Consider the following 144,179-nt stretch of genomic DNA (forward strand, 5'->3'; position numbering starts at 1 on the left):
ATTATGCATTTTAGGGAAGTTGTAATAACACAACTTTCATTGTGGTGGGTTTGAGAGAGAAATTTGAGACATTGAATGTAAATAATGTTTAAAGTTCTTTGTGAAAATGGTAGCAGAGAAATGAGATGGTAGTTATAAGGGGTTTGAGATAGTTTTTTTGTTTGTTGATGGAAAAATCACATAGAGAAAAACAATTTTTAAAATAAGGGAGAGAAAGAATTGCTGTAATGACTGATGTCCTTCAGTAGGTAAAAGAGGATATAATCTACTACACAAGTGGAGAGGTTGGTTGTGGTAGGGGAAAGGATAGTTCTTTCACAGTAATAAGAGAAAAGGTAGAGAACATATTCTAACTCTAATCCTTACCATAAACCTAATTTATATGGCTACATTCATAGGCGGGTGGGTAGGTGTAGTGAGGAAAAATTGTTTAGGTGTTCTTTTCTGGATTTCTCTTTTATCAGAAAATAGAAATCAATACATTGAATAAAAGTGAAGATAGGGCAAGAGATGCTGATCATTTGAAGAAAATGAAAGAATTGTGAAATTGTCCTTAAAGAGAATGGAAAAGTAAAGCGACTTGTGAAATGAGGTAGTGTTGCTGAGGAGCCCTATGGGTTCACTTGAGGTTTTTGGTTATGGAGTTGAAGACAATAACAGAATAAGTTTGCATGTTTTCCCCCCAGTCATATTCAATGACATGGGTCCCAATAGAGAGCAGAGAATTAAATTTAATCAGGACTGTCTTTTTTGTCAGACAATACTATGAATAGAAGGAGAGTGAAGGCATCAGTGAATACAAAGATGGTATTTGTAATAAAAGCACATGGTTTTTAATACAGGTAAGGAGGGAAGGAAGAATAGGAAGTTGTGTTAGGGTCAGTGAAAAGAAGTTAGCATCAATACATCTTTATCCTGGTCTAATTAAACATTGATTGGAGTTGGAGAACAAAGTGGAGTAAGTTGGAAGAGAGGGAGGTGGTAGGTGGAAAAATGAAGATGCAAGAAATTAAAATTTTGAGAACTTACAATAACCAATAAAGCCAAGGTTTCTAAGGATATGAGTGTGTCAAGGTGAACAGCAAGATATTTGCAAGAAAGGGGTTCATGGAACTGGATAACTAAGAATTTGAAGAATCAAATACATGAACACTGGAATCACTGAGAATAAAACAGGAAGGTTGTTGGAAAGAGTGAAGAAGTGTGCAAGGGATTAACATTGCGAAGGGGTAGCAGGAAGTGACCATGAACAGAACAGTCAATGCTAGGGCCATGTGGGGAAGAGGGGAAGCCATACTCTGACAGCTGCAATGAAGTGCACCCTGCTTCATCTCCAGCACCCATGGTAGAAGGGCTCTGTGAGAGGAGGTGCTCATCATTTGGGAGGACAAGTGTTTAAATTGATTTTCATTAAACCAAGAAATGGAAGGGAATTTCAGAGAGGAGTCTGAGGGCATGGGAGGTTTTGCTGATGAGTGGTCACCAGTTCAGAAAGTACAGACATGAAAATATTTCAGGAGCTAGACAAGTTTAGAAGATGAAGTCCAGAGAGCTGATGTATAGGGAAAACTGAGGATTAGAGTCTTGGGGACAAGGGATGGTGTGGGAGTTCTTGGCTTCCTGTAATTGATAATATATTCAAGGTTAATGGGATAGTGATGAAGAGGTTATGAGACCTGTGAGAAGAGTAGGGTGAGGCACTTGCCAAATCACACTGCGTTCAGTAACACAGATCTCTGTGTTCTGGAGAACAGAGATCTCTGTGGTCCCTTCTTACCTCTAGCCTTTAAATATGAGGAATCTTGGGGAAAGACAGTCCTCCTCAAAGCTCAAAGAGCATCAGTATTCCCTCCTGACTCCTTCCAGTAGAGACTAGCTGGCCAAGGAAGGACTACTTCATTCTGGAGCTAATGAATGTTCAGAAATAAGGGATGGTCTGATAAACATCCGAGAAAGAGTGGTGTTCCATACTGCTGTTGAGAAAGATTTCACAATGGGATTGCTGAAACCGAAGTAAAATATTGATTTTATATTTATAGTAAAAAGGCAGAGTGTTTCAATGAGGAGACCAGAATTAAAAGCATTGTGGGGGATATGAGGAGATTGTCAGAGGGGAAGGACATATATTGGGAAGGATCAAAACTTGTATCAAAATGGGCAGGCCACGGTGGCTCAGCAGGCAGGAATGCTTGCCTGTGATGCCAGAGGACCCGGGTTTGATTCCCAGTTCCTGCTCATGTTAAAAAAAAAAAAAAGAAAAAAAAAAAAGCTTGTATCAAAACTTATGTCCAAGTAACCATTCCTTACCAATTTACTCAATGATAATAGGCATGTCAAATGTTACCCCCTTTAAATCTCACCTTTATTCTCTGAGTTATATATTGTTATATACTTAGAACAGATAAACAAATTAAGAATCTGCTAAAATGTAAGTATCATGAGAACAAGGACTCTCTCATTCATCATGTTACACCTTGTGTCTGGCAGTGTCTCATAATTGGTAGGTTTTTAAAGATATTTGTTAAATGAAGAAATAAAGTTAAGTGAGTTATCCAAGCTGACATGCAGATAGAAAATGGCTGAGAAGAAATAAAAGAACTTTCCATTTTCCATGGATGATAATTATTTCGGATGTTATATGAAAATTCTTTGGGTGATGAGATGCAAACAGAGGCTATATGGGGTGATTGTTCAAGGGAAACTTTGGAATAAGCTAGGCAGGATGACAAGGCACCAAAAATAATTTCTTTTATGACACTACAATAACTGATATTTTCACTGCTTTATTAAAAATATTACTACCATGTTGATTAACTTTGGCATTATTATGTGTAGGGGTGTTGCTTCCTTGTTTTCACCCTGTTTCAGTTTGTTAAAGTTGCCGGAAATGCAATATATCAGAAATGGGTTGGCTTTTATAAAGGGAATTTATTAAATTATGAGTTTACAGTTTTAAGGCCATAAAAATGTCCCAACTAAGGCATCCAGAGAAAGATATCTTGATTCAAGGAAGGCCAATATTACATGGGAAGGCACATGGCTGACGTCTGCTGGTCCTTGTTCCTGGCTGTATTGCTTCCAGCTTCTGATGCCAGTGGTTTCCTCTCTAAGTGTCTGTGGGCCTTAACTTAGCTCCTTTGGAACACAACTCTGGATTCTGGCTTGCTTAGCATCTCATGAGAAGCCACATGGTGATGTCTGCTGGGATCTGCATCTCCAAATGTGCGTGAGGCACCTGCTCTCTGTTGTTACTCCAAGCATCTCCAGGTGTCTGCAGCTCTGTTAGCTCTGAAGCACAGGTTCTTCAATATCTGTATCTGAGGTTTCTCCAAGATGTTTCCCCTTTTAAAGGACTCTTGAAAACTAATCAAGACCCACCTTGAATGGGCAGAGTCACATCATCTAATCAAAAGGTCACTCACAAATGGGTTGTGCCATGTGTCCGTGAAAATAATCTCATCAAAACATCACATCCACAATTGTGATAGTGATGGTCACAGTGTAAACAATAGTGATAGTGATGGTCTCCATGTAAACAATCTAAACAAAGGTTTCATCCTACAATATTGAATCAGAATTAAAGGACATGGCTTTTCTTGGGTACACAACACTTTCAAACCAGTACACACCCATTCTCAACATCCCACTTGGGAATCAGCTAAACCAAGGAGGAAGACTTATAATTTTGGTTAAATTCCATGTTAATGGTTGTTTCATGTTTATGCGTAAGCAGGGACCACTGTGGGTTAGAAAATAAATTATTAGGGTTGCTCTGAGAAAAACAAGTTACTTGGGTTTCCTTTATGTCTGCTTCTGTTGTCAAGTTTAGATAATACTCTCTTTTATTCTTCAATATCATTTTTAAAAGATACTAACAACTCTGAAAATTTGGGAATATAATGGCAAGAGAAAAATACTGATTGAATTCTACTTGTCTCCCAATTTGTTAACCAATTATTCCTGTTATAACTATATTCCAATTATTGTATTCATATTATAATATTCCAATCATAAAATTTTAAAGGTCAATGAAAGGACATCATAAATAGCTATATGACAATGAATGTTAGAATGAATAGAAAATTTTCTGAAAAAAGCAGTAAAACATCTCCAGGTGAAAAAGAAAGCACAATAACTTTTATAAATATTAAGTAAATTCAATCAATATTGAAAACCTTAGCCCAAAGTAACCACAAGATCCATATGCCTCCAAATTTTCAAAGAAGAAACATTTCTGATTTCATGCAAAATTTCCATACCATAGAAAAATTACCTAGCAAGGGTTAGGAAAAAAAATGTGGTGGCCCTTTTAATCTAATCTAACTGTAGAATATGGATGAAAAATTTGAAAAATATTAGTACACTATGTCCAAAGTATGTCAAAAGGTAAATATGTTGAAAACAATTTGGGTTTATTCTAACAGTAGAATGGTGGTTTGATATTAAAAAAAACAAAATTTAATTTATTAGCATATCATCTCAGTAGATAGTTTTTTTAAAAATAATTCAACAGTCATTCACAATAAAGGACTGCAACAAATTGACAGTAGAAAAAATGTTCTTAATTTCATAGGGAAAGTATAACAAAGACCAAGAACAATCATCATTCTTAACAATTTTCTTTCAACCTTCTCCTAAGTACTAGAAGAAGACACAAATGTCTGTTCTCACTATTTTTTTTTTTCCTTTTGGCATGGGCAGTCTCTGGGAATTGAATCCAGGTCTCTGGCATGGCAGGCAAGAATTCTGCCACTGAGCCACCGTTGTACCATGGGAATCATTATTTGTTTTTGTCACTGCTCAGAAGGAACTAGCCAGTGTGGTAAGACCAAGGAAATTTTAAAAAGGAAGGAAAGACACTGTTATTATTTGTTAATGACATTATTGATAGAGAAAAGCAAAGTATCTACAAATAAATTATTAAAATAAATGGGAGGGTGGGCCAAGGTGGGTCAGCAGGCAGAGTTCTCGCCTGCCATGCCAGAGACCTGGATTCGATTCCCAGTGCCTGCCCATGGGAAAAAAAAAAGTAAAATAAATGAGAAACCTTAGCAAGGTGCTTGATCTAAGAGCAATATATAAAATAAATTGCATTTTTATTCATAAGTAACATTGATGTTTTGTTAATTATATCTGAATGAATCCTATTTAAAATAGGTAAAATACAGGAAGTAAAACTTGCACTCAAAGAAGGTTCATTAACTTTATTTACTGCTGAATAAGGAAGCTACACTTCTTTGGTCCCTTCACCATTCACTTTGATTTTGTTAAAATCCTCCCGTCACCTATCAAGCTTCCAGGCTGGATAAAAGTTTGTAACACCAATTCAGTTATCTATCAGATTGGAGGGAAACCAGAGCTATGAGCAGGACTAGTAGGGCGATCTCTGTTTGTTTTCATTACATTTCTTTGGTTGCTGGCATCAATATTCTAAGGACTGGATTTTTCTGTTTAATGTTCTATTTGGGCTAGCCTTCACTCCCCCTTTAAAGTATAAAACTGTCTGGCCACCTCAAACATGATTCTATTTTGTTGGTCCTGTAGTTTTCTTTGATATTGAATTTCAACATGGTATATGAATACATTTTCAAGATCAGGCAAAGTACAGAACAGTTCTAATTTCCGATAGGTATGAGCCAGAGGGTACCAATTTGGTACCGTTAAAATCAATCACTTTGTCTACTGAAATTGTTCTTTCTGTCCATTTTCTGTCATGAACAAACGTGTCCACAGAGCAAGCTCTGTAGGCATGCTATACTACATATTCCTTACCTGTGCTTAAATCCCAATTTTCACTGTCTCAACATTACTATGAACATTTATCTGTGTGTTTCTTCTTTTAAAATTCATATAACAGAAAACTCTGTCTGCATATGGCAAGTTTCCAGATCCTTACTATTGTGAAACATTTTCTGTAATTAAAAACATTCATAAAAATTAACTGTAAAGACTTAAAGACAAGGTTACTTCAGATTACATCCTCAAAGAATATGAAGAAAAATGTGTGCTTTATGGTATAATGCGCTCAGTTGAGCAAGAGGCTGGATGTGCCTTTGCTGAAAGCTTGAATTATATACTTAATTTTATACATTAAAATTTAATGACCTTTTAAAAGGAATATTCTAGTGGGAAGAGGGCTCTAGGAATCAGTCCTTCCACCAGAACAATTATTAAATGGGCAGAAACTGTCTGAATCAACTGTTTTGAAAGTCAGTGGTCCAGTAGAATATTGTACGGGATCTAGGGAAGAGCGAGAGGAAGAGGCTGGTAAAATTATGGCAGTTTGGAGCTGGCTGACCTCCCTTGGTGGGTACTTGGCCTTATTTGGGAAGAAAGACAGACTTTGGAAACTTCTCTCCATCATGACCTTCTGCCAGAATTTGCCCTCCAGGAAAAAGCAGCTTGGGATAAGGAAAACTGTAAGAAACAATTCTGGCAGATAGCCTGGGGAGAAGGTCTGTCTCCTGGGAAGTAGGGAGCATTCAAACTCCTGTAAACAGGTTAACTCCTAAAACCAGTGACAAGCACAAGCCAGTATAAGGCACAGGCCCTGAAAACACAAGGGAGGATCCTGTACTTTGCATTCAACTTGAGTGGAGCTTCCCTACTGAAGGTCTGACAATCGAGAAAATCCCTGTCATGTCACCAATGGGTTACAAATTTAAGAAACTGTCATCTCAAGGACTAAATCCCAGAATTAACATTTTGAAGTGTTAAAATGTACTATTTAAGACAAAGGAACAAGAAATAATGACCCATTGGAAAGAAGAAGATAAAAATATGGAAACATCAATTAAGATGATCAGACTGTGGCCATGCCAGACAAAGACAAAAAATTATCTTCAATATGCTCAAGGAGATGAAGGGAAACAGAGAGAAAGAATTCAAGGAAATCAGGAAAGCAATGAATGAGCAATATGAGAATCTCAGTAATGAGATAATTTTTAAAAGGAACCAAAAAGAATTATTATAATTGAAGACCATAATAACTGAAATGAAGAATTTCCAGGAGGGTTTCAACAGCAGATTGGTGCTGTCAGGAGAAATAATCAGCAAACTCAAAGACAAGTCAGTTAAAATGAGTAAGGCTGAGGAGCAGACAGAAAAAAAATTATGAAAATTTAAAATAGCCTAAGACATCTCTGGGACACCATCAAGCGTATGTATTATGGTGTCCTAGGAGAAGAGTGAAAGGGGTGGAAGGAATATTCAAAGAAATGACAGAGAACTTCCCAAACTTAGTAATAGATTTGCATAGACGTAGCCAAGAAGCCCAGAGAACACCAAACAGGATAAGCTTCAAGGAAAAAAATATTCCCCACCACATATTTATTGAACTGTTGAAGGCAAAGACCAAGAAGAGAGTTCTGAAAGCTGCAAGAGGAAAGCAATGTGTTATGTACAAGGGATTCTGTTGATTTCTCATCAGAAACCATGGTATGCCAGAAGACAGTGGGTTGAAGTAAAGTGCTGAAAGAAAACCACAGCCAGTCAAGAATTTTATATTCAGTGGGACGTCCTTTCAAAATGAGGGAGATACTAAGACATTCCCAGATAAAAGCTGAAGGGGTTCATCACTACCAGACCTGCCCTACAAACAATGCTAAAGGGAGTTTTTTAGACTGGAAGAAAGGATACTAGATGGTGGGTTCAGCACAGCATAAAGAAATAAAGACCTCAGGTAAAGGGTACTTCTGACAGCTTCTGGTTTTCACAGAAGAGGTCAGCAAATATCTGTAATGTTTTATTTAAAGAGAAAAACTACTTAATTAGACACAAGTAAACTGCAATGCATCTTAAAGTACAACATTCCTTTAGCAAACTGCATTTTTTCTTTTTCAAAATCATAATTTTAGGAAGTAATAATTTGAGGTGGAACTGACAGGAATTTCATCAGATCTACATTTGTTTATTTTTCATTAATTTTTAAAAGCTTTTTCTTTAACAGCATTGTCATTTTTTTCAGTTTTGATAAATTCTGAGATAAAAGGGTTTGAAAAAGAGAACATTATGCTTCTCCTGGCTTAGAGATAAATGAAAATTATGGAAGCATAGTACTTTTTATTAACTAATTAAATCTATCATCATATACATACACAGAGCTCCCTTCACTCATCAAGATTTAAGGGTTTCATAAATTAAGATGGTCTTGGGTTAGAGAAAGCATATTCTGATAAAGGAATCCAGAGATTTTTTGGACAAATGCAATAGAGAAACCATTTTGATATGCAGGAGAAATGCTTGTTTCATGATGCACTTATTTCCAAATGTTCCAGGCAAGACTTTTATAAGGTCTTAATTTTATATCCCTCTCTCCTGTGTATATTTTTATTTTCAATTCAACAAATGAGGTAATGAAAAGAGGTTATAGAGCAGCAGGGAGACCTGTTGTTATACTAGGTATCTAAGCAACCAGCACCCAATCCAGCATGTTACACACAATGCTACTAATATCTTGAATATGTGAAGAGTGTTTATGCTTTACTAAAGGGTTCCCATTTACATGATCTCACTTGATCCATGGCATGTAAGTTATGTAGGAGAAATATAATCATCATATATTTATTTATCAGGGCTGCCATAATAAATTATCAAAACCGGAATGGCTTAAAACAACAGAATTTATTCTCTCACAGTCCTGGAGATTAGAAGTGTGAAATCAAGGTTGGAAGGGAAGAATCTTTGCTTGTCTCTTTCAGTTCCGAGTGGCTTATGGTATTCCTTGACTTGTGACTGTACAATGCCAATCTCTGTCTTGGTCTTTGCATAGTCTTCTTCCCTCTGTATATGTCTCTGTCTCTCTAAATCTCCTTCTTCTTATAAGAACACCAATCATTTACTGGTATCCACCCTAATCCAGTGAGCCCTCATCTTATCTTGATTATATCTGCAAAGACACTATTTCCGAATCAGGTCACAGTGAAAGTTTCTGAGAAGGCATGACTTTGTGGGTGGAGGAAGGCATAATTCACCCTGTTATATTTTGTTTCTGTTTTGTAGTTAAGAATGTCAAAGTTGACTCATTGAAAATATTTACTAGATAGTAATAATAAATAGTGTAGATGCAATTTAACTCAAAATTTTGTTTTCCTATCTATTTTTCTTCCTCTGTATCTCACTACATATAATGAAATTTCAAGTAGTTGCTGACTGACTGAATGAATCAAAATAATATTCTCTCAGTTCAAAAACGTCTATAAGTAATTACTGGCAAATACTAATAACCTCCAAAATATTCTTTTGGTGATAGTTTTAGAACTATGGAGGCATCTCTACTTTTAATAAAACTGTTGTTTATTTCAATAGTGAAGGGAAAAGTACAGCTACTAAATGAAAAAATCTATAAAATGAAATAATTTAGAACTCTGAGCAAGTATTAAGTTTAAAAGTTTCTTAACTGATAGCTGTGTTTAAACTACTGTAAACAAAATGCATCTCTGCACAGATTTAAGAATTATAATATCAAACGTGTGGTGTGCATTTACATTTGTAACAATCATACCTTATTTTCAAGTCATTAGCATGTTAGTACAAATTAGAACTATATCGTTGGAACTGGCTTGATCAATATTTAAAATGGGAACATTTATGTGAGTGATGTGAGATGACAAAAGCAAGGGTTCAAGTGAAGAAAAAAAAAAAAGAAAAGGGAGCAGTAGTGCTGAACAATTGCAAGACATAAGAAAAATCTGGAGAATTGATTGTGACTAAAGGTGAGAATCAAAATTATAGATGAAGTCAGTTTCCAAGGTGGAAAAAAGAACTGATGTATATGAGTAAGGACAAATTGACTGAAAGAAGATATAGGTCCTACCTCATTACAGGGAGAAATGTTGGTAATGCTGAATGAATGAGCTTATTTTGAGTCAGAATAGATAGTAGCTTCTTTGCCAATCCCCCAATATCCTCAGTTATCATCCTGCTTCCTTTGTGGAGGATTTCCTGAGTCCACAGCCCTTAAATAATCTTTATAATTCTTAAGCAGACAATACTTTTGAAATGAAAAGCATTTTATAAATGGAAAGGACAAATCTTGACCATAGTAGCAGCCTTTGGAGCTGACCAAGGTGCTGGCATAATGTACAATTTCTAATGTATTATTTTTCCTTGTAATAGAACTGGGCAGATGATGAGAAGTATGATGGTGAGAAAGGTGGGGTCTTGAAAAGTTTAGCAGAATAGCAAAAGATTATTGGTTTTATAGCCTCCAGTTACTTAAATTTTCCTTATAATTTTTATCAAGGAAGAAGAAGTGATATCGGTGTATCTGTTATTTTTGTATTTGTTTCTGGTTACCAGCATAAAAATAACTTTTATCTAATACTTTCAACACCAACATGTATCTTCCTGAATGAATGATCAGTAAGTTCCCCAAATACTACTTAGTTGATGGGCTTCCAAGTAGCAAATAAGTGATGGTCTGAACCAAGGACAGAAGCAAAATGAGTCATTGTCACTTCAAAATCCTTTTCTACTTCTTTCTAGTCTAGTCTACCCTAGTGTATATACATAAAAAAAGTTTGTTGTATGTGTCCCAAAGTTTATATAGAGTTTGAACTTATTTTTTTACTTCGATATCTTTTTTAAGACAAACATGTTTCATAATATATTGGTACATTCAAATAATATTTGAGTGCATTGTCAAAGATTATAAAATTATTTTAGTTAACTGATAACATTACAAAAACAATGAACTCATAAAAGTAGAGGCATAAAGATTAATCATGAAAGTTAATGTGTTCCACCATATTCTTGCCATTAGTTTGAAAAACTGCAAAATTGCCATCGATACTTTCAAATGTAATTAGCCTCACATGCATTTAGTAATTCCTTCTAGTTTGTTTGGTATCTGAAGCAAAATATCTGATGTGATTCTTTTTTATATATTTTTACTTTTTTTATCATGAAATACAGATAAAAAAAAGCAATAAGTGTCCAGGTACATTTTAACAAGTAGTTATAGAGAGGATTTAAAAGTTTGGTGTAGATTACAGTTTCACAATTTTTTTTCTATATACTCCAAGACAGTGGAGCCTATAAGAAATGTCAATATGACAATTCAGCAGTCATACTCATTTGTTAAACCCTATCTGCTCTGCTATTCTCCTCCTTCTCTTTTTCTGATGTGACTTTAATATCAGCAATAGCTGTGCTCAGATTGTCATTATATTTTCAAAGAAATTATGGCAAGTCAATAGGAAGTTCGTGGAAATAATAAAAATGTTCATCTTGCTTTCCCTTTTTCTTTGGCCTTGGATAATTTCATCATTACTGAAAGCATTCAATTGATTTTTAAGTAAAGTTGTGATTCCACAGGTATATTTTTCCCATATAAATTATTATGTTATTAAATTTTGATATTCCCCAATAGTCACTTTTGTTCTTTTGATTTTAGACATATTATTTTTACTGATAAACTTCTGTGCTCTGAAATGAGAGATAAATTTTTATAATCACCAATAAATAGATTTAAATTAGATCTGTGGATAGTTGTTTAGACTGCTACCCTAAAAAATATCAAGAAGAAAGGCCCAAGAAAAGGAAGACCCTGATTATTGGTGCCTTAAAGATCTGGGATTAGGGGATTTGTATCTTTATGTCCCAGAGGAAACTGAAGTCTGATATTTTTACTTTTTATTAACCTAGGTGAGGTTCTATTTTTATTTCATATAAGCCTCACTGTTAGCATCTACGATATTTGATAAATACTCATTTACTTGTAGGATTATATGTCTATGAGATTGTTTGTGGGGACATGCATACCAGGAGTGAGACTGAGGTAGAAATGAGAAGATTAACAGCCATGGAGTATAAAATGCAAGACATATCTAAAAGTCCTTTAGTAAATGCAATATTTCAGATATGGAAATTTTCTGTCACTGTTTCATTTAATCTTTATCATTTGATGGTCTTGCTATTTGTATAAAAATGTGAATTGTTATATCTCAGTAATTAAATGTTTTAATTGGTTTGTACATTAATTTTAAAATATCTTAGTAATAAAGCACGAATTTTTAAATCCTCTGAACAAGTTTACTAATTCAGAATGTATTTATTTAGTACCTACTCTATAGAAGGTGCTCTGCTAGATGCCAAGAAAATAAGGTGAATACAGTAAATAAGACATGTAGACGATGTGCACACATCTGCTATAACAGTTATCACAGGGCATTGTGATTGTTTTCTTGCATGTCTGACCAGAATTATTGTATTCAGAACTTTTGCTTCAATTATATTTATATATATATGTACACATATGCAAGTGTGTATGTGCACTTGGTCATGATTTTTTTGTCTCCCTAAATATATATATTTCTATGTCTATACATACATACACAGAGGCAGATATATATATATATATATAATATGGAATTTTGTTCACAAAGAGTTTTTTTTTGGGGGGGAGCAGGGGCAGGGGGGTGCAGGAGTAGTGGTGTATGGGCTGGGAATCGAACCCGGGTCTCCCGCATGGCAGGTGAGCATTCTACCACTGAACTACCTAGGCACCCCAGTCATGGTTTTCAAAATATTCTAATTGGATAATTATAAACAATGTTTAGAAAGCACTACACTTAACTATGAGTTACCTGAGAACAGGTAACTGTGGGCTCCCTGAGAACAGAGACAATTTCATCTGTTTCTCTTACTACCCACATTATAGCTGGAATTCCACACGTGCTCAAAGTTAGTTAAATCCCCATGCAAAAGGAAAAAAAGTATCGGAATAGTGCTAACGTTTCTGTGACCATTATATATATATCAAGTCAAATGATGTTGTAAATAGTAAGCTTGGATTATTTTTGCTCTAAAGACCATCTAGATAATTTTATGTCTACTCTTTAGGGAAAAGAAATATCAAGGGAAAAGTCCATCGTGATGGAGAGTGTTATTTGAATGCATTACTGCACTTTGCTAGGTGAACATGTCAGATGGAGCTGTGCAGAAGAACAAGGGTTTCAAATTTTAGGTGGAAACTTCTTGAAGTTAGGTTGAAGAGATTAAAGCCCTAGGGTGCAGGGAGAGTAGGAAGTGATACCACAACTTTAAACAGGAAAATTAAAGTGGCAATGGCAGGAGCCCAGATCCTCAGCTGGCTAAGTGACCAGATGATGATGAAGAAAAAGATGGAAAGGGGATGAATGAATGAATGAATCTGATGGTGGTCTGGGGTTGTGATGAACATACAGTTCGATCTCCATAATGTTATTGGCTCTGCCATAGCAAACAGTGCATGGTGAGAAAACATAAACTATGCTCAATTTGTCTCAGGCAAAAAGGCTGTTTTAGGAAAATACACAGCAAAGATGATTGTCAGATTGGAAGTTCAGGGTAGGGAATGGAGGAACTTATTTTTAGGTGCCAGGGGTATTATTACCTTTGCCTGGATGAGTGATTGAGAGTATCAGAAGTGTGTATTGTGGCAATGTTCAGGATGAGCAGACAAAGGGAAAGAATCAAGATAGGAACAAGAGGGAGCTGTTGTAACTATAGAGGAAAGAGTAGCTTTTGGTATGTGTGAGGTATGGTATTAAGCATTTTATGTGCATTGTGCCATTTAATCCCATATTCAGCTTATGAAATAGATACAAATTGTTATCCCTAATATGGCGGTATGAAGATGTATGTACCCCTGAAAATATCATGTTCTTATAATCCATTCCTTTGAGTATAGAGCTATTGTAGGTAGGACCTTTCAATTAGGTTATTTCAGTTGAGATGTGATCCACCGCATTTAAGGTGAATCTTAATCCTCTTATTGGAGTCCTTTATAAAAAGATAAAAGAGAGGACAAAAGCCCCAGAGAAGCTTAGAGAGGAAGCCACTGAAGCCAGAAGCTGGAAGCAATTAAATCCGGAAGAGAAGGGCTAGCAGACATCGCTATGTACCTTGCTATCTGACAGGAGAGCCCAAGCTCATTGGTAGCCAGATCTTGGGGAGAAGGTAGTGTCCTGTTGATGCCTTAATTTTGACATTTCCACAGCCTTTAGACTGTAAACTTGTAAGCTAATAAATACCCATTGTTAAAAGCTTGCTCATTTCTGGTATATTGCATTTTTCAGCTTTAGCAAATGAATACACCCCATTTTACTGGTGGAAATCTGAAGCACAGTGAGATTATATGACTCACTATGGTCAAAATGCTAGAAGGTGAATGGGTAAAGTCAGAAGCAATGTATGTCTGAGAATGAAAACTGAGCTCTTAATCACTGGGCTACATTAACTCTATAGATAGCATTCTACATCAAGAATTATATTCAATGCGAATTTTAGAAGAAAACAGCTCTTTGAATCAAGCTTTTCACATTTAAGAAAACTTCTTTTTTTAAACTACAATTACTCTCTTACATCTTAAACCAATCAGGCATATGCCTGAGACCAACTTTATAGTTTTCACTAATAAAATAAGCCTGGCCTCTTATTATCCCCTCTATTTGTGTTCTTTAAAAAAGTTTTAGATAGAGCTTCTGGCTGACTTTTAGGTACTGATTCCATTTTTTTTATTTTATTATTTTTTATTTTTTTATTAACGGAAAGAAAAAAAAAAAGAAATTAACGCAACATTTAGAAATCATACCGTTCTACATATGCACTCAGTAATTCTTAACATCATCACATAGATGCATGATCATTGTTTCTTAGTACATTTGCATCGGTTTAGAGGAACTAGCAACACAACAGAAAAAGATATAAAATGTTAATATAAAGAAAAGAAATAAAAATAGTAATAATAGTAAAAAACAACAACAACAAACAAACCAACAAGCAAACAAAAACAAAAAAAAACCCTATAGTTCAGATGCAGCTTCATTCAGTGTTTTAACATGATTACTTTACAATTAGGTATTATTGTGCTGTCCATTTTTGAGTTTTTGTATCTAGTCCTGTTGCACAGTCTGTATCCCTTCAGCTTCAATTACCCATTGTCTTACCCTGTTTCTAACTCCTGCTGAACTCTGTTACCAATGACATATTTCAAGTTTATTCTCGAATGTCCGTTCACATCAGTGGGACCATACAATATTTGTCCTTTAGTTTTTGGCTGGATTCACTCGGCATAATATTCTCTAGGTCCATCCATGTTATTACATGGTTCATAAGTTTATCTTGTCTTAAAGCTGCATAATATTCCATCGTATGTATATACCACAGTTTGTTTAGCCACTCTTCTGTTGATGGAGATTTTGGCTGTTTCCATCTCTTTGCAATTGTAAATAATGCTGCTATAAACATTGGTGTGCAAATGTCCATTTGTGTCTTTGCCCTTAAGTCCTTTGAGTAGATACCTAGCAATGGTATTGCTGGGTCGTATGGCAATTCTATATTCAGCTTTTTGAGGAACCGCCAAACTGCCTTCCACAGTGGTTGCACCATTTGACATTCCCACCAACAGTGGATAAGTGTGCCTCTTTCTCCGCATCCTCTCCAGCACTTGTCATTTTCTGTTTTGTTGATAATGGCCATTCTGGTGGGTGTGAGATGATATCTCATTGTGGTTTTGATTTGCATTTCTCTAATGGCCAGGGACATTGAGCATCTCTTCATGTGCCTTTTGGCCATTTGTATTTCCTCTTCTGATAGGTGTCTGTTCAAGTCTTTTTCCCATTTTGTAATTGGATTGGCTGTCTTTTTGTTGTTGAGTTGGACACTCTCTTTATAAATTCTGAATACTAGACCTTTATCTGATATGTCATTTCCAAATATTGTCTCCCATTGTGTAGGCTGTCTTTCTACTTTCTTGATGAAGTTCTTTGATGCACAAAAGTGTTTAATTTTGAGGAGCTCCCATTTATTTATTTCTTTCTTCAGTGCTCTTGCTTTAGGTTTAAGGTCCATAAAACCGCCTCCAGTTGTAAGATTCGTAAGATATCTCCCTACATTTTCCTCTAACTGTTTTATGGTCTTAGACCTAATGTTTAGATCTTTGATCCATTTTGAGTTAATTTTTGTATAAGGTGTGAGATACGGTTCTTCTTTCATTCTTTTACTTATGGATATCCAGTTCTCTAGGCACCATTTATTGAAGAGACTGCTCTGTCCCAGGTGAGTTGGCTTGACTGCCTTATCAAAGATCAAATGTCCATAGATGAGAGGGTCTATATCTGAGCACTCTATTCGATTCCATTGGTCGATAGATCTATCTTTATGCCAATACCATGCTGTTTTGACCACTGTGGCTTCATAATATGCCTTAAAGTCCGGCATCGCTAGACCTCCAGCTTCGTTTTTTTTCCTCAAGATGTTTTTAGCAGTTCGGGGCAACCTGCCCTTCCAGATAAATTTGCTTATTGGTTTTTCTAATTCTGAAAAATAAGTTGTTGGGATTTTGATTGGTATTGCATTGAATCTGTAGATGAGTTTAGGTAGGATTGACATCTTAATTATACTTAGTCTTCCAATCCATGAACACGGTATGCCCTTCCATCTATTTAGGTCTTCTGTGATTTCTTTTAACAGTTTTTTGTAGTTTTCTTTATATAGGATTTTTGTCTCTTTGGTTAAATTTATTCCTAGGTATTTTATTCTTTTAGTTGCGATTGTAAATGGGATTCGTTTCTTGATTTCCGCCTCAGCTTGTTCTTTACTAGTGTATAGAAACGCTACAGATTTTTGAATGTTGATCTTGTAGCCTGCTACTTTGCTGTACTCATTTATTAGCTCTAGTAATTTTGTTGTGGGTTTTTCTGGGCTTTCTACATATAGTATCATATCGTCTGCAAACAGTGATAGTTTTACTTCTTCCTTTCCAATTTTGATGCCTTGTATTTCTTTTTCTTGCCTAATTGCTCTGGCTAGAACTTCCAACACAGTGTTGAATAATAGTGGTGATAGTGGACATCCTTGTCTTGTTCCTGATCTTAGGGGGAATGTTTTCAATTTTTCCCCATTGAGGATGATATTAGCTGTGGGTTTTTCATATATTCCCTCTATCATTTTAAGGAAGTTCCCTTGTATTCCTATCTTTTGAAGTGTTTTCAGCAGGAAAGGATGTTGAATCTTGTCAAATGCCTTCTCTGCATCAATTGAGATGATCATGTGATTTTTCTGCTTTGATTTGTTGATATGGTGTATTACATTAATTGATTTTCTTATGTTGAACCATCCTTGCATACCTGGGATGAATCCTACTTGGTCATGATGTATAATTCTTTTAATGTGTTGTTGGATACGATTTGCTAGAATTTTATTGAGGATTTTTGCATCTGTATTCATTAGAGAGATTGGTCTGTAGTTTTCTTTTTTTGTAATATCTTTGCCTGGTTTTGGTATGAGGGTGATGTTGGCTTCATAGAATGAATTAGGTAGTTTTCCCTCCACTTCGATTATGTTGAAGAGTTTGAGGAGAGTAGGTACTAAATCTTTCTGGAATGTTTGATAGAATTCACATGTGAAGCCGTCTGGTCCTGGACTTTTCTTTTTAGGGAGCTTTTGAATAACTAATTCAATCTCTTTACTTGTGATTGGTTTGTTGAGGTCGTCTATTTCTTCTTGAGTCAAAGTTGGTTGTTCATGTCTTTCCAGGAACCTGTCCATTTCATCTAAATTGTTGTATTTATTAGCGTAAAGTTGTTCATAGTATCCTGTTATTACCTCCTTTATTTCTGTGAGGTCAGTAGTTATGTCTCCTCTTCCATTTCTAATCTTATTTATTTGCATCCTCTCTCTTCTTCTTTTTGTCAATCTTGCTAAGGGCCCATCAATCTTGTTGATTTTCTCATAGAACCAACTTCTTGTCTTATTGATTTTCTCTATTGTTTTCATGTTTTCAATTTCATTTATTTCTGCTCTAATCTTTGTTATTTCTTTCCTTTTGCTTGCTTTGGGATTAGTTTGCTGTTCTTTCTCCAGTTCTTCCAAGTGGACAGTTAATTCCTGCATTTTTGCCTTTTCTTCTTTTCTGATAAAGGCATTTAGGGCAATAAATTTCCCTCTTAGCACTGCCTTTGCTGCGTCCCATAAGTTTTGATATGTTGTGTCTTCATTTTCATTTGCCTCTAGGTATTTACTAATTTCTCTTGCAATTTCTTCTTTGACCCACTTGTTGTTTAAGAGTGTGTTGTTGAGCCTCCATGTATTTATGAATTTTCTGGCACTCCGCCTATTATTGATTTCCAACTTCATTCCTTTATGATCCGAGAAAGTGTTGTGTATGACTTCAATCTTTTTAAATTTGTTAAGACTTGCTTTGTGACCCAGCATATGGTCTATCTTTGAGAATGATCCATGAGCACTTGAAAAAAAGGTGTATCCTGCTGTTGTGGGATGTAATGTCCTATAAATGTCTGTTAAGTCAAGCTCATTTATAGTAATATTCAGATTCTCTATTTCTTTATTGATCCTCTGTCTAGATGTTCTGTCCATTGATGAGAGTAGGGAATTGAAGTCTCCAACTATTATGGTATATGTGTCTATTTCCCTTTTCAGTGTTTGCAGTGTATTCCTCACGTATTTTGGGGCATTCTGGTTCGGTGCGTAAATATTTACGGTTGTTATGTCTTCTTGCTTAATTGTTCCTTTTAATAGTATATAGTGTCCTTCTTTGTCTCTTTTAACTGTTTTACATTTGAAGTCTAATTTGTTGGATATTAGTATAGCCACTCCTGCTCTTTTCTGGTTGTTATTTGCATGAAATATCTTTTCCCAACCTTTCACTTTCAACCTATATTTATCTTTGGGTCTAAGATGTGTTTCCTGTAGACAGCATATAGAAGGATCCTGTTTTTTAATCCATTCTGCCAGTCTATGTCTTTTAATTGGGGAATTCAGTCCATTAACATTTAGAGTTATTACTGTTTGGATAATATTTTCCTCTACCATTTTGCCTTTTGTATTTTATATATCATATCTGACATTCCTTCTTTATACACTTTTCTCCATGCCTCTCTCTTCTGTCTTTTTCTATCTGACTCTAGTGCTTCCTTTAGTATTTCTTGCAGAGCTGGTCTCTTGGTCACAAATTCTCTCAGTGACTTTTTGCCTGAGAATGTTTTAATTTCTCCCTCATTTTTGAAGGACAATTTTGCTGGATATAGGAGTCTTGGTTGGCAGTTTTTCTCTTTTAGTAACTTAAATATATCATCCCACTGTCTTCTAGCTTCCATGGTTTCTGCTGAGAAATCTACACATAGTCTTATTGGGTTTCCCTTGTATGTGACAGATTATTTTTCTCTCGCTGCTTTCAAGGTCCTCTCTTTCTCTTTGACCTCTGACATTCTAACTAGTAAGTGTCTTGGGGAACGCCTATTTGTGTCTAATCTCTTTGGGGTGCGCTGCACTTCTTGGATCTGTAATTTTAGGTCTTTCATAAGAGTTGGGAAATTTTCAGTGATAATTTCTTCCATTAGTTTTTCTCCTCCTTTTCCCTTCTCTTCTCCTTCTGGGATACCCACTACATGTATATTTGTACAGTTCACATTGTCCTTGAGTTCCCTGATACCTTGTTCAAATTTTTCCATTCTTTTCTGGATAGTTTCTGTTTCTTTTTGGAATTCAGATGTTTCATCCTCCAAATCACTAATTCTATCTTCTGTCTCTTTAAATCTGTCATTGTAGATATCCATTGTTTTTTCCATCTTTTCTACTTTATCTTTCACTTCCATAAGTTCTGTGATTTGTTTTTTCAGTTTTTCTATTTCTTCTTTATGTTCAGCCCATGTCTTCTTCCTGTCCTCCCTCAATTTATCGATTTCGTTTTTGAAGAGGTTTTCCATTTCTGTTCGTATATTCAGCATTAGTTGTTTCAGCTCCTGTATCTCATTTGAACTATTGGTTTCTTCGTTTGACTGGGCCATATGTTCAATTTTCTGAGCGTGATCCGTTATCTTCTGCTGGCATCTGGGCATTTAGTCAGATTTCCCTAGGTGTTCGACACCACAGGTTGAAAGATTTTTCTGTGCAATCTCTGGATTCTGTTTTTCTTATCCTGCCCAGTAGGTGGCGCTCGTGGCACACGTTTGTCTACGGGTTCCACCAGTGAAAGTTGCTGTGGGTCCTTTAACTCTGGAAAATTCTCGCCGTAGGGGAGGTTCGGCAGCCGAAGCATCTTGGAAGAATGCCAGCCGGCCTAGGGTTCCGAATGCGGGGAGGGTCGCTGGCCGCCGCAGCACAGGAGAGCGTCCGGCCGAATTAGCTAGTCGGCCCGGGGCACCAAGCGTGGCGGGAGGGCGCCAGCTGTCGCAGCCCGGGAGAGTGCACTGTTCCCAGCCGGACGGGGGAGTCACGTGTTTGGAAGGGATCCCCCGGTCACTGTTCTCCGCAGTTTGGGGATTTCTGACCCAACTATCTCAGTTGTTCCGGGGGACCTCGCATGGTGGGGGCACCAGCCGCCGCGGCCTAAGGGGACCACGTGTCCAATTCTACCAGCTGGCCTGGGAAGGTGGAAGGGAGGGACTCTGGTCACTTGCCGTCCCACCCAGGAAAGCCCGTGCCCCTTGGTGATCTCACCGGAGCTGGTTCTCCCAGATAGTCAGCCGTTCCAGGATGGGGTACGCCGTCCCTTTGATCTCCCTCGTGGCTCCGGGAGCTGCTCTGTATTTTCTCCACTCCCCCAGTAGCTGTTCTCTGGCTTCTTGTTATTTCCCCTCTTGAGTGGGCTCCTGGAAATTTCTAGACTCTTATATTCCAAAGGCCCTGCTTGTTCTTTCTCAGCCTGCTGAATAAGGTTCTGCGCTCACAAGCCGCCTCCTCCCCAGCGCGCGCCGCTCGACACTTCTCCAGGCCAGCACGTTTCAGCAGGTCCCCAATTGTGAATTACGTCAGCTTCCGGTACTGATTCCATTTTGTTGCCAAAACCCTTCAATTAATGTAGGGAATCCAGGCTGATCTATTAGTATACCTGTTCTAGTTTGCTAGCTGCCATAATGCAATATATACCAGAAACAGAATGACTTTTAAAAGAGGGGGAATTTAATAAATTGCAAGTTCACAGTTTATAGGCCAAGAAAATGTCCCAATTTAAGCAAGTCTGTAGAAATGTCCAATCTAAGCCATCCAGAGAAAGAGACCTTGGTTCAAGGAGGCGGATGAAGTTCAGGGTTTTCTCTCAAGTGGAAGGGCACATGCAAACACAGTCAGAGTTTCTCTCTCATCTAGAAAGTCACATGGTGAGCATGGTCAGGGTTTCTCTCTCATCTGGAAGGGCACCTGGTGAACACGGCATCATCTGCTAGCTTCTTCCCCCGGCTTCCTGTTTCATGATGCTCTCTGAGAGGCATTTTCCTTCTTCATCTCCAAAGGTTGCTGGTGAGAGGACTCTGCCTTGTGGTGGTGCTGCAGGATTCTCCTCTCTCTCTCTCAATCTCTCATTCTCCAAAATGTTTCCTCTTTTATAGGACTCCAGTAAACCAATCAAGACCCAACCAAATGGGTGGAGACATATCTCCACTAATCCAGCTTAACATCCACTCTTGATTGGGTTACATGTCCAGGGAGATGATCTAATTACATACACTATTGAATAGGGATTATTCTGCCTCTACAAAATGGGGTTTTGATTAAAACATGGCTTTTCTAGGGTACATATATCCTTTCAAACCAGTACAATACCCAAATCTGTCTTCTTCAGCATAGGAATGAATTCTGAAAGAACATGTTTGCAGGCAACATTATTTCTAGACTTTTTCACATAGGATAACCAAAATCCCCAATAAAGACAACTATCTTATGAAAGAACCCTCCTGAATTTTGCCTTTCAAACCTCTGCAGCTACATCTCCCCTAATATTTTATATAAACCTTTCAATCCACCCTATCTACCCTAATACCGTCTGTCCTTTAAAATTCTTTACCTCTATGCCATTTTGCATAAATTCACTGTTTATCTAAATTTCACCCATTCCTTCAAATCTAGGAACCCATCCCATATCTAGTGATGTCCAACTACCCAGGTCACAATCATCATTATTTCCTCTGCCCTTCCATAGACTGATTAGAAGCAGTACTCATTAGTGATTTCATCTTTGCCTCCCTTATGTAGTTAATTCTATTTTTATGTGACCCCATCAGATTTAGTTTAGTAAATTATAGACCTTCCTTCTACTAGAGCAAAGTCTTGGCTAAGTATTTATTTATATTTCCAATTAGACACGCCATAGTAATATGCATGTAGTAAGCATTCAATGAATATCTTTATTTGCTTGGAATCTTTAAGATTATCAAACCATTCTAATTTTATTATTATCAAATATAATTATGTATAACATATATATACATATATTATACATAGGAGTCCCAAACTCAAGGACAAGATAAATAAAAGTTTTCCAAATCATCTGACAGTACATACTCTGTCTAAAATGGAAAATACTCCTTTATAGTAGCCAATTATTGCAAGGTAGGAATATAAGTCCAGAGTTGCCAGACTGCATTTTTTTTCCAAGACAAACCAGAATACATATCTTGTCGTAAAATTTCCTCTGTGTTGAATATTTGTTGAAACAAGTTTTAAACACCATGCAGGGGAAAATAAATACATTTGTTGCCCCGTCTATCATCTGTACTTTTGTGTCTACACTTGTGTCTTATATATGTGTCTGTCATTTCAGTATAATATTTAGAACACTAGACTCATAAGCATAAACGTCATAATCTAATGCATTGACGTAGACTATTTGTTTCTACAGACCAGAGTGTAATATAAAAACAAAAAAAGTCCTATAACTATGATGAAATACTATTTCATATAGCTATATTTAAACAAGATTTTAGGAACAATTTCCTGTTGCACAGAAATTCAGTAGTGGTGGGGAATGCAGCCATCAATTCTAGCATGAATTACTATATAATTTATGGAAGTATTAATTTAGACATTTTACAGGTCTTAATAGCAGTTGCCAGATTCTATATCAGCAAAAATCAAGCATTTTTTTCCTGAAAACCCAGGGAAGTATAATTATTCTCTCTCTCTGCTCTTTTCCAGGGTCTAGACTTCAGTTCAATTCAACAAACATATATTGAATTTTTGCTCTGAGTTAGACATTGTGGTAGATACTGGAGAGAGCACAGAAATGAGTAAAATGTTTTAACCCCTCTACATCTCTTTGTTCATGCCTTTTAAATTCTACTTCTGTTCACTTTTGAAATTCTACTTATTCCCTCAAAGCTCAAATCTCACCCAGCCTCCCCTGAGTGGTAAAATAAAGTGATATAGTACAAAAGTCACTATGAGAAGATTTTTAGAGGAACTTATTTTATCTGGGTATGCAAATATTGCAATATGTCTTTACTAGTTTCACCACAGTTTAAAGCTTATTAATTCAACCTATGAGTTGCAATCTTATACCTAAAAAACAAAGCAAAACAAAACAAAAATGACCTCACAAGGACGATAAATGTAGCTTTCTACTATATGAGAAGCCTTATATACTATAAATATGAACACTTAAACCAAGAACTAGCCAAGGAGATATTGTATTTGTATGATATTGGTATTGTAATTAATATTTCAATATACTAGAAATGAAATAAATTATGTTTATTTATTCATCCATTCAGCAATACTTATTGATCGTCTACCACTTTTCCTATTCTAGATATTGAGGATATAGCTGTAAATAAACTGACAAGGCTCCTTCTCACATAGTACAATATATTATAGTAGCAGAGACAGGTAATGAACAAGAAGGATAATTACTGTTGGCAAGAAATGCTTTGATGAAAATAAAGCAGCATAATATAGTAGAAAGGAACTAGTAGGAACTTAAGGCAGTGTTAGATTAGTCATTAAAACTCTTTGTGGAGGTAATATTTGAGCAGAGATTTAGTAATGAGGAGTAACCCCAGCTGTGACTATCAGTGAGCCCGGAACACAGGACAAATTTGGCATACTATTTCAAATGTTCCATACCATTGCAAAAGCCAGTGACAAACTGGTTTCTGCAATGACTGTTCAGATGTCTCTGACAAACAGGAAGTCAAGTCTAATATTCTCTGTAGACTCATCAACAAAGTTCAGTTTCCATGGGATGAAGCACCCTATCACCCATTTCCTAAGTTGTAATTTGCTTATCTGATTAAAATGTTAACTATAATGAAAATTCAGTACAATGAATGATTTGTTCACTTTGTTCAGATAATAATCTTCTTTAATCAACATAACTTATTATAGGATACTAATAGAAATTATTTATTTGATATGATTCTTTTCTTCAGAAAGCTGAGTGTTTACTCCTTTCAATAAATGAAGCAAATCCTAGCAATATTTTAAAAGGCAGAATTTCTGTTTACTAGGTATACGAAACCTAAGGATAAAGTTTTTATGATTATTCCCTTTTTCTAGGTGCAGTTAGAACTCTGCCATTTTCTTTGAAACCTCAAGAATTTCCCAGAGTCAGGCTAAGTAAGACCTTTCTAAGTCCATTCTTGTAGCAGCCTTTTCAAAGTGTTCCCAGCTCTAAACACACAGCCCAGTACAGGTGGACTTGTGAAAGGAAGAAAGGTGGAAAGAAAAGAACACAGAAAAAGGTACTCTTTGGAAAGCAAAAATAAAGGTTCTGGGATTGTTTTCTTCTGTGAGTAAATAAATAGCACTGATTTTGACAAAATATCTGATGTATTCAGTGGACAGACCTTATTTGAGAAGTTTGTATAATCATCCAATTTTACCATTAAAAGTATGCCAATAATACAAAGAAAATGTATCAAAAAATCAGATAAAATGTGCTCATTAAAATTAGCAAAAGAGAATGGAATGATAATCAACATGTTATAAAACTGGATTTTTCATGATTTCCTTTAACGAATATGGAAAGCCAATATGGAAAGATTATACTTTAGGTTGATAAGCTTTCTTGTAATGTGCTGACAATAAATCACTATTTAATTTTGGTCATGTCAGAAAAAAAGTGGAAAAAAATGTTTATGGAACTTTAAGCTATTCCATCTGCTACACAGAAATACAATAGATCGATTTCATTACCTGCAAGTAACTGATTGACATTTTTTTTTTTTTTTTTTTTTTTTTTAGAGGGAGGAAGGGAAGGAAAGACAGAGAGAAGGAAGGAAGGAAGGAAGAAAGGGAAACATCTTTAAACATTTTCTTGTTTTTATTATATTTTGTTTGTTTGTTTGTTTTTTACATGGGCTGGGGCCGGGAATCGAACCGAGGTCCTCCGGCATGGCAGGCAAGCACTTTGCCCGCTGAGCCACCGCGGCCCCCCCAACTGATTGACATTTTGAGTGTCAGTTTGAAATATATCTGTGACAAATCTCATCCAGTTAAAGAATCTCTCCCCCCTCCCCCCTCCCCCCTCCCCCCACTGCAGCCAAAGAACAGTTTTCTGCAACTCTATGTTGAGGGACATCATCGTGCTTGTGATAATAAAGAACATGGCAGCTGCTGACAGTAGAGTTCTCCTCCTTTATTGTCTACATCTGCCCTGCTAATTAGCTCAGCTTCACCCTGGAGAGAGCTGACTATTCGTGGGTAAGGGAAGTTATTCTTTTTCATTGCCAGCTTGCTTCTAATTCCTTCCTGAAAAGAAAGTGTCAGTCATGCTTAATTGCATTAAATTAGGTGTGATGATTTAAACATCACCAGGTCTTCCTAAAACTCAACTGAATCACTCAAATTCCCACTTCTTTCTTGATCCCCAAGTAGGGGTTTTAAATTATGTCTGAGAAGTGTCACCTGAGTGAATTAAATGGTAACATGTGGCCAAGGTCACCCAATTTCATTTTCTGACCACATGTCATAACCATTGTCAAGACAAATTAAATGCCACCATGTATACGAAACTCTCCTAGGAGCAAGCCAGAATAACAGAGGTCTGACATGGATTTTTAGTAGAAATCTGAGTTAAACAATATGGTTAATCATGCACACAAGTCTTTATTAATTTAAATTTGACTTATTTGGAATCATTAATCATTCACACCACAGATTTATTTCATCTTTGAAGAAAAAATTGCTAAGGAAAGTAACAATACAAACAAGATTTTACAAGTAATTTAGGGTAAATCAATACATTTTTCAATCATGCATTCATTTATGCATAAATTTATTCATTCAGCCTTCATTGGAAGTGTTCATTGAAGGCCTTCATAACTCGTATAAGGGGATTGTAGGGAGGGAAAAACTATAAACCAAAGTAAGGTGACACAGCTACTACCTTCGAGAAGCTGGCCATTTGATTAGTGCTTATAGGTATTTGCTGTTAGTAAAACTGATTTGAACTAGTAGGACATATCCTTTCAAAGGTTTTTTTTTTATATTGTTACCTTTTGGATTTAAAGTTTGTTTTGGCAGAACAATATTTTGATTTTCATTTTAACCTGAACGGACTCATGCCCTCTTCTATTAAAAATTAATTCAGAGAATGCACCTTTTTTTTTTTACTTTATCTCCATTTTACCAAATATAGTTAATAGAATCTGGGACAAAAAGTTCTCAGGAAAAAAGTATATACATCCTGATATAGGTATGCATTAAGTTTGAGAGTACCACCATAGTGTCAGGTGCAAAATGTGCACTCAATGAGTGTATGTTGACTTAGCCAATAAAACAAACTTGGAAAAATGAAAGTGTCTCATGTAGATATTGCAGTCACTATCTCAGCTTAATTTACAGTTCTTTTTTCTCAATTTATTCTACATGATAGGCTTTGCACTTTCTCAGAAGTCTCATTACATCTTATAGCCAAGTTTCTCTATTTTGGATATGCATCTGAAAGAGATGTGAATGTTAGGAAGAGGGCATTACAGCATGTAACCTCTATATTGCTGGTAAATATGTTCTATCTTTCTAAGTATGGCTCCTTTATATTATAACAGAAAAGCCAAGCTACCTTTGAACTTTATCTGTTTATGCACAGTCAAAACAGTGAAAGGAAGTTCTTAATTTCCACTAAGATAATTTAAAAGGAGGTCATTTGTATTCTAATAGTGTGCCCATCTATTGGTATGCCTGTCCATTCATCTATTTGTCCATTAGTCCACCCAGATAGACGGCCATCTATCCATTCAACAAAATCTGTTCACTAAAGATGCCATAAATTTAGGAGTAAAAATATAAGGTATGTCCACTATATTTAACAAATGACACCGTTGGAGTGGAGGGGAAATAAAATAAACTAGAAACATTATAATTGAAGACAGTGGATAGATATAAAGGACCATTGAGGTTTAGAGATAACTCAGGAAAGGGAAAAAGTCAACTCTAGAGAAAGGACTCTAGAAAAGTCAACTCTAGAAAGGTAACTCAGGAAAGGGAAACAAGTCAACTTGTTAAATCAAAATCACCTCAGTAAAGAGTTGTTGAATAAATGGATGAAGAAATAAATGAGTAAATTATAACTTAAGCTGGATCTTTAAGAACAGCACAATTTTGACAGACACTAATGGAGGTTTAAGACATTCTGAGGGGAAAGAGGAATGTGAGGGGTACTGTTTGTACTTTAGAAAACACAAGGCATTTGGGAAATTGTGTGTGATCTACAGAAACAGGAGGATAGGGAATATAAGGGTAGTAATAGACTATTAAGATAGTTTTTAAAAAGTAGCTGCAGGTTCTTGAACATTCTTTCATCAAAAGTCAGAATCTGTCACTCCTTTCTCTGAATCTGAGCAGGCTTGTGGCTGCTTTGACCATCTGAGTATAGTTGACGTTACTTGGTGACTTCCAAAGTCATGTTACCAAAAGCCAGATAGTTTCTGTTTGTTTCTCTTAGGGTGGTCACTCTGCAGTGATGGATGCAGGCCACCATATAAGGAATATGACTACCCTGAGACTGACATGCCAGAAAAGCCATGCCATGTGCTTGAATTGAGAGTTCTACGTGAATTCCTGCAAATGATGTTGATTTATACCACTAGGTCGCAGTGTAATTTTATAAGCAAAAGCAACTTCTAAAACAGAAATTTTGTACCAAAAATGGAATTAAAACTCACACAAATATTGAATACATAGGGAGGTTGGGCATCTCATGCTGATTAATCAACCGACAAGGATGAGAGTTACCAACCATACTGGCCAGAGTTAATCCTGACTTTTATACAGTGGAAATGAGGAGGAGCTCTGGAATGGAGAACATCCTCTGAATTTCATCTTTTTATATCCTGTGATAAAAAAACAACAAAATAGGGTGGTACGACAGTAGCTCAGTGGCAGAATTCCCGCCTGCCATGCCAGAGACCTGGGTTCAATTCCAATTTTGCCCATGAAAAAAAAAAAAAGACAACAAAATACTATAACAATCCAATATAAGAAGCACTCCTAAAGGTCTAAATCCTTTGGAAATGAAGTTTTAGATTACCCTAACAGACAAGGACCCATAGCTAGCCAAGGTGCTTGCTGAGGGCAAAGAGAATATGGAATTGGAAGTGAAAAAAGAAAGTTGTAAATACCAGCTCAGCCACATGGTCAGTTGCAGAAACCAGGACCTGTGGTAAGCGAAAGTATTTCTTATTTTATATACATATATACATGTAGACATGAATCAATTCACTCCCCACCCAACCTCGTTATGATCTACCATAGGGTGTGCTAATAGCAGCTAATCTTAAATATCAGTATTTAAGTTATGAGTTATTTAAGGTAAGAGTGACTCGGCTAAAGAGGAATAAACATCATACAAAGATGAATAGAGGGAATTGATGTCCTTTTCAGGATAGAGGATTAACATGCTTTTGGTTGTATGTGGCATAGTTGCGTTATGTTAGGTGGAAGCATGATTCTGATATTGTATTTATTTGGAAGTGTTTGGTATGGTTAAACGAGTTTGTTTTAAGTGTGGTTTGAGTATGGTGCTGGGTTGTCAAGAGTTAGAATTAACTGGCTTTTGTTGGAGTTTAAATCATGTCCCCCACAAAAGGCATGTTGAGGTCTTAATCTCCATTTCTGTGTGAACTTATTTGTAAATAGGACCTTTGAAGTTATTGTTAAAGTGTGGACTCATTTGTAAATAAGGCCTTCAAACAACCTATTTAAATGAGGCCAAACTGAATCAGGATCGGATTTAGTCCATATAACTGGAGTCTTTACAAGCAAAGGAAATTCGGACATAATCAGCAGAGAACAGAAATCAGTGGAAACCAGAGGAGCAAAACCCAGAGAGATTGCCTTGTGATAGAGGATTGTGGAAATGCTGCTGCTCTGTGAGAAAGGAGGCCCTGCCAGTACCTTGAGGTTGGATATCTAGTCTTCCAAACCATAAGACAGTAAATTCTGTTCTTGAAGCTAACCCATTTTGTGGAATTCATCATAGCAACCCTAGCAAACTAAGGCAGCTTTGTACTATGCCAACTTAACTAAATTGAAACTATTTCCCAGAATGCCCTCCCATATATGCTTCCCAGTTGAATAACTAATAAAGAAATTAATGCAGGATTTGGAAGATGAAAGTGAAGCAGCAGCCATTTCTTTATGCTCTGAGGTTGGATTAGGGCCAGGTACTTTTGAAGCTCATGCACAATGTTGATGATCTGTTAGTTCACCTTTTTTCTGAGGACAGCAATTGTTTCAGCAGCTTCCTAGCTGCATTGGATATCCTCATTCAGCTTTTTGAATTCTGGGTCAGATCTATGAGCCAGAGGGAAGAGACTTGTGGAAGGAATAGAGGCAGTTTATCCTGTTTACCTTCTACATCACGATGATTGAAATTTGTGATGGATAGTTATAGATTCCAATTTATTTTAGTAGGTTCCTAGTTGTCCTGATGATTTTCAGTTTGTCCTTATAAATTCCAGATTTTCCTTCTTTCCCCCTACATTACGTCTACTTTCCTTCACAACTCCAGCCCTGCTGACTCTAAGAAAACACCAGCTATAGGGGCAACATCATTATACTAGACTGCCTAAGCTGTTCCTGTGATTGCATAAAATCAAATTCCTATAATAAATCCTTTATTCAATAACACTCATAATGATTCTTCTCTGGCCAAACCAACTGATACGACTACAGAAACTTAACTTACAAAGTATACATTATGCATAGTAGAAATTATATAATTTTTTTATCTTCAGTTTTGACAAATCTGTCCAATTCCAGTCTTCTGCTGTAAGATATCTTTTCTACATTTTCCTTCCAGCCCCTTAAATATAACATGTCCAAATCCAAATTCAAGGTCTCCTTTTCCATAAATCTTCTACCTTTTTCAATCTGCTAATAGCATCACCCTTTTACCAGTAAACCAGACTTTGGCAGATGAGCTTAATATTGCAAATTATGATGTATCTACTCTAAATTTGGGCAAAGTACCTCACATACATTATTTCTCCCCTTTTTAAATATTTCTCCAATCCTCATCATTCAAGTACAGTGCAAATTCTGTTTCTTTCTTGAGTCTTGTTTAAATTCTTCTTGATATACACCCATACCAGCAACATAAATATACTCCAATACAAGTATCAATATTCCAAAACCCACAATGTAGTTATTGCCTCCCTTGTAAAATTTATAATAATGTGCCCTAAATTTTCTTTTTTTAGAAATGTTTTTATTAAGAAATGTCCACATATGTACAGTTCAACCATACTATACAATCATTAGCTCACAATATCATCATATAGTTGTATATTGTTCACCATAATCATTTTTAGAACATTTGCATCACTCCGGAAAAAGAAATAAAAAGAAAGAACTCATACATCCCATACCTCTTACCCCTCCCTCTCATTGACCAAATCTACCCAATTTTTACCCTTTATCTACCCCTATTACTTATTTATTTTTATCCTTATTTTTTTCACTCATCTGTCCATACCTGGATAAAAGAAACATCAGACATAAGGTTTTCACAATCACACAGCCACATTATAAAACATATATAATTATACAATCTTCTTCAAGAATCAAGGTTACTAGAATACAGTTCAACAGTTTCATGTACTTGCCTCTAGCCACTCCAATACACCATAAACTAAAAAGGGACATCTATATAATGTGTAAGAATAACCTTCAGGATATTCTCCCAACTGTGTTTGAAATGTCTCAGCCACCGAGACTTTATTTTGTCTCATTTCTCTCTTCCCTCTTTTGGTCAAGAAGGCATTCTTATTCCATTGATGCCTGGTCTGGCTCATGCCTGGGAATTAGGTCCCACGTTGCCAGGGAGGTTTACACCCCTGGGAGTCATGTGTCACGTATTGGAGAGGGCAGTGAGGTCATCTGCCAAGTTGGCTTAGAGAGAGACCACATCAACAAAAGAGGCTCTCCCAGGGTGACTCTTAGGTATAACTTTAAGTAGACTTAGCCTCTCCTTTTCAGGAATAAACTTCATAGAGGTGATTTTCAGGATCAAGGGCTTGGCCTATTTTTTTGGTTGTCCCCACTGCTTGAGAGAATATCAGAAATCATCCAAATGGGTGAGTTGAATATTTCCTCTTTTCTCCCCAGTCCCCCAAGGGGACTTTGCAAATACTTTTTTATTCTCTGTCCGAATTACTCCCAGACATATCAGAATCTGCCCTACATTTCCTTAATTTGTGTATTTATCACCTATCTTTCTATCACTATCCCACAAGTTTATGAACTTTTGACGGTGAAGAGCATGTTTAATCCTTAGTAGGCGCTAAACAAATATTTTTCAGATGAAAACATGAATGAATAAATGAATGAAGACAGGAAAAGGTGTGGGAAAGGAAGAGAAGTTTAAAAATAGTGTGAGTGGAGATCCTTGTGATTAAATGTTGTGTTGTACTACGTGATAAATGAAAAATAAATGCAGAGGAAGATACCAGCTGTTTTATCTCTTGTCCTACAGAGAGAGAGAATGAATGTGACTTTTCTTGTTACTCCAAAGGAAATAAAATGTTTATTCTCCCGTACCTGAAGAAAAAATGATTGGAATTCTTTAAAATGAAAGACGAAAAACCACAAGTATTAATGTGCCAAAAAGATATAGAAACTAGGATCAGATTAGAATTTGTGCAAAAGAAAGTAAAAAATATGTCCAATTTGTAAGTGGTAAGAAAACAGAAATTATGGATTCCTTAGCTAATAAAATCTGTAAAAAAAAATATACCTTTTTTTTACAAGTATGTCTGTAAGAGTGTTTTAAAATCACCACTCTGATTTAAATAGTATTTCCAGCCTGCTACTTATAAAGCCAATGAAAGTGGCTGGGAAAATTCTCAATATGGGAAGTCTTTTTCCTACCTTTCTGTCTACATAGGCTCGGCCAGTGTGTTCCTGGACCAGACCTTTTCTCACATTCAAGATCACAATATCTGCCCATCCCATGAATGTGACTCAGTGAGTAATTCATTTTGTTTTCATCATTGTCCATATCATTAATTAAAAAGAATAGAGGCACTCTCTACATAAAACTCAGGTGCTATTAATGCTAGTTTTCTAGGCACAAGCTTCGTGAAAGTGGATAATTTATTTTTGTCCTCAAGGCCTCATGCCAAGCCCCTGCCTCCACCCCTGAAAAGATGAGGTTATAGAGACAAGCTTCCAACAAAATGTCACAAGTCAGCTGAATTTCCGAAGGACATGGACAGTATAATAAATCCTTGGTTAAGCTAAAGTACATGCTACAGCCTGTCTGACATGGACTCAGAAACTATAAAGTGGGGAAATGAGGACAAAACTTCAAACCTGCAGGGCTTATGCCTGCTATAAATTGATAAAATTTCTTCAACAAATAATACCTTCAGGGGTTAGAACAAAGCAATTAAATATTAGATTCTGTGCCTAAGGTACTTCATTGTGACCTTGGTTCTTGTCATGGTAATATTGGCTCTAGAGTTACCTGGGACACTGGACTGCTTGTACTACTCTTTCTCCGCTGTTTTCTGGTTATCATTCCTCTAGTCTTTTCTGAAATATTGTTTTACCTATTATTTCCTCTCTTTGATATCCTCCTTTTCAATACTAACTACACCCCTTGAATCGACAGATATGTTCATCTCCTCCCTATCATGAAAAATGACAAAAACTAAATTATAAAAAGACAACCAAACATTTTTCTTCATGTTACCATACCGTTATCAATTTCCCCCCAGTGTCTCTCCTGAGAAGATCCTTCATTCACTATCTCTGTTTCCTCATTCTCCTCCATCATCCTCTCCTTGACACTTTGCAACTGTCTTCTGTTCTCGGCAAACTACTAAAAATGATTTTTTTTATCAGTTAGCATGATCTTCCCTACTGTGAAATCCAGTGACTGTGTGCTGGGATCTTAGATTCATTCCAAATTTCAGATTTAGGAGATAGATACCAAAGACATGGTGTTGGATTTTTTCCCTTCACAAGACAAATCCCCTGGGCTTATGCACAAGTAATTTGGTATTGCTCCAATTCTCAGGTTCAGGAGCTAATCCTCGGTGCACTCTCCAACGCTGTGTTTTGCCTACATCAGGCTTGGGGGGTGTGGGTTCCTTTCTACTGAGTAAGGTTATGTTTTTGCCCAAACAAACAATTCATCACTCTGAATGCTCAGTGTCATGACATACATGCTGGTATGCATGCTATGCTATTTCTCTTTGGAGGATTATGTAGAAATCACCAAAGTACACCTTTGGTGACTTGCCCATACGTGTACCACAAATTCTTCTTTATCCTTTATCTATTTGCTTTCTTGCCATATTTTTAGCATTTCTTAACAGTTGAAGGGGTTAGTTACTCTCTTCTTTGATTCTCCAAATTTCTCTCTTTTTTTAAAAAAAAACTCCCTCATTAATTCTAATTGTACAATTCTGTAATGTTTTAACAATATTTCTTTCTTATTTTACACTCAACTCTGTCTTGTAACCTTAGCCATCACTTTTCTAGAGATTCCTAAATCAGTATCATACAAAGGACTTCCCTCTTGAACTCTAATTCAATATTTCCAACTGTTTACTTGATTTATTCATATGCATAAACCATCATCTCTGCGAACTATGTACTCTCTTCTATCTTTAAAAGACATTCAAAACCCTGCTTTCACATAAATAAATATAAAAGAAAGTGATTATGTAGTCCTTTGAAAATTTATAATCAACATTTCATCAATGATTTAATGAGACTGCAAGTGATATTCTCATGAAATTTGTAGATGACTAGGTAATATAACATACATAATTAACAGCCAGGTTATTATCTAGAAATACTTCATAGGTTGAAATTATTGAGGCACATAATAATATGAAATATAATGGGCTAAACATTTAAATCCTCCTCTTGGTTCTAAAAAGAAGAACAGCTACAGAAAATATTATCATGGATAAATAATATGGCTCAAATTTTCCAAGATAATAAGAATCCTGACTAACTTAATTAGAAATATACTGACTAGAAGGAAGGAAATGGTCTTCGTGTGGAACTGATCAGAAATCATATGGATTATTAAATTCACTTATGGTTTCTATACCTAAAGGAGAAAGGAAGTATATTATGAAAGGCAAGTGTTTGTTAGGAAAAAACAAAACAAAACTGAGTATACTTAACTGGAGCAGGAAATGATAGCTCCATTGATTGATTTCGGATACTTAGGAGGTCTTCATGCAGAGTCGGAAGATATGCAACATAGTAATTAATGCCTAACATCTGATGTTAGACAAATCTGGGCTCAAATCTGGGCCATGACAGTCCTTAGTTGGGCAAAATTTGAGCAAGTTATCTGATAAGGATTTAATATCCAGAATATATAAAGAAGTCCTGTAACTCAACAGCAAAAAAGAAAAACAACCCAATTAAAATGTGGGCCAAAGACGAGAACAGACATTTCTGCAAAGAAAATTATAAATGGTGATAAAGCGCAAGAAAAGATGCTCAATATCATTAGCAATTAGGGGACTGCAAATCAAAACCACAATGAGATACCATTTAATACTCACTAGAATGGGTTTTTAATAAGTGGATAATTACATGTGTTGTAGAGGATGTGGAGAGATAAGAACGTTCATTTATTTTTGATGGGAATATAAAATGTTGCAGTCATTGTAGAAGATGGTTTGATGGTTCCTCAAACTTAAGTATAGAATTGCCATATGACCCAGAAGTCCCACTTCTAGGTAGTTTTGCAAAAGAATTGAAAGCAGGAATTCAAATAGATATTTGCACACCAATGTTCTAGAGGCATTATTCAAATTGTCAAAAAATGGAAGCAACCTGAGTGCCCACCAACTGAAGAATGGATAAACAAAAGGTGGTATATACATATAATGGAATATTATTCAGCCATAAATAAGGAATGATGTTCTGATAACTACTGCAATCTGGCTGAACACTGAAGACATCATGAGACATGAAATAAGTTAGACACAAAAGGACAAATATTACATGATCTTACTGATAAAATAATTAAAATAATCTCAGAAACTAAAGCACTGGTTATCAGGGACCAAGGTGGGGATAGGGAATGGAGTGTATACTTAAATTATATAGAATTTCTATTTGGCCTGATAGAAAAATTTTGGGAATGGATGGTGGTGAAGGTTGAAAAACGTTGTGCATGTCATTAAAGATCATTGATTTATATATTTGAATATGGTTAAAGAAGAAATTTTAGGCTGAATATATTTTGTTAGAATGAAAATTAAAAAACAGGACTGTACAACACAGTGAATTCTAATGTAAACTGTCTACTATTAATGTAAACTATTAATAGCACACATAAAAATTTTTTTTAATTGTGGCGAATGAACCACATCAATTCAAGGGATTAATATTGCAGTATATAGGAACTCTTTATTTTATGCATGATTTTTCTATAAACCTATAACTTCTCTAATAAAAGAAAATTTTAAATATTTGAGCAAGTCATTTAACTCTACAGGCCTCAGTTTCCACAACTTCATAGTAATACTAGCACAGTGCTTGACTTGAGAGTTAAGTGGTCAATAATTCTAAGTTATTATCAATGAGTAGAAATTTGAAAAGCAGATTTTAATTTAGTAAAAATCTGCTTAGTAAATCTGAGTAAAAATCTTAGTAAATCTTAGTAAAAATCATTATGTGAACTAAATGCTAAAAAAAGGGTAATTGTTTTTCTGACACCTTTTTTCTGCTTGAGAATCACATTGTATTGCATATAAAAATATTTAATTTGGGTATTAGGAACACCATTAAGCATTCAGTCATACGAAGGAGGACAACTGATGTGAAACATCATTAGAACACACATTTGTTTTGGCTTCAATGCTTTTTTCAAATTTGTTATTCTTGTTTGACTTCCTTGTAGATGGTGTCAAAGGAAGAAATATTTGCCTCTTATTCAGAATTCATTTAATTTCTTCTTCATTTTTAGAACAATTGTTTGCTTTAGTCAGACATGCTTATCAATGCACTATTTTCACTGGCTTGACAATATTAGTAACTTACTAAGTCCTGATCCAGATGGGGCTTCAATAACTTTCCAGTACAGTTACCTGAATCCAAAAGGGAAAAAACCAACCACATCTGTTCTAGTTTGCTAGCTGCCAGAATGCAATATACCAGAAACAGAATGGCTTTTAAAAAGGAGAATTTAATAAGTTGCTAGTTTGCAGTTCTAAGGCCAAGAAAATTTCCCAATTAAAGCAAATCTGTGCAAATGTCAAATCTAAGGCATCCAAGGAAAGATACCTTGGTTCAAGAAGGCCGATGAAGTTCAGGGTTTCTCTCTCAAGTGGAAGGGCAAACACAGTCAGAGTTTCTGTCTTGGCTGGAAGGGCACATGGTGAACACGGCATCATCTGCTAGTTTCCTCTCCTGGCTTCCTATTTCATGAAGCTCCCCAGGAGGCATTTTCCTTCTTCTTCTCCTAATGTGGCTGGCTGGTGGACTGTGCTTCTCATGGCTATGTCATTCCGCTCTGCCCTCTCTAAATCTCCCATTCTCCGAAATGTTTCCTCTTTTATAGGACTTCAGAAACTAATCAAGACCTATCCAAATGCGTGGAGACATGTCGTCACCTAATCTAGTTTAATGACCACTCTTGATTGGGTTACATCTCCAGGGAGATGATCTAATTACAGATTCAAACATACAGTATTGAATAGGGATTAGAAGAAACAACTGCCTTTACAAAATGGAATTAAGATTAAAACATGGCTTTTCTAGGGGACATACATCATTTCAAACCAGCACAACATTCAAAGCAGATGATTTAGCATCTATTGAATCTCTGCTAGCTCTCAAATATAACACCTTGTACATATTGCCGGTGTGATGGTATGAAAGAAATTATATTTGGTGCCCCTCATTCTGCCTGCTCATAAGTTCCTCTTGTATGTGACTACCCCAGTTATCCTGTCCTGGGCATAACCACAAGTAGCAAGCTGTAATGCCTCTATATTATTTGGGATAATAAGCACCCCATACCCCAACTTCTCCAAAAGTTCCTTGCCACTTGTACCCCTTTTGCCTGCATAAATTATTAACAAGGCAGATATTTCCATATTGTTTAAATGATAAGCTGTCTTGGCCTCATGAAAAGGCCCTTGCTAATTCTGCCCTTATAACGCTGTATACTTTGAAACTTCCAATCCCCCATATGTGTGGGAAAATCCTACCCCTTCCTTCTGATCACAATAAAGGCGAGCGCTTCGGACCCACATGTGCTTCCCTCCAGACCCCGGAAACCCTGGCAGGAGCCTAGGTTAGGCCACCCCCTCACTGACCTCATTTCCCCTCCTTTCTCCAGGCTCTTTGATCTTATTAATAAAGCTGTCCTTGCCTGTATTCTCTGCCAGCTAGCTGTGCTTGCATCTCATCACCCAAAGAACCTTCATATACCATCCTGAACAGCTTGAAACACAGATTGTCTCCAAAAGTTATAGAAAATAGGAAGTAGGAGGAAAAGTCAGTCTTTGGTGTTTTCTTTAGGGGTATCCTTTACCTTCCGCTTGATGAAAATTACCCGTTGCTTTTCAAGCTTTCATATTTACAAAAATAGAAGACATTCAAGTATATAATTGGTATTACTCCCAAATGTTACAAATATGCCAGAATCACTACACAGTTTCTTTGTTTGTTTGTTTCATTTCAGTCAGTAAAATCTTTGAATTCTCTTCAAGATGTTACTTGACCTGAGAGCAGGAACCAGCGAAAGCATGACCCATCACCTGTTTTTATAAGCATAGTTTATAGGAATATAGCCACTTCTATTAATTTTCGTATTATCAGTGGCTGCTATTCTTGCAAAAGCAGACCTGAGCCATGGTGAAAAAGACTTTAAGACCTGTAATGCCTAAAGTATTTACTTGTACATTAACAGAAAGTTTGCTGATCAGGCCTTTAGACTCTTCTGTTCAGGGGAAAACAAATTTGTGTTGCTTGAGGAGTGACTATATTCTATTAATTTGTTAGATTCCTAACATCACTGAATATTTGTACTCTTTTCTTAATATTTTAAAATAAGGGTTGTTTTTAGCTGAACTTTTCATTGAAGTATATACTTACAGAAAATGCATTTAGTTTTTAGCTCAATGAAATTTTACTAAGTGAACACACCTCTGTGACTATCACTCAAATCAAGTTATATATATTATTACCACATATGATGGTTAGGTCCTGGTGCCTGTTGTCACCTTGGCCAAATGATTATGCCCAGTTGTCTGGTCAGACGAGCACTGGCCTGACCGTCACTGCAAACATATTTCATGGCTGGTTGACGAACTGGAAGGTTTGCGTATTAAGTCATCAGTCAGTTGATTGCATCTGTGGCTGATCACATCTGTGATCAACTAAGGCATGCTGATGGGTATACATCAGAGTGCAACAATGGGGTCATATGTGTACACACATATCTCCACAATGAGATAACCCAATCAGTTGAAGTCTTTTAAGGAAGAACACTGTTTCTTCAGCCAGCGAGCCTCTCCTGTGGAGTTCATCCATACCTTTCATTAAAGCCGCCAGCTTCACAGCCTGCCCTACGTATTTTGAACTCTTCCATTCCCACAGTTATGTGAGCATCTTTATAAATCTTGTATTTACAGATCTCTCCTCTTGATTCTGTTTCTCTAAAGAATCTTAAATAAACATCACACATGTTTTTCTTTTGTCCTGGCCAAGTTATTACCACTCCATTCTGACATTATAACTTCTTTCTTCACAGATTGGATTTGCTAGTTTCAAACTTTACATAAAAAGAATCAGTATGTAGTTTTTTATGTCTGACATCTTCTACTAAACATGATGCTTGTATTATTCATCCATGTTGTTGCTTATAGCAGTGATTCATTCACTTTTTATTGCTTTATAGTATTCCATTTTGTAACTATAATAGAATCTATTACTCTATCATAATGGGTTTTTGATGGGTAGCCAGTTTTCGGCTAATGGTGATATTGTTTATGTATTTTGGGGCACTTCTCATGCAATTCTGGTGGATATATATCTGAAGTGCAACTATGTGGTCATATGTGTACATACATATACAAGCAACTTTAGTAGATATTACCAAACTGACTTCTAAGGTGAACGAACCAACTGACATTCTTAGCAGTGGTATATGAAATATCAAGTTGATCTGCATCCATGCCAGCACTTTGTATTTCCATTTCCATACTGATTTATATGTGTTAGTATCACACTGTAGATTTAATTTGCATTTTCAACATGACATTTTCATATGCTAGGCCAGTTGGGTATCATCTTTTAATTAATTATTTTGCCAATTTATAATTGGATTATCTGTGTTTTCCCATTGAATTTGTAGGTGCTCTTTATATAATATAGAAAATAGTTCTTTGTTGATTATAACTATTATGATTAGCTTTTTCCATTCTGTGGCTTGCTCTTGATAAATTCTATCTAAGTAATATTTGCCTAACTCAAGACCATGACAACAGCTTCTCTTTATCTTCTAGCAGTATTATATATTTTTCTCAATATGGATGAAACTTTTGCTTATAGTGTGGGGTAGATTTATATCTTTTGGCTTTTTAAATACGCTATTATAGTTTTTCTGGCTTATATAATTTCTGATAGAGTCAGTATCAGTCATACATTGTTTCCTTTGAAGATAACTTGTTCATTTTTCTTGTTTGACTCTTCAAGACTATTTTTTCTTTGATATCCATCAGATTTTCTGTAGTTTGTCAATATCTGTGCGTGTCTATGTGTGTTTCTTAGGTTTTATAGAGCATCTTGAAAATGTGGCTTGAGTTTTCTCAAAGGCAAGACTTATTCAGTATCTCTTCAAATATGTGTTCTGTTCTATTTTGCCCTTTCTCTTTTGTTGATACCACAGTTATATATACGAGAGCCTGTCAACATTTGTGGTTCTCTTTACTCCTTATGCTTTAATTTGGATTTTTAAAAATTAACTTCTCTTTCAGTTTTCCAATTCTGTTTTCTGCTTTATCTAAATTATCATTAAGGGCATCTTAGGTTTTTTTTTTTTTTTTTTTTTTTGCATGGGCGGGCACCGGGAAATGAACCCTGGTCTCTGGCATGGTAGGCGAGAACTCTGTCTGCTGAGCAACGGTGGCCTGCCTGCATTTGACTTTTTCAAGCCTATAATGACCTTTTTTAAAAATGCTTTTATTGCATACTATAATGTAATACAAAGCTAAAAAAGAAAAAAGGAATAGTTTTCAAAGCACTCTTCAACAAGTAGTTATAGGACAGATCCCAGAATTTGTCATGGACTACCATACCGTCATCTCAGATTTTTCCTTTTAGCTGCTCCAGAATATTGGAGGCTAGAAGGATTAATTTTTTTTTAATCATCATAATCACTTTTTTCTTTCTTTTTTAGTGAAAAAAATATATACAAAAAGCAATACATTTCAAAGCACAGTGCAACTCTTAGTTGTAGAACAGATTTCAGAGTTTGATATGGGTTACAATTCCACAATTTTAGGTTTTTACTTCTACCTGCTCTAAGATACTGGAGACTAAAAGAAATATCAATTTAATGATTCAGTAATCATATTAATTTGTTACACCCTATCTTCTCTGTATAACTCCACCATTACCTTTGATCTTTCTATCCCACTCTTTAGGGGTATTTGGGCTATGGCCATTCTAACTTTTTCATGTTGGAAGAGACTATCGATAAATGGGGTAATGAGATGGAATTAACTGATGTTTTGGAGAGGCTGGCCCCTCTAAGTTTCAGGCTTATCTGGTTGAGGGACCCATCTGGAGGTTGCAGATTTCTGGAAAGTTACCCTACCTCATGGAACCTTTGTAGAATCTTATATATTTCCCTAGGTATTCTTTACAATTGACTGGAATGGTTTTGGTTGGGGGTTGGCAAGTTACAATAGGTAGCAATGTCTAACAAATGAAGCTTGAGTAAGAGTGACCTCCAGAGTAGCCTCTCGGCTCTATTTGAACCCTCTCAGCCACAGATACCTTATTAGTTACACTCTTTCTCCCCCTTTTGGTCAGGATGGTATTGTTGATTCCACAGTACCAGGGCTGGACTCATCCCTGGGAGTTACCTCCCACATCACCAGGGAAACCTTTACCCCTGGATGTCATATGTCCCATGTAGGGGGGTGGGCAATGATTTCACTTACAGAGTAGGGCTTAGAGAGAGTGAGGCTACATTTGAGCAACAAAAGACGTCCTCCAGAAGTAACTCTTAGGCATACCTATAAGTAGGCTAAGCTTCTTCACTACCTACATAAATGTCACAAGAGTAAGCCTCAAGATCAAGGGCTTGGCCTATTGATTTGGGTGTCCCCATCAATTAGTTATTAATATTAATTAATATTAATTACTTATTCTGCAACACTTTATTATTTATTTATACTGTATTGCAATTTGTAGCATTCCTTGGCAAGTTTGATAAGTTTATACTGAAGTCTGGATATTGTGTTGTGAAACTAGAGAAATTTATGATGCTATATGCTTCCAGAGAAGATTTAACTATCTTCATATGGTAATATAGTTTGAAGCTGGGTTCAAGATTTGTGAGAGCTGGTCTAATTCTGGATTTAAAAATCTCATTGAAAACCTGGGGCAAATATCTGGACACTAGCTTAGAGCTTATGAAATAATTAATTATCCAGTGTGCATTGTTGTCCACCAGTCAAGGTAGTAGGGACTTATGGAGGTCAGATGATCGAGTTCTAGATGTACTGACTTACAGTAGACCTAGTGCCTCCATAAAACTACAGGTGACTGTTTTCTCAGTTCTTAGATTTTCAAAGGATAATTTTGGTGCAAATTCCATGGAATTAAAGCTTCTACAATGCGGAGACAAGTCTCTAGTTGTCTTGTGGTGGTTAAGAAACAAGTATATGCCAAGGTGAAGAAGCCAGCCTCAAAAAAAGCCCCTCTCCCTTTCAAAATTTTGCCAATATTTAAAGATGCGCACTTCAGGATGTTAAAGAGCTAATATGGAAACATCTGAAGAGTAGAATGGAATCTCCTGTCTTTCAGGGTTGAGAAGAATAAAAGATCCATTGTACAAACCAATGACATGCTCAGGAGGGTCATGCCTGTGATAGAGGTAGAGCCAGAAATAGACTGTCTTATTGCGCTGTAATCCATCCCTGATCCAGTCTGTCCATGATTGCATTGAATTGACCAACTGTGCATCTCTGTAGTATATTTCCACAAAAGAATATTACTCAGCAGTAGAACTGAATGATTTGCTTATATCTAACAATATGAATAAGTCTCCATAAATATAATGTTGGAATAAAAAGTCAGAAATAAAAAGTTATATATATTGCGTGTCTTCATTATATAAAACACAAAAAAATGGGAAAAAAACTTGTTAGAAGTTACGATAAATTTACATTTGGAGAAGATAGAGAGTGAAAGGCAATGTGAGGGATATATAGGATGCTGCTGCTTGATCTAAGTGCTTTTTACATGGTTGACTCAGTGTGTGAAATTCAGTAGGCTATTCACTTAGGATATATGCATTTTTCTTTATGTATCTTATACTTTAGTAAAACACTTTTGAAGTCTGCTGACAATGTGGGAGGATATATTCTTGATACATTTTTTTCCTGATAAATTGTATTCAGAATACATAAAATTTCTATAAATTAAATTGAAGAAGAAAAAAATGGGCAAAAAAACTTAAACAGATACTTCACTAAGAAGGATATACAAACAGCTAATAACCCATGAAAAAAATTTTAATTTAATTAAATATACCAAAACCAAAATGTGATACCATTATACATGCACACACACACACACACACACACACACACACACAGCAGAATGGCTTAAAATGAAAAAAACAAACAAACAAAATAAATTTTGGCAAGGATGTGGAACAACTGTAACTCCCACACATTCCTGGAGGGAGTGAAAAGTTGGTACAACCATTTTTGGGGTAAAAGTTTAGAAGTCTACAATGCTGAATGTATGCATGCCTTATGAGCCAGAAACTGCATTCCTATATTTCAACAGAAATATATAATGGTAGTCTTCAAAAGATAAGTACTATAGCAATTATATAAGCACGATTTGAACTAACCAAAAACTAGAAACAATTCAAACACCCATTAAGAGCCAATAGAATACACAAATTGTAATATGCTTACACAGTGGAATATGGATGATTCTCATAAATACAATATTGAGCAAAGGAACCATATACAAAAAAGCATATACTATGCTATTCCTTTTATATAAAATATATAAACAGGGAAAACCCATTCATTTTGTTAGGTGAGGACAGTGGTTAGCCTTAGGGTAGGTAGTGACTAGAAGGGAGCATGAAGGGTGCTTCTGTAGTACTAATTTTGTTTATTTGTCACTTGGCTACATGGTGTATTTGTTCTTGAAAATGTATCAGGATATATATTTCCTAGATGAGCACCTTAGTTATATATATCATAATTAAAAATATATTAAACATAGCGCATTTATGGAAATATAAATTGATACCACTGTCAAAGACTTGAAAGGTACATGTATGATGATTCTGTTTTGTCCAGTATGGAAAAGAAATAGGTCTTGGATAACGACTGTGTATTACAATGAACTTAATCAGGTCTTGACTTCAGTTGTCATTGCTATTCCCAATAGCATTTCTTTAGTGGAATAAATCAACGCAGGCTGCAGTGCCTAGTATGCAGCTATTGATCTAGCAAAAGCTATTTTCCCTATATTGAATAGCGAAGACCACCAGAAGCAGTTAACTTTCATGTAGCAGAGCACAGCATGCCTTCACTGGCTTTGTCATAATTTAGATCACAGCAAACTTGCTCAACTGCCTTCCCATGTATATTGGTGACATATATGTGGTCCACTATGTTGATGCCATTTTGCTGTTTGAACTTGATGAACAGGGTACCAGAATGTCTTGATAAGACACATGTATGCCAGAGGGTAGAAAAAAATAAGCATCATGAAAATTAATGGTATCTCAGGGGAAGTTTCTAGAGGCTGGGCTTATATTGAGGTATTCTCTCTGAGTGAAAGTCTGTTACACATTAAACTCTCAACATTAAGCAAAACTTGATGAAACATTTTAATATTAGAGGCAACATGGAGCAGATTTCAGTGTGCTCTACAATCCGTTAAATATTTCCTCATATAACTGCCAGCTTTAACATGAGCCCAGAACAAGAAAAGACAATTAAGCTGGTTCTAGATATATTGTAGCCTGCTCTGCCCTAGAGTTTTCTGTCTCAGCAGATCCAATAGTACCTGAAATGTTTGTCATCGTTTGTAATACTGTCTATAATATCTTGCAAGCTCAGTAATAGAATCACAACAAAGACCATTTGTATTTGGGAAAATATCATGTTTTCTACAAATAAATATCCTATTTTTGTGAGACATACTTGGGTCTCTGGGAGGCCTGAGAAGTCTATCATACATGAACCTTACCCTTCCCACCAGGCCACAAAGTTGGGCACATATAACAGCATTCTGTCATTAAGTGCCTCTTAAATTGGGCTAAGCAAGTCCTAAAAGCTCATGGAAGAAGCATATGCAGGTGACAGAATCCCATGGCATCTATAGGTGTTGCTTCCCAACTCTCTTTCAACTAGCATGCATGCTTTTATGAAGTATTCCCTGTGATCTCATAAGAGGAGTGGAAAGATTCAGAACGGGCCTTCTATATATTATGAAATCTTACACAGCCATTGATTTTTTTAAAAAGCTGCTACATGCAACAATATGCATGTGTTGTATTGATCAGAGATCTAATGAATGAATGAAGCCAGATGCAGAAAAGTCTGTACTATATTCAACTCAATTTACATGAAGTTTAAGAACAGACATACGAATGTATGGTGCTGGAAGTCAGAATAGTTTACCTTTGGGAGAGTACTAGTAGGATAGGGCACATAGAAACTACATAAATTGTTTGAAATAGTTCGTATCTTGATCTGGGTAAGTTACACACACCCACAAAGTCATTGAATTATAAACTTAAATTTTAATTTGCTCAATTGCAATTTTTCAAAAACACATGAAAGATGAGAATTTCATAAGCATACTCCTCATTTTTAGGTGATGTGAATGCCCAAGATGCTATGATTAGACAATAAACTTTAAAACATGTGTTTAACAACTAATCAAAAATTATAGCAGCTGCCATTGGACTCCCCAGCACCAACGCAGGTTTGATGATTTGCTAGGAGGACTGCCAAGATTCAGCATATAGTCGAATTCACAGCTATGATTTATTACAGTGCAAGAATATAAAGCACATTCCATAAAGGCAAAAGGTATATGGGGTGAAATCCTGAGGACAGTTGGTACAGGGTCCCAACAGGATGCTCAGTTCCTCCAATAGTTGTGAGAGCATGTTTGGAATGTTTCCTGTCAGGGGCGCTCATGGGAGACTTAATGCCCAGGGTTTTTTTAACTGGACTTTGGTCATATAGGCATAATGTACGCATTAAGTCTGCACCACATCTCCATATTTCCAGAAGAAAATCAGGTGTTCAAGTTAAACCATATTGCTTGCACAAACAGTTTAGGCACTAGTGAACCCTTTTTATCAGGGAATGGTGGGAACCTTCCCAAAATTCAAGTTCCCAGATCCAAGCCAAGTGCCAATCTTAAAAGCAGTCCTTTGTAAGATTTGCAGTCTCGGGCCTGCATAGCAGGTCTTTTTTCTGCATAGCAATTAAATACGGGCAAGTCCTACAAAAGGCACCAATACTTCAAGATGTTGTTCTAGATATTTTTATTTGCAAAGATATGTGGTTAGAATATGGATGTGAACAACAAAGAAATAAACTGTGTTACTTTTTAATCTTGGCGACCCCACCGCTTCTAGGCCTTCCCCTTTTCTGATGGACTGAAAATGTGGGACTTAAATCTCTCAAATTCTCTTATCTCTAGGGATTTGGATTTTATTGTATTCTGCCAAGAGGATGCACTTTCATAAGAACTAACAGGGAGATGGGGAGCCATTTTATAAATTTATTTTTCTAGTGGTACATAAACATATGGGGTCCTGCAACTTTGAGAATTCGCAGAAGCTTTTATTTGTTCTCCTGCAGGTAACTTGCCCCATTGCTGCAGGGCAGCTGTGATTTCAGAAGCTGTTCCGCACAATTCTGATTTGTACAGTAGCAGTGGTTTCCTTCTTTTAGTGCCTCAGTGGTGGTGGTGAACCTCAAAGTTAGAAGTGGTCTGTTCTGTCCATTGCTGCTTTAGCCCATACGTTGGCTTTGTAAATATCTAATTCCCTATATTAGACTACTCTGCTTATAAAGCCTAGTGTGATTTCTATTTTACCCAACTTTCTTTATATTTTCCTTCAGTTATACCCTCTATAATTTTGTGATTTCCCCAAATAAACACAATATTTCCATACTTCCCACATCGAAGGAAAAGAGAGACCAAAGCCTCCTGCAGTACTCAGTAACATCACTTCCACTCACATTTCATCATCTAGAACTAGCCAAGTTGCCTCAGCAAACTGCAGGGAACCTGGGAGTTGTACACTTCCATATGTGCAGGAAGGAATAGAAAACTAGATGTTTGTGGGAATGATATGCGAATATGTGGGTGAAGAGTATTTTGTCATAAAAAAGAGCCATTGCTGGATAATTAGGCAGGAGAATGTCTGTGCTTTACTTTCCTAGGGCTGTGGGAACAGTGTCCCAGAATTGATTTAAAATCTGTGCTCTCCCATTTCTGGAGGCTAGAAGACTGAAATCCAGGTGTTGTCAGGGTCATGCTCTCTTTAAAGTCTGTAAGGAAGACCCTGCTCCATTCCTCTCTCTTGCCTTCCGACAACGGTTGGCAGTCCTTGGGCTTCAATCTCTGCCTCAGTTATCACATGGCCAACTTCTCTGTCTGTGTCTATGCCCAATTTGTACATTTCTCTCTCTTTCTTAAAGACACCCTTCATATTAAAGTAGGGAGCTAAAACAACATCCTGAAGGATTTAACCCCACTGTGGATATGCTAGCATTTGGTTGTGAAGTCTGCATGCTCCACGTCTGGTCAAAGAGAAGAGACACATCTGTGCTGGGCAAGGTGGGGAGTGGGGTGGGGGTGGGGATAGGTGGGGGAGTCGGGGTTGGGAGTTGTGGGGGTGGGGGGTGAGGATGGGAGAGTCGGGTCGTGGTGGTTTGGAGCCCTGCCACTGAGAATTCCCATCTGGATAAATAGTTGGGGTAGATTATACCCCATTTCAGGTTAAAGTAAGGCCAGGTGGCTCATTTAGACCTAACATCTCCCCCAGGCTTCTGGATGGAAACTATTGAAACATCTGCATACAGTGGAGAAGGAGGGCAGGTATAGGTGGGAGCTGGCTGCTGGATGTGTCCCTGACTTCCCCAGCACTTGGTTTAGACACCTTAAATTTGAGATAGAAATCCCGAGAAGGAAAATTCATGTTCAAGGATAAGCTTTTTGGAGTCATTAAAAGTTGGGTAGTAATTATAGGCTTGAAACCTGGTGGGATTACCTTGAGAGTGGGTGCATATAGAAGGAAGTGTATATAAGAGAAGGATCAACGACTGACCCCCAAGTTACTTCATCATTAAGACGTGAAGGAGACAAGGAGGAAACAGCAGAGACTGAGAAGAAGCAACCAATGAGAAAAGAGAAAAGCAAGGCAGGTGGTATCCTGGAAGGTGAGTAAAGGAGCTCTTTCAAGGGCATGAGAGTGATCAACCAAGTCAAAGGTTACTGAAAGTCAAGTCACCTGAGTGTTAGGCACAGAGTGTTAAGGATTCCACAGAGATGGCAAGTTAAAGCTTAACAGGTTTATTGAGAGAGGAAGCTACAGAGTGAGAGCAAGGGGAGAGCAGGCAGGCAGGAGCCAGCAAAACCTGCTAATGAAAGGAAAAATGGTTCCAACTCTCTTTCTGACAGCTTGTGGTTTTAAAGGAAAAAAATGCACCAAGAGGGGTGACGTGTGGCTGCAGGCATTGCCAGGAGATATCAGGCTGGTGCAGATCATGACTTCATGTTCATGGTTATCTGGACTGGCCTCTGGCAGGTGGGACATTGGCTCACTCGTGCTCATCTATCTTGCCAGCACAACAGATCCTGTCAGCAGCTGCGGAGGGAGAAACACTGAAGGGGTCCCCATGCCACAGTTTCATCCATGTCATGACTTACATCAATACTTTACTCATTTTATGGCTGAAATCATCTGTTGTATGGATATGCTACCAAGCAGTGCACACAGAAGTCAATACCATGACATCAGGATTTTGAGAAAAGAAAGAGTTTCATTGCAATGTTGACCTACATGGAGACAGGAGGCAAGCTCTTATCTGCCCCCTGATCCAAGAACTAAGGGAGATTTATAGGATGGAAGCAAAGGGAGGTGGGGATGGTGACAGGAATTCAGTTGACATTTTCTGATTGGTTGTTTGTAGAACTGTTTATATATGATAGAAATATGACCCTGGGCTTGATCGTATCTACTGTGTTCAGTGCCCCCCTCATATCTCATTTGTTTCCAGCAATGGCTCAGCCCCATAATTCTGGTTCCCAAGAGGGTGAGTTTTGTTCCTAGAGTCTCAGGGTTTATCTGTGTTTCGTCCACCCTCCAGTTTGCAACCTGTGGCTAAGTCTGACTATCTGTAAAACAAGTGCTAGAAAGATTTAGTTATGGGAGGAGAAGAGATCTTGATAATCAGATTTTGGCCTGGACCTGAATCCTGATTTATGTTTATTACAGTAATCCAGGACTCCCGGCCATCTTGCCCATGGTTTCAATACACAAAAATTGGTTTACCCTTTTTGTCGTGTGTGTCTACACATGGACATTTAGGTTGTTCCCACCTTTTGACTATTATGAATAGTGCAGCCATTAACATCTGTGCACAAGTTTCTCTGTGAACATATGTTTTCATGTACATTGGGCATATACCTAGGAGTAGAATTGTTGGCTTATATGGTAATTCTATATTTAAGCATTTGAGAGACTGCTGGACTGTTTTCCAAACTTGCTGTACCAGTTTACATTCTTACCAGCAGTGAACAAGCAATCCGATTTCTCTGCATCCTTGCCAACACTTGTTGTTACCTGATTTTTTTTTCGTTCTAGCCATCCTACTGGGTATGAAGTGGTACCTCATTTTGGTTTTGATGTTTTTGGTTTTTAATGGTTTTGATTAGTCTCATGACTAATGATGTCATGTACTTTTCATGTACTTTTTGGCCATTTGTATATCTTCTTCGAACAAATGTCTCTTTAGTTCCTTTGTCCATTTTTAAGTGGGCTATTGTCTTTTTAGTATTGACTTGTAAGAATACTTTATATATTCTAAATTTGATTTGTAAATTTTGTGCATTATCTTTTCACTTTCTTGATGGTGTCTTTTGAAGCATAATATTTTAAGTTTTGATTAAGTCTAATTTATTTTTTCTTATTTTGCTTGTGCTTTTAGTGACAGATAAGGATCCACTTCCAAATGCAAGATCATAAAGCTTTCTTCTAAGAGTTTTATAGTTTTTACTCTGACAAATGGTCTTTGATCCATTTAGAGTTTATATATATATGTATATATATAAATATAGAGTTTATATATATATATATATATGGTAAGGATAAAAACTCATTCTTTTGTCTGTGCCTGTCTAGTTGTCCTAACACCTTAAGTAAGAAAAACTATTGTTTTATCACTGAATGGTCTTGGCATTATTTATTTATTAATGGTGTAAATTATATTCTTAATGTACTTCCTACAATATATCTTTTCATGTCCTTCTGTTATTCTATGTAATCTCTAATCTTGTTTCCTATTCTTCACATTATTTTTCATTCCTAAATGATAGAGACTTCATTTGCACAATTTTTTTATCTGTGTTTTTAGGATGTATCATTTTCTAGAACAAGTTTTTCATCTCCCTTTTTCTTTTCTTCCTTCTTTCTTTCTTTCCTTGCTATTATTAAGAATTTGTTCCTTTGTTGGTATTTTTTTAAGTTTTGCTTTTTGTTTTATTTAGCTTGTAGCATTGCTACATACAGTGTAGTTAGATTATGCTTGCATGCCATTCTCTGCCTATCTTATCTAACTCCTATTTATATTTATTTTTCTCAATAAAAGCAGAAAGTAGAATCTAATTAATTTCACCCTGTACTTGGACAAACTACCAGAAAAATATCACATGAACACCAATGTGTAGTTTGCTACCAGACAAATAGCTCATCGACACCAATAAATAGTTTGTTTAGTTAGAGACTGTGTCAAATAATTGAGAGAGCACAGGATTTGGAATGAGATAGTCACTTTTGCTACTGTGCAATGGCAGTCAAGTAATCTTAATGAACTGGCACAGTAAAATAAGGATATTGAAGTAGATTATTTATAAAGACTCTTCCAGATGACAATTACTAATTTTCTAGTTATTTTAATATACTATTCATTCCTATGGGATATGACACTTTCTAATTCCACAAATATTTTATCACCTTTGTCAACAGATCTTAAGAACCCCAGCGCATTGTGTTCTGGTCAAAAACCTACCTTACGGAGTGCATGGGTAGTTCGATGGTAGAAAGCTCACCTTCCATGTGGGAGACCCAGGTTCGATTCCCAGACCATGCACCACCACTATCCCCCTCCCCGCCTCAAAAAAAAAATCTACCCTATAGAGATGTTAATATAGTAAGAGAGACAATTGCTGACTTTTAAATATCTTTTATCTCATCACCAAAACATTGAAAACCAAATATCATTCAACAGTTTAATTCACAGGAGAACAATTTTTTAGCCCAATTTCTAAAAATTTATTTAGAAATAAATAAATTTAATAAATAAATAGTTTAAATGCTAAACTATTTGTAGACATATTAAGCAGATTTTTTTTAACCTAGAAAGAATTACAGTTAGGGAAAATAAGCCATTCATTTGATTGACACAAAACACAACTCTATTTTTTGAGCCTCATATTAACGTTTTTTGAAACACCTTCACAAACTACCTCTAATTTTATTCTGATTTTCAGTGCACAGTGTGTGGCATGAGTGTAATTTTCTCATTGAAAATATAATGCACTTCCGTCTTAATGTACAAATGTACCTAGATTTCAATGCAAAAGCAGAAACCTTTTCACTTAAAGCTTTAGAGCTTATTGCAATTATAATGAAATAGGCAAAGTGGTTTTGCTTGAGTATACATGTGACTTTGGCAAACTGTTTTAAAATGAATGATATTTTCACTTTTCTACTCCTTAAATGCAGCTGCCTCCTTTCTGAGATATAAATGCCCCTGAACCGATGACTTATTTCCAATCAGAAAGCAAATGTATGCTGAAGTCTTGTAGTTAACAGAAATGCAAATATTTTCACACAGATTAACAACATAAAGGATTTCTTGTAGCATGAGCACAGAATGCTATCTTTCCAATGTAATTTTAATGTAATAAACAGATCCCAGGGGATGGCTTCCCAATAAGTTCTTGGATGCCCTCACAAGTCTTATGATAAACACTAACTATAAAGCTGGAATTGTGGGGAGAAGTCAATAATCTCATTTATATTGATCTGATTAATTTTGAAATGGTCATGTCAACCACTGAACATTGCATAACTCAGCATTCTTTAGAGTGTCCAGGTATATTAGACTGGACTCACAAGTTTGCTGTATGTGTAGATTTAATAGCAACTGTTGACGTGGTGCCTAACCCTTTTCTTCCACAATACTCCTAACACAAAAATTGACAAATGGCATAATTCCAAAGAGAAAGAAGTGAGTTGCGAGTCAAAAGTTGATTTTGAGTTATGGCTCCTTCGTTGAATAGTCTTTTCAAGCCACTTGGCTTTTCTCTTGTAGACTAAGGATTAGAATACTATCTACCCTGTTTAGGTCATGAAGTTTGTTTGTGAGAGCCATGGCCAAAGTCCCAGATGAGTTTTGTAGAAATTTTCAGTTCTCTGATGGAGATACCACTATTGAACAAGGTGAGAAAGCTATTGCCATTAATAACAAACTACCACAAAACCCAGTAACATAAAATAATATGTTTGTTTTCCTCTCACACAACTACAATTGTCTGAGTTCATCTATTCTAGGCAGGGTTTGTTGGGCTTGGCTCCAAACTGCAGGTTAGGTCCGGGTCTGTTTACATGTCTTTCACGCCCCTTGGGCCAACAGCCATCTTGAGCATATTCTTCCCAAGAGTAAAGGCTGAGGCTCAAGACAGCAAGCACAATTGCAGAAATATATTTCAGGCCTTTTATGCCAGCATAACTGCCAACATTTCATTGTAAAAGCAGATTGCATGGTCGATTCCAAAACTTTGGAGGCAGGGAAATGTACCCTGCTTCCCATGGGAGAAACTTCAGTTGCAGGACAAAGGGCATGGATACGGGTGGGGAGAGGAAGATTTTCACTTAGCATTATTTCTCTTTGACTTTTTAATCTTAAAAACCTATTTAAAATAGCACTATTCTGGTGCTTTTCAATTAGCTTTTGCAAAATCTCTGTGCTTCTTATTATTTTACTGCAATCAAGTATTTATTTTAGCTTAAAAGGATACTGTCCCCATCCTAGGACCACTATAAGAATAAATTTGAAAACAGAAGCCCACTGCAAATTTTGTTTGAAGTAAAAACTTTGGGAATAATATTTCAACTAGAAATAAATGCATTAGATGATTTAAAGGTTATCAGATTACTTCGTTTTGACATTTCACAACTCAGTGAGATGGATCGAGCAGGGCCCCATTCCTCAATCATTTCCATTAAACCATACATGTGTGGGAATAGACTCAGTTGGGTACTTCATGGACTAGAGCTTCACATTCCTGCACATATATTTCATACCTCTCCAGCTGAACCCATTCCTTTGCACTATTCCATCATTTTTACTGCTTTTATTTTCTCTTTCATGTCAGAATATGATTTCCACTTTAAGTTTTGTTCCTTCTCAATATAGCATAGTTAAAAAGAGGATGGATGGTAGAGTCATGTCCTTTGGCACTTACTATTTATTTGATGCTGAATAAACCACCTAGATTTTCTGAATCTTCATTTCCTTATCCTTAAAGTAACATGGAGAATCTAGAACTTAGATGACAAAGTTGTAAGAATAAATGTCCTGATTTCTATAACATTCCCACTGATCAAATGTACAGAGCCCAATATTTTGTTTTTATCATCATAGATATCATTCATTATAATATTGAAAAAAAATTGAACCAATCTGTAGAAAATTTTCGTTTGGTTGCCACCCCGCATCCATATGTGGAGAAATACATTTTGATTCATAACTTCTCAGACAGAAACCAGGATTCAATTTCTTAGCTCCCTTTGAACACGGATGCAAGCATACAACCTAAATTCTACCACTTAGGTGTTCTAGCACTAGAGCTCAGTGTACGTGCCAGCACATCTGAGACTCCCACTCCCCCGCTACACTGTCTTGCTTGAGGACATTGTAAAGGCTCCACTTGAAAGAGTTGCTTTCAGAGGGCAGCCAGTCCTCTCCATGATCCTCCTCCATCACCTCTCATTATCCCCAAGCCTCTTCCCAGAATCATAGCCCAACATGTTCTGTGGGGCAGATTACAAACTCGAGCTTAAGAGGTTAAGATGTATGTGAACATAAACCTGGATTATATCCATGAGTATAGAATCTTAGGGTGCTACGTCAGAAAGGGAGGAACATAATTTTAGATCAAGCCGAGGTCATTGTTTGAATGTTTTACCATAGCCTCTCGATTGAATGTGTAAGCTCAAGCAGTTGGGGGTTCTGATGCTGATATTTTAGATGATCAGCCTCAAATCTGAATTGACCATGATTTACATTAAATGATATTAAGAGGTAAGAAATTCTTTGTAAAATAGAGATAAAGAAATCCACAGACACAGGGAGATGACAACATTGCAGTTAATTCAGCATGGGGAAAGTATTTTCTTTAACCCCCCTTGTCTTCCCTCATGGAGGGAGCTCTGGTTCACTGTCGTCTACAATTTCTACTTTTCCTAAGACCCTCCTTGAAAATCTTCATTCCAAAATGAAAAGAAAGTAATTTTCATTAGAGAAAGAGTGTAAACCAGAGGACAGAGGGCCTCCTGCAATGACTTCTGTGCGTTTGTTCCCTGTAAAGAAAAGAGAAAGATTGGGTAAGTATCGGGGAATGGATCACATAGTCTTCACAGGAAACTCAAGGCAGATTCCTTTTCCCAGAGAATGTGGTGTGTGTGTGTGAGTGAGTGTGCATGAGTGCATGTGCGTACACAGATCTGTATTTGTATGACTGAGTGAAAAATAAAACTACCAACTATTCATGTTCTATAGCTCATTAAAATTGTGCATTTGATTATACATGTATCAGGTTAGCTTTACTTTACATATTTGCAATTCAAAATCTATCATGTCATTCAGTCTTTGAACTTCATTTGTAAGTAGAAATAATTATCTGATAATAACCTTAAAAGCAGGAACTGTAGCTTTATTGCAAATCAGTGGGCTTTCAGGACTCCTTTGATCTCAGGAGCCCTCTCCACTATTAATTTTACTGAGAACACAAGGAAATTCTGTTTCCATAGGTTGTATCTATTCTTATTTACCATTTCAGAAATTAAAACAGAATTTTTAAAAAACACAAGAATACACAAGTGCACATTCCATTAGCTGTCATGAGAAGGTGTCACACATCATGTAGCCTCTGGAAAATTCCATAAACGCTTCTAAGAGAATGAAAGTGTAATAGGAAAATAATATCTTGATATTAGTTTTAAAATGTTTTTTAACATAAGGGAACCACTGAAATGGTCTTAGTAACCTCTAGAAGCCTCCAAACCACACATCGAGTACAACTGGTCTGAATTACTTTATATTCTTTAAAAAAGAAAGGTATATTTTGATTTCCTAATTAGATTACAACTCCTAGAGGAATTACTTTTGTTTCATGCTTTTATTCAACTGGACAGTAGTGGCATTTAACACTTGTTGGTTCACTTAATATATAGTTTTTAACAATAATATGATTCAATGAAACAATTTTCAGAGATATTTAATTGACCTCCTCATGGTAAATAAGTATATCGGTTACATTAACAAATTCATACTTCATCTGTTACTTTCATACTTCATCTCTTACTTCCCTTGTTAAATTGTGAATTTGATTATTTACAAGAATCAAGTGGTCTCTGAGAGTACCGGTTTCCAAAATTAATGCTACAGTATACTACCAAAAAAAAAAAAAAAAAACCCAACCAAACAAAAACACTGTTCTCCAGTCTATTTTTATTCTGACTCTATTTCCTTAATAATAAAAATCTTGGAAATTACATCTGACATTTTTTGAAAAAAATTAAACTAAAAGCACTTGTACTATAAGTGAAAATAGTGTCTTTAAAACATATTTTAAGCCTCTTTTCTCTTGAGCTTTGCCATAGGAACTTTGTTGTACAATTACTCAGCTCTAAGCTCAGCTTTCTAAACCATTTTCAGCCACTACTAAAGCCAAGTTTTTGAAGGAGTCATTTATCAAAATTACTAACCTCAGGATGTTGAAATGGATTCATAAAAATTGCTATTATAATTTGGCCTAAATCTGGAGCTTTATAACATTCATTGTGGGCAAGGGGTTACATTAGTGGAAGCATTAACTAAAAATCTGGCCTCAAGTTGTAACTCAATGACATCATAAGTAACCTGAAATAGCTTAAACTCCAGCCTCTTTGAGATTATTATAATAAAAGCCACTATATACTTAATAGCTCACTATGCTATTCCATGGGCATCATGTCTTATAATCCATGCAGCTACCTTGTGAATTACCTATCACAATTCCCATTTCATAGATGAGAAAAGGGAAGTTTAGTGAGTATTGCCAATGTCACATAGCTAGAAAATGACAGAGATGGGATTTGAAGCCAAGTACGTCTGACTTTAAAGTTGTGTTTTCTAATAAATGTCCTATATGAAGAAGTTAAGTGGTTATGCTGGTTGTGAGAAATTCAGTTAGTAGTAGCAAATAAACCCAAATTCTCAGCAGTTTTAATGCAACAAAGGTTTGTTGTTCACTCATGCTATGTGTCGATCCTGGGTCAACTGTAAGGATCTGCTCCATGTTTTATTCACTCAGAAATGCAAGTTAACAGGGGCCTATCATCTTTCATCACTGGTACTGGTTGCTGTGACAGGGAAGGAGGATATGAAGAATTGTGGACTGTCTGTTAGAGGCATCACTTTTATTCATACTTAATTTGCCAAGTCAAATGGTGGCCTTCCCTAACATCAAGGGCATGTGGAGCTACCGTCCAACAGTGTGCTAGGAGACAGCAAATCATAATCACACTGGTCCTTTTGAAGTTTTGAATACAAAATCACTAACTCACAAAATGTTACTCTTTGATACCACTATTCATAAAGAATAAACTTGTTGGGGAGTTTGTAACTGTTGGGGGTTGAATTGTGTCACCCAGAAGACATGTTCCTGAGTATGACCTCATTTTGAGATAGGGTCTTTAAAGATGTGATTAGTTAATGCCAGACTGGATTAGGGTGGATCCTAATCCAATGTGACTAGTGTTCTTTAAGTGGAAATTTGGACACAAACACAAACATCAGGGATAGGGCTGTGTTTAAGATGGAAGAGGCAGAGCTTACAGAAATGTATCTATAAGCCAAGGAACACCAAGGATTGCTGGCAAATATTAGAAGCTAGAAAAGGCAAGGAAGGACTTCCCTACGGGTTTCAGATGGAGCGTGGTCCTGCTGACACCTTGATTTTGAACTTTGAGTCTCCAGAACTGTGAGACAATAAACAACTATACCTGAAATTGTAATAACAATCCTTCTTTAGAAACTTCAAGGGTAACTAGCCATAAAATACCCAGAAAAATAATTTACAATTGTTCTCACACCTCCAATTCTTATTGGCAAAGTTAAAAATGTACTTCAATTAGATGTATGACACTTGCATTATTTCAAAATGACAGCTATACTATTGCATATGACATTATTAGAAATTATGGCTTGCCTTTTGAAAGAAGCTCCCAATTTATTATTCCTTCAAAGAAGAATAAGCTCACTAAGATTTAATAAATTTATTTTTTCTCATGTCTCCATCCTCAACCCTACATCAGCATCGCTAGTCTATCTCCAACCCTGCCCCATAAGTTCTTATCAAAGCTTAAGGGTCATTGTAGCAGGCTAAGCTTTACATTCAAAAGACAAACAATGTCATTATATCCTTGAACATGTAGCTGCATTTATCTGTATATTGTTACTACTGAATCAGTTTTGAGAGTAGAAAAGCATAGATAGGATGTTTTGCTAGTGCAGAAAAGACTTGAGCCTTTTGCCTGGTCATTTGTGTTAAAACCTGCTCCTCTTGCACTTGCAGAGATTCAAGAGCTTTTTGGTACAACTGTGTAGAAGCCACTACCAAGGCCAATGCACAGATGAACCTCTCCAGGCCTTCTTCAAATGGAATGAACCAGAGGCCTAAAGCAGATTAGAATTTAAATTGTGGAGATTATAAAAATTGAAGGTTAACTGGTAAAATAAGAATATTCCTGAAATTGGAAGAACTACCACATCAAATACTTTTATCTTTTAGACAAAAGATAAAATAGATGATAACATACCACTTGTATGAAATGGATGCTACCTTTATTCATTTCCCTGGAACAACAGAGAGTCAACAAACCTTGAGCAGGCGTCACTGTGCTATTGCTCCCAACATCCTCACTCCTGGGTTCCCTTCCTCCTTGTGAAATCCCAATGCCTTTCATACTGCTATTTGGCTGAAGTCAGTTCCCTGTTCTGGTGACTGTCTGTCTCTTACTGCTCTATGTTCTTCCACCCAGAGTCTGTGTCCTTCATTGACCATAGCCGACAGGAGTAAAATAATAAATCAAACAAAAACTCCCTGTTCCTACTTCCTGTATTCCCAAATCCTTTTCCTCCAAAATATCCTTTACAGCTACTTCTATTCTCTGGCTACCAATATTTCTTAAGTAGACTAAGAGTGCCCCTCCCCTTTCACTGTCAAGGAATATTGTTCTTAAATAACTTGATCTCTCTACCCCCAAGCAACCTCTTCCAATTTTTATGGTCCCGTCCCTAGGAGCCTTGGGGCAAGTTCCTAGGGACCCAGTAGATGACAATGAATGACAGCAGTATTCTATTGGAATATTTTGTCTCCCTACCATAGCTACTCACAGAACAAATTCCTTAAATCTATCCTATATTGTGGTGATTTTGTTAACTTGGGACACTTCCTCCAGAAGTTTAGATACATTTGCTATATATTTAGGATTTATAGTTCCCTTAGGGTTGAATTTATGTATCATTACAAAAACCCAGGGGGGCCTCCACATGCAAAGGGAAAATCTGGTGGCCTATTCTATAGGGTCTTCAAAGAAGGTTTTCAGATAACATAAAATACATCATTGGTACATATATGAATATGATATTTTTGAATACTGGAGTTCTGTCCTCACTTACCCCACTATTATATCAAACATTTTTCAAAATCTTTCTCAAATTTTGTCATCTTCAAGAAACCCACATTAAAATATGTTAGAAACTACCTTCTATGATGTACCTTTAGGCTCTGCCAGCCATATTTTTCATTATCCCAAAGAAAATTAGTATGTCATGGCTATAGGTATTTTCTGAAATGCCAAACACTGCACGTTAAACAATGTGCAGTTTTATTACTCTGGAAGGGAGTATGGGCAGTGAAAAGTGCTAAATAAAAAGTACTTAAGGATTGACTCCCCATATCGATACTAACAAAAGTAGCACACTAACACAAAGTTTGGAAAACTTGAAAACTGTATGTGTAAATGGGGTATATGGGAGCTCAGTACTCCCTGCATGATTTTTCTGTAAACCTACAATGTCTCTAATTTTTAAAAGAAGTCCTGGGTATTTACTCAGTCTTTCCAAGAACCTTCATTGACCCAAGAGAAGCAAGGCAAAGTGAAAATTGCAAAAGCTGAAAATATGGGTTCTCATGTTTTGGATTCTGAGACTATTCTGTTATTTCATCCAGCTCTTTATTTCAACTCTGGATCTTAGAGATACAAGCAGGGTATACCTACTTTGTACTCAGCCCTGACCTCTTCCTCTTCATTCATTTCACATCTCCCTCCACATTGCTTTCAAAATGGCAATGTTAGGGAATATTGCTAGGGCTATAAATTGAGAGCTGATTAAAATTTGAAATGCTCTTGGAAATTTCACATTTCTTATTTCCTTAGTTTATCCATCAATATAAAATATATGTCTGGAGTAATTAATTTTCTTTGTCAGTGTTCACTCTACCCTGGTTAGGCCCAGAGACCATGGCTATTAGTGAACTAATATCTTGCAAAGACAGGAGGTCTCAGACTTTCACACTGATTTCATCTCAAAATCCAATTCCTGGGTTCATACGGCTCACTTGTTAACTTCACTGGGATGTATGCAATTTATTATGTTAACTGATCCATAAGGGCTAATTGTAATCAGGAATATTTTGTATGCCTACTAAGTGATAATTGCTACCAATGGCTTTGGAGATAATTGGATCTGGGAGTAAAGTCTAGGATAAACTGTCTTTAGAAATACATGGAGCTTCAGTGGTCATGGCTGATTGCTCTGCAGTCCTCCAGTCTCCTCATTTCCCAGGGGTTTTGGCTGGCATTGGCCCTTCCACTGTGTGTCAGCAATCCTCTCAACTGTGACTGGTGCACTGCCTTTTAACAGCTTTAAATGGTAGATGCTAATGGCTTTGCAGCCTTGCTGTTTTCCCAGCAGATTTCATTGTCTTGTATTAACTTAAACACAATGTACTTTGAAAACATACATGAATTAGGGCTATAATTCTATCTCCAGTCTTTGGCACATGTACTTCTCAACTTTTCAAAAATCAAATGATCAATGTAAGCCTATTGATCCATCTAGCTTGGGTTAGATTATTTCTTCTCTCAGCTTCCCATCTATGCACTGATTCTTCTTTCTTTAATCTATCTACTGCTCTTTTATTACCCTAAATTAACACCTTCAACCCTAAACTCTCTTTTTTTTTTTCAGTTTACCTGTTGGTTCCCTCTTTTCTCTCTCTGTTTTTTCTCACTCATGGCTTGGGTGTCAGGTCTGAAAGTGGTCACAACTTCAAGTTGGAATCTTTTCATTTTATAAAATACAGGCAAGAGGAGTGTTAAGGGATGGTTTTTGGAGTAAAGGACTTTGGGATATGGAGTACCAATCTTTCATATCATTGAAAAGGCAGAGAAAGGTGTTTCATTGGTAATAAAGGCTTGAGAATTTAGAAGAGATAAGGGAGATACAAATAATATCCTCGCCCCGTTGATAATCAGTTGAACTGGTTACTTTCTCACCTGAAGTGGGACCTACCACCATTATGTGAAAGACAGATTGAGAGCCAGAAAGAAATTTATATGAAACTTCCTGTGAAGGAAGTATCAACTCAGATCCTCTAATACTCATTCAATGGTAATGAGAGTTCTCAAGCAGCCAAGGCAGCCAGTGTAATGACATTTAATTCTGAAGTTGAAAAATAATGTCCTTTGTTAAATTTCTATGAGTAGGAAATACTCTGCTCAGTAAGAAGTACACAGCTCAGATTACAGTTTTTAAGTGCTGTGTTGCATTATTGGATATTGCCTTTTCACTGAAGATTTGGATTGTATAGTGGTTCTGAATTTAGGGGTCATTAAAATGACCACCAGAGAATGTTTATGGGCCCTCTAATGATTTCCTGAGTTTTGAATACATCACTTAACACTGGAAAAGAACTGCTTACATGTAATAAGTCGGTGAGTAGTAGCATTTATCCTAACCCCAGAGAAATTGAGCCAAAAAATAAACAGCTCCAAGCTTCGCTGTTCAAAAACCTCCTACTCAAAATATATAATAGAAGGAAATATTTTCATGTTATTTGTAAAGAGTCCCTGCTCCTTTCAAGATGAATCCTGAATCCTTTTAAAACCACTGACTCTAAATGGCATAGGTTTGCTCACATCTCATCTGGTATATTCTGAATCATGCCCTTACTATGTCATCCATAGCAATGAAGATTAAGGAATAAGAAGTACTTTAATGACTTTATTCAATATCATAGGAGCACTTTGGAAGCAATGTAATTTCCCTGACTGGGTGGCAGTGTTTATTCCCCTGACATAAACGCATTCCCTGATGAACCTCTCAAAATAATAAACATTCTGCTTTGTCTTTTTTTTTTTTTTTTTTTAATTCTGTTGGCTGTTCCTTGTTCCTAATTGCTTGCAATGTTGGCACTTATGGGAAATAAAAGTGCATATTAGTGAGGTACACTTCCATTCTGTAGGGATTCCATTCCACTTTAATATTTTTTTAAGACAATAAGTGAAGGAGACTTCCTGCTCGTATTGTGGCATTTTAAGTAGAGATTTAAGCAACCATAGAGAAATAACTTCTAAATTCTGCCAGATTACCAAATTATGCATTTTTAGGTAGCATATTTTCTCAGGTATTGCTCTTACTTTACTTCGAATTTATTTTTTTCTGGAAAAACCTCGAGTAGGGTATTATGAGAGAGAACAACAATGAAAAGGATTATTTCAGTATTATTACCTACATAAGATGACACAAATTAAGTTCCTGTATTTGAGTTCCTGTATTTAATATTTACTAGCTAATTAAAAAACTTCTACATATAGATTTTAAACCTTTCTGCACTGGTGGAACTTTTCATGGGGAAAAAATAGAAGGGAAAATAACTCAAGAAACAAAAATGTTCTGTTTCAACAACTTCCTGAATTTTTAAAGAGTAAGCTTTTGCAATGACTGTTAATTTAAGAGCAGTCTGGTGACTGGTTTACTATGAGCAAGGATCAAACAGATGTCTAGAAACTAGCCAGAATCTTTTTTTTTTTTTTTCCATAATATGTATTTATGGAAATAAATAGGTCATAAGTTATTTACAGTTGAGTTTTCTTATAAAGTTCTCAAGACTAGAAGATAAAAGAAATAAAAATACCCCCAAATTAATACTTTTTTACTCAAAGCCACCAGATAGCTCTAAACCTCCTTTGGTATTGAGAGCATTTTGAAATTCTGAGGCTACCACTTATGGTAGATTGCATTATATACCCCAGAAAAAAGCATATTCTTAATATTAATCCCTGTGGGGATGAACACATTGTACACAGGATCTTTTGAAGATGTTAATTTTAGTAGTTTGTGGCCAACTGACTCAGGATGGGGGTTTTATTCCATTTCTGTAGGCCTTATAAAGAGAAACTGTGGGGACGAGCTAGAAGCCGGAAGTCCATGGGAACCCCAAAGAATAAGGAGAGGGTTTCACCCTGTGAGGAGCGGCAGGGATACAAGCCAAGGAGCCTCAAAGATTGCCAACCAAGGAGAACAGTACTGACCCCAGGAGGACGTGTCTCATAGCCTCTGAAACAGTAAGGCAATCCATTCCTGTTGTTAAGTCAACCCATTGTATGGTATTTGTCTTAGCAGCCTTGAAAACCTCAGACCACTCATCTCTCCTTTTCCTTTAATCTGTCAGTAAGATTCACTGGTTTTCTTAGTTGCTGAAGAAATTCATGAGCTTTGGGAAATGATTTTGAAGACAGACCAAAAATAAATACTTTTTTATTGCAGTATTTATAAATAAATAATATTAAATAATTTATTATTTTTCAGAATTCAAACCAAAATGTTATGCCTAAAAGAGAAAAAAGGAGATGGTTTGAGGGGTGAAACTTGTTGTTAACTATCAAAATGGGCAAAAAATGTAGATTCTAGTTCATTTGTTTTGGTTATCTTTCCATGTCGCCTCTCAGTCACCTTCCTGAAAGTTCTCTGTGACCCTCTTTCTGCTAAAGGGTATCCTGGTACAAAATCAAATAATAATTATTATTTTTTTATTTGAAATTTTATAAGTTATCCTTAAAAAGTTGAGAAATCTTCAAACTTCATAAAAATAAAATCTATTATGGAGTTTGATGATCCTAAAAGTAATGGAGGTGAAATTTGTAACTGATGGGTTTTCTAGGTTTCCTTCCAAGCAGGTTCCATAGTCACCTGCATAGTCTTATAACCCCCTAACATGAAAAGGCAGTAACGTGTGGTCAGAATTAAGCATGAGAAGTCCTGGGTCTAGGACTTATTTCCATGCCCCTTACCAGCTATGCAAATTTGTAGCTACTTTACCTCTATGAGCCTTAGCATTCTCATCTATATATTGTTAATAATAGCCACAATTTTGGTAATCTCACCCTTTTATCTATAGGATAAAGGTCAGAATTAGAATGTACTCATGTCTCATTAAACACTGGAATTCCATGTTTATGCAGGAAGGAATGCCATGGAAAATACTCTCTAATTTTCAGGGAAGAGTGGTCCTTGGGTTTTCATTTACTAAATCAGGTTAACTGTCACTGAGACAGCCTTTCTTTATTTTTTCTTCTGTATTAGAGAAGGTGTGGGTTTACAGTACAACAACACACAGGATTCCCATATACCACCCAATTATTTACACATTGCATTGGCATGAAACATTTGTTGCAACTGATGATAACACACTTTTATAATTGTACTATTAATTGTAGTCTGCGGTTTCACTTGGGTTCACAGTTTGGGTGGTGTAGATCCATGGATTTTTTAAAAATCTGAATTCTTGTGATATATATGTAATCTGATATTTCCCCTTCTAATCATATTCAGATATATATTTCAGTGCTGTTAAGTACATGCATCATGTTGTGCTACCATCACCATCATCCATTTCCAAAACATTTCCATCATTCTAAATAGGAACCCTGTTCATGTTAAGCCTCACCTTCTCATCTGCTACCCAGCCCTGTCCCCTAGTAACCTATATTCTAGGTTTGGACCCTATGAGTTTGCTTATTCTAATTAATTCAAATTGGTGAGATCGTACAATATGTGTCCTTTGGAGTCTGGCTGTTTTCATTCAACATGAGGTCTTCACAGTTGATGAAGACCCCATTGTCAGCCCTACTCTATTTTTACTCCACTGAGATTCTCATGATGATGGCAGGGAGCCTAAATCCTTGATTTTCTGTCTTCACATTTGGTGCAGAGACTGGGAGGTTACTGCTGATTGCAAAAAACCATCTGATCTGTAGTGGCTTGAAGAAGCTGAGAGAATATTTAACCAGGAGAAGGAGAAATTTGAATTAAAACTTGAAATAGAAGTGATGACTTGAGTGTTATCAAATATTTGAATTCCTGTCACATGAAAAGGGGCTGATTTATCTATGTTCCCTTCAAATCTAACTTACTAGATTCTATGTTCAAGTGGCTACCTGAAGAGAACCCTTATCTGAGGGCTTAATTGATATTGACTGAAAGGTAGCTCTTTAATATGTAATTATGAGGAGGAGGTATTTGATTCCATATTTGTCCCAAGTCCAATTGGAAAAGCTAATGTGAGTTAGAGGCAGTTGCACTGCCTTTAAATCCTAAACTATGAAACTATGAGAAGTTTTCAAAAGAAAAATACATGGTTGCGGGTAAGTTAACAAAAGTTTAAGGAGATTTATTTGAAAAATAAAGTAACACAAATTTATGATATTCTACCTCATAGTGTCCCAAAAAATCTGGCCCCAGGTTGCCAATTCACAGATGCTGCTTTTGAGGAAGATAGATACCATTGGCTGTTGGTTCCAAAAAAGGTAATTTGCCATTTTAATTGGCATTCCTAAAATGCTGCATGCTTAATTATATAGAAATAGGTAGGTTGCTTTGTGAATTTTTACTTTATAGAGAAGTCCCAGTATGTTGAATATTTTAAATTTTCTTTTTTCTTTCTCTTTCTGATTTGGAGTAAATTGAAAACATTCTTTGTACTGTCTTTTGTTTGTGTATGTGCTTATCTCAATTAGTAATTTTTTTCAGTATCAAAGTGTTAATAGGAAATGCATAGTGTATCTATTTGTTCTTTAACAATGACAGTTTGTTTCAATATGGAGTTATTTTGTTAAGGAGGATTTTAACTCTGACATAATAAATCTTAAAATTTTTCATGTATGCTTGGAATGGATTTTGTAGTACTTTAACTGGAAAAATATATAAACACAGTACATACATATATGGAAAAATTATAAGAATGTGGTGTAAGTCTTTATGTACTTGGATTCTATAATTAGGTATATTTTGAATTATAACTCCATTGGGAAAGTTCAATTAAAGCAGTCAACTGAAATGGCAAATCAATGATATATCAAGTAATTCTTATATATATAACAAGTAATTATAAAAATTGAATTTTTTCCACAGAGAATCAATGGTTCTGGTTAATTTTTCTTTAACTATTTCCTAATACAGCCATGATTTGAGTGTATTGAGATATGGCCTAGCCAGGCATACTTTAATACAATTCTTGCAAAATAATTTCAGTAGAAGATACTCTAATTCAGGTGGTCTAGGGTAAATGAAACTCATTAAAAAAATGAAAGTTTCAACTTTTACCTAGGCTACTTTCCAAGTAAGAAATGTCTTTATTTTAAAGATACATACAAATAAAACATACATTCTAGCTCACATTATTTATCCCACATGCATTTTTTCCTTCTGATTAAGCACACATTAAAAGCATCAAGTTGCTAGCTTGTTACCTGTTCAAAACAAACTTCAACAAATCACGCGTCCCAGATACTGATCTGAGCTTTTAAATAACATTGAGACCTATCTGACAGTAAATTATCATATGAATTTGTTGTCTAAAATTGTTTTAAAGTGTACATTTCTCAGAAAATTGTAATAGAAAAGTCCATAATCAGAGTTATACCAAACCTATTCATTTCTCTTGAACTTTCCTAAATCTTGTTCCTTTGCCACAATAAACCTACCCAAGGCTTATCGTTATTCTGATTTCAACTGCATGCATTGTTTTTGCCTTTTAGGGGCTTTGTATAGATAAAATTATAAGTTGTGCATGCTGGTTTGAAGCTGTTATGTACCCCTAAAAAAGCCCATGTTCCTGCAATCCATTCTTACGGGTGCAGACCTATTATAGGTGGGACCTTTTGATTAGGTTGTTTCGATTGAGATGTGACCAACCCAATTCAAGGTGGGCTTTAATTCTTTACTGAAGTCCTTTATGAGAATGAAAGACAGATAGCTGAGAGAGAGAAACACCCAGAAAAGTTTGAAGAGAGCTGAGAGAAAAGCCTGGAGAAGCTCACAAGGACACATGGAAGCTGAATACAGCGGAACCCAGAGGGAGCATCAGACGCTGACATGTCTCTTCCCAGCTGACAGGGGAACCTCTGATGCCAGCTGCTTATCTTTAGAGAATGTAGCATCCTGTTGATGCTATAATTTGGAAATTTCCATGGCTTTAGAACTTTAAATTAGTAAGCTAATAAATCCCAATTGTAAAAGCCAACCCATTTCTGGTAATTGCATTCTGGTAGCTTTAGTAAACTGGAATAGTATGCAAGATCTGGCTTCTTTTGCTCAACTATAGGTTTGTGAGATTTATCCATAGTTTTGCATAGTTGTACATCATCACATCATCCATCTCATGTTGTATATTATTCCATTGAGTAAATAGTTCACAGTTAATTCATCTAATCTGTTGACGTGCATATGATAGTTTCTTTTCTTTTCTTTTTTTTTTTATCTATTGCAAGTAGTACTGCTATGAACATTCAAGTGTATACATTTCTTTTAGGATTGGAGTGGCTTGGTGTTACTGGTCATAGGGTGTGGACATGTTCATCTTTGGTAGATACTGCCAGAATCTTCTAAAGTGGCTTTAACAATGTCCATTTTCTGCCAGTAATCTATGAGATTTCTAGTTGCCCCACAGCCTTGCACTGAGTATTTTTCCTTTATACCAATCATTTGAGTTTGTAGTAGGGTTACCTTGTATTTCCAAATAACTATAAGGTTTTAAAAAATGAACAGTTTTTCTATGCCTTTTGGCCATTTGGATACTCTGTGTATACAGTATTTCTAAAATCCTTTTCCCCATTTTTCTATTGGATTGTCTGTCCTTTTCTTATTGACTTGTGAGAATTACTTAGATATTTTGGATGTGAATATTTTGTCGGATGTATGTATTGTACATGTTTTCTTCCTTCTCTGGGTTGATGTTTCACTCTCTTAATGGTTTCTATTAATAAACAGAAGTTCTTAATTTATAGACTATCATTTTTCAATTTTATGGTTACTGCTCACTGTGTCCTGTTTAAGGAATATTTGACTAATCCAAGATAACCAAGATATTGTTCCTTGGTTTCTACTAAAAGTTTTATAGTGTTGCCTTGTATATTTAGATTTGCAATCCATCTGGAGTCCGTTTTAATGTGTGATTTGAGACGGGGAGTCAAGATTTATTTTTTCCATATGAATATCCACTTGACCCAGTTCCATTTATTGAGAAGACTCTTCTTTCCCTAGTGTGTTGTTGTGTGCCTTTGCCATAAGTTCAGTGCATATTCACATGCACTCACAAATATTCATATATAAATTATATGTATAGTATGTAATTACACACACTATATGAATAAATTCTGGTTTCTCTTCTGTTCTGTCAGTTTTCTATGCCAATAACTCACTGTTTTAATTATAATTCTATAAAAGATTTTGGTATCTGGTAGTATAAATTACCCACCTTTGTTCTTTTTTCAAGTTCGCCTTGACTATTCTTGGCCTCTTCTTTTCCAAACAAATTTTAGAATCAGCTTTTTCACTTTTACAAAAAAAATTATTTATAAGATTTTGATGCATTGAATCCAAAGATCAATTAATTAATTTAATATTGAGACTTCCAACCCATGAACATGCTATTCTTACATTTTTTAAGTTTTTAGTTTAATTTCTCTCAACATAGTGTTTTTTTTATTTTCAGTATGAGTTAACTTTTAAAATGTTTCCAATTCATATGAAACCCCCCCATTAATTGCCCCTGTATCAATTAAATTTTGTGTTGTTAAAAGGGCTACATTCTGAGAACAATAAGAATTAAATATCAGTTTCAGCTTTACTCCCAAGCTGGGAGCAATTCGTAAACAGCCATCCTCAGTATCCTCAGTTATAAAACTATATCATATCTGAACTCTTGACCACTTTGGTCTGTGACTTTAAATCTATAAGCTTGGAAGGTTTATATGAAGCTGGAAATGTGTATAACTGTGGTTTTATGAAGCATTGAATAGCTTTAAATATCTATTACTAATTAAGCAAAAGGATATCTGATTCACATCATTCCAGGTCATCCAGGTTGCCTTATTCATACCTGAACATGGCATGAGGAGAGAGAGGCCTGAGTCTAATATTAAAATAATGTGTCATTCCAGAGGCCCCATTGACTTATCCATTTACTAGGTCCACACGTAACTGACAGTGGAGCATGGTGTTACTGAAGTATACTATATAGCAGAGTGATATTAATCAGAGTTTCAAATTTGACCATGGAAGAGGCATAGATTGGTTAATCTATTTTTAGATAATGATTAATTATTACTATGAAATTAAGGTTTTTAGCTACAGTTTAAATTTAGGAAATATTTTATATTTGTCATTATTATATTTTAAATTATGTTGGTCTGCAATGTGGAGCTACTGTAAACTACTGTTAAAATGATGCCTTTTCAACAAAAAACTGTAAAACAGGTTCTTGACCAGTCATAAGACTAAATGCACATCAAGTTTTTGTGTTGTATTGTTTTAGGTTACATATTTTACTGTGCATGTCTGAGCAGCCGTTATCACTCCCAGTGCTAAGAAATAGTGCTATAATCATGTGCTGTTGCTAAATTTTTGAAATGAATAGAATGCTCTTTTTTCTCATTTTAGAAAAAGAGAATATACTGCTTGAGTCTTTGAATTATCTGATACTCTACAGAAGGCACATAATAAGCAGGAAATTCATCATTCAGAAAGATTTTCTTGGACTGAAAATATCACTGGGTTGTAGGTGAATTTAGATAAATTAATAAATGCTAAATCCATAATAGATCATTAAGTTGGGTTCGGGGATAAACACCTAATTTTTTGAGACAGACCTCACAGGGAGTTGATTACACTCTCCTGTTTCAGCATCTTCTGACTTAATATTTAGATGTTTTTAATCATTTGCCTAATTCATGTGTTTGCATATGCATAACTAATTTGAGCATGTACATTAATTATATTGAAAGAAAATTAATAGAACATTATAAACTACATCCTTATCTGGGAGCTATTATCATAGTTGATTATTATAAAGGCTTAATGTGGCACAAGGCATAGATTTAATTTTTGGATATACTGGATAATTTTTATATTGTAATATAACCATGGATTCTGCCCTAGAACCTCCCAGAATTGAAAATAAGTGCAATTTCTGAATCTAGTTACATGTAAGAGCACACAAATCAATCTTCTACAATTGAAAAAAGAATTCAAAATATGAATTTTTCTAATAGAAAATTAATGGAGGCATATCCATATAAGGAAAACCCAAACATTTGAAGAATGCAAATGGGTGTTAGAACATGCCGAGACTATGATTGCTTACCCAATCAGTGCTTCCTTCTTTACTAATAAAACCCTGATTTTTTTGTTCAGATATAGGGTTGGAGGACACTAAATCTTAAGAAAGGTGGTATGTCCCTTATACTAGGGAGGGGCATGCAATTCAGTACTAGCCAGTGAAATACAGAGATTAGTTTTCCATGGGAACTTGTGGATATTTTTGCTCTCTAATGAGAGCAGAAAGTCAAAGAAGTTCTTTTTCTGCTATGGTCACTTTCCTAGCCTTCCTTCTTACCTTTCTTTGATGGTAGTTGAGTGTCTTAGAGCTATAACAGATATATTGCAACCATGTGTGGCAAATCTAAGGATAAAATTCAACTGGTGGAAAGGATAAAGTAGAAGAGTACAAAGATGCTGGGAGTTTGATATATCATTAGAAGATTAACCAGTGTCAACAAGGACTTAGCTCTGTTTTTATTGTAAGACAAGGAAAAAGAAATCTTTATTTGATTAAGCACCTATTAAGTTTTCTGTTACTGTGGGTGAAAGCATTCTTGCCAAACAAAACATAAACATTATTACTTGGTAGATATTCTAGCTTCTTTACCCATCATGAGTCCATTTGTTACCGGTCAAAGGCAGTGGATTGTTTTGCCCAATGTATTCAAATGACCAATTCCTGAGACACCAGGGTTTCAAAGAGAGAAAAAGTATATTACTAGGCACATAGTAGAAGATCAGATGGCCTATTGGCCCAAAATCTGTCTCCCCAAACTACAGTGATTCTGATAGTTTTGTTAGAGAAAAAAGATGGGCAGTGTTTAGGATAATGACCACAGTGGCCCTAGCTGATGTATTAGAGGTGATCTAATTATAGGGCATGCACAGATTTATTACATGCTTAGTCACAGAACCTATGTAAGAAACTGGCAGCCTTAATATTATGAGCATGATTTTTAGCATTATAATGAGATATAGGTAACTTGTAGTTTAGAGTCTAAGCTACTGCACATGTCAGGCAGGCCCACTTTGGTTAGATCCAGTCTCGGTTCTCAAAATAAGTTTGGACTTAGGGTGAGTAGTTCTGAGCTGACCCAAGACCTTTCATTAATTAACATTTGGGGCTGTCTTTAGTGAACCCAAGACTCTACAGTTGAAAACTGGATAACTGGGTACAAATGAAGGTTAGTCAGAAGTTTTTACAATCACAGAGACAGAATATAAAGGCTATTCAGTCATTAACAGAAATCAAGGCTGCTGGAATATAGTTCACAGATTTCAGGTATTTACCTCTGTTTACTCCAGTATACCAGAAAGCAAAAAGGAATATCTGTATAATGATTCAGTAATCAAAATAATCCCTGAAATCCTAATTTCTCCATTACACATTGACCTAGATAAGAATATGCAAGAAATTGAGTTACTGAAGTTAGCCTGCATTTTGAGTCACCTATAGGCTTCTAGATGGCAGGGTCTGTGTATTTATTCATATACAGTTCCTTACACAGCTCCTTAAAGGTAAAAGGATTTCAATAAATATTTGTAGAGTGAATTACTTTAAGCCACAGTGATAAGAGCAGTTGGATGCTGTTGTAGTTTGCTAAAGCTGCCAGAATGCAATATACCAGAAATGGAATGGCTTTTAAAAAGGAAATTTATTAAGTTGCAAGTTTATAGTACTAAGGCCACAGAAATGTCTAAACTAAGGCACCCAGAGTAAGATACCTTAACTCCAAAGAAAGGGCCAATGAAGTTTGGGGTTTCTCTCTCAGCTGAGCAGGCACATGTTGACTCCTGCTGGCTTTCTGTATTGGCTTCTCCCTGGCTTCTTCTTCAACGAACTTCTCTGGGGGTGTTTTCCTTTTGCATCTCCAAAGGTCTCTAGCTGTGTGGGCTCTGTTGGCACTAAAGCTTTTTCTAAGATAGTTCCCTCTTAAAGGGTTCCAGTAAGCAATCCACCTTGAATGGGTGGAGACATCTCCACAGAAACAACCTAATCAAAAGTTATCACCCACAATTGGGTGGGTCACATCTCCATAGAAACAATAAAAAAGATCCCACCAAGCAATACTGAAAGAATTAAAGAACAGTTTCAAACTGGCACAGCTGTAGCTCTTCATTTCCCTAATTATACTTCTGCACATACCAATACCCAGTGCACACATATTTGCACATTTATGTTATCATGTTTTGTAATTTCCTTAACATAATTTTAGGGAAATTTTTTCTTCTTAACATAAAATGGCTATTTCCAGCAAATCTGTAATTCAGCCCTTGAAAATGAAGACTTTTAGAATGAAAGTTATTAAGTCTCAAAAATAGCTTCCTCCCTGTGTAAGGCATTTAAAGTTGCTATTGCATGAACAGTTATTGTGGAAGCTACTGTGGGCATGTAGTGGTAAAGTGGTCATTTCATAGCAGGTGAACTTGTGGAATGAGCCTTAATGTAAGTCAAATCATTTTGAGTAATGCAAGAGTATGAACTCAGGGCCTTCAGTGGATTTTTCAGCAGACTGCCCATTTAAATATCTAAATTCCTTCCACTACTCAGTTCTTTTCTAGATTGTCAAATTTATCTTAGAGCTATCCCTTTCTATTTCCTCAATCTCTATACTTTCTTCCTTCTTGGGAAAACAGTCACATTGCTTTTTGTCTTAGATAGCCTGACTCCCCACCACCACCCCAGGACAGTGTTGGGTGCCTACTTCAGTGCTTAAGTAGATATTATCTAGGTCACTAAATCTAGTGACTGTGCTAAGCCCTGTACATCAGCAGCCATGTTCCAGGAAACTCAGTTAGGTTTGTGGCCACTCCTGGCCCATGTGTGCACCCCAAATATGCTTCTTCTTTGGAATGTACTTAGAGGTCCTATCCTGTACCCTGTACAACATTGACCAGAGAGAGGTTTTGTATTTAAGCTTCAAACTGTATTATAAAACTATGCCTTCACACAGCCGCTTTCCCTTTTCTCTCATATTTGAACTCCATGTGATGGGTTCCTACTCTATCTACTATTTCTAATCATAGCTGCTAGTGGAAAAAACAAAAAGACAAACAGCTACCTGAATTGCAACTGTTAAGACTTACTGGCATATCAAAACACAACTCTCCCAGATTTGCTCTCCAGAATTTACAGTAAACAAACAAGGTGGAGTGAATCTAAAGGGACAAACAAGTGCTCAGGGACATAAACTGCAGTCCTGAGGGATACGTAGTGTGATGTAAATATACTAATATTTCATAGGTGGGTGGGTTTTAATTGGTTGCCAAAGGAATGGATCCTGCCTGGTAGCTCTGGACTCGCTTCTTTCAGATGGCTTATATCTGCATTAAGATTCATTCCTCCCTAGGCTGTGACCCTAGATGCAATTGTATTCTGGGCTACTTTGGAGGACAGATATTAACACTCTGATCAAACCAAATTTTTTTCGACCTAAGTCAGAGTTAAACATTTTGGACAATAGGTTTATTATTTTTCCATACTTGTCAGCATTCTGTTTCTAACTGAAAATACTGGCTTTTGAATTTTGGATGGTAAGTTGCTAAAGGCCCTCGATCAAGCCTAGATCTGTCTTTCCTATTGCACTTCCCTGAGTACTTGGTGATGTGGCCAGAAACTGCAGAGTTTCCATCTGTACTTTTAACTCCCCGACTATTTGGTAGACTGACTGAACCGCTGATCTGGAGGACAAAATGTGAAAGTCACAACTGCAGGGCTTGTGCTCTACAGTGTTCAGTATCGTGTTCAGAGCTGCATTTTTGAAGTTTTCAGAGTGTTTAATTAATATCCATGGGCAAGCCCCATTTGTTTTTTTCTGAGAGCAAGACTTGCTTAATGGAATTTTTTAAGTAAAAGAACTTTGAATTTGGTTTCTAGAGTTACTGTTTCTTTTTTAAAAGGTTTTTGTCTGTTGTTCAGCAGAAAGAATAGATTTTTTTCTCCAGAACTCTCACGTACCCAAAGCATTAAGTTGTCACATATATAACATTGTACTAAGTTATGTACAAAATAAGCTGCCTTTTTAAGAGGTTGCAATGAAAAATGTGCAAAATTGATATTACTTGGGAAAAAGTTTCTGAACATACCATATTTAGTACATTATGATAATGCCACTGGACTATCCTGATGAGGATAGGCAGGCTGATTTTGCTTTTGCAAAAACTATGGTGAGATGGATTTCTGCCTTTTGCCAAAGTAGCACTAGGGTCAAATTAATTGAGACAACTAATTCACATAATTTGAGCATTTGAAAGAAGTGTAAGTAATTGAGCCAGTTAACTCAAGTGACGTCTTTATCTTAAAGACATCTGTGCTGGTTTGAAAAGAGTTATGTACTATAGAAACGCCATGTTTTAATCCTAATCAATCTTGTGGGAGCAACAGTTTCTTCTAATCCCTATTCAGTACTGTAGGTTGGAAACTTGATTCAGTTATCTCCATGGAGGTGTGACTCAATCAATTGTGGATATTAAACTTGATTAGATGGAGACATGTCTCCACCCATTCTACTGGGTCTTGATTAGTTCACTGGAATCCTATAAAAGAGGAGACATTTTGAGGAGAGTCCCTTTTTGAGAACAAGGAGAGAACCACAGAACCACAACTGAAGAACAAGAGAACCACAGAGTCCACTGGTCATTGACCTTTGGAGATGAAGAAGAAAAATGCCTCCCAGAAACCTTCATGAAGCAAGAGGTCTGAAAAGAAAGCTAGCAGATGCTGCCATGTTCGCTATGGAAGAAAAGTGATCCTCATTTTAAAATGGCAGATAATCTGGCAAAATTGACTAGTGGCTTTGGCTGGAAAGCAGATTTTAAAAACCATGAACATGGTTATTTAGCAGAAGATATTTCCAGATTAAATGTGGAAAGTGCAACCTCATTTCTCCTCGCAGCTTATAGTGAAATGCAACAAGAAAGAGATAAACTGAGAACTGAACTCTTGGGTAGAAAGAAACCAAAAATTGATGTTCTGGAAAATTCTGGGTTCCCAGGAAGGGAATGGCACCCTACATGAAGGTTTGGCCAAATGTGAAACAAATCAGCCATCTCAGAGAAAGCCAGGATTGGACATGGACTTATTCAAGAAACATTTGTGGAAACTCCTTATGTCTGCTGGGCGTGATCCAAGGCTACTGCATAGAAAGTCAACAAGAATGTTGTGGGATCTGTATAAAGAGAACCACTGCCAGTTGGGACTGAGAGGGGCAGAAAACAGACACACTGGAGGAAAATTAACTTCATTGGCAGAATCATGGAGGCTGATACCTGAAGTTCAGTCAACAAGCCTCAGACTAGGAGAGCAGACCAACCCAAGCACGTGGAGAGGGTGAGTTTGCCCCAAAGGCAGAGGATGGGCCTTCCATCTCATTGCAATGAAAGAGTGGTGCTGCCTCAGGCCTTGGAAAGAGTGCAGTACACTCCTTGGGGATTGGAGAGAGCCTGGCTGCTACCACATAGAGGGGTTGAGTGTGTGCCCTGGAGGTGAGAAAAGAGCCTAGATGTGGCCCCGATGCTTGGAGAGGGTGGAACCGAGAAAAAGGTGGTCTCCCCATTGTCTCCCAAGGTTGCATTCAGAGAGAGGCGGCCACTCTGTAGGCCCTTGGAAAGGGTGGGATTGTTGCTTTCTATAGCCCCAAGGATAAATGACTCTCAGACTTTGAAATCTATTGGACATCCCCCTACGGGTTTTTGAAATTGTATCGATCCTGTGACCCTTGTGTTACTTTCAATTCCTCCTATGGAAATGGGTATATGTATTCTATGACTGTTCCTCATTTGTATTTTGGCAATGAATAACTTGTTTGAGTTTCACAAGTCCAGAGCCAGAGGAGAATTTGGCCTTAGAACAGACTATGCTTGTAACTGACTCTGTACTGGTTTTAACCTTGTATTGTATTTGTATTGTTCCTGAAAGGTTTAAGGATCTCTGATAGTGTTATGGAATGAATGTATTTTGTATATGGGAAAAACATGTCTTTTTTTAGGGTCCAGAGGGTGGAATGTCCTGATTTGAAAAGATTTATGTACCTTAGAGAACCCACGTCTTAGTTCTAATCAATCCTGTGGACACTATAGTATCTTCTAGTCCTTATTCAATACTATCAGGGTCCATGGAGATGTGGCTCAATCAATTGTGGGTATTAAACATGATTAGATGGAGACATGTCTCCACACCATGATTAGTGTACAGGAATCCTATAAAAGAGGAGACATTTTGGAGAGAGTTCCTTTTTGAGAATGAGGAGAGAGTGGCAGAAACACAACAGAAGGTAAAGAGAACCACAGAGTCCACTGGCCAGCAACCTTTGGAGATGAAGAAGGAAAATGCCTCCTGGGGAGCTTCATGAAGCAAGAGGCCTGGAGAGAAAGCTCCCAGATGCTACCATGTTCATCATGTGCCTTTCCAAGCTAAGAGAGAATTGCCTAACATCATTGGCCTTCTGGAACCAAGGTATCTTTCCCTGGATGTCTTAGCTTGGACATCTTTATAGACTTGCTTTAATTGGGACATTTTCTCAGCCTTAGAACTGTAAACCAACAACTTTTTAAATTCCCCTTTTTGAAAGCCTTTCTGTTTCTAGTATATAGCATTCCAGCAGCTAGCAAACTAGAATAGACATCTAAAATGCCAAATGGAAAATATCTAATGTTAAAGAGGATGTGGAGAAATAGGAACACTCATTTATTGCTGATGGCAGTAAAGTTACATATAGAATTACCATTTGATCCAGCAATCCCACTTTTAGGTATATACCCGGAAAATTGAAAGCAGGACTTGAACAGATATTTGCACACTGATGTTCATAGTGGCATTGTTCAGAATTGCTAAAAGATGAAAGAACAGAAATGTCTATCATCTGATGAATGGATGAAGAAATGTGATATATACATTCAGCCATTAAAATGAATGCTGTCTTGTTACATGTGATAGTATGCATGAACCTTGAAGACATAATGTTGAGTGAAGTAAGCCAGACACAAAAGGACAAAAATTGTATGATTGCATTGATATGAAATAATTAGAATAAGGAAAATCATACAGTCAGAAACTGGAGTAGAGTTTACCCAAGCAAGCGTGGGTATGAGGAATGAAGAGTTAGTGCTTCAAATAGTTTCCGTTTGTGATGATGGAAAAATTTTGGTACTCGATGGTGGTGATGGTAGCAGTTCTGTATAATTTTTGAATCGACCTGCCAATTTCTACACAGCATCTCCTGAGTTTTTAATTAAGATTGGTTTGGCTCTGCAAAATGATTTGAGCACAACAATGAGTCCTTCAAACCATGGAAATGGCTTATTTCTTTTTCTTTCTTTTTTTTGTGCATAGGCAGGCACTGGGAATCAAACCCAGGTTTCCAGCATGGCAGGCAAGAACTCTGCCTGCTGAGCAACCATGGCCTGCCCTATTCCCTAATTTATTTAGGACTTTAATTTTTCTGAGGAGTGATTTGTAATTTTCCATGCAGAGGTCTTGTACAACTTTTGTTGAATTTGTTCCTAAATACTTTGTATTTTTATGCTGTTGAAATAAAATTTATAATTTTTTTTATGTTTTGCCTCTATGATGAGTCAATTAACTACTAATTAATTCAATTAGCCCTCAAACATGAAATTTGCAAAATTCCCCTGTAAATTCTAGCAGTTGTTTTATAGGTTCCTTAGGACATTTCATGTGAACTCATATCACCTGAAAATATAATTGTTATTCTTCCTTTCCAATATTAATGCTTTTTTCCCCTTCTTGCTTTATTGCAATAAGTGTTTCCAATATAATGTTGAGTAGAAGTGGTAAGAAAGGTCATCCTTGCTCTGTTCCCAGTCTTAGAGAAAAGGTTTCCATAGTTCATAATAAACATTTCATTACCTTGTAGTTTTCATAGGTGCCTTTAGCAGACTGAGGAAATTGCCCACTAGTTTTAGTTTTATGACAGATTTTTTTTTTACCACGAATAACTTTGAATGCTTTATTCTGCTTTTATTGAAATGAACTTACAGCTTCTTAACTTTTATTCTTTTAATATGGTAAGTTACATTGACTTTTTAAAGTTATCACATTAACCTTATTGGGATCAACTATTACTTTATTACAATGCATTATCATTTTTATGTCACTGACTTTGATTTGGTAAGATTTTGCTAAGGATTTTTGTATGTATAGTCATAAGGGAGATAGGGGTATGTGTGTGTGTATGTGTGTGTATGTATATATATGTATATGTGTATTTACATATTTGGGGGGCAATATCTTTGTCAGGTTTTGGTAGTAGGTTTATGCCAGCCTTTATTACAGTGTTTGTTTAATATTGGTGTTTTTCATTTACTTAGTGTTCGATATCATTCATGAGTGAAATCATGTGTGCCTAGATGATTCTTTGTGGCAAAAGTTTTGCTAACAAATTCAATTTCTTTAATAGATTTCAGGGTGTTTTAGCGTCCTCATTGCTAAGTCAAATACTATGTATTGGGTTGGCTTAAACAATAGTAATTTATTGGCTCACAGTTTTGAGGCTAGGAGAAGACCAAATCAGCACATTATCAAGGCAATGCTTTCTTCCTGAAGATTGGCATTCTAGGGATGATTGCCAGTAATCCTTGGTTCTTCTGTCACATAGCAACGCACGTGGTGGCCTCTCCTGACTTCCTCCTTCTTTTCTGGGTTCTATTGATCTTCTTGCTTCTGTGGCCTTCTCTATCTGTCCAAATTGTATTTTGCTCTTAAAGGACTCCATAAACAGGATTAAGACCCATCCTGATTGAACTGGGCCACTGCTGAAGTGAAATAACCTCATTGAAATGTCTTACTTACAGTGGGTTCACACCTACAAGAATGGATTCAGTTTTAGAACATGCTTTACTGAGGTAAATAGCTCCAAACCACCACAAGGTATATTAAAATGTTCTGTTTCATCTTGTGTTATTTCTGGTAACTTGTATTTTACAAAAAGAATGGCCTATTTGATCTAAGTTTTAATATTTTTTGGCTTTGGATTTTCTGAGTGTCTTGTCTTACCCATATTTGGGAAACTAACTTCAAATACATTTTCAGCCTGTGTATTTCTCTTCTCTTCCAATAGGACTTTGATTACCTCTATGCTGGGTGTTTTGATAATACTCCAAAGATTCCTGATGTTCTATTCATTTTGTTCTTAAATTTTGTTTCTCTTTTACTCACTTTGTATCACTTCTATGAGTCTATCTTCAAATTCACTGGTTCTTTCCGCTATCTCTATTCAGTTAAGCCCATACAGTGAATTCTATTTTTTTTTTTTTTTGCATGGGCAGGTACCAGGAAATGAACATCCAGTGAATTCTTAACTTCAGATATTTTCCATTACGTATTTCATTTTTATGCTGTAAATTCCTGTTTTCATTCATTGTGAGCATATTTTCTTAACTTAATGGCCATTTTATGGTTTTTGCCTATAAATTATAGCACCTGAATCATCTCGGCACTGGTTTTCAGTCTTGACATTTATCCAAATTTTATATATTTAGTAACTTCGGTTGTATTTTGGACCTGAATGTTTTATTGTAGAGACTTTGGATTTCATAATACTTTTCTAGAGAGAGCTGATTTTTTTTTTTAGAATACAATTAATTTCTTTTAATTTGAAATACAATCATTGTCTTTTGGATGGCACTTCAAATCTCATTTGGTCTCCTTTGTAAATGCCATATACATGGTTCAAGTTTAGCCATAGACATGAGCAGTTTATGCATAGAATTTGGGGTAGCCCATCTCTAGCTGTCACTTTTACAGCTTCTCCTTTCGGTTTCCAGTGGCTTTCAACTTATTCTTTTTTTTATATAACAGTTGTATTAAGATATATTCACATACCATACAATCCATCCAAAGTGTATAATCGATGGCTTTTAGTATAATCATAGAATTGTTCATTCATTACCACAATCAATTTTAGAACATCATCATTACTCCAAATAGAAAAAACCCATAGCCATTAGCAGTCACCTCTTAGTCCTTCTATCCTTCCCCAGCCCAACAAAAACACTAATCTAATTCTCTGTACAGATTTATTTACATTTACAATTTTTTTTATAAATGGAAATATACCATATGTACTATTTTGTGTTCTGGTTTTCTTCACTTGTAATAATGATTTTTTTTTCATTATTGTATTTTTTTAATTAGAGAATTTGTAGGTTTAACTAAAAGTCATGTAAAATCACAGCATTCCCATATATCTCCCTGTTGTTGACACTTTTCATTGGTGTGGAATCTTTGTTACAATTGATAAACTTATATTAAAATATCACTAATATCACTGTTAACTATAGTCCATAGTTTATATAAAGTGTATTTTTCCTATAGACCACCTAATACTAGTGACATACATTTATAATTCATGAAAGAGCATTCTTATATTTGTACTATTAATCACAGTTTACAATCAAAACAGGGCTCACTGTCTTATATAGTCCCATGACTTTTTTACCCTGTATACCATCCCATTTCAGTGCTTTGAAATGTTGATGTTCATTTGTTCTCCCTCATGCGAAAATTCCTGTATTTCTACAATCATCATCATTGTACACTCTTGGCATCACTAAGTTATACCATCCCAGTCCTTAATCTCTATCTTTCCTTCTGGCATCATACATGACCCAGCCTTCCTCCTTCAACCATTCTCACACTCAGCTTTGTTCAGTGTACTTACAATAGTGCTACCATCGCATAGTATTGTGCTATTCATTTCTCATTCTTTACAATCAGTCCTATTACATTCTGTACTCCTCTAGCATCAAATGCCCAGTCTCTACCCTGTTTCTATCAGTATTCCCAACTTTAAGTCTCAAAGTTCACTCATTAATGCTAGTTCATATTAGTGAGACTATACAGTATTTGTGCTTTTGTTTCTTGCCAATTTAACTCAGCATAATGTCCTCAAGTTTCATCCACATTGTTACATGCTTCATGACTTTATTCTGTTTAATAGCTGTGTAATCTTCCATTGTTTGTATATACCACAATTTGTTTAGCCACTCATTCACTGATGGAATTTGTCTCCATCTCTTGGTAACCATGAATAATGCTTGTTATAAACTTGGTGTGCAAATATCTGTGTCCTTGCCTTCAGTTCCTCTGAAATATACCTGGTAGTGGGATGACTGGATCATAAGGCATTTCTATAGTTAGCTTCCTGAAGAATGGCCAAACTGTCTTCCAGAGTGGTTGCATCATTCTACATTCCCACCAACAGTGAATAAGGGTGCCTTTCTCCCTAACAGCCAGTGAGGTTGAGCATCTTTTCATATGTTTTTGAGCTATTTGTATTTCTTCTTCAGAAAAGTGTCTGTCCATGTCTTTTGCCCATTTTTTTTTGTATGCTGTATGGCAGGTGTATTAGTTAGGGTTCTCTAGAGAAACAGAATCAACAGGGAACACTTGCAAATATAAAATTTATAAAAGTGTCTCACGTGACCGTAGGAACGCAGAGTCCAAAATCCACAGGGCAGGCTGCGAAGCTGATGACTCCAATGGATGGCCTGGATGAACTCCACAGGAGAGGCTCGCCAGCCAAAGCAGGAATGCAACTTATCTCCTCTGAGTCCTCCTTAAAAGGCTTCCCATGATTGCATTTAGCATCACTAATTGCAGAAGACACTCCCCTTTGGCTGATCACAAATGGAATCAGCTGTGGATGTAGCTAACGTGATCATAACCTAATCCTATGAAATGTCCTCATTGCAACAGACAGGCCAGTGCTTACCCAATCAGACGAACAGGTACCACAACATGGCCAAGTTGACACCTGTCCCTAACCATGACAGTCCACCCCTTGTCAACTTGGCACCTATACCTTAGATTTCCAAATGAAAACAAAAATAAGCACACATTTTTTCTTTTACCTGACAATACTCAACTGTCCTGCATATAACTGGAAACACATTAAATCTCTCCAGAATAGGGTGCAAATCCTTGGACAACATTCATTCTTAAACTTGATATCTTACAACTTAAATAGTATAACACAAACAAAACAGCATTACAGTCCTCGTTTCTGTAACTGATCACGTGGTCGAAGTTCATATTTATCACTACCTTCTTCCACTACCCATTCCATGTTCCCTTTCCCCTCAGCAAGCACTTCAGCTGGCCGTGGTTCTTTGCCTGGTGGGGTGACCCAAACCTTCATTCCTGAAGTCTCAGAGCCATTAGTGGTCCTGCCTGGATTGTGTTGTTGCAGTTTTCCATTGATTTTAATCACAGGGCATGGTAGTACTAATAGACGCCCCAGGGGATCTCCTATATTCCAAGAAAACTCTTCTTTACCTCCATTATGTAGTTGCAGTCCTACTTCCTTCTGATAGTCAGGGTCAATTACCCCAGACAATAATGTAATTCCCTTCTTGGTGTGTTGATCCAGAGGCATAAATAGCCCAAAGTGGCCAGGTGGCAATCTTAACTTCCAGTTCAGTGGTATCACTGTTGTTTCTCCTGGAGAAAGCACACCCCGTTTTGGAACTAAAACCTGTAGACCAGCAGAACTCAGGGTAGCAGGGACAGGAAGCAAAAATTTTCCCAGTGGATCACTAGGAGTAATAGTGAGTGGCACCACACCCATTTCCACCCCTTGGTTCCTGGACCCATGGATCCTGGCTATGGGAGAAACAGCACCATACAGTGGACGCTGATTCAGAGCATACACAGCTTCCTGGAGAACATTACCCCTGCCTTTCAAGTTTTTGCCACCTAGTTGGCACCATAATTGAGTTTTCAAAAGGCCATTCCACCGTTCTATCAATCCAGCTGCTTCTGGATGATGGGGAACATGGTAAGACCAGAGAATTCCATGAGCATGTGCCCATTCCCGCACTTCATTTGCTGTGAAGTGTGTTCCTTGATCCGAAGCAATGCTATGTGGAATACCATGGCGATGGATAAGGCATTCTGTAAGCCCACGGATAGTAGTTTTGGCAGAAGCATTGCGTGCAGGGAAAGCAAACCCATATCCAGAGTATGTGTCTATTCCAGTTAGAACAAATCGCTGCCCCTTCCATGAAGGGAGTGGTCCAATGTAATCAACCTGCCACCATGTAGCTGGCTGGTCACCTCGGGGAATGGTGCCATATCGGGGGCTGAGTGTGGGTCTCTGCTGCTGGCAGATTGGGCACTCAGCAGTGGCTGTAGCCAGGTCAGCCTTGGTGAGTGGAAGTCCATGCTGCTGAGCCCATGCATAACCTCCATCCCTACCACCATGACCACTTTGTTCATGAGCCCATTGGGCAATAACAGGAGTTGCTGGGGAAACAGGCTGACTGGTATCCATAGAACGGGTCATCTTATCCACTTGATTATTAAAATCTTCCTCTGCTGAAGTCACCCTCTGGTGTGCATTCACATGGGACACAAATATCTTCATGTTTTTAGCCCACTCAGAAAGGTCTATCCACATACTTCTTCCCCAGACCTCTTTGTCACCAATTTTCCAATTATGGTCTTTCCAAGTCCCTGACCATCCAGCCAAACCATTAGCAACAGCCCATGAGTCAGTATACAAACGCACCTCTGGCCAGTTTTCCTTCCAAGCAAAATGAACAACCAGGTGCACTGCTCGAAGTTCTGCCCACTGGGAGGATTTCCCCTCACCACTGTCCTTTAAAGACACCCCAGAAAGGGGTTGTAATGCTGCAGCTGTCCACTTTCGGGTGGTACCTGCATATCGTGCTGAACCATCTGTAAACCAGGCCCGAGTTTTCTCTTCCTCAGTCAATTCACTGTAAGGAACTCCCCAAGAGGCCATAGCTCTGGTCTGGGAAAGAGAAGGTAATGTGGCAGCAGGAGTGGAAACCATGGGCATCTGTGCCACTTCTTCATGTAACTTACTTGTGCCTTCAGGACCTGCTCTGGCTCTATCTCGTATATACCATTTCCACTTTACAATAGAGTGCTGCTGTGCACGCCCAACTTTATGGCTTGGTGGGTCAGACAACACCCAACTCATGATAGGCAACTCAGGTCTCATGGTAACTTGGTGGCCCATGGTTAAGCGTTCAGTCTCTACTAAGGCCCAGTAGCAGGCCAAAAGCTGTTTCTCAAAAGGAGAGTAGTTATCTGCAGCAGATGGTAAGGCTTTGCCCCAAAATCCTAAGGGTCTGCGTTGTGATTCTCCTACTGGGGCCTGCCAAAGGCTCCAGACAGCATCTCTATTTGCCACTGACACTTCCAGCACCATTGGATCTGCTGGATCATATGGCCCAAGTGGCAGAGCAGCTTGCACAGCAGCCTGGACCTGTCGCAGAGCCTCCTCTTGTTCAGGTCCCCACTCAAAATTGGCAGCTTTTCTGGTCACTCGATAAATGGGCCGGAGTAGCACACCCAAATGAGGAATATGTTGTCGCCAAAATCCAAAAAGACCAACTAGGCGTTGTGCCTCTTTTTTGGTTGTGGGAGGGGCCAGATGCAGCAATTTATCCTTCACCTTAGAAGGGATATCTCGACAAGCCCCACACCACTGGACACCTAGAAATTTTACTGAGGTGGAAGGCCCCTGTATTTTTGTTGGATTTATCTCCCATCCTCTGACACGCAAATGCCTTACCAGTAAATCTAGAGTAGTTGCTACTTCTTGTTCACTAGGTCCAATCAACATGATATCATCAATATAATGGACCAGTGTGATGTCTTGTGGGAGGCAGAAACGATCAAGGTCTCTGCGAACAAGATTATGACATAGGGCTGGAGAGTTGATATACCCCTGAGGTAGGACAGTGAAAGTATATTGCTGACCTTGCCAGCTGAAAGCAAACTGTTTCTGGTGGTCCTTACTAATAGCTATTGAGAAAAAAGCATTTGCCAGATCAATAGCTGCATACCAGGTACCAGGGGATGTATTGATTTGCTCAAGCAATGATACTACATCTGGAACAGCAGCTGCAATTGGAGTTACCACCTGGTTGAGTTTACGATAATCCACTGTCATTCTCCAAGACCCATCTGTTTTCTGCACAGGCCAAATAGGAGAGTTGAATGGGGATGTGGTGGGAATCACCACCCCTGCATCTTTCAAGTCCTTAAGAGTGGCAGTAATCTCTGCAATCCCTCCAGGAATACGGTATTGCTTTTGATTTACTATTTTGCTTGGTAGGGGCAGTTCTAGTGGCTTCCACTTGGCCTTTCCCACCATAATAGCCCTCACTGCACGAGTTAGAGAACCAACGTGGGGATTCTGCCAGTTGCTCAGTATGTCTATGCCAATTATACATTCCGGAACTGGGGAAATAACTACAGGATGGGTCCGGGGGCCCACTGGACCCACTGTGAGACGGACCTGAGCTAAAACTCCATTGATCACCTGGCCTCCATAAGCCCCCACTCTGACTGTTGGTCCAGAGTGACGTTTTGGGTCCCCTGGAATTAATGTCACTTCTGAACCAGTGTCTAATAATCCCCGAAATATCTGATCATTTCCTTTTCCCCAATGCACAGTTACCCTGGTAAAAGGCCGTCGGTCTCCTTGAGGAAGACTTAGAGGAAGGTCAACAGTATAAATTTGTGGCAGTGTAACAGGTTTCTTCCCCATAGGGACCTGGCCTCCCCTTCATTCAAGGGGCTCAGGGTCTGTAAACTGTTTCAAGTCTGGAAATTGATTAAGGGGCCGTGACTCTGTGTTTTTGTAATTCAGATTAGACTTCTGTTCCCTTGACCTAGAACTCTTTTGTTTATACAGCTCCAACAAGAATTTAGTAGACTGCCCTTCTATTGTATTTCTAGGCACCCCATGATTTACTAGCCAATGCCACAAATCTCTGCGTGTCATATAATTTTGATGCCTCCTTTGAGTTTGTTGTCTATTATAATACCCACGTCTACCCTGTCTTTGGTGATTAAGTGCTGCCACCTGGCTTCTGCCAACTCGGGATCCTGTCATCCCCATTGTGTTTAAGGATTCCAGCTCAGTGACAGCAGTTCCTACAGTAATATCTGACCTACAGAGAATTGCAACCACAGAGCTCTTGAGGGATGATGGTGCTAGTCTCACAAACTTATTTCTCACTGTTCTGGTAAAAGGTGCATCTTCTGGACATTCCTGGGGTGTAAGAGCAGGCTTTGCATGATAAATCCACTCTAACATCCCAATCTCTCTAAGCCTCTGGATCCCCTCATCTACATTATACCAGGGCAGTTCTGGCATTTCAACCTCAGGTAATGTTGGCCACCTTTTGATCCATGTTTCAACCAACCACCCAAACAAGCTGTTAACACCTTTTCTAACTGCTCTAGCTATAACATTGAATGCAGAATCTCTGCTTAGTGGGCCCATATCAATAAATTCAGCCTGATCCAGCCTTATATTCCTCCCACCATTATCCCACACTCTTAAAATCCATTGCCACACATATTCCCCTGATTTCTGTCTATATAAATTGGAAAACTCACACAATTCTTTTGGAGTATAACGTACCTCCTCATGTGTGATACTTTGTACCTCACCTTTAGGGGCCTGTTGGGACTTTAGTCTAGTTATAGGTCTAGAAGAAATGAGGGGTGGTGGGGGTGGGTCATGAAAAGAATTAGAAATATCTTCCAAGCCATTTGCTTCAGGGCTTTCATTTGCAGTTTCATCTGGTGAAACAGGATTAATAACTCTAGGGCTAATCCCTTCAGGAGGAGGTTGGGTGGCCAATTCCTCAAGGCAGGCTGAAGGTGGGGCGGCTATGTCCTCAGGGCAGACTATTACAGGGTTATCTAAAGAAGGCTCAGCATGGTCTAGGGTTTCAACCTCACCCCCAACATCATTATCAATCCATATGTCACCATCCCATTTTTCAGGGTCCCACTCCTTTCCAATCAATGCCCTCACTTTAACGGCAGACACCATGCAAGACTGAGATTTCAGTTTACGTTGTAAAGTTGCTACTCTAACAATAAGATTCTGAGTCTGATTTTCAGAGATCTCAAGTCTACGGCTACAGGAAATAAAATTTTCCTTGAGGATACTCATAGAAACCTCTACATCTTTCAGACGGCACTTAAGCTTCTTGTTTGAAGCCTTAAGCCCATCCCTTTCACCCTTTAATGCAGACAGTGTATCTAACAACAACCAACCAACATCTCTATAACTCTTATTTCTACAAAACTCTGTAAAGGTGTCAAGAACATTATCCCCCAGAGTCTGGCTTCGTACAAGCGAAGCATTAGGAGAATCGAATGATGATATTTTGACTATCTCCTTTGCCAACTCAGTCCATGGATTGGGAGTGTCATTCTGATTATGGGAATCAGAGTCCTTAGAGTCTCTGAGCCCAGTCAGAGTAGAAAACCATTCATAAAAACCCATTTTTAAGATTCTGTTCCTTAAGAACCACTCCTGGTACCAAGATGTATTAGTTAGGGTTCTCTAGAGAAACAGAATCAACAGGGAACACTTGCAAATATAAAATTTATAAAAGTGTCTCACGTGACCGTAGGAACGCAGAGTCCAAAATCCACAGGGCAGGCTGCGAAGCTGATGACTCCAATGGATGGCCTGGATGAACTCCACAGGAGAGGCTCGCCAGCCAAAGCAGGAATGCAACTTATCTCCTCTGAGTCCTCCTTAAAAGGCTTCCCATGATTGCATTTAGCATCACTAATTGCAGAAGACACTCCCCTTTGGCTGATCACAAATGGAATCAGCTGTGGATGTAGCTAACGTGATCATAACCTAATCCTATGAAATGTCCTCATTGCAACAGACAGGCCAGTGCTTACCCAATCAGACGAACAGGTACCACAACATGGCCAAGTTGACACCTGTCCCTAACCATGACAGCAGGGGTCATAGTTCATTCTTTCTCCATGTGAGTATCCCCTTATTGCAACATTTGTTGGATTTTTGTTTGTTTGGTTTTTCATTTGTTTATTTGCTTGTTTGTTTCCTTGGGAAGTACACAGGCTGAGAATCAAACCCAGGTCTCCTGCAAAGCAGGTAAGAATTCTATCACTGGACTACCCTGGCACCCTCTTTTGCCCATTTTAAAGTTGGGTTGTTGATCTTTTTGTTGTTGAATTTTAGGATCTCTTTATATATTCTGGATATAAAACCCTTATCTGATATGTGGTTTCCAAATATTGTCTCCTATTGTGTATGATTCCTTTTTACTTTCCTGACAAAGTTCTTTGAGGTACAAGTGTGTTGAATTTTGAAGAGATCCTATTTATCTAGTTGTTCTTTCATTACTCATGCTTTGGGAGCAAGGTCTAGGAAACCACCTGTCACAAGATCCTTAAGATATTTTCCTACATTTTCTTCTAAACATTTTATGGTCTTAACTTTATGTTTAGGTCTTTGATACATTTTGAGTTAATTTTTGTATGAGGTGTGAGATAGGGGTCCTCTTTTATTCTTTTGGTTATGGAAAACCAGTTTTCCTGGCACCATTTGCTGAAGAGGCTGCTCTGTCCCAGTTGAGTTGACTTGACTGAAAAGATCAATGGGCCATAGATTTGTGGGTCTACCTCTGAACACTCAATTCAATTCCACTGGTCAGTATACCTCTCTTTATACCAGTACTGTAATGTTTTGACCACTGTAGCTTTATAATATGCTTTAAAGTCAGGTAGTATGAGACTTCCCACTTCATTTTTCTTGCTCAAGATATTTTTAGCTATTTGGAGAACACTATTCTTCCAAATAAATTTGATATTTGTTTTTCTATTTCTGTAAAGTAAGTCTTTGGAATTTTAATTAGTATTGCATTGAATCTATTAATCAATTTGGGCAAAATTGAAATTTTAACTATATTTAGTCTTCCAATCCATGAACATGGTATGTTCTTCCATTTATTTAGGTCTTCCATGATTTCTTTTAACAAAGCTTTGTAATTTTCTCTGAATAGGTCTTTTATGTTCTTCCGTGCTGGTTTGAAAGAATTGTACTCTAGAAAATCTATGTTTTACTCCTCCAAATACCATTTTGTAAATACAGCTGTTTCTTCTAATCCCTATTCAGTACTGTATGTTGGAAACTTTAATTAGATTATCTCCATGGAGATGTGACTCAATCAAGTGTAGGCATTAAACTTAACTAGGTGGAGATATGTCTCTACCCATTCTATGTGGGTCTTGATTAATTTACTGGGATACTATAAGAGAGGACACATTTCTTGGAGAGAATGCCTTGAGAACAATGAGAAAGCCATAGCAGAGCCGAGCAGAGCCATGAGGCCAACAGAACCAGAGTCCACCAACCAGCAACCTTTGGAGATCCTGAGAAAACAGAGAATGCTGCAGAACCACGAAGCACAGAGTCTACCAGCCTGTGACCTTTGGAGATGAAGAAGGAAAACCCCTCCCAGGGGGTTTCATGAAACAAGAAGCCAGAAGAGAAAAATAGCAGACTTTACCATGTGCCCTTCCAGCCAAGAGAGAAACTCTGAATGTCATTGATCTTCTTGAAGCTAGGTATCCTTCCCTGCATGCCTTAGATTAGACATTTCTATAGACTTGTTTTAATTGGGACATTTTCTCAGCCTTAGAACTGTAAACTAGCAACTGATTAAATTCCCCCTTTTAAAAGCCATTCTGTTTATGGTATATTACATTCTGATAGCTAGCAAACTAGAATATCTTGGTTATATTTATTCCTAAATATTTTTCTTTTTTGGTTGCTATTATAATGAAAGTTTTTCTTGATGTCCTCTTCAGATTGATAGAAACAAGTTGTATAAAAACATAACTTGTTTTTGCATATTTATCGTGTAACCTGCCACTGTGCTGTATTTGTTTATTAGCTCTAGTAGCTTTACTATAGATTTTTCAGAATTTTCTACATACAGGATCAGGTCATCTGCATACAGTGAAAGACTTACTTCTTCCATTCCAATTTGAATGCTTTTATTTCTTTTTCTTGCCTAATTGCTCTAGTTAGAACTTCCAGAACAATGTTGAATGACAATGGGGACAATGGGCATGCTTGATCATACCTCATCTAAGAGGAAAAGTTTTCAGTCTTTCCCTATTTAGTATGATGTAGTTGTGAGTTTTTATATATATTCCCTTTATCATGTTGAGGAAGTTTACCTCTATTCCTTTCCTTTGAAGTATTTTCATCAAGAAAGGATGCTGAATTTTGTCAAATGCCTTTTCTGCTTCAGTTGAGATGATGATGTGCTTTTTCCTCTTTAATTTATTGATGTGATATATTACATTAATTCATTTTCTTATGTTGAACCACCCTTGCATACTTGGTCATGTTCTATAATTCTTTTAATGTGTGCTGGATTCAATTTGCAAGCATTTTGTTGAGGATTTTTTTTGCATCTATATTCATTATTTGTGTGTAGTTTTCTTTTCTTGTACTATCTTTGCCTGCCTTTGGTATTAGGGTGATGTTGGCTTTATAAAATGAGTTAGGTAGCTTTCCCTTCCTTCAATCTCTTAAAGAGTTTGAGCAGGATTGGTACTGATTCTTTATGAATGTTGGGTAGAATTGACATGTGAAGCCATCTGGTCCTGCACTTCTCTTTCTCAGGAGTATTTTGATGACTGATTCAGTCTCTATCTTTTTTTTTTTTAGTGGTTTGTTGATGTCATCTGTTTGTTTTCCAGTCACTGTTGGTTGTTCATGCTTTTCTGGAGTTCTTGATTTCATCTAAGTTGTCTAGTTTGTTAGCATATAGTTGTTCATAGTATCCTCTCATTATCTCCTTTTTCCATGGGGTCAATAGTTATGGTCCCTTCCGATTTCTGATTTTATTCATTTGCATCCCCTCTCTCTGTTTCTTTGTCAGCCTAGCTAAGGGTCCATCCATTTTATTGACTTTCTCAAAGAACTAACTTCTGGCTTTATTGATTGTTTCTACTGTTTTCCTATTCTCAATTTCATTTATTTCTGCTCTAATCTTTGTTATTTCTTTTCTTCTGTTTTCTTTGGAGTTAGTTTGCTGTTCTTTCTCTAGTTCCTCCAGGTGAACAATTGATTCCTTGATTTTTGCTCATACTCCTTTTTTAATATAGGCATTTAAAGCAATACATTTCCCTCTTAGCACTGTCTTTGCTGTATCCCTTAAGTTCTGATAGGTTATAGGTCTCATTTTCTTTTTCCTTGAGATATTTACTGATTTCTCTTGTAATTTTTTTCCTTGCCCACTGGTTGTTTAACATTATATTGTTTAGCCTCCATAAATTTGTGAATTTCCCAGGCTTCATCCTGTTATTAATTTCTAACTTCATTCCACTATGATCTTAGAAAGTGCTTTGTATAATTCCAATATTCTTGAATTTACTGAAATCTGCTTTGTGCCCCAACATGTGGTCTATCCTAGAAAATGATCCATGAGAACTCAAAAAAAATGTGAATCCTGCTGTTGTCTAGTTCAATTTTCTACAAATGTTTAAGTCATATATTGTATTATTCAAGATCTCTGTTTCCTTATTGATCCTCTCTCTAGATTTTATTTCATTGATGTGAGTGGTGTATTGAAATCTCCAACTACCATTGTAGATGTGTCTACTTCTCTACTCATTGTTGTCAGTGTTCAACTCACATATTTTTGGGCACTCTGGCTTGTTTCATAGATATTTATGATGGTTATGTCTTTCTGATGAATTGTCCCTTTCATTAATACATAGTGTCCTTTGTTGTCTCTTTTAACTGTTTTGCATTTGAAGTCTAATTTGTCTCATATTAGTGTAACTCCCCTTGCTCTTTTCTGGTTGTTGTTTGCATTGAATATCTTTTCCCAATCTTTCACTTTCAACCTGTTTTTTTCCTTGGGTCTTAAGTAGACAAATGTTACTTGTAGATAGCATATAGATGGATCCTATTTGTATTTTATCCATTCTGCCAATCTGTGTCTTTTGATTGGGGAGTTTAATCCATTAACATCTAGTAGAATTACCATAAAGCTATACTTTCTTTAACTGTTTTTTTTTTTTAGATTTTTATCTATCATGTCTCATTTTTTTTCTTTTAACCCTATTAGCCACCCTTCCTGCTAATCTTCATATCTACACTCTTCTCCTAACCTCTTTTGTATCTTTTCCTATCTGCCTTTAGTGCTCCCTTTAGTATTTCTCATAGAGCAGGTCGCGTGTTCATGAACTTTCTCAGTGACTGTTTATCTGTAAATATTTTAAACTCTCCCTCATTTTTGAAGGACAGTTTTGCTGGATATTGAATTCTTTGTTGGGAGCTTTTCTCTTTCAGATCTTAAATATGTTATCCCACTTCCATGGTTTCTGCTAAGAGATCCACACTATAGTCTTATCAAACTTCCCTTGTATGTGATGGATCATTTCTTTCTTTCTGCTTTCACACTTCTCTCTTTGTCTTTAACAAAATCTGATTAGTAAGTATCTTGGTATAGGTCTACTAGACCTATTCTATTTGGGGCCCTTTGTGCTTCTTGAACTGTAGTTTTATATCTTTCATGAAAGTTGGGAAATTTTCATTGATTACTTCCTCCAGTATTCTTTCTGGCTCTTCTCCCTTCTTTTTTCCTTCTGGAACAACCATAGCATGTGTATTCATAAGCTTCATGTTGTCATTCAGTTCCCTGATACCCTGTTCAGACTTTTCCATTTTTTCCCTATCCTTTTATGTGTAGAATTTCAGATGTCCTGTCTTCTAGTTGACTAATTATTTCTTCTACCTCTTCAAATCTGCTGTTGTATGTCTCCATTTTGTTTTTCATCTCTTCTATTGTGCCTTTCATTCCCATAAGTTCTGACCTTTGCTCTTCCAAGCTTTCAAGTTCTTCTTTATGAACATCCTGTGTCTTCTTTATATCATTGATGTATTTTTCCATGTTTTCTTTCAATTTGCTGAATTGATTTAGAAGATCTGTTGTTGTTGTTTTTTTTTTTTTTTTAACATGGGCAGGCACCGGGAATTGAACCTGGGTCCTCTGGCATGGCAGGCAAGCATTCTTGCCTGCTGAGCCACCGTGGCCCACCCTAGAAGATCTGTTTTAACATCATTACCAGCTATTTCAATTCCTGCATTTCAATTGAGGTGTGAGTTTGTTCCTTTGGTTGTGACATATCTTCATTCTTCCTGGTATGAGTGAAGGTTTTATGCTAATGTTGAGGCACCTGATTTTCTTGCTTAGTTTATTCTAGAGGTTACTTTATCTCTCTTGCCTAGGGTTCTCCTTCTGGTTGTATTTGTTCTCTATCTGTTCATCTTTCTCACCACCAGTTGTCAGATTTGTTCTGCACCCCTGCTCCCCCAGTCTCCTCCAAAAACCAGACACCTACAGCGGTCTGCCTCAGGGATGGGAGTAGGCACTGGGCATCACAGTATTGTCTCTATTTGTGGGTTAAACAGATCTGCTGTCTTCCAGTAGGGTTCTGTTTTTCACCATCCTCTAATACCTGAGTTTGTTTTAGGGCACTGTTTAAACAGTTGAGTCAGCCATGTTTCTCAGTCAAAACAGGGGTAGGTTCCCATGCAGGGGGCCTAGACCAACTCCAGTCAGCCTGAAATAATTTCCTGGGTAGTCTCTGAAAAAACCCTTCAATTCCTTTGCATTTCCGTGCTTCCCAGCAGATGGCACTGTTCGATAACGTAATAGTCCTCAGAGTGTGCCTTTTGAGCAGAGCCTTGCCTCATCAGGTCAGGCTGACTGCAGGGTTCCTGGACCCTCTCTTTGTCAGCCAAAATCTGGCTCAATATGTATCTGTGTCCCATATTATTTGTGGTGTAGTACAACCCCAAATGTCCCAGTTTTTAGCCTTTCCCCAGGCAGGGATCAGGTCTTTTGCTGCCATTTCTCACCTAGGTGGGGGGAGGACTTTTGGACCCAGGGCTGGAAACACAGCTTCTGTCCATTTTCTCAGGCTTTCTCTCTCAGTGACCTAGGTCTTGAAATGATTTCCCCTTTCTCCAGGTCTCCAAAAGAGGAGGGTCTGTCCCACTGCTATGAAAAACATGTATACTATCCCACTTGAGAGGGGTCCTTACTCCTGTTTCTCTGCCTGCCCTGTGCTGTGAGACTGAGTGAGGGGGAGGGGAGAGGACTGGCTGGTCCAGGGTGAAAATTTCCTACCTGATATTTCTCTGCTTCTTTAATTCATGACTTGTAGGGTCCCTCTCCAAGCGATATCCTCCTCCAGATTTCTGAACAATTCAAAATTCTTTTTTAATGTTGAATCTCTAAAGAGAGAGTTCTAGTACCTATTACATTTGCTGTGTTGATAATTTCACACACACACACACACACTTAGTTTTTGGAATCTTTTAGGCAGGGTTTATATTAATTCTTCTTGAAATCATTGGTAGATTTCATCTATGAAGCCATCTTGTCCTGGGCTTTTCTTTGTTGGTATGTTTTTGATGACAGATTCAATCTCTTTATATATATTTGTCTGTTGAGGTGTTCTGTTTTTCTATTTTATTATTCTATTATTCATGTGCTTTTCCTGGAATTTGTCTCTTCACCTAGGTTGTCTAATTTGTTGACATAGAGTTGTTCATGGTATCCTTTTATGATTCTTTTTATTTAAATATTATTACGGTAAAAGCAGTATTTACTGCAACCATTTTATCCTTTGATTTGTGTATATTATATATCTTAATTTTGTCTCCCTTTTAGTTATTTATGATTATTCTTCATTTGTTCACTCTCCCCAAGCCTCTCTCTCCTGTCCTTTCCTTTCAGTCTGCAAAATTCCCATTGGTATTTCTTGTGGGGCAAGTCTCTTGTTGACAAATATTCTCTGTTTCTCTTTATTTGTGAAATTTAAGCTCTCCTCATTTTTGAAAGAGTTTTTCTAGATAAAGAATCCTTGATTGGCTGTTTTTCCTTTTCAGTACCTTAAAAATGTACCACTGCCTTCTCTCCTCCATGGTTTCTGATGAGAAATTGCCACTTAATTCTATTGTGGTACATTTATATGTGATGAATTGTTTTTCTTTTCCTGCTTTCAGGATTTGCTTTATCTTTAGCATTTGACACTGTCATCAGTATGTGTCTTTGAGTAGATATATTAGGATTTATTCTGCTTTGAGTATGTTGCACTTCTTGGACGTGTATATTTAGGTCTCTCATAAGAGTTAGGAATTTTGGGGCCATTATTTCCTCAAATATTCTTTCCTCTCCTTATGACCTCTCTTCTCCTTCTGGGATACCCATGACACATCTATTTGCATGCTTCATGCTGTCATGCAATTCCTTGAGACCCTACTGAATTTTTGCCATTCTATTGTCTATCTTTTCTTCTGTCTCCAAGATTTCAATATCCTTTCTTCTCATTTACTGATTCTTTCTTCTACCTGTTTAAATCTGCTGTTGCGTACCTTCAGTTTATTTTTAATTTCTTCAGTTGTGCCTTCATTCCCATAAGTTCTTTATATTTCTTTTTATACTTCTTTAAGCTTACACATTTTCTTCTTCATATCCTCTATCTCTTTATGCATATTTTCCTTCATTTTCATGAGATGATTTAGGAGATTTGTTTGAACATCTTTGATAAGTTCCAAATTCTGTGTTTCCTTCGAAGTTTTAACTTTTTCCTTTCACTGGGCCATATTTTCCTGTTTCTTAATATGGCTTTTAATCTTTTGCTGATGTGTAGGCATCAGATGAACTTGAGTTTACTTGGAAGTTCAATTTCTTTCACTTCCTTTGGGTTTTATTGTTGACTGGCTTCATGTTAAGGCTCTCCTTTGAATCTTGATTTAGTGTATTCTAGACCTTTAGGATTTTCCATATTTACTGATCAGATCAGATTTTTTTTTTTTTCAACTCTTCTTCATCTAATTCTTGCCCTGGGTATGCAGTACAGTTTTTAAGATTGCATTATTTGTGTAGTTGTTTCAGGCCTATAGTCTTAGGTTTGGGGCTGTTTATACTCTCTCTTCCTCCTCAGCTGTGTAAAATAACAAATGTTCAAAATAGCAAGCCGCACCACTAAGTAAAGCCATGCTAACAGTATGATTCTGGTAAAAACCCTTGGCTCCCTCCCAAATCAATGTCAGAGAGCTTAATTGGTAGCCAATGATGGGTAAGACCCTTCCTTCAAAGCTTAAAAGCAATCTAAGACAGGCACAGTCACCTTGGCTAATAAAATAAAGAAGGGGGAAATGTAGGAGCAGAGGTTAAAACAAGACCTGCAGAATTTGTTGAGAACAGCTAACTTCAGAGTGGTGGCAGTGATAATCTGTGGAGATTGCTATTTGCTTAATGGAGAACAGTCTGAAAGAGAACAAATGTTCGTTTTGTCTTAACCCCAGGTTCTTTACGGTCATCTTAAGTAAGCAATCTGTATTCTCTCCAGGTGCATACGCACTCTTTGTCACGTGAACCCTGAAGTATATAAGCAGGACCCAGTTAAGAATAAAGCTGTCTGTTGTTGCTGAGCTTCAGACCCCTGATCCCGTCTGTCTTGCTCGTCATTCCTTAATATCCTTCGCACCCCACTCCGATGTGGAAGCAACATCTGGCACCCAATGTGGGGCCTTTCCTCTGTTCCTTCTCTAAGAATTTTGATCTGTTCTGTTTGCTTTTGTTTTGCCTCAACATTTTTTTTTCTTTTACAATCTTTTCTGTGTCAATGCTGCTTTTTGTCTGCATGGCAAATTCCAGGGAGGACTTTCCCAAGTCAGTATTTACCAGCCAAAACTGGTCCTGGAAGCCACAAAGGAGATGAAGACTAGTTCCAAAGAGCCCTACAAAGAGGGTCTGGAAAAATACCAAAACACTTTCTTTGACAGCTCCCTGAAGCTGCAATTTACTGGCCTGCCTAGCATATGGTATCATTCACCAAACTGTTCTCTGAAGCCTTAAAGAGGCCTTACATCTCTGAACCTCCAATGCCTTCACTCCTGTCAGGGGTAGTGGTGAAACAATGGCCACCATTATCCCTGTCTGGACAAAAGCAGCAGTTCAGAGCAAGGACCCAGCAATTTATATTAGTCAATCAAAAGCTGTGATCAGTACTGCCCATGCCTCTCCCAGCCCAGTTCTTGGGGGAGAGGTGTTCTACATCCCCATCCAAAGCAGCCAAGCAGAAACTGGACTTTGAGGTAGATTGGATCACCTTGAGAGTGGAGGATAGGTGTGGCAGCTGCAATGAAGCAAGTAATTTGTAGTTATTTACCAGAGTTTCTTATCCTCTTTGTCCAACTTTCCTTAGATACTGTATGGTGCTCCCCTGACCTCGAAAGTCCCGAAACATTTGTTTTAGACAGTATTTGCCTGCCTACTAGTTGTTTTTGGAGGACAAGTGAGTGCTGTCACTTCTCTGCCATCTTGCCCAGAAATTCTCTCTACTTATTCTTAAGATCAGGAAAACTATGGGTTTCCTGCAAGAGTTTAGACTTTCTATCCTTTACTGGCATGTAATCATTAGCCATAAAAGTGGGGAATTTAGCCACATGGAAGCAAAAGCCCTGTTCTATTGAATTCTGTCATTTATCGTAGGTTAATAGAAGTCTGCAAGTGTTCTGTATCTTTCCTATGGACCTAGTTTTCTCTGTCTAGGTTTCTTAAAATTCTTTAGATTTTTAAATCTGTTAAATTAACCAGTATATACCTCATATCATATTTTTATATTTAAAATGCTCTCATGTTTTGTAATTTTTCTAGGTTAGAATGAGCCATTTCAATTTTCATTCAGTCAGGAAAGTTATCTTGTATTACATGTCTAAATTTGTTTTTCTGTTTCACTGTTTCAGTTTTTTCCTTCTGTTGTATCAGTTATCCATATGTGCATCTGCATTGCTTTTCCATTGTATCTATCAGCTCCTATGTTATATCTTCCATAGCTTTGCCTTTTCCTCTGCGTTTTGGGAGATTTTTCTTCAACAGCTGTTATATATAATTTTATTCTGATTCTTGGAATTCTTAATCTACCTTCTGTACAATTGTTTTGCATGAAACCCAAGTTTACTTCCTTGATTTTTCAGTCTTTCTTGCCTCTTAATCCTCAGTGCACATGGTACATGCTCAATAAATCTTGTTGTAAATAAAGGATCCAAACTGTAATACAAGAAACTAAAGCTTCTTATATTTCATAATATGAGGATGGAACCTTTGCTTGGTTTTAGTGTTACTGCAGCAATGGGGTTCTTGTTTTCTCCTCATTTCACTCTCTTTCGTAAAGGTAAATTTTGAACCTCTATATATCACCAAATGAAACTTGTCAGTGTTCTCTTAGACCATCCTCATCTAGGTGACTGATAATTTAGATTTTATGAGTATTGAAATTTTATTTAACTAGACCAAATTATTTTGCTTATTCTTTTTTTTTAATTATTAGGACAGTTGTAAGAATACAGACAAGTCATGTAGGAAAAGTTCCCATTTGCCTTCTCACTCCTTACACACAGTTTTTCCTATTATAAATATTTTTTGTTAGTGTGGTATCTTTTTCACAATTGATTAGGTAATATTATTATAATATACATGATTAAATATAGTCCATAGTTTGCATTAGTGCTGTACAGTTTTATGGTTTTAAAAATTATCCTGATAACATATATATAACCTAGAATCAACTGTTTGGCCACTTTCAAGTACATGATTGAGTGGTGTTAAATAGGTTCATGGTGTTGTGCTATCCTTACCATGTGGTTGGTTATTTTAAAAATATCTCCTGGCAAGGGATGTTTAAGTACCCAAATCCTCATCCTCACTTACCCCCTTCATAATAGCATAAAGTAATGTGTACTTCCGGTAGCCATAAGTGATTATTCCTGATTAATTTTTGTACCAGATTGATTTTGCAAGAAATTACTTCCTATCATACTCTGCCACTAGACTTCCAAAAGAGATTGCCCCTTAAGCAGATTACCTGAAAAGTATGTTCTTAAAAAAAAAATCTTCCATTTAAGAAGCAAAAATAATATAAGATGATATAGTAAAATTGAAGGAAGCTGGTAAGTACACATTTTATCTTTCCTGAGTTCTTTGATTTGATTGAGAAATAAACATTTAAACCTCAAATGCAGAACGTGGTTTTCAGATGATGATAATTTTATATATATATATGAATGATTACATGAATAATTTGCCAGTCTTAATTCAATGGCTTTTGTGAAAAAGTCAGTTAACAAATTAAATATTTTGCCTAATTTAGGCAAAAGAGAGAGAGAAGGAAACATACTTTGGTGACAAATAAAACATATTTATAAGCCATGTGAATAAATATGTGAATTTAAGCTCTTTAAGTTATATTTTGCTTTATTAAGTGAATCATTTTAATGTGACACATTCAATTAAAATAGTGTGTTCATAAAATCAAATTTAAATTTCAGCTTCCTTTTATCTCCCTTTAGTACAAATTCATAAGACCAATAATTCACATTTTATCAGTCCAATTTATTTAAAGTTGACTTTTTCTTTTAGATCACACATTATAAGAGTGAAATACTATGCAAAAATGATCTGTGGGCTATATCTTTTGAAAAGTGAAGTTGCATCCTCTGGAAATTGTCCTTAAAAGAAAACTACAAGCATACAACAATTTGTTTCACATACCTTTTATTTATACACAGGTTGAGCATGTGAGTTTTTATGTTTCTAATTATGGGGGGCATTTTCTGTGTATTTTAGCATCCTTTCTTGAGTTTTAGTCATAGCATCTTAGTACTCACCATTGGCTAGGCTTTCCATTCTGGACCAGTATTTTCAGCATACTTATGAAAATGATCTGTTCTATATTTCTACTCTACAGAGCCCACAGCTGGGCTTTCCTCAAAAAAAAAAAAAAAAAAAAAAGTAAAATAAATAATCCAGGCCCTAGACTTTCTTCCTATTTTTTCCGCGTACTACTTTTTTTTCCTCACCCAGATGCCTGCACCTTGTACCCATTAAATACATATGTCACAATCAAACCCTCTTCCTTTATCACAACTGCCCTATAAAAGCACTGGATAGCAAATCAGTCATTTGCCACTTTATTTTGAGTAATTTAAATTAATGAAGTTCTTTTAACATTAAGTACTTTGCATATAAGTTTTATACGGTGTAGAAACAAGGTCCCCCTTTTTTAGTAATTTTAGGTTTTGGAGGGGGTGAGATTTCTCCTCTTTCTCTTAGTTTTTCTTCCCCTCTCCTCTCATTCCTTTCTCTTCCCTTCCCTCTCCTTCCCTTCCTTCCTCTCTGCTCACCTCCCTATCTCTCCTCTCCTTTTCAAAGAAATATGGTCCTCACAGCATCCCTGAAGTCATACCATGCAGGTAGCTACCTCTATTTTTAAAAAGTTTCAGATACTTGAAAAGCCCAAACAGGTTAATTCATAAAGAGATGATTCTAAATTAACTTCTTTGGGGAAATTATAGCTGCTTTTACAATTTAGTAAGAGTATCTAATCAAGTTTATAGGGAGGCTAGTCCCATAATAGATCACTAAAGAAGTAAAAAATTTGGAAAGACTTTTGGAGAACTCAAGTTATACCTTACTCAAACTTTTACAGTTTAGCACTTTTTAAAAAATTTTTATTTATTTATTTTTTTAAAACTTTTTAAATTAATTAACAAACAAACAAAACATTTAGATATGTTTTCTTAATAGACTGTCTCTTCACAGTAATCTTAACTCATACTGTATCACCAAACTTAACATGACCTCAAAACCATACATTTTTCAAAAATCATACCGTGTAATAAAGCTTAAATCTAAAAATAACCCAAAAGCAAATTCTAATAACAAACCATTTACAGCAGTAATTACAAACCTATCCCTTACCTTCCTCTACTTATAAACCCAATGCTAACTATGAACCCTAATTTTAACACACACCCAAACTAAAAGTAACTTAGAACTCCTATAATACCAACATATGTGTATTTCCAAGTTGTATTAACTTATATAATACAATTCATGACTGTTAAGTGGATTAATATTAGCTATGCAATGCTTGCAAGGTATAATTTTATTTTTAAAAAATATTTCTGGAAAGATGGATGAAATACATACTTATATCTCATGTAACAAAGGCTTTGGTTTATTACACAGCCTTTAAATTATATATGAAGAATTTTAAATATATAAAAGTAGTAATAATAATAAATAATAAATATATGAATAAGTAAATCATAAATATTTTCTTGAAAAATCAAGATAAAATACTGTAATATAATAGCAAAAGGTTTAGTAAACATCTCTCAATGGTGGGCTTATGGATAATGTTTCTTTTATTTTCTCCTATTTTTTTCATTCCAAATTTTCTCTAATATGCAGTAATTAATTTCATAATCATAAAAATACTATTTAAAAGAGGATGGCACAATGATTATCAAGAAAAACAGAAGATTGTGTATAAATTTAATTATGCCTTACATAAATGGAACTTTTAGTGCCTTTTGGGGTGAATGTAGAGTTTATTTGATTCAGTAAATCATTTATAAAACTATAAGAGCCACATATAATTCTCCATACTCCCTTTGATAGGAAAATTACTTTGGGGATGGGGTTGGGGGGCTAGTAAATTTATCTTCATTAAAATTTATTGAAGATCAAAAGCAATTTTTGGTGGCATTCTTCTGTACATATTCTGCCAACATTCAAGCACATTTTCTAAAAGTAAGACAAATAAATATTCAAATAAATAAACAAATTAATTAAAATAACATGCCAATGTTACAGAAATAATAAAGCGGAACTTAACCAAATGTCTTTTTTGACAAAGGTATATTGGCTTATTGGGTCAAACAGGAAGTGATACAAATTTTTTTCCTATTTGATAAGTAGAGAGGAGCTGGTAGGGTTAGAGACTGGAAAAATAAGTTTCTATTCTCTTCAAAGCATCTAATATTTTACTAAAATAATTCATGTGGAGTTATAAAAATACATCACAATGCCTTCACTTAAAAAATATTTTTATTGAGATATCTTTATGTATCAGAGTCCATCCAAAGTATAATCAGTGGCTCACAGTATCATCACATGGTTTGTGTATTCATCACCATGATCATTTATAGAACATTTTCATCACTCCAGAAAAAGAAATAAAATGAAAAAGGAGATGGGTTCTGGTAAGATGGTGAAATAGGATAGATTGGGTTACCCTTGCTCCAAGGAACAGCTAGAGAAGGGATGTAAGGGTGAGTGAGATGGCAATTCCAGAGTGTAAGTGACCTGGGAGACTCTTCTATACCACATAAGAAGGCTCTGGTTGCAAAAGTTGAAGAATTGAGATGCAGAGAACTGAAAACCATCTGGCTAGTGCAAACAGCCTAAAGTGCTACTTTCAAAATGGAAGCCCAGAGCCCTCAGGAGTACATGGACAGGGAGACAGGGACTAGGAAGTAAGTCAAACTGTGTTCCTTAAATGGACCACCTTCAAGCCTGCTGACCCCGCATTGCGACCTACTACTCCCTCCACACCCCCTCGCTCCTGAACTGCATCACCTGCCCCCCCACTGTGCTCCAAGCACCCCCACCCAGACCACTCCCAATGCATCCCTGCCCTACAGCTCCACCCCATACATTTGCACACACCTGTCCCAGCCTGACCTATCTCATCCAGGAAAGCAGGCAGTCTTGTCCTGCCACCGTAGAGACTTGTGACTCTGTGCCCAGCCCCTCCAACCCTCACCCCTACCTTCCTACCTCTTGCAGGCAATAACTTTTGCATTCAGACTATGGGCAGCCACCTCCATTCCCAGGCCACACATGCCCCCAGCACACACAGTGGTGCAACCCTGCTCCCTCACCCAAACTCCCCCACTCCCTGAGCTCTGTGCATGTGTACCTCAATATCCAGCTCCCCCAGATCCACACATGCATGCACCCCAACCCCCACCCCACCCCCCCAGCTCTGGGAAAGTGCTGACCTGCACATCCAGGATACACCCACCCCAGGCCACTACCCACATGCACCCAGGGCTCCACCCCCAGACCCATGCACACACATAGTCACACCCTCGTCACTAGGTGCCAATGCATCCATGCACCGAACCCTTGACTCTGGCACCCCAATCTCCCTACCCCACACACATGCACAACTTTGCCCTAACCCCTGGCACAAGCGGCATGTTTCGCTCACATGCACATTGGTGCTATACAGCCCCCGACCTGCACATGAGTACACCCCTGCCCCATCCCCCACACACCTGCACAGCTGCCCCAGGGCCCCTGCTACCTGACATCATCTCCTCCTGAACCACATCCCATAACCTCTGTGACCTGTGTCTTACCTCTACACACTTACGCATTCGCATCCGAGCCCCTGTCACCTTCCTCCTGTGCAAAGACACAGCTGTGCTCTACCCTCCCTGCCACCCAATCTCTGTGCCCCATACCCCACACCCTGATACTCATGACCCCCATGCTTCACTTGGCCATCTACATCCTGCCTGTGCACTGGATTGTATGCATTCATACAGCCCCCATCCACCTCCCACCATGCTCTACCTCTGTGTTCCCCACACAACACCCTGCTCCTGCACTCCAAGGCCTGCCTGAGCTGCACTCTACCCCCTTGGCCCCTGCATCACACCTTCACAACCCTGCACCCTGAACTGAATGCTCTAAGACACCAGTGTGGTATGCTTGACCCGTGCCTATACCTACACTACAACCCACTGCCATACTGTTGTGCCCTACCCCATGCCCCACATCTGTTCCACAGCCATCCTACAAATACAAAGCTTTAGACTACTGAAGGAAATCAACTTACAAAGTACCCTTATCAAGATATTTACATGTCTTGATGGCAATAGAAGATCACTAAGCATATGAAGATGCAAACAGATATAGCCCAGCCTAATGACCAAATTAAAACATTAGAGGAGACACAGATTTTGGAACAACTAATCAAAGATGTTCATGTAACTCTACTAAATAATGACATGGGATAGCTAATGGCATAAAGGACATCAAGAAGACACTAGAAGAGCATAAAGAGGAATTTGAAAGAATAATTAGAAAAAAATAGATATCATAGAGTTTAGCAATGTTGTACCCAAATAAAAAATATACCAGAGATGTACAACAGCAGATTTGAAGAGGCAGATGAAAGAATGAGCAAATGAGAGGACAGGACAACTGATTTGGAGCATACAAAGAGCAAATGGTAAAAAAAAAAAAAAAGATAGAAAATTTTGAATTGGATCTCAGGGAAATGATAGACAAAACAAAGTGCACAACTTTAAAAATCATCAGTATCCCAGAAGGAGAAGAGTAAAGAGGTACAAAGATTAGTTAAGAATATAATGGGAGAAAACTTCCCAATCCTTATAAAGAACATAAATATACAAGTCAAAGAAGCCCAATGAACTCCAAATAGAATCAATCCATATAGGCCTACTCTAAGACGCATACTAATCAGTCTGCAAATGTTAAAGAAAATCCTGAGAGCAACAAGAGAAAAACAATCTACTACACACAAGGGAAACCACATAAGACTGAGTTTGGACTATTCAACTGGCAGTATGATGGTGAGAAGGCATGGTGATATATTTAAGATCCTGAAAGAGAAAGACTTCCAGCCAAGAATTCTGTACCCAGCCAAATTGTCCTTCAAAACTGATTAAAATTTTTGAACTGATTAAAAGTTTTTAAAAACTTTTAAAAATTTTTAAAAGAGGGAAAAGAAGATGTAGAGCTGATAAATAAAATCCAAAGGAATGATGGTAGGTTCAAGAAATGCCTTTACAGTAATAATTTTGAATGTCAACAGACTAAACTTGCCAATTAAAAGATCCAGATTGGCAGAATGGATTAAGAAATATAAACCAGCCATATGCTGCTTACAAGAGACACATCTTAGACACAAGGATACCAAATAAGTTGAAAGTGAAAGGATGGAAAAAGATGTTCCAGGGAAGCTGTAACCAAAAGAAAGCAGGAACAGCTGTAGTAATATTAGATAACATAGACTTTAAATGCAAAGACATCAAAAAGATGATATCAACAAACCAATCACTATTAAAGAGATTAAATAAGTCATCAAAAATCTTCCTACAAAGAAGAGCCTAGGGCCAGATGGTTTCACAGAGGAATTTTATTAAACATTCCAGAAAGAACTAATACCAATTCTGCTCAATTTTTTCCAAAAAATTGAATAAAAAGGAACACTACCTAACTCATTTAATGATGCTCGCATCATGTTAATATTCAAACCAGGTAAAAGTGCTATAAGAAAAGAAAACTACAGGCCAATTTCCCTAATGAACATAGGTGCAAAAATTCTCAGCAAAGTACTAGCAAATCAAATCCAGCAACACATTAAAAGAATTATACACCACAATGAAGTGGGGTTTATACCAGGAATGCAAGGATGGTTCAACACAAGAAAATCAATTAATATGATGCAACACATTAACAAATCAAAAGGGAAAAATCACAAATCATCTGAATTGATGCTGAAAGAGCATTTGAAAAAATTAAGCATACTTTTCTGATAAAAAACCTTTAAAAGCTAGGAATCAATGGTAGCTTCCTCAATATGACGAAGGGCATATATGACAAACCTATAGGCAGCATTGTTCTCAGTGTGAGAGACTACAATTCTTCACCCTAAGATCAGAATGAGACAAGGATGCCCTCTGTCACTATTATTATTCAACATTGGACTAAATGTTCTAACTAGAGCAATCGGGCAGAAAAAGAAATAAAAGTCATCCAAATTGAAAAGGAAGACGTAAAACTTTGATTATTTGTGAATGACGTGATACTATACTTGGGAAATCCTAAGAAATCTACAAAAAAGTTACATGAGCTAATAAAAAAAATTCAACAAGGTAGTAGGCTATAAAATTAATGTGCAAAAATCAGTAATGTTTCTATACACAAGCAATGATATAGCTGAGAAGTCAATTAAGGAAAAATTTTCCATTGAAAATAGGAACTAAAAGAATCAATTATCTAGGAATGTAATTGACTAAAGAGATACAGGAAATGTAGACAGAAAACTGCATAACATTGCTAAAAAACTTCCAAGAAAATCTAAATAAGTGGAAAGACATTTCCTACTCATTGATATGTAGTTAAGATGTCAATTCTACCCAAATTGACCTACAGATTCAATGCAGTTCTAATGAAAATTCTAACAACCTCCTTTGAAGACTTGGAAAAGCTAGTTACCAAATTCATCTTGAAGAGAAAGAGACCCCAAATAGCTAAAAGCATCTTTAAAAAGAAGTATAAAGTAAGGGGATGAACAGTTCCTGATTTTAAAATTTATTATAAAGCCACAGTTGTCAAAACAGCATGATACTGGTACAAAGATAGAGGTATTGAACAATGGACTTGAATTGAGAGTACATAAATAGACCACCAAATCTACAGTCAACTGATCTTTAACAAGGCCCCCAAATCAACTGAACTGGCACGCAATAGTCTTTTCAGTAAATGAGTATGGGAGACTGGATCTTAATAGCCTAAAGAATGAAAGGGGACTCTTACCTTACATGCTATCCCAAAATTAACTCCAAGTGGATCAAACACCTAAATATAAGAACCAGTACCATAAAGATCCTAGAGGAAAATGTAGGGAAACATCTCCAAGACCTAGTAATAGGAGGTAGCTTTCTAAACTTTACCCCCAAAGCCCAAGCAATAACAACAACAACAAAATAGATAAAAGGGAAATCCTCAAATTCAAATCCTTTTTTTAATGTTTTAATTTTTTTTGACAAAATAACATAAAAACACAAACATTCTTAACACACAAACATTCCATACTTAATGTAAAATCAATGGCTCACAGTATCATCACCTAGTTGTATATTCATCACCACGATAATTTCTTATAACATTTGCGTCACTCCAGAAAAAGAAATAAAATGAAAAAAGAAAAAACTCATACATAAAATGCTCCTTACCCCTCCCTCTCATTGGCCATTAGTATTTCTATCTACCCAAAATATTTTAACCTTTGTTCCTCCTATTTTTTCTATACCCCTTGCCACTCCCTTTCATTGATCACTAATATTTCACTCTGCTCAATTTAAAATCAAACCCTTTTGTACCTTGAAAGACTTTGTCAAAAAGTGATGAGGCAGCCAGTTCAAACACATTGGATAATGGTTTGATATCCTTTATACATAAAGAAATCATACAACTCAACAACAAAAAGAATAAACAAGCCAATTATAAAATGGACTAAAGACATGAATAGGCATTTTTCTGAAGAGCAAATACAGATGGCTAAAAAGCAAATGAAGAGATGCTCATTTTCATTAGATATAAGGGAAATCCAGATTAAGACTATAATGGGATACCACCTCACATCTCTAAGAATGGTTGCTAGTAAACAAACAGGAAACTACAAATGTTGGAGAGGATGTGGAGAAATTTGGACATTTATGCACTGCTGGTGGGAATGTAGAATGGTAAACCATTATGGAAGAAGTTTGGCAGTTTCTTAGGAAACTAAATATCGAGTTGTCCTATGACCTGGCAATCCCACTACTTGGTATATACTCAGAATTGCTGAAAGCAGTGATACAAACAGACATTTGCTCAGCAATGTTCATGGCAGCATTATTCACAATCTCCAGAAGATGGAAACAATCCAAGTGCCCATCAACAGATGACTGGATTAAAAAAAATATGGTATATACATACAATGACTATTATACAGCAATTAGACTAAATGGCATCCTTAAGCACATGACAAGATGGATGAATCTTGAGGACATTATGCTGACTGATATAAGCCAGACACAAAAGTATAGATACTATATGATTCCACTTTGATGACCAGGTAAAGGTAAAATCAGAGGCTTATAATACAGAATATAGGGGATCTAGTGAGACACGAGTAGCTAGAGATGGGTGAATGGTTAGCTAGTGAAATTGAACATAAATGTAAGGGAATAGATAGAAGTGAAGGAGGTTCACTAGAGGGTTCATAAGCAATATTACCATATTGAAGGTGAATATGATTGAAAAGGTATGTATAGACACAGGTATCCCACTGATTAACACTACGAATATAAGTAAGTTCCTTCATGAACTACTATAGAGCTATGAATCTTGTACAAAGAGTGTTATAGTTTCAGGGTATAGGGGGAAAACTGCTATTGCTTGCTATGGGCTATGTTTAACAGGAAAACATCAGCAGTACAACAGCAACACGAGGGGTGAATAATGGGGTGGAGGGACAAGAGTTGAGGAGAGATTTGGATTTTCTATTTGGTGAGGGTATGTGTATTAGTTATCTTTCTCTTGGGAACAATGAAATTATCTAAAATTGACAGTGTCGATGAACTGTTCATGTTGGACATTATATATGATGCCCAATGAATGAAGGTGACTGAAGGATGCACTGACTGAGAATTAAATTGGTGAACAGTGTATACATAGGATCAAAAATTGTACTGCTGCAAAAAGGAATGAAGTTGTGAGGCATACAACATTGTGAATGAACCTGAGGGACAGAAACAAAAGAGTAAATACTGTATGGTCTGATTTAGAAAATACTTATAAGAAAATAGGCACCTAGATTGTAAGCTTTTCTAGTAGCCACATTTAATCCAGTGTGGTAATTGTCATTTCTGGATTTTGAGAGGCTGTTTTACGTATGTATAATCTCGTATTTAGAAGTAAGAATGAAGCTGATTAGGTTGGTATTAAGGTAATCAGACCTTGTCATATTTTAGAGCCTCATCTGCTCCTTGAGACCAAAGGAAGAAAGATTTATTTTGTCCAGAACCTAAATTTTCTGTAGCACATAATCTAACTCATCTTATCTGGATAAAGCATTTAAACAATCTAAACATAGAGAGCCCAGAATAAGAATGAGGGCCTTTAATCCTGTATATCTTAATGTAATGTCTGGATACATCCCAGAATATATTAAGCAGATAGGCAAAAGTATTGGCAAGGTCCCTTGAGGGATGGGAGAAAAAATATGAAACTATTAAGCTTTAACACCGAGGAAACCCCTGTACTGCATCAAACATTACAGACACCCAAATTAATAGGCCAAGCCCTTGATCTTGAGCTTGCTCTTGTGAAGTTTATGTATGTGGTGGGGAAGCTTAGCCTACCTATAGGTATGCCTAAGAGTTACCTCCAGAGGACCTCTTCTGATGCTTAGATGTGGCCTCTCTCTCCAAGCCCAACTCTGCAATGAAATCATTACCCTCCCCCTAATGTGGGAACATGACATCCAGGGGTGAAAGTCTCTGTGGTGGTGGTGTGGAGAATGACTACCAGTGATGAACCTGGCCCTTACACTGTGGGATCAATAATGCCATCCTGACCAAAAGGGGGGAAAGAAGTGTAACAGATAAGGTATCAGTGGCTGAGAGAGTTCAAATGCAGTCAAGAGGTTACTTTGGAGGTTACTTTTACACAAGCTTCAGTTAGTCATTGCTACGTGTCATAGCTTGCCAAAACTTAACTAAAACTATTCCTACCAATCCTAACAACACCTAGGGCCATATATAAGATTCTACAGAGTTCTAGGCACTATGGTAACTTTCCAGAAGCCTCCAGCCTCCAGATGAGTCCCTGGACCAGTTAAGTCCTGAAATGCAGAGGGGCCAGCCTTTCTAGAACATCAAATAGTTCCATCCTCCTATCCCATACTGTTGACAGCGCCTTCCAACATTAAAAAAGTTAGAATAGGCATAGCCCAAATACCCCTAAAGAGTGGGAAAAAGACCACAGTTGACGGTGGAGTTATACGTAGAAGGTAGGGTTTAACAAATGAATATGATTGCTGAATCATTATTTTGATATTTCTTTTAATCTCCAGTATCTTAGAGCAGCTATGAGTAAAAACCTAAAATGGTGGAACTGTAACCCATACCAAACCCTGAAATCTATTCTACAACTAATTGTTACAATGCAATTTGAAATTTATTGCTTTATTGTGTGTGTGTGTGTATATATATGTATATATATCTTATTTTTCACAAAAAAAGAAGAAAAAGTTCGATTGTGATGATAAAAAAAATGCAAAGGAAGCACTTGAAAATTGTAATTGGCTCAATATATCCTTGGCATGAGCATCAAGAACTGGCATACAGCATTCAGTCTTCATGGTCACCAGATCTGGGTTAGGAAGAGATGCCAAACAGATGCTAATGCAAGCCACATCTGTCATTTTAAATGTTCTAGGAGACACATTAATAAAACTGAAAAAACAAAACAGATGGAATTAATCCTTTTTGTTATTTAGGCCAATATATCAAAAATGTTATCATTTCCACATGGCAATAGCCACATTTAAGAGCTCAGTATCCTCTGGTGGTTACCATGTCGGACCTCACAAATCTAAGACATGAATTCTAAATATTATCTCTCCTTAAAACGCTCCATCTTGTTGTAATCCATTTTCAGGGTTAGCAACCACTGTTATTCAGAAACAATAATAATTTTAGGTGCTAGAATTAATTTCATTCCCATATTTGATGGGGACTCTTTCACACAGATGCTTTGTCCAATGTCAAATTAAGTCAGGTGAAACAATTAGAACATTCCAGAAGAAGGCATAAAATGATTTTTTAAAAATTATCAAAATAGCAAGGTGATACTGATTTGAAACAATTAAAATAACCAAGCACAGAGTCAGAATCTAGAATACAGATTACCAGAGAATGGGGTGGAGATAAGGAATAAGAAGTGAAGGTTTACTATGTACAGGGTTCCAATATGGAATTATGGAAATGTTTTGGTAATGTATGGTGGGGATGGAAGCACAATATTATGAATGCAATTATCAACACTGAAATGTATATCTGAATATGATTAAAAGGGGAAGGTTAAATTGTGTAATGGTAATAGAATAAAACATTTTTAAAAATCCACTGAACAATTGTACACCAACAGAGAACCCTAAGTTAAACTATAGACTTTAATTAATAGTACAATTATATATATGTACTATCATCAAGTGTAACAAATTCTCCACACCAATGCAAGTTGTTGCTTTTAAGATTAGGTATATGAATGCTTTATTTTGTGCATGATTTTTCTGTAATCTCACAAATTCTCTAATAAAGAAAAAATAGTAAGTTGAAAAATATGCATGTATGTGGATATATATGTGTATATAAATATTTCAGAGACCCTAATGTAGATATTCAATATTCAATGAAGAAATAAAGCTCCAATTCCAAAAGCCAAAAAAAATAAGAGTGGAAGAAAGATCTAAGGTGATGGTGGAGTTATACAGAGAAGGTAGGTTTAAACAAATGAGTATGATTGCTGGATCATTGTATTGATATTTCTTTTAGTCTCCAGTGTCTTCTAGCAGCTAGAAATAAAAATCTAAAATTGTAGCCCATACCAAAGTCTGAAATCTGTTTTACAACTAATTGTTTTGATGTGCTTGGAAATTTATTGCTTTTTTGTATATATGTTATTTTTCACAAAAAGGGAGTAAAAATTGTCAATTGTGATGATAAATGCACAGTTATATGATGAAAAAAGTAAGTATTAGCAAAGTCCCTTGAGGGATGGGAGAAAAAAAAGGAAATTATTAAAGTTTATCACTGGGGAAACCCCTACTACTGTGTCAAACATTAAGGATACCCAAATCAATAGGCCAAGCCCTTGATCTTGAGGCTTGCTCTTATGAAGCTTGTGTATGTACTGGAGAAGCTTAGCCTCCCTACAGGTATGCCTAAGAGTTACTTCCAGAGGACTTCTTTTGACATTCAAATGTGGCCACTCTCTAAGCCCAGTTCTGCAAGTGAAATCATTGCCCTCCCTCATATGTGGGACGTGACATCCCAGGGTAAAAGTCTCCCTGGCAGCATGGGAGATGACTCCCAGGGATGAGCCTGGCTCTGGTACCATGGGATCAACAATGCCATCCTGACCAAAACAGGAGAAAGAAGTATAACAAGTAAGGTATCAGTGGCTGAGTTCAAGTAGAGTCAAGAGGTACTCTGGAGATCACTCTTACATAAGCTTCAGTTAGATATTGATAACTATCAGTTTGCCAAACCTCAACCTAAACTATTCTTGCCAATCCTAAAGAACACCTAGGGCCATATATAAGGTTCTAAAGAGATTCCAGGCCACTAGGGTAACTTTCCAGGAAACTCCAGCCTCCAGATGAGTCCTTGGACCAGTTTTTAAAGCCCTGAAATGCAGAGAACCCATCCTTTCCAGAACATCAACTAGTTCAATCCTCCTATCCCATATTATTGAAAGAACCCTTCCAACTTGAAAAGTTAGAATGAGCATAACCCAAAACACCCCTAAAGAGTGGGAAAAAGATCACAATTGATGGTGGAGTTATACATAGAAGGTAGGGTTTAACAAATGAGTATGATTGCTGAATCATTATATTGATATTTCTTTTAGTCTCCAGTATCTTAGAGCAGCTAGAAATAAAAACCTAAAATGGTGGAATTGTAACCCATACTAAACTCTGAAATCTGTTTTACAATTAATTGTTGTGATGTGCTTTGTAATTTATTGTTTTTTAATATGTTATTTTTCACAAAAAAGAAAAAAATGTTGTGATGATAAATGCACAGCTATATGATGATATTATGAACCACATATTGTACACTTTGGATTATTGCATGGTATGTGATAGTATATCAATAAAAAAATACATGCCATACTCCTTTCCCCTCCCTCTCATTGATTACTAGTAGTGCATCTACCCATTTCTTTTTACCCCTTATCACCCCCATTATTTATTTAATTTTTATCCTAATTTTTTTACTCATCTGTCCATACCCTGGATAAAGGGAGCATTAGTCACAAGGTTTTCACAATAACATAGTTACATTGTAAGAGCTATATAGTTATGCAGTCTTCTTCAAGAATCAAGAGTACTGGAACATAGTTCAATAGTTTCAGGTACTTCCCTCTCCCACTCCAATACATGGTAAACTAAAAAGGGATATTTATTTAATGCTTCAGAACAACCTCCAGGATAACCTCTCAACTCTGTTTGACATCTCTTAGCAAATGAGACTTTATTTTATCTCATTTCTCTCTTACCCTTTTGGTTAAGAAGACTTTTTCATTCTCATGATTCTGGATCCTGGCTCATCCCCAGAAGGCAGGTCCCATGTTGCCAGGGAGACCTACACCCCTGGGAGTCATGTCCCAAGTGCAGGGGAGGGCAGTGGGTTCACTTGCCAAGTTGGCTTAGAGAGAAAGAAGCCGCATCTGAGCAACAAAAGAAGCTCTTTGGGGGTGACTCTTAGGCATATTATAGGTAGGCTTAGCTTCTCCTTTGCAAGAATAAGTTTCATAGGGGTGAACTCTAAGATCAAGGGCTCAGCCTATTGAATTGATTATCTCCATTATTTGTGAGAATATCAGGAATTCCCTAGATGGGGAAGTTCAATATTACCTCCTTTCTCCACAATCCCCCAAGAGGAGTTTGCAAATACTTTTTTATATTCTGCCCAAATTACTCTGGGATGTATCAGAACATCACACCAACCTGTACAATCCGATAAGATCTCATCCTCTATTCAAGATACCATGTAATCATGGTGTTAAATAAACTGACCATTCAAGTTAAATTAAATAACGTGCTATCAAAAATATAAATTTTGTACCAAATATACATCTCTTCCTTTGGTCTCAAACAGAAGTTCAAGTTTTAAAATATAGACTGTATCCTCTCTTACCTGTATTCTGATTTGCCTTAGTCCTGTCCAAATCAGCTCCATTCTATCTCTAGTCAAAGTCTGATCACTTTTTCAACTTTTTAAACAGTTGCTGTAAGGGGTAATGCTGACTTTCATAGCTTCAGGATTCTAATTCTGAGTATCAGGTTTCACGCAAATGCCCAGTATTCTGGGGAATGACCAGATTATATTCAAATAGCTCAGGATCTCGAATTTAAAAGTAAGTTACAACTCCCGAATATATAAGACTTCGGTAATAGCTCACAATCTAGGAACCTTTACAATAGGCCCCAACCTGATAACCAGTGCTCAGTCTGTTTATTACAGGCAGTCCATATGAGTGAGGCAGGATGATATTTGTCTTTTTGTTTCTGACATTTCATTCAACATACTTTCCTCAAGTTTCATTCATCTAGTTGCATGTCTAGTGCCTTCACCTTTAAAAATAATTAGGACATTCATCTGGCTGCAATACATAGATGAGAGTACAACCAAGAGATTTATTGATGCAGAATATGATATTATTAAATTAATATTGATTCATTTATTATGGCAATTTGGAAATTTGTTTTTTCAATATATTCACAGTTTTGAAATAGAGGTTACATAGTAACAGCCTACAACTTCATTTTTATTTTCTACTCTCCAGATTTCTATGGGCAAAATTCCAAGTTATTAAATGGAATACACTCATATTATGATACAACAATTCACTTACAATGTTACCTTTTTCCTGTAAATCATCTTTACCAAAATTTTGAACCCAAACTGGACCAAAATATATAATTTCTAAGTAAGGTTAAGGCAATAAATCTAAGATCCTTTTTTTCATAATATAATCAGCTTGTATTATTTATATTTGACTCATGCTCCCCTAAAATATGCCAACTTCGTACACATCTCTTTTAGAGGAGGAATTGTATCATCTTTTCATAGCCTTCCTTGAACATAATGCGATGCATAATAATAACTCGTAGTACAGAGTAAGTCCTGTTCATTTATTAGAAATTGTCCATGCTACATATATTTCTCCAATATTTGTTTGAATTTTTTTCTTTAATGCACTGTCTACTTGTATCTTTATTAAAACCCTGGGTTTATTTGTTAAAAAATGTGTTCACAATAAGTTATGAATCAACCTTCAAATGAGATAATGACCTCCTAATTGGAAATCCAAGTGAATGAATAGTAAATTTACGAGAAGAGAAGAGTAAGTTTAGGACAGATACTATTATTAAAAGGAAAATCTCTTTTGCCTGTCCAAGCATGCTTTCCTTACCTAAGATTTAGACATATGTTTGAATATTTATTGTGGGGATCAAGCAAAAACAAATAAATTTATTATTGTCTTTGAGGTGTATTTCAATTCTAAGAACATGGGTGAGGATGAAATACTTTTGAAGTTTATATCCAAAAATTGAAGGAAAAATCAAGGTACAAAGAGGGAGAGAGTTTCATTCTTCACAGCTGGTTGTGAAAATTTCTCAAAATAACTGTAGAAGGCTGCTGTTGCTTTTCTAACTCAGTTTGGAGGGGTTAAAATTTCCCTTGAAATTTGTTCAATAGGCCAAAGATCACCAGTGTTTTAGGCTTCCCCCATTTATCCTCCCTGTGGCACCATGTTAGCTTCCTCCAAGGACAAAACATCCTTGGTGCTTCCCTGCAGCCATTAAGCCACTTTTTGTAGCTTCAACATGTGAATTCCAGCAAAGCATTAACATCCGAGAGAAGATCCTTTCAATTTCTCAGTTAATCATGGCTTTCACTCCTTATGCTATCCCTAAGATTTCTGAACTAACAACCTCTAAAGCCACCTTCACTGAGAACAGTTAGAAAGTCAATGTCAAAAATAAATAAATAATAAGGCTGTTACCTTCTATAAGAATCTTTGTAGCTTTTTTTTGGCTGTGCGGCCCTGACATTTCAGTAATTGCTTCAACTTTAGTTCAATCAGCTTTGTGCCTTCCCTAGATGAAATATTTCCTAGACTTCTTATTTTAGACATCTTCCATTTTGATTACTAAAGCACCAAGTTTCTCCTCTGCCCTGGCCAAGGCTGCTTTTAGCATGTCAAAATGTCTGAATCAAGTTTTTCCTCAGTGAAAGTGGAACACCCATGGTAAAAACATCGTTTCATTATTGCCTGCCTTCTTAAAGGACCGTCATTCTGGGTGAATTAAATTTACCTACAGAAAGATTTTATTTGTTTGCTTTGCTTTTTGCTTTTTTTTGTGAGGCTGATTGGCATTTGTACTAACTTCAAATCTACAGAAATAAGGTGTTCATGGGAAGTGCATCTAATTGTTAGTGGTTTTTTCATGTGGTTTGTTGACAGTCAAGACTGTTTCAAGTTGAAATAAGACCTTGCAAGGGATTTTAGATGCTTGGGGGGGGGGGAGAATTAGGCCAAAATGAAAGGAATGAGCCAAAATTTACCTCTGTTATCTTTGTTCAATGCAATAGACCTTTCTCGGAGCTGAATGAGGGTCATCTATGTGCACATTACTGAGTGTGGGAATGGAGAGAGGAGGAAGCTGTGCATTTCAAAGAGGACATTGCTGGAATTATAAACAGGTGCATTTTCTAGAGGGGTCTGATGCAATTCCCACATAAGTTTGATGATAATAAGACACAATATTAAGACACCTGGTTAAGCAACTATGAAGAGTGTGTTTGCAAAACCTCTACTAATGACCATCGCAATTGGTTTCAAACTTTTAGAACTTTTAAAGTCTTTTGAACATTTTACTCATAAGACCTCTTGGTTGGGCAAGAATCTTGCTCATGGTGGTGGAAAATACTGTGAAGAAAACACCATGTGTTCCCCACAACTTCCTTTTTATTCATGACCATTTTCACATACGGTTGGAGAGGCATTCTGCACCATACCTTAGGAAGGGATGGAACCATATAAGGAGGAGGAAATAAGAGTTCATTCTTGGGGGTTAAGTTTCACAACTTAGGCCAAAGGGAAATAGGAAGCAGTCTGCCTATGAGCAATAGATTTGAGGTATCATCCTGGATGTTGGAAAAGTTTCCCCACCCCAAATTCTACTTCTATTCCTACTCTGCATTCAGATAATTTTCTGAATTGTGAGTAGAAACCATATGAAGAGTGGGGTGTGGATACCATAGAGAGTTCAAATGCTAATTCATTTGCTGAGCTTATACACTAAGCATCAGCCTGTAATTATTGCATGATACTTCTAGGCAGAGAGCCCCGAGACAGCTTCTCAGAATTCCCCCAGACCTGGCAGTGCTCATGATGAAAGGTCTACTCTTGAACACTTCAGAATACATGGAAGCAGTAAAGGACCTTAAATAGTCCTGCCCTATGTCCTTGCAACTGAGAGGGACCAATGAGCAGAACAGGAAAGGAGTGGAAGTAAAGAATCTTAAAATCCAAACCAAGGACTACTCAGCATGAATTTTGTAGACTCGGTTTCATTGGATATTAGCGAAAATGAATCTGAGAAAGACCTACAATCCACCTACATTTTACGGAATGGAAAGTTAATGCTTAAAATGTACAGGGTTCCTATTTAGAATCTGGGCATGTTTGGTGGTAGATGATGGTGATGGTAGTACAACATTGTGAATGAAATTGAATGTGCTGGAATATATATCTGAATGTGGTTAAAAGGGGACATGTTAGGTTTTGGTAATAGAATAAGTTTTCTTAAAAGAAGCCATGGAATGCTACTGTACAACCAGTGAACCCTAAGTTAAACACTGGACTATAGTTAATAGCACAATTATAAAAATGTGATTTCATCAATTGTGACAAATATACCACACCAATGCAAAATGTTAATAATAGGGCAGAATATGAGAATCCTGTATTTTATGCATGATTGTTCTATAAACCCACAAGTTATTTAATACAAAATAAAATTTAAAAATAATAAAAATAAACAATCTTTGATTCAGAGGAGAAAGAGCTCAAACTAAAAATTAAGTCATGTCATAGAAAAATAAAGTTATGTTTCCCACCCTGGGTTAGTGAACTATGACTACAATACCATATATCTCTTGCTTATATGGTGGCAAGCTAAATTCCTTGGTGTATGTCCAATATAGAGCCATTATTTCAAGTTATGTCTAAAATCAGAACAGAGAGACTGCCTTAAGAACATTCTTAATATTAGAAGAGAAATAAAATAAACCTTTGCAGTAATTTCCAGAAGCATTAAGGCAATATGTTAGATTCACTGTAAGCAAAGAAAGATTGATGGCTAGTTTTTGAATTTGGCAAACATTCTGAATTCACAATAGATAAAAAAGTCAGAAGTGTGCCCTTTGTACTTAAATCTCCCACTTTTGTTTCTAACTTATGAAGCTGTGGAAAATGCAGTAATAAAGTCTTGTTGTCATGGTATTTGAGGAAACTAGACTATAAGGTGATTTTTCACAGCTTTCTATGATTTTTAAAAAATCTTTTTACTTCCTTTCTGCTTTTTTCTTTGTCTCTTTTTGTCTGCTTCCTTCAGTATCACTGCTTCTCTGCTTTAGTTGTTCTTTCTCTTCATTCTTATGTATCATCTTGATCTTACCTCCTGCCTATTCAGTTTCCCTTTCCCCCTTTTCCCTCCTGTCTTCTCATAAATCAGTAGGATACATGTAAAAGTGTGGCACGGAACAAAACCGATTAAATACAAATCTATGATAAAAATCATGAACAAGTTGTTTACAATAAAGCATTGAAATGTGCAAAAACATATGAAAAATTTGTTCTCATTTGTAATTTATAAAAGGCAAATAAGAAATGCATCTCAATTTTTACCTCCCATATCTGCATAATTTTAAAGTTAGTGGCACCTAGTTCACATTAAGTAAGAGGTGGCAAACAATTGCACACACATACACTGTTGGAAGTATAAACTGATGTTGCATTTTTTTTGGCAATATCTGTCCAAACTATTACAAATACTCAAATTTCTTAATTTAGCAATTCTAGGTCCAGGAATTTATCCCAAAGATGTATTTCCAAATTAATTGCAAGGAATATGGGAAAAGTTATTTATTACAATATTGTTTATGACAGCAAACTAGAAATTAACCCAGCCTCCTCTGGTAGGGGCAGGGGACTGGCTGAATAAAATGCTGGAGGCCGTCACAAATGATGAGATATATACTGATGTAGAAAGCTTCCAAGAAAGATTATTAAAAGAGAAATAATCAAGATATAATATTTGTATAACATGATACCTTTTACATAAATACAGATAATTTATATGTGTTTCTAGAATAGAACATACAGAAATCTGGATAGAGATAGAGATGGAGAAAGAAATGATAGAGATAGTTGCTGTTGAAGGACAGTAATTTTTTGGAAAGATGTATAAAAATTAATAGCAGTTAACTTTGAGGTAAAAGACAGCATTGGGAAAAGGGGATTTCAGATTTAATTTTGTGTTTTTATAAACCAAACGTTCTAATCACATATGCATATTACTTTTTTATATAAAAATCTTTACTGGGAGTTATTGGACATTGGTGTTCATTTTTATACTTTTCTGCGTTAAACAAAACCAAATAAAATGTTATTTTAAAAGTGAAATTATAACCAATTCTACCTCATTTCTGCCATGCATTTTAAAGTATAAATTTCTAAATAGTAGAATGCCTAATACTTTTCTCATTTATGCCACTGCTTTCACTCAGGATGACACTGAAATTACATTTGTTTTCAACACTCTCTTTTTCTCATCACTCTTCTCTATTGTTCTGATATCAGTCATTTTGTAGATTCGCTCTGCCCTCATTTTCACCTGGAGTTACACAGGCACTTAGAATAAATGCATGCCTCATTTTATATGGCATTATTATTAACTGAAATTATATGATATACATAGAAAAGTTAATTATTGATATACATTTTTTATATTTTTGATAAGTTAACTAAACCTTCTCTAGTCACCCTGATTATTTTATATATCTATGATAAAAATCATAATCTTTGATCCAGAGGAGAAAGAGCTCAAACTAAAAATTAAGTCATATCATAGAAAAATAAAGTTATATTTCCTACCCTGGGTTAGTGAACTATGACTACAATACCATATATCTCTTGTTTATATAGTGGCAAGCTAAATTTCTTGGTGTATGTCCAATATAGAGCCATTATTTCAAGTTATGTCTAAAAATTTTAGGTATTATCCCTCCAGATTAATTTGCATCTTAAAGGCCAACATTTATTAAAAACTTGTATCATATGTCATGGTGATATTTTGGATACCATTTGTGTCAGTCGGAGTTCTCTAGAGAAACAGAACCGACAGGAGAGATCTGTAAATAAGAGGTTTATAAAGGTGTCTCACACAATTGTGGGAATGGGAAGAGTTCAAAATCCATAGGGCAGGCTGTGAAGTTGATGGCTCCACTGAAGGGTCTGGATGAACTCCACAGGAGAGGCTTTCTGGCTGCAGAAGCAGTGAAAGAGTCTCTGTTCTTCCTTAAAAGTCTTTAACAGATTGGATTCCTTCATTGTGGGAGACATGCCTTACTTGATCACAGGTGTAATCAGCTACATGCAATCAACTGACTGATGCCTTAATCCACCCGCCTTCCAGTTTGTCAACCAGCCATGAAATACCCTTGCAGTGATGGTCAGGCCAGTGTTTGCCTGACTAGACAACTGGGCATAATCATTTGGCCAAGTTGACACCAGAACCTAACCATCACATCATTGATAATGCTAGAAAGATATGTCTGCATTATAGGGAATTCCTTTTTCCCTGAAACAGGAACATATAAAAATGCCATAATCTGTTTAGGGGTAACAGTGGCTGTTTTACTGTGGTAACAAATAATGCTAAAATCTCAGTACCTTAATATAACAAAGCATATCTCTCAATATAGTCATATCAGGGAAGAGTTGGCTAGAGAATTGAGCAAAGACAATCCATTGTGTCCATTTACAGATCTGACATACTTCCCTTCTATTCAGATTTTATTGGCCAAAGCAGTCACATAGGTAGCTTTAACTTTAAGGGGCAAGAGAGTGCAATTATCCCTCCATAAATAGAAGAGAGCAGTACACTGGAACAGTAGAAGTGTCTACTGACATGGCCTCTAATCTATTTCCACATATTTGATGACTTGTGATAGTAAAAGAAAACATATTAAAAAACTTAATTCTATTCTCTTTGCTAAATAAACTCTTCTCAAACTCTACTATGAACTCTATTACCAAACTTTTAATTACTTTTACTTCATTTTCTTCTGAACTCCTCTTTGAAAGCCAGAAAATTTATGTCATAAAGTGGGAATGTAGGATAAAGTAATAATATAAAAACAAATATTGGAGAGAAATCTGGGTTCAAATCCCAATTCTAAAACTGACTAACTGTGGTCTTGGAACTCTACTTAATCTCTCCAAATTCAGCTTCCTGTTCTAGTTTGCTAGCTGCCAGAATGCAATATACTAGAAACAGAATGGCTTTTAAAAGGAGGAATTTAATAAATTGCTAGTTAATGATTGTAAGGCTGAGAAAATGTCCCAATTAAAACAAGTCTATAGAAATGTCCAATTTAAGGCATCCAGGGAAAGATACCTCAGCTCAGGAAGGCCGATGATGTTCAATGTTTCTCTCTCAGCTGGAAGGGCAAATGGTGAACATGACCATGTCTGCTGGCTTTCTCGTGGCTCCAATAACGGGACTCTCTCCAAAATGTTTCCTCTTTTAAAGGAGTCTAGTAAGCAACTCCACCTTCAATGGGTGGAAACACATCTCCATGGAAATCATCTAATTGAAAGTTACCACCCGCAATAGGGTGGGTCACATCTCCATGGGAACAATCAAAATGCTCCCACCCAACAATATTGAATGAGGATTAAAGGACATGGCTTTTCTGGGGCCCACCACAGATTCAAACCAACACAGCTTCCTCAGGTGAAATTTGGAATGACCTATTTTTAGGGTTTTGTGAAGACCAAATGCTATTTGTGAATCCTTAACCATGTACCTGAAACACGGTAAGTACTCAATAAAGGAACCAGTTTTAGAGATGGGCCTAATTCATAGGACAAAAATTTTTCCACTTTATTTCTCTGTGAGAATTCTATGCCTCATGGCATGCTCCTTTATTCTCTTTATTGAAAGCTTGATTTCTGTCCTGGGTCTGTATAGAGATGCTAATTAGCAGTTAGTGTTAGGAGTGTGTTGTATTTCTATTAAAAATTGAACAAATGGCACTGGCACAATTTTCAAGTTATGGTTTTGACACAGTTATTACAAAGTCACCAGTTCTGGTTCTCAGGTGTCTGATTCTTAAAACACACTGTTACCATTTAATTCTTATAGTGTACATACCATATTATTAATACTTGGATTTTAAAACTTCAGTGAAACTGACTGTATGTACAATTCAAATAAAGCATCATTTAACTTCAACTACTGTGATATAAAAGAAAGGTTTTAAAAATAGTGCATTTATTATTTCAGTATAGTGTTAGGAGTAGGGCTTTGAATGTTAGTCCCAAATGCATTGCTGTGTTCCATTTTCATATTATAAAAATCCGGAAAACAAAGCTGATTTGTATATTTCCAGACTCACAATAAAAAAAAGAAAAGCTGTAATTTCTCAGGACTGATGGCTTTACCAGGGACAGCAGTCTTCATAAAACATCTGGATTACAATAGCTAAACTGGTTCCAATTTTTTCTTAGATGTAAATGTAATATCTTCACATAGCACAACAAAATTTTCAGTTTTTCTTTCTTTGTATCAGTCCCTGTAGTCTCTGAATAAATCAGGAGCTGTTTACATTTTGTTCTCTGTTCGGTTTCATTTCCATCTAGTTTAACATGTGTGGTAAATGTAATGTATTCATATTTCAAGAAAATTCTCTATTCTTCTGATTCAGCAAGACACCATCAGAGTCAATCATAGTTTTGGTGAACTGTCCTCCTATCTCAGTCAGACTACTGAAATATATTCCTACAATAAAACAAAGAGTTGGGGTGCTTTTTTTCTTCACTGCCACACCAAGTGTCCATTATATAATGATTTTATAGAGCACATATCTTAAAAGTGCTTTAGGTAATATAACCTTTTGGGGGACAGGTTTTGAAGATTCAAACATTAGAAGCAACTTTCTGTGCATTTGATCTTAATCTAACTCCTCTTAACCTCACTTTAACCTACTTCTGGAATCACCAAAGTCATTGAAACTATCAAGGTGAGCTGTTCTTCCCTCAACCCTGTTCAGTATAATCACACTGGTTAGTTCTTCTTATGCTGTGGCTACAAACTTTACCCAGCGTTCAATTATATGTCTGGTTCTTAGGATTTAGTATAAATTTTTGCCTTTAGTAACAGATTCTTTTATTATTTTATTTTTTATTAATGTATTATATATTCACATGCCATGTAACCATCTGAAGTGTATAATCAATGGTTCACAATATCATCATATAGCTGTGCATTTATTATCACAATCGACTTTTTAAATTCTTTTTGTGAAAAATAACATATACAAAAAAGCAATAAATTTCAAAGCACATCACAACAGTTGGTTGTAGAACAGATTTCAGAGTTTGGTATGGGTTACAATTCCACAATTGTATTTACTTCTAGCTGCTCTAAGATACTGGAGACTAAAAGAAATATCAATATACTGATTCAGTAATCATACCTATTTGTTAAACCTTACCTTCTCTTACTAACAGCTTTTTATATGAAAGAATCTCTTGTTCTTTCCATAGACAATGTCTTCTTGATGCTTAGAGAGTCAAGCCCTAACACCAATATTGGGTATTTTCAAGAGGACTTGAGTATGTGAAGACTTTGGGACAGAAGATGAATATTGATTTGGGAGGCTTTGGTTTTTTTTTTTCTCAATATCCAAAAGTGATAGCTGACTTTCTCCCAAATTTGAGAGCAGAAAAAATATTGCCAATTAATTTTTGGAAGGATTCGGAGGCCCTGTTATGTACAAAGCTCTGAGCTAGGTGCCAAGGATACAGCAACAGCTAAGAGGGACATGAGTCCTGCCTCTCCAGAATTTATAATTTAATAGGAAAGATGGATAACAAAATATGAAATTATAACCCAGTATGATAAAATCTATCATTTGTTGAGAACAGAGAAGGACTAGGTGCATTTTTCTAAGGGCTAATAACATCCTATAGAATTGAGAGACATTTAGGTGTTAGCTAAGTGATGTGGTAGGGTTTGGGTAGATGGTGACAATGGTTAGAGTTCTCCTGACAGAAGGAACATCAGGTGTAAAGGGACTAAGGATTTTGTTTATTTGCTTCCAGCAAGTCTTATCACATAAAATACTAGAATCACCACTGAGCGTTAATATTGCATTTTGCCATTTCAAGGTACAGCATATTGGATTGGAAACATAGTGTCAGAAACTATACAGTTGTTGCATCAGCTTTGTTGAGTGAACTGGTTGAAGAGTGTGGCATGACTTTCTATTGCCTCATTTTCCTCCTCTTCACCCTACCATCTCATAATGTTATAAGAAAATGCATTTACAGACTTCTTGGTGTCCCAGAATTAAAATGAACACATCAGTGGAGAATTGATTAGTTTTCTTTCTAGTTGAGGTGTACAGCATGCACAGGGTGATAAGGCTTTGGTATGCATGCTGGGCAGGAATGAGCAGGCAGTTCCTCCCTAGAGAGCTGGATTCCCTCTCTGCAGCTAGGAAAACTCTATGCCATTTTAAAAGGGGGCTTTACTTTATCAAACATATGCAGGTAAATGGTCTTGATTTTCAAAAATCTTAGAAAAAATTCTAAAATGAAGAATCATTTCTAGAAAAACTGTTTCCAAATTAAAAAAAAAATACTAAAATCTAAATGTAAGAAGATATCTGATGTGACAGTTTTGTTGCTCCAGTATTAGTCAACAGAAATCAAGTGAGAACAAAAGAGGTGATATTTACCTTAAATTCTGAAAAGAATTGCAAATGATTGAGGTTAGACTCACTTATAATGAATAGGGTATTGAAAGAGTGATGATTTGTTACTTTCATGATTAGGTTACTAAAGACTCTGGGTTCTGTTTTGCTTATTCTTTCTCACCCTTTCTCTCAGTCATTCTGAAGGAAACCAGAGGCCATGTTTTTTAACTGCTCTATGGACAGGCCCACATGGAAAGGAAATTATATCTCTGTCCAATAGCCAGTGAGGACCTGAGGTTTACCAACAGTCATGTAAGTGAGATTAGAAGTGATAATCCCATGTCCCCCAGTTGAGCCTTGAGAAATTGTTTACAAAAAACTACAGATATGTAAGTCAGGAACGGGAATCTAGTGTGAGATGAAAAGTGACTGATGAGTGTGGAGTAATTTGCTGTATGGAGCATCATGGAAACACAGGCACAGGGACAACAGAAATGTTCAGCAAATGACCCCTTCTTAATCACACAGCACAAAGGGTCCAAACAAGGAGGGGAAGAGATCCCATCATGACTAGTCTCCCAGGGAGGCCAACTGCTCAAGTCGGGGTCAGTGGATCGAAGCTCCACACACCCTAATTCCATCAGAGAGGAAAAAAGAAATCTGTGCTGCCTGAGGATAGGGTATTTATACAATCTATCCCGGGGAAGGGGCTCTGTCAGTGAAAGCCCCTGCCCTGATAAGCAGCTGGGACTGCTTGTTCCAGGTTTCTGTGTTTAAGTCATGGTCAGTCCAGTCCATTAGACCTAACATCTGAGCTGGGCTACAGAATGGAAACATACTGAAGCATGTGCACACAATAGAAAAGGGGATAGAGGTAGGCAAGGGCTTGGGTAATGGCAGCTCGGTGTGTCTGTGACTTCCCTAGCAATATGTTGAGTTTAATGTAAGGATGGAAGTGAATGCATCTAAAGTGCTTATGGATATTTGAATCTGGAGTTTAATCGTGAGACCAATCCACATTAATGAAAAAGTCCAAGTCATGAGAATAGATTACATTTCTGAGATTAAAATATATATATTTTTTATTATATATATATATAAATCAAAGTGATAAGAATAAATCTTTGGAAAATAAATAGTTTTAGGATTAGAGTGGGATAGAGGAACCAGTAGGAAAATTAAGAATGGAAATATCCTAAAGGTTAGATTGCTACAAATGTGTATTAAGATCAAGGAAGAGAAGATGACCAAATTTTGAAGTTACTATAAAAGAAGAAATCATCTCCTAAGAATAGATTTCTGTTTGTTTTCCTAGAAGACATAGTGGGATAGTTAAGTTCATGCGTCAGTTTGTCTAGGTTATGGTGTCCAGTTGTTCGGCCAAGCAAGCCCTGGCCTGGTTGTTACTGTGACAGTATTTCATAGGTGGATTTGCAGTTGGTTGCATCTACAGCTGAGTAAACCTACCATCATCATAGGGGATTGCCCTCAATGAGGAATAAATGTGGGTGTTTCCTCATGTAATCATTTGGAGCTGTTAAACCCAGAACTGAGAATTTCAGAAGTCAGAGGAATTTCTATCTATAATTCAGCCAGCCTGTGTCTCCTGAGGGATTCAGTGTCACCTTCACTGGTGTTTCCAACCTGAAAAATTTGGATTTGCTGGTCTCCAGGGACATATGAACCAAATTCTATCGTGGTCTATTTTAATCGCAACCTGAATTCCCAGTTCTCAGTTGGCCAAAGCTAAGCCCTGCATCTACCCAGGGCATGCCATATTCACAGGGTGACATTTCTGCTGACTCTTCACATCTCTTTATCAGCTCCTATATTCAGTTTACGACATGTAACTTGATGCTTCAGACACATAATATATATATAAATTTGGGTGGTGTGCCATTTCTATTATCTGCTATAAGTGTCTGTATTTGAAATATTTCTCAATTTATAAGATAAATAAAATAAAGCATTTAATAGTTTATAAAATAATTATAAAATAAACAAATGTAAACTGTAAAAGTTATTTTTAAAAATAGAAATTGTTCATAATCTTACTGTCTATTGGTTATCACTGTCAAATTTTGATCCATATCTTCTGTCTTTTTCTATGTTATTTTACTTGAGTATTTTAATTATATTGGGATTATATTTAATGGACTGTTATAACCTCCCTGGTTTTATTACCTAAAATTCATCCTGAACATTTTCCAGTAGCTTTAAGTGTTTACCCAGGCATGGTTTTTAATGTCTATATAATAGAGTTTTTATGGATACACTCCAGTTTTTGTAATTGATCTGCCACTCTTCCAAAGGTGGGCAGCAGTGTTGTCAATTATTTTTCTTGAAAAACAACTTTCTCATCTTATGTATTTTGTATCAAAGAAAAATTCAAACCTTTGGAGTTAAGGACCAATAATCTAACATGGCGGAGTAAAATGAAAGACAACTATTTTCTCTTTTTTTATCCCAACAAAACTTCATCTCCCTCTATAAGACAAGCAAAGTAAAAATATTAAATAAATTAGCGAATATTGTAGAAACTGGGCAGACAAGAGGACATAATTTCCCACAGTAAATGTAGATTTTTCTCTGATAAGTGGTTAATTCTGTTAATGCAATATATATTCTTATCACTCTCAAACAAATAATTTGAATTTTTAGAAGAGGAAAGAACTGTTCTTTTTGCTATGAAGTATGTGTTTTAGGAGTCAATATCAAAGGGATGAATTCCATTTCATTGTGACATAAATTTAAAATATGTTAATGGCAGGCCTTCCTCTCCTATTTAGAATTATTCAGCTCTTTCATTTTGGACAAACACCACATTTCATAATTTCAGCCAATCAATGTAACTCATTAAAGGGACAAAATGTGTCATCCCCCACATATGTTATGCAATGACTCAAAGTGTTTATTTCTATCTATTTCATTTTAGTCACATATTTAGACCAATGGAGAGAAATGTTTTAAGCTTTAATTTTGTATGATCTGTATTATCAAAGGAAGTGTTAATAATGCATTTGATGGGCACTAATGTGAAAGCCAGCACTCAGGCCGCAATTAATGCTTGCCTTGTCTCAGACGTGGAAGATAGGTGAAGAACAGAGAAGCTAATTGCAACTCTGTTAGATGTGCCATGGACAGAAAGCTCTCTTTTTAAAACAGTAAAAGTTTCTGTTTACTGTGAGAGGAAAATACACAGAAGCATTGTCATTAGGCTTTGTCACTACTGGGAAGAGGTAAGCTGTGTTTTCATTAAAAAAAAAAAGAAAAGAAAAGAAAAAACCCAACTTGATCTTATTTTTGAAAAGTGTTAGTTATAATCTGACCAAATACCCTCTCTAAGCCACTGTCTGAACTGGCAAAACAACATTCACTTTACACAGGTCACAGAAGATCAACCATCCTAAAAATTAATCACATTTGCTCAATATGCTTAATCCCAAGGGGCCCTTCTAGGACTTCCATGACTTTGCTTCCAATTTAACCTGCAGTCAGCATAGATAAGGATCACAGGCTTAATATTTTCCCTGAAGAGCCCATCAGTTACATTCTTTTTGGTCGCTGGAAGTTCACAATAAAAGAATGAAAAACTTCCACTTGTGATCAGAGGCTAGTATTCCCACGAGATTCAGCTGTGCTTTCAGAGAAGAAGTTTTGAAATAAAGATTAAATTATGATAAAGACAGGCAGTGCAAAAAGGGCTGCTGTTTGACCTTACTAAGTAAAACTCTGATCCCCTGCTATCTTTGACCAAGGCCCTTAAAATAATCTCTTAAGGAGATTAGAAATACAATTTTCAGCCAACCCTGGGTGATTATCTGGCTCAAGATGTAAAAAGAATACATTCTATATTCTACCGTGTCTGGATGGAGAGTCTTTCTGTCATAGGTCTGACCGTGATCTGACACCTGGCTATTCAGGGTGGGCCATGAACAGCACATCAGAAGCTTGTTAGAAATGCAGAATCTCAGGCTCTTTCCAGACTTATTAAATCAGAATATGCATTTTAAAAAGATCACAGGATATTTGTGTGCATGATGAAATTTTAGAAGTACTTTTCTTTGATTAACATCAAAGTTAGCCAACAGCATCTCTGAATCATACAATTCAGGATTTTCTGTACCTTTTCTCCTGTTGTAGCCTTTTTTACTCTTCACTGAATAAATACAAAATGTTTGAGGAGGAAACAGTTTACCATTCCCTTGGCAAATTTGTGATTTCCAATTAAACATGTGAATATATTACATTTCATGATAACATGTATAATACAGCTTGAGTAGAAAACCTGGAGGAGAAAAGGAACATTCTGTGTTTGTGTATGTGTGTATAGGGGACTTGTCTATTCTATCCTTTGTATTTTATGTGAATTCATGTCCTAATTTGGATGAAGTGTTCACTGATGATGATGATGCAATAGTGGGAAACTTCACAACAAAATCTCCAAATACAACTTTGGAATTTTAACTGATGCAGTAAAATGTATTGTTAGATTTCATCTTCGGAATCACTTAGCTCCTGTTTCCTAATGAAAAAGAAATAATTAAGAGAAAGACTCATCTGTAGAACCTGTTCTAAGGAAAAAAGCCACTTTAAGTGTTGTACTTGGACAAATTCTTTTATATATGTTTTTAAAACTGATAAAATAATTTTCAAATTGGACTCTTAAAAAAGTTATCTTACCATATTTGGTGTCTTTGTGTGGTATAGTTAATAAAAAATTATTTACATGTTACTACCTTCTACTTAAAAACAGATAAATGGACTTTTCCACGTTCTTAATTATAAAGGTAAAAATCACCAACTTCAAATAACTTCTGGCACCAACTATTTAGACACAAAAGCTTCTATCAACAACTGCAAAGACTGGGTAACTAAATTCAGTTCATTTCTAACTCTACTCAGAGTTAACCCAGAGTTAAAATCTGTAGAGGATTGCTCTTCAGGAATCAGTCTCAAGTTTTGGGTCCCAGGCTTCACTTTTAACTAACTGGCTACAAATTTGGAGATGATGATCCAGATGATGACTGTGATCTTTTATATTACTGTTCCAAATTATTTGCTGTCTGTGGTAGTTAGGTTCAGGTGTCAACTTGGCTAGGTGAAGGTGCCTAGTTCTATTGCTGTGGACATGAGCCAATGGTACGTGAACCTCATCTGTTCCTGATTACATCTGCAGTTGGCTAGGAGGTGTGCCTGCTGCAATGAATGATATTTGATTTAATTGGCTGGTGCTTAAATGAGAGAGCTCAATGTAGCACAGCCCAAGCAGCTTAGCATGCCTCATCTCAGCACTCGCAGCTCGACCCAGGCCTTTGGAGATGCAGAAAGGAATCACCCTGGGGAAAGTTGTTGGAACCCAGAGGCCTGAAGAGAAGGCCAGTAGAGATCTCCCCGTGCCTTCCCACACAAGAAAGAACCTCAACTGAGCGTTTTACTTGCCTTTCCTCTGAAGAACTATACGTTAACTAAATAAATCCCCTTTTATTGAAAGCCAATCCATCTCTGGTGTGTTGCATTCCAGGAGTTAGCAAACTAGAACACTGTCCCTCCCTCCATGTGAAAGAATTACCTTGCCCTATTTGTAAGGCTTGTTTGTATTACTTGCTTTGGTGAAGGAAATGTAAGCAAAGAGTGACAAATACTCCAAGCAGCTCTCTTGTTGCTTGGCAAAGAGAGTGGCATGGACCATATCAGTATTGTTTCTTCAGCCTGAGTCCTAAAATGAAGAAGGAATGGAACAAAACTATAGCTGACCAATGTTGTAAATAATGTGAATCACTTTTCTTAGCCATTGAAAATTTCAGATTGTTTGTTACTGCAGCATGACCTTCCTTATGCTATCTGCTACAGTAATTGGCTATTCTCTATCACTATCAACTAATAAATCCCTCTAGTAATTACCCTCTCCTTCTCTCTCCCTCTCTGCTTCTGTAGTATGACTTTTTCTTATTCATTGTTTCTCCTTATTTATGATATCAGGTGCTTCAGGTCTTCCTCTATTGTGACATCAGTTAATTTTTGTCTTCTATACCTTTCCCTTTCTGCTTCTAACATCTACTTCGAACTATGTTTTTCATTAAAACCCCAAAGACTTTTAGTCATTTTGTAATTCTTGTTGAGCAACATGTTCATTCTAGGCCAGTTAATTGACCACCAATCAACGTTTATATTGAAATATACAAGGTCTATGTTGTGGCAAGACATTTTTTTTAATTATTATTATTTTTTAACATGGGCAGGCACCGGAAATCGAACCCGGGTCCTCTGGCATGGCAGGCGAGCATTCTTGCCTGCTGAGTGTGGCAAGTCATTTAATATGTGGAGAATATTTTTGGTAACAATCTCCATGATTGTAATTATGGGAATTCCCTTAGGTTTTTTTTCTTAGATGTAATGAATAAGCTTTAGAACATCTGTTTTCAAGGGTTTCTCAAAATGTTAGCATCTATAAATGAAATATTACACTATTCCTGTAGATATTTTCAGTAAATTGAGATTAATCAAAAGCTATAACACAATTGAAAAGAATTCTTAGTATTTCTACCGTGCTTTCTCTTTATTAACCAAACACATATTTTAATGGAAATCATACTTAGCTCTTATTTTAGGGTATTTTATTTGGTTCTGTTATTAGTCACTCTAATATTAGTCATAAAAGATGAACAATATGATTCTATTCAATTTTCTCTATTATCATTTTGTTATAATTTTATAGTAGAGGAAGAAGAGTTCTATATGTTCTCTGGGCACCGCTCACTTTGCTGTGTTTATGAGTCCATCTAATTCTTACAATCACCTTTCAGATTGACAATTCTTAAAACATCAGTAGCTATGGATGCCAATTTCATAAAATATCCCTGAGAATAATACATCCTGAGTTCTTTTTATACCTTATAGTATTCATCCTGCAAAGGGAAAATAGCTTCAAGATTCTTTCATTTATGTCCAATCAATTTTCACAAATTCATAGTCCTATACCAGCTTATATCATTTGGTCACAGCATCACAGAATGTAAAAGCTCAAGCCATGTCAAAAACTACTGAATGCAATCTAGTCAAAATCAAAGCTCAGGTTTATGGCTTAGCACCAACCCTCAGTAAAATGGTCAAGTTTGTAATGGCAACACAGGGGGAGAGGAAGTATTAAAAATAGTACTGTGTTGGGATCACATGATTCTAGGAGAAATACTGATTCTATGACATTTCCATTGGTAGGCGATCTTGAAAACATATAGAGGAAGAACTGTACAAGCATTTATCTAATGCCATTGGGTAATAAAATAATAGATGAGAAGTGTCTCTTTATAATAGTATTTCAACTAAAAATAAGATATAGGAGAGAACTAAACTATTAATTTGCAATCCCAGAAGAAATTTTGGATTTAGACTTTGAACATCAACAGTTGTCAACATCATGAAAAGAGATACTTGTACATTGTGTGCCTCTCTAAGAAAGAAATCAGAACCGTTATAGTCTGTCTGAGCACGAGTTTCATTAAGCCTCTGAATCTACCTGACAGTTTGTAGGAAATAGGCAGAAGAATGCATAGATCTTCACCATAAGTATGAAATCAGCAAAATCTAAACTATATGAAATACTATACATAAAATGGTTCAGGTTCTTCACCAATAAATGATAAGAGCAAAGTGAGGCAGAGGGAACATTTAAAGAAACTTAAAAATGAACCAAAATTTTTTTTTAAAAAGAGTCACATTATAATGCACAGTAATATACCTTTTGTTGATAAAACTATAGAAAAAAACAGCATATGGAAATGATTACAATAAAAGTTGAGAGAATAGTTACCTTGTAAGGAGAGAGGTCATTGTGATTGGAACTGGGAGTGTGTATGGGCTTCTGAGGTAGCAGGCAAAGTTCTTTCCCTTTGATCTTTGTTTTGGTGACAGGGATGTTCATCATCATTGTTAAATATGCTCAATCAATGTAATAGTATAATATAGTTAAAAGTAGTTTTCAAATTTTAGAAATATGCTTCCTCTCCCCCATAATGGATTTTCACTTATAACACACTACTATATATCCCCCCAGTTCTTTTTCTAACCATTTACATATATAGATAGATGATAGGTAAACAGAAAGAAATACAGATATATAATGGACATATATGTATACATCTACATATGCAGTAATTCCTTTAAATATACACACAATGTTTTAATGTATTTTTATAGAAATGCAGTCATCTCACCTATTACCCTTTGACTTTTCTCACTAAAAAGTATGGCTAAGATATATTTTCTATCAGACAGCTATCTTTGCCTCATCCTACTGGATATAATATAATATTTCTTAGAATGGCTATAAATAATTTATGTATTCTGATTGTTTAATTTGGTATTGTATATTTAAAACATTTATTAATATACGAAATATATAAAAATTGTTGATTCAAAGAAGACTTTTGTATCCATTACCCAGTTTAAAAATAGGTCAATATCATTATCTCTGAAGTTCTTTTTATGTCAGACATGATCCCATATCCTTTCAGGGTTATTTTATGGATCAACTTGGTTATTCTCTAAGGTTCTTTTTCTGACCTCATATCTTCAAACTTCTTTTACATTTCTTTAAATATACTATGAATAGTTGTTTAAAAACCTGTGTCTGATAATTCTAATATCTGTAATCTTGAGACTGATTATGGTGTCTAGTATTTCTAATTGCCTATTGTATCTTGTTTCTTATTTATTTTGTGATTTTTTTATGTCAACTCACACTTTTTGGATGTTAATTCATGGGAATTCAGTTTGAGGCTTGGGTTAAAGGTGATTTTTTGTTTTTATTCTAGAGAAAGTTTTGCATATGCTTTTGTTAGAGGCCCAGCCAAACTACTAACCTGGAACCACTTTCAACTGAATTCTTAACTTTAAGTTTTTAAGATTAAATAGATGAGGTGAATTTTCTCATTTCTGGCTCTTTGATGTCTACAAAAAGTACATGAAACAAAGTAAATGTCAATATAAACAGCCAAAAGAACTATATTTAATAATATTGTAGGCACTTTAAAATGTCAATTACAGAGAAGTGGTTACGTATTTTGTTCTATAATAGTGATAACTTTCTTTTGATTTATATGCTATCTTACTTTACCCTCAAATGGCTACAGAATTTCAATATTCTATATATGAGGAACCTGAAGTTCATAAAATTTAGCTCACTTTTCCTTGTAGCATTCTCAACTGGTGCGTGTCTTTTTTTCTGCTGCATCCTACCACCATATAGCCTGGAGCGGGTGTAATTGTCCTATGACATTTTCAGCCCATTGCTCCTTTCCACTTACTTCAAAACCCAGATCCTTTGGCATGTTTGCTTTCAGATTAGATCTTCTTTTAGCTCTCCTTTTTACTGTCATATACTAGTCTCCAAGGTGGTACTTTTACTTTTTAAAATATTTTAGTACCTAGCTCATTCTCTTTCTAATTCTATCCCACTTCTTGTTTTGCGTGACTTCAACCTCCATTTTATTGATCTAATACTAGACTCTTAGAATTCCATCTCATATATAACACTATACTGTGACCATTACATGTTCTTTTTTTAAAATTCACTTTGGCTTCTTCCCTCCAACAATTCTTTTGTCCCCATTGAAATATTCAGCTGTTTAATCCAACTTATTCTTTACTGTCATCTGCCTTTTTTTTTTATTAGAGAAGTTGTGGGTTTACAGAACAATCAAGAATAAAACAAGAATTTGCACACTGACATTCATAGTGTCATTTACAATTGCCAAAAGACGAAAGCAACCAATGAAACCAATGTCTCTCAACTGAAGAATGGATAAGCAAAATATGGTATATGTGTATGGTGGGATATTATTCAGCTCTAAAAAAGGAATGAAGTCCTGATACATGGAAAACATGGATGAACCTTGAAGATATATTGAGTGATATAAGCCAGACACAGAAGGGCAAATATTGTATGATCTCACTTTTTTGAACCAGTTAGAATAAGCAAATGCAGAGTCAGAATCTAGAATATAGGTTACAGGAGATGGGTGGTGATAGAGAATGGGAAATTAAGGCTTAAAATTACCTTATTTTAGCCTCAATTTTCTCTTTACTCATGTGGGACTCAATGATTATTCACTTTAATATATTCCTCTCTTGCAAAGGCCCTCAACTCCTTCACCTTCAAAGTTTGCATGGCAAAATGCCAAACCTGATTAAGTTCATAATTTTGCTTACTCTGTGCATGTACCTGGATATCTAAACATGTCTGGAGAAAAACACAGAACCATGTCATTTGCACTTTAAACTTACAGTCACTAATCTTCATTAGATGTTCAGGAATGCTAAGCATTCCTACTACATTTCCTTAATGAACTTGCTTACCTACTCATGAAAGTGACTCTTTCACATTTCCTCTCTCTTGAATATCTCAAATACTCTCATCCTGATCACTAGAGTCAATAAAATATTTTTGTGCTTCATTGGTTATATACAAATCACCAGGAGAGAATACTCTTCTCTTTTTGTCATAAAAACTTTTAGCCCCCATTTACATGAGCCCATGGGCCAAGAACCAATTAGGATGTTTTAACTAGCAAGTAGTAAAACACTACAAAATTGCCTTTAAAAATAGGGTTTTAATATCACATCACAAGATAATCAGAGATGTGTGGTTTCAGAATTGGTTAGTGGCATGGGTAAAAAAAATCAAGGCTTTTGGTAGTGTGATGATTAGGTTCTGGTGTCAGCTTGGCCAAGTGATGATGCCCAGTTGTCTGATCAGGCAAACAGTGGCCTGACTGTTACTGCAAGGATAATTTATTAGTGGCTGGTTGATAAACCAGAAGGCTGGTGTATTAAATCGTCAGCCAGTTGATTGCATCTGTGGCTGATCACATCTGCAATCAACTAAGGTGCATCTCCCACCAATGGGATAATCCAATCAGTTGAAGTTTTTTTGTTTTTTTTTTTTTAAGGGAGAAGAGAGATATTTTACTTCTTAAAGTAGCAGGCGTCTCCTGTGGAGTTCATCCAGACCCTTCATTGGAGCTGTCAGCTTTACAGCCTGCCCTGTGTATTTTGGTCTTCTATTCACATGGCTGTGTGAGACACTTTTATAAATCTCATATTTACAGATCTCTCCTGTTGGTTCCATTTCTCAAGAGAGCCCTGACTGATACAGGTGGCTTCTGTATACTCTTGGTCGCACTGTGTAGCTTCCACAGCTCCAACATCATGTTGTCATACATCCAAATGTAGATAGCAGGAGTTTCTCCTTGTTTCTCTCTTTTAAGCAAGGAGGGGAAAAAATCTCAAACTTTCCAGCAAACTTTTCTCTATATCATTTTGAGAAGAATTGGGTCACATGGCCACCCCTAAACCAATCATTGTTAGAAAAGAAATAACATGATTTGTTAGACTCAGTCCATTGAAGTGGGTCTACCAATTAGGCATATCACTAGTTAATATCTGAACATAATTTGGATCATGTTACCAAGAAAGAAGGACCAAATTTAAATTTGATAGATAACAATATGTTATTCCCTTATATGTGAATTTCAGCACTGTTAAAATGGAAGGCTTTTCTCTGTTCTTCTTAAAGATCACTTATGTATGAGATCCCATCTCCTCTTACGCACTCAAGTCCTTTGTCTCAATAACCTGTTTCTTTTGCATCAACAATTTCTATCATTCTAGTCTATTATTATTATCAAAATTCATACACGCTATATTTTTTAACTAACAAATTCCCCTTTTAAACTGAATACTCCCCCACCCCCTGAGTTACACCAGAGAAAGAAAGAGTTTTGAAAGTCTTATACATAATTGCTACTTCTACTTCCTCTTTATACCCTTTGGGAAAATTAAATTATGATGATCTAAGTGAGTTTTAAAATCATTTTAAGAAGTTTTATCTAATGACAATGAATGATTGTCATTTACTACCATCACAAGTGCTCTGAATATGTTCCCCTACATTTTATTAACTTACTTTTCTTGCTTATGTCTTTGCTATTTTACGATTTCATCTATTCTTTCAATTAATGCTAAGTAAAAGAAAGAGGGCAAGAGAGAGTAAATTGAAGAATAAGAAGGGGAAAATGAGGATCCAGAAAAGATCAGTGAAGGCCTGGAGAAATAAATGAATGGATTGGGTCAAGGGAAGACATTTACTGAGAGCTGTCATGGCCATAGGAATTAACATGTGGTCATGGCAGTCAAGGCAGAATGCCATTTGTATCTTTATGGACTCCAGTTTGTCTAATAACATGTGTTGCTTATAAGTAGATAAAACATATTGTATGCCAAGCTAAATTATTAAATTGCACTTTCAGAAAGACTAGCCAGACATTGTACATGATTTTCATAACTACCTGTTGAGGTTGGCTAAAAAAAAAATGAGTCCTTGTTTTACTAAATGTGTAATTTGTGGCAAATTATGTTATTTCTCCGAGTCTTGATTTCATTTTCAGTAAAATGGGGGTAAGTGTATCTATTAATGAGGCCATAGAAGGGTTGAATTACTGCAGTACTAGCACATAGCAAATATATATTTGTTAGCTATTATTATTCTTATTATCATCATTTTAAAGATAGGGAAGCTGAGGTTCAAATAGATTAGGATTACCTAACTGGTGAATGATGAATTCTTGATTAATTGTGCCTTTTCATTTCAGTCCAATGATCTTTCTACTTTCCAGCATTGTTGGATTCAATAGGATTCACTTTTAAAAATATTTAAAATAATGCAATTCCACAAAACTATGGTTTTCCTTAGGAAACTTATATTTATCTTCCATCCTGACAATGAGAATTAGAGAAAGAAAACTGATTAGCTTTACCTCTGTTCACTGGCCCCTGGGAAGCTGCAACCCATTTAAAGTGTAATCGTGACAATTGTCTGTCTTTATTGATTTTATCTTTATTGCCTCTATGTTTTATTTGTATTCTGCTTTTCCCTCTTAACTACTTCTTCATATATTTTCTTATCATCTGTCCTTCTGAATTTCTTAGAAGAATTATTCACCAATGTTGAATAAATAAATTCCCGGTACTACCATTGCTGGGACTTACAACACAAAGTTGCTCAGGTGAGAATTAGATGAGTTCCAAGCCAAAGACTGTAATCTGTCATTTCCATGCTTAGGGATCATTATTTAGGATTCATAGTCAAAATCACTACTTGTTTTCTCTTTCTGTGATGTCTTAATTCATGCATAATGTCTCTTCCAGTTGTCAGTTATACATGCCTCTTTTTGTTTCTAAAGCTCAGCTGTTCTTGGGGACAATAGCCTTTTTTTTAAATGTTTATACCAGGACTCTCCAAAATTAGTACATTTTCCACAGAGCCTATATATTTTTTTTCAATTTCTATCTCTTAAAATTTAGATATAATATACATATAATAAAGTGTGTGAAATACATTAATTTTAATCTTGTACTTTAATAATTGTGATAGATTGAATTTTGTATTCCAGTTTAAACATGGTCTTAATCCACATTCCTGTGGATATGAACCCACTGTAAGCAGGCATCTTGAACATGCTTAAATAAGGTGTGACCCAACTGAATGAGTCCTAATTAGGATCCTAATTGGGTCCTAATCTGAATTACTGAAGGCCTTATAAAGAGAAGGAAATGGGAATCCAGAGTCAGAGAAAGCTACAGGAGGGAGCCAGAAACTGGAAACCAAGGGACCTGGGAAAGAAAGGAGAGGACGTCACCATGTGACACCAGGCACAGATACAAACCAGGGAACCCAAGGATTGCCAGCCAGCCAGAATGCTGCTGACCCCAGGAGGAAGGAAGCCTCCTTGTCTCTGAAATCATGAGCTAATATATGCCGGTTGTTTAAGCCAAAACCAGTTTGTGGTATTTTTCAAGGCAGCCTAGCAAACTAAGTCAATAATAATGTGAATATGTTTACAGACTTTAACTACCACCTAGATCAAGATATAGAAAATTTCCATTACTCCAAAAGTTTCCTATGTACCTCATCTTGTCTGTACTGTCTGTGACACCTTAGAGCTCTGTACCCCAGAAACGCATGCTTTTAAACTTAATCCATTCTCGTGGTCATGAACCCATTGTAAGTAGGACCTTTTAATGAGGTCACTTCAGTTACAGTGTGGCACAATTGACTCAGAATGGGTCTAAATCCTATTACTAAAGGCCTTACAGGGAAGGCCACAGAGAGAGAAAATTATAGGGAGTAGCCAATAGTCATCACAGAAACAGAAAAGAAAAGAGAAGCCAGAAAAGGCTGCCATGTGACAGAAGAGCAATGGACAAAGATCTCCAGTAGACAGTCCCAGAATGAAACAGTCTTCTGGAGAAAGCATCAACTTCAAAACACCTTGATTTTGGACTTCTAGCCTCAAAACCATAAGCCAATAAAGTCCCATTATTTATACCAACCTAATGCATGGTATTTGCTTCAGCAGCTAAGAAAATGAAAACACTCTTCCAACCCCATCCAAAGAGATTACCACTCTTCCAACTTCTATATTCATTGATTACTTCTCAATTAATCATCTTTGCTTATGTAAACATTCTATAAAGGTAAATACATAATATTTACCTTTTTTTTTTTGCATCTAGCTCGTTTACACCCAGCACATCTGTGAGATTCATCCATGTTTTTGCTTATACCAATAGATTTTATTGATATATAGTGTTTCATTGTAGCATTATACCTCAATATATGCATTCATCTGCATTTTGATGGTCATTTGTGTTGTATTCAGTTTTGCATTGTTGTGAGTAAAGCCTCTTTGAACATTCTGTATTTTATGTACATCCATCTAAGTATTTATGTGTGATGTAGGAAAAGACAAAATGCTAGAAACATAATTTATTTTAGTTTATTTCATGCCTGTGTTTTTGTTGTTAATCTTCTCAATACTTTGTGCATTAAATGAAGGAAAAGAGGTTCTTGAGAGGGAAGGAGAAAAGAAACTGAAATATCTCAAATACTAGAGTTAGAAGGATAGAACAGAATAGAATAGAATAGGATTTACCATTAATATTTTATACCATTTCCTTTTCATCTAATACCAATATAAATTTTAATTTTCTTTGCAGCTCCTTCTTTTCCTATTTACCTTGCACCTACAAAACAACAAAGCAAAGGTAAATCTAATTTAACTGTGGCCATTTCCTACAGATTATTTTCCTTCATAGTCCAAATTTCAATCCTTTCTCTTTAATATTGGCCCTTTCTCCTTAGCTTATCTGAGATAATGACAAAGGATACCTAGAGCCTAGCCTGATACCATCTAGAGCACACTGTCAATCTCTCTCTCTTATATTTACATGCATGTACATATATATATACATACATACATACATATGGATATATGCTACTTTCTGTATGCACACAAAACATTCCCCTTCTTATCATATGTTAATGCTGATATATGTTAGGAATATGGACTTTAAAAATCCTTTAGGTTTTCTTCATCCTTTATAAAATTAACTGAACCATTTTACATGCGGTTTTTGTGTTATCTTATTCACTGATATTGCTGATAGATTGAAATGTATAAAAATTTTGGAATAGTTTTCCCTCTTCATCTTACTTTTTCCTTGCTATCTGGATGCTTCATTTCTTATCAGCTTTTTACAGGAATCTAATTTCTTGTCTTGTTCATAATCTCATTATCATTCCTCACTTTGATCAGAGTCTATAGGTTAGTTTCGAATTCTTATCTCTTTTCTTTTCAGTAAGTGCACACATCTCTACTGCAAATGAGTGGAATGATATTACTGAAGCAGGTGTAGGATTTGTGCATCGCAGTGGACTACCACAACACATTGCTTTTAGGATTCCTAGGGGCTTCAGAGCTTGTGTATTGATAAAGTAAACTTATGATATGACACACTTGCACTAACATATGAAATATAATTTAAATGTTTACACTCTTTCAAGGAAACTACAGATGGGTAAGTGTCCCCAGTGTTTCTGTTTTTCTGTGCCCAAGCAGCTTTTAGTAAATTCTACAATCAGAGAGTAGCAGATTACCATGACCATTTTCCTATATAGAGTATGGACATTTCATCTTTTTTTTTCTGAAAACAGAACTGAAACAATGTTCTAATTGTATTTGAAAGTATCTCAGAGGTCATCTGGTCCAACAGTATTATCCTATGCTCATTTGCTCTCTAAAACTTTCCCAAAAAGTGATTATAGATTCTCTGTTTGAACACTGGTGGCTAAAAATCTCAATCTGAAATGACACACTTTCTAATCATTAGCATCTAGGGTTTCAGATATTGGTTCTTGTAGAACAAACCATCCCACAACTTAAGGGCATCTAACAACAATTTATTATTTCTCACAATTCTGTAGGTTAAGAGTTTGTGCACGGATCGGCAGGGCTTTCTCCCAATCTACATATTGCCAAAGGGTCACTCAATGCATTCTGCTGGCAGCTGGGCTAAGACAAGGAGATCCAAGAAGGCTTCCTATCTGGCACCTTGGTGCTTCCTCACATGATCTCTCTTTCCTCATGACGTGTCAGCATCCAAGATTTATATGGTGCTCTTTCCAGCAGGCTAACCTGTAATACTTTGTACCATGATAGCTGGCTTCCAAGAGGGAAGAGAAAAGCGACCAGCCATCTTAAAGTCCAGACAAGACCAGACATAGTATTGCTTCTTCCACATTCTATTAATCAAAACAAGTCACAAGGCAGCTCCAGATTCAAGGGGTGGGGAGAGAAATAGACCCCACATCTTATTATAGGAACTACAAATCCTCATTGTCAAAGTTATAAGATAGGAGATATTACAGACACATTTTGAAACACTCTACTACATGTAGAAACTAACACAGTTACCCAAGACAACCTCTTCTTCCTCAGCCTCTGCCATATTCTTGATGGTTTTCATTATAATTCTCCTTTTATCAGTTTCAAAAGCCTTCTGTCTCAGGCATTACTTAACTTGATCAGGCATTATTTTTAGCAGGCATTAAGTAGGTAGAAAACCCCACATCCTAGAGGGCAGATGTGGCCATTTGAAGCAGTATGTAACCACAAGAACATATTCTTAAGTTTAATCCATTCCTATGGATGTGAATTCTTAAATCTTTTGATGAGGCTACTTCAGTTAAAATATGAGCCACCTCATTCAGGATGGGTCTTAATTAGCTCTTACTAGAGTCCTTCATAAATAGAGTCAGCAGAGAGAGAGAGAGAGAGAGAAGCAAGAAGCTGCAATCATTGAAACCCATAAGAGAAGGGAGAGACCAGCAGATGCCACCATGTGCCTGCCATGTGGCAGAGGAGCCAAGGATCGCTGGCAGCTGGTCTTCGGGAAGAAACATTATCTTGATAATGCCTTTATTTAGACATTTTCATGGCCTCCAAACTGAAAACTTATAAACTTAAAAATTCCCATTATTAAAGCCAATGTATTTCATGGTGTTTACCTTAAGCAGCCTAGGAAATGAAAACACTGGGTGAGGAGGAACATTGGACAATGGCAGTGGTCTTCACAACACATTGAAATACCTCTTATTGGTAGACAGATTCTTCACAGAGTGAACCATAATCAAACTCCTTGTAAATGTTATTGTATTATTAGGTTGAGAGAGAGAAGGAGTGTGAGTGAGAGGAAGAAGAATTGGCTTGACATGGGGGCCAACAAGCCCAAATTTCACAGGGTCAGTTGCACACTGGAAACTCCAATAGATGTGATTCTGAAGTCTTGGAAGTCCATATTATCCAAGGGTAGCTGGCTAACTGAAGATAAGGCAAAAATTATTTTTTCTTTCTGATTTCTGATGTCCTCAATTCTGGCTTTTAAGAACTCCATCTGATTGGATGAGAAGATTCCCAATATTGTTGAGAGCAATCTCCTTTGTTGACTGTAGATGGAGTCAGCAGCAGATGCAAGAAACTGACTATAGATGCTCATCTATCTATGAAATACTCCCACAGTAACAATCAAGCCAGGGCTTGTTTGACCAAACAACTGGAGACAATAATTTGACCAAGGTGGCACATGAAATTAATCCTCATAATAATTAATTGTTCCTACTTCTATCTATAAGAGCTACCTAAGTACTAAAGGTAGTTATCAGGCTCAAATCCATACTTCTGCCTGGTCTTAGCTAAACACACCTCTCTTCTGTCATTGATGAAGAGAGGGTTCCCAAACCCTTCATTAACCGGACCATTCCCTTGCTGTGGGCTCCATCTAGCTGATATAACCTTAATGTGAGCATACTTCACTTGGAGAATTCAGACAGTGTAAAATAGATGGTGCCGCCAGTGCCCAAGTTCTGGGCATTACAGATCTATTGACACAATCATCTTATGTTGAGCTTGGGATAAAAAAAAATCCTTATGTTTTCACCATACTTTCTCTTCCATCATCTCTCCCCTGCCCTAACATCTTGTTGCCGTGTATAAACCTGTGTTTGTGCTTCAGTGAGGTGTCTGTGGAAGTTGGCAACACCACTGAGAGTATACATTTACTTCATTCCATTCAGGAGGAGTGCAACAATAAAATTAGAGGATATATATACTTCCAAATAGAAAATACTAAATGAGAAGTTTATAACTTTTAACACCTCTAAGATTTATGCCTTCAGATTCTTTGCTTTCCACACATATAACCACTGAATACTTGTAGTTAATCACTGTAAGCTAGTTCACAGTGGGGCTAGGGCAGTTCTCGTTTTAAAGGCCATTTATTCTGCAGGTATTACAATAAGCATTTCCATTCTTAGTATATATATTCTAAACATAATGGAACATTTTAAAAAATGTCCTCAAATAGTTACTTGTCATAAAATCCTAAGGCAAGATTTTCTTATAGATCTCAACTCTTATATTGTATTTACTCTTTTGTGTTAATAAAAGTCATTATGCCTTAGATTCTTTAGTACAATATCCACATCAAGTTTTTAATCACATACCCTTGGATACATTTATTCATTCAGTTAAAATTTCCATTTCTTCTTTTTTATAAAATGACTATTCCATATACTCTTTTAGCATGTGTGCTAATCGTTGGGCATATACCAATGTACCAGGCAGACAGACCAGTTCCATGCTTCTGTGAGGTTTACATTCTATGGGGAGGGAGAAAATAAGTAAGTAATCAAATGCTATGATTTTAGATATAAGTTCTATAATGAAATAAAACAGGAAATTGGGATGGAAAACAATTCAAGGAAGAGAGAAGTAAATGTTCTAGAAACAGTAAGAAATTAATGGTAGGGAAAGGGGGAGTGGTAGTTGCTAAGGTGGAAATGGGGAGGAAAGTTCATGAAGTGATTTATATGCCATGCACATATGTTTGGCTTTGAGTTTGAATATAATCGAAACTGTAGCAGGCACTGCTGCTAACACATTTAGAAACATTTCTCTGATCCATTCATCAGGTTACTTAGAAGGCTATGAGTTTTGAAGAGGAGCCAGAACACAAGACAGTTTTGTGGCAAATGCAGATTGTAGTGCAAGCTGTCTTGTTACTTTTTCTCCATGACCTGGTCGTTCTACTGTTCTAGATAATGGAAAGATAATGAATAATGAAAAACAATGATAATATGTTGACTCTCATGCAAGGCCCAATAAGAGAATCACAAAGCAGTCTCTTTGAGTTCTGGAGTAAGACCATACATTCTGCAAAAGAGAAATGCTCAATGCTCAAAAAAACAAACAAACAAACAAAACATTTCCTGGTAAAATTATGGGCCCTGACAGAAGCAGTGTTTAACCACAGGACATGAATTGTCTCTGCAATTGTAGCTGCCCATCATATGTTAGCTATTACCAGTCATCAAGTTATAGGATCTGGCAAAAAACAGCATCAATTCTTCACATAGATGTGCTACAATCAAGGTCAGCCTTGAGCAGATAGCCTGGAGCCCCATGGCATTTACTGAACAATGACTCTCCCTCAGTGTAATTATACCTAAGGTCTCATAGGATATTCATTAGGAACATCTGATGGAGGTGGAAAAACCTTTCCTTGTTCAAAGTTGGGTTGGCCTCTGCAAAAATTTGTACATGTATGTCCATAGCAGAAGTATTCATATAACCCAAATGTACATCAACTGATGAATGGATGAATAAAACATGGTATATATATGCAATGGAATATAATTCACCTATAAAAAGTAAATACTGATATATAAGCTACAACAGGGATGAATCTAGAAAATATATTCAACATAAAAGAATCCAGTTACAAAGGATCACACACTTGAGAT

At 36.5% G+C, this 144,179-nt stretch overlaps 1 long non-coding RNA gene across 1 annotated transcript; it reads left to right on the top strand.

Annotated features, from left to right (window-relative positions):
• The first annotated feature begins 54,096 nt into the window (after positions 1-54,096).
• LOC143677634 (uncharacterized) lies at positions 54,097-115,685 on the top strand. The gene is made up of 5 exons (XR_013172759.1): positions 54,097-54,331; positions 62,441-62,623; positions 64,777-64,864; positions 98,955-99,112; positions 115,580-115,685. It is a non-coding gene; the product is annotated as an uncharacterized LOC143677634 (long non-coding RNA).
• Positions 115,686-144,179: the final 28,494 nt, after the last annotated feature.

Source organism: Tamandua tetradactyla, chromosome 3, assembly GCF_023851605.1.
Source record: "Tamandua tetradactyla isolate mTamTet1 chromosome 3, mTamTet1.pri, whole genome shotgun sequence".
Lineage (NCBI taxonomy): Eukaryota > Metazoa > Chordata > Mammalia > Pilosa > Myrmecophagidae > Tamandua > Tamandua tetradactyla.